Raw genomic sequence first — 144,179 nt, 5'->3', positions numbered from 1 at the left:
CTGCTGCAAGTCTTTCTTTCTGAAGAGCCTCCAGATGTCACATTCATACGGGTTCGCAAGAAATCGAGGTGGATGAGGTTAAAGAGGATTCAGTGAACTACTGCGAATAAACCAGGTGCTTGTTTACTTTCTGACCTCTCTGTCTTCAATTCTTCTGAAATTTGCATTTGGCTTCTTCTCATATTTAACCCCTCAAGAAATGCCTCGTCGAAAAGTTCAAAATTTTCCCATCTAGGTAATAATTAATTTAATGTTAAACCTATTACTGGTCAAACTACTGAAACTTCACTGAGGTATTTTGGAAGTACTTAATTCTGTTAGGCATGATATATAGCTAGGGAAGTAAGTATACCTAAACAATTATGCTGTCTTTGAAAGAGTAGCCTATTTATAAGCAGAGTAACCAATGGGGCTCAAGTAATAGTTGTCAAAATTTTCAGGAAGTAATTAAAGAAATAGAGGTTCTCTTCTTTTACTGGCTGTTTCTGGATTACATAGAGATTATGAACCGAGACAAGAAAAATGACAGAGCAGCCTAAACAGCCCATCAACCTTCCCGCTAAGAAAATTGTTTTTCTCTTTAGGTCAACTTTCTTATTTATGAACGTGTTTTGCCCTATTCTGTTTATATATATATATATATATGAGAGAGAGAGAGAGAGAAAAGAAGGAGAGAGAAGGTGAAAAATAGAAAGATGAAGGGGGAAAAAGAGGGAGGAAGGAGCACAAGGAAAAGAGAGGGAGAAAGATTGGAAAAAGCAATCAGACGGGGAATTTAGAAAAACACTGCAAGAGTGAATCCTCTTCCCTCAAAAAATCCAATTCAGTGACCAGTTTTAATCTTCTCCATCTCCTAATTGCGTGCCATCTAATGCTTTGCCTTTGATTTTATGATTAAGATTCCCAAAGCTTTCTCCAGCTGTTCTCAGTGCTGCCTGCTCTGTTGTAAGTGACCAGGAGTGCTAACAGGAGATAAATATCTCCACACCTTTCTTGGGATATTTCAGGCCTGTAATTCCCTTCACCCAAGGCAAGAATTATGGTTTACCAGGTCACATTTTGCCTCACAGTAAGGGCTGCATTCCCAGCCACTTGGTTCAAAGCAGTCTGGAAAGCGAATGCTCTGTTGGGTGACTTTCAGGACTTGTCAGAGATTTAGGATGAGCAGGGTAGAGCGTACAGATTAAAAAAAAACAGTGGGAGTCTGTTGTATTGTACTCTCCCAAGTGCTTAGTACAGCGCTCAGCACACAGTAAGTGCTCATCGTTCCCACTGCCCACACCGTGTTGGCATCAAGGTATTCCCTGAAGGCTTCTTTGGTCTCCTCATGAATTATGGCCTACCTTCTGTGCTCTTTCCACTAGGCCATGCTTGATTTCTGGTTGACATGGCCAAGACAGCAACTGTCTTTCCACCAGTACCTTCCCTCTACTCTCCTTTGCAATCTCCTTGCAGGACAATACCTGTTCACCCAAACCCTATTAAATCTGACAGTGACCTTCGCTGTTGCCTTTCCTCCGTGCCCCAGGCATCAGCCATTGTCCAACCCCACCGTTCTCATATCTTCTATTCAGTCTGAGCCATCCTCTCCACTCCCGGCCCAATCCCTTTTGCAGAACCAGATCGGTTCCAGACCAGATGACGGTGTTCCAGATGTCGGTATTGCAGATGACGGTAACTCCAGCTGGTAAGAACCCAGTCTCCCTGCCCCAGCCCAAAGCGGCGCTCTCCTCCAAAATCACATCTCCTCCAAGAGGGCTTCCTTGCCCAGACCCATCTTTCTCCTATTTGCTCTCCCTCTGCACATGCACTTAAATCTGTGCCCCTCTAGATAATAATAATAATAATAGTATTTGTTAAGCATTTACTATATGATTATCTTGTATCTACCTCATTGTTTTAGTATAGTGGAGGGTGATGTTGAGGAAACAGAGGCTATCAGAATGACAAAGACTGAAGAGTGTAAGGCAAATTATAATAATAATAATATTTGTACTAAACACTGAGGAAGATATGAGATAACCAGGTCCCACACAGGGCTCCCATGATGCCTTGGTTGGGCTGAAAGAGTGTATGGGGATCACAAGTTCCCCCTTATTCACCTCTGCCCTGAGTATATAAGATAACATAATTATTGTAATGAGAATAATAATTATTAATAATTACTATTTGTGATATTTATTGAGCACTGACTATGAGGCAGGCATTATATTAAACGCTGGAATGGATACAAGCAAATCAGTTTGGACACAGTCCCTGTCCCACCTAGGGCTCACGGTCTTTATTCCCATTTTACAGAAGAGGTAACTGAGGCACAGCAAGGTTAAGTGACTTGCTCAAGGTCACACAACAGATAATTGGAAGAGCAGGGAGCAGAACCCAGGTCCTTCTGACTCCAGGGCCCTTGCTCTATGCATTAGACCATGCTCGTATCTACCCCGGCACTTAGTACAGTGACTCGCAGGTAACAAGTGCTTAACAAATACCATTAAAAATAAGCATCGTCGATTGAGTGATATCAATCAATTAATTGTAGCACGGAACACAATGCCACAGTTATTAGAGAGGAGTTTGGATTGTGTCCCGTGAATTATTTTTTTCAGGATAACTAGAATAGAAAAGCAATGTCCTCATTGATGACTCAAAGCAAATAGAGTTGTCCTAAAGTCAATCCATCGATCATATTTATTGAGCACTTACTGTGTGCAGAGTACTGTATTGTTTGGGAGAGTACAATATAACAGAGTTAGTAGACATGTTCCCTTCCCAAAAGGAGCTTACAGTCAAGAGAGAGAGACCGACATTGAAGTAAATTGTTGATATATACTTAAGTGCTGTGAGGCTGAGGATGGGGTGAAGAAAAGATACAAATCCAAGTGCAAGGAAAATGCAGAAGGGAGATGGAGTAGGGAAAATAAAGGCTTAGTCAGAGAAAGGCTTTTGGGTGTAATGCTATGTACTAAATGCTTGGGAAAGTGCAGCAGAAGCATATGACACAATTCCTGCCCACAAGAAACTAACTTTTTTTTGCATCCCTGCCATCCTACAGACACTAGCTTCCACCTTTCCAATGTGCCTCTCCTTCCCTTCTCCATCCCCTACAGAAGCAAGAGGGGGTGAGTTGGGGAGGGGGGGAGAGGTACTCTGCTATTTTTGTCAAAATCTCGAGGCAACTCTGCCAAAGTTCTCAGATCTTCCAGATGGAAGCCAGCGTCTCGGCACTTTCGAGTCCCAGGGAAACCAGACTCCCTGCTACTGAGTTGATCCAGGTAGGAAAAAATCCCTCTTCCCGCTTAGAAAGGTTGAGCTCCCTCCTCCGCCACCAAGGGGAGGGAACGCCCAGGAGGACCCATCTCTGTGGACCGGAGTAACCGGAGAGCCTCATAAACGATTCGACTTTTCCACCGGTTTCATCAATGTCTGGTTTTGTGAGGTGGCTTATTTTGGGTTGGGAAAAGCAGTTCATTAGTATTTGGTAAGAAAAACACCCCACTGGATGCTTCCAGAGGAGCAGATGATATTTAACACCTAGAGAAAACAACTCTACAGTTTAATGGGAGAAAAAAAAAATTCTCCCTGTCTGGGACAGTGTGCCAAGGTGGAAGTGTAACCCAATGCACAAGGCACATAGGTTGGAGAGGCCGCTTAGTCCTCGGGCCTATCGTAGAGCTTAGAAACTCAGAGACTGAGGTAAAATCTCTGTCTCTCCAATGAATCGCTACGGGGACTTGGACAAGCCATGTGATCAATCAATCAGTAGCGTTTCTTGAGTGCTTCCTGTGTGCAGAGCACTGTGTAAAGCACTTGGAAGAGTGTTGATCAATCAGGGGTATTTATTAAGTGCTTACTATGTGCAGAGCGCTGTATTAAGCAATTGGCAGAGTACAACAGAGTTAGCAGACACGTTGTCTGCCCATAATGAGCTTACAGTCTAGAGTACCATACATTAGAGTTGGGAGACTTGGTCAGTAACTGTCTGGAGCCCCTCAAGAGACTGGTGGAGTCCTTGGCTAAGAGCCCTCCAAAACCAGAGTGCAGATCTGGTGACGAGAAGCAGCGGGGCTCAATGGAAAGAGCACGGGTTTGGGAGTCAGAGGTCATGGGTTCGAACGCCGGCTCTGCCACTTGTCAGCTGTGTGACTGTGGGCAACTCACTTCACTTCTCTGTGCCTCAGTTACCTCATCTGTAAAATGGGGATTAAGACTGTGAGCCTCATGTGGGACAACCTGATTACCTTGTATACCCCAGTGCTTAGAACAGTGCTCTGCACATAGTAAGTGCTTGCCAACATCATTATTATCTAGCACCATCTTGGATTTGAGGAGTCTCCGCCCAAAGGACAAGTCAGCTTGTCTCACCTCTAGTCTCACCACCCACCCATTTTATGGTCATAAATTCCCCGTCGTAGAACCAATAAGAAGGAAAGGGTTAGTTGACCGTCGACTACCTTTCACAGGAAATAGCGCTCCACTAGATTTCACTAGCAGAATTGGTTGTGTCTGGTGGTCTTTGTTTAGGTGCCCACTATGTGCCAAGCAGTGTACTAAGCGCTGGGGTAGATAAAAAAGAGATTAGAGCAGCAACTCCTGACAATTAATTTGAAGGCCACACTCAATCCGCTATTTCTCTCCCACTTACCTTTCGTCCACTCTCCTCTCCCACTACAACCCAGCTCACACTCTCTGTTCCTCTCAAGTTAACTTTTTCATTCTTGTATCATCTGTTGCCAACCTCTTGCTCATGCTCTCCCTATGGCTCATAACTTCCTCCTCCTCCAATCTAACAGACCACTTCTCTCCCCATCTTCAAAACCCTTCTGAAATGGCATCTACTCCAGAAGACTTTATCCTTTTCATTTCTAATCTCTCCACCTTACATCCCCAATTCCCATGTCAGCACTTTCATGCTCTTTTAAGCACTCATATCTCACATCTGTCTCCTCTGACAGTAAACTTCTTGGGGGTACAGTGCTGCGCACACAGTATGATCTCAAGAAATATTATGGACTAATTGATAGATTAGAGAGAAGCCAGGGAAACTCAAAAAGATGCTCAACATCACATTTTAATCCTTAGCAATGTCAGGAAATTCTCAGCACGCCATTCTGTTTTGCCCCCGTTAACCAATTTTACGGGATAATATCACATATGCCCAGATTTGGCGAAACATCCCTGTCATGGATTGCTGGTCCACTTTAGGGGAAAGGTAAAATGGTTCCTCCCTGTAACAATGTCTTAGATACAGTAGAGCTGATTCAGTCACCCTGTCAGAGATCAATGGACTGTCCTAGCAGTGTGCTGAGTTGTTGGGAGGTAAGAAAAGCAGCACTCCTTAGTGGAAGAGCACGAGTTGAGGAGTCAGAGGACATGGGTTCCAATCCCGGCTCTGCCACTTGTCAGCTGTGTTACCTTAGGCAAGCCACTTTTGACTTCTCTGTGGCTCAGTTACCTCACCCGTAAAATGAGGACTAAGACTGTGAGCCCCATATGGGACAACCTGATTACCTTGCATCTACCCCAGCATTTAGAACAGTGCTTGGCACATAGTAAGCACTTAACAAATATTGTTATTATTATTATTTGAGGTTGGAGAAATGAGCCACTGCTGATAGATAGCATTAGCAGGCCAGAGTCTCCCTGATCTGAGCCATTTCTGGGGGCAAACGAAAAATTGAAATAGCCATATGCAAGCTAAACTAAGATGTTGTGGCGACCAAGCTATCACAGTTGTATAATAATAATGTTGGTATTTGTTGAGTGCTTACTATGTGTTGAGCAGTGTTCTAGCACTGGAGTAGGCACAAAGCAATCAGGTAGGACACAGTCCCTGTCCCACGTTGGGCTCAGAGTCTTAATCCCCATTTTACAGATGAGGTAAGTGAGACACAGAGAAGTTTAGTGACTTGTCCAAGGTCAAACAGCAAACAAGTGATGGAACTGGGACTAGAACCCAGGTTCTTCTGCCTCCCAGGCCCATGCTCTATCCACCTGGACATACTGCTTCTCTAGTATCCCCAAGAAAGTTTTCCTCTCTAGACTGTAAACTCGATATGGGCAAGGAGCATAGCCACTAATTCCGTTGTATTGTACTTTTCCAAGTGCTTAGTACAGTGCTCTACTCAATAAACACCACTGATTGAATGATTATTACCAGAATAATTGTAAGATATTTAGGTGGCTTTATTTGCTCTTTCCAAGTATGTTTATTTATGGTTAAGAACCCATAAATAACTGACTTACTTTCTCCAGCCTCAAGTCAGATTATTGTGGTTAAGAAATCCCCTAGACTGTAAACTCAATGTGGGCAAAGAATGTATCTACCAAATGTACTTTCCCACACAGTAAGAACTTAATAGATACCATTGATTGATTGATTAAGAAAAAATGCTAATAGCAATGGATAGCAATGCAAATAGCAACAGTATAATATTTTGTTGTCTGGATAAGACCAAAGAGAACTTTTCCTTTTCCAACAGAAGATTGGATAACTTTCTGATTCATCCTTTTACCTATGACCACCTATGATTATAAGACACATCATTCAATTATATTTTAGTGACAGATATGGCAATAGCTTGTAAGAGTACTGAGTGGATACATGGTTTCTGTTTAAGCACTTTTTAACGTTCAGTGTCTTAAAGGGCATCAGTGTATAATGATTCACATCTTTGCATGGGGTCTGGACTACTATAAATTTTCCACCTGTGATGCCATTTTGCACAGGTTCACTTGGAAAGCTCAAATTAGGTGTATCTCAAAGTCTGGTCAAATGGGTAAGTAGAGAAATGCTTAAATAGAAAGAAACTCTCAACATAGAATCCTACATCCTCCCAGGGAGAGAATAAAACACAAGTTTACAACTCAACCCACCATTGCATGTTATCGTCTCCGGATAAGATCTTTATATCATTCGCACATCTCCACTCCAGTGATAATAACTGTGGTATATGTTCGGCACTTACCTTGTGCCAGGCACTGTTCTAAGCCCTGGGGTAGATATCAGATAACCAGGAAGGACACAATCCCGGTCCTACATAGGGCTCAAAGTCTTAATCCTATTTTACAGATGAGAGAACTGAGACCTAGAGAAATCAAGTGACTTGCCCAAGGTCACACAGCCGACAAGTGGCAGAGGTAGGATGAGAACCCAGGTCCTTCTGACTCCCAGACCTGTGTTTTATCCACTAGGCCAAGCTGCTTCTCCAAGGAAATACGCCTAGCACAAACAACTTCCCTATACTCCCTAGGACATTTGAAGTCAGAAATGTTGATTTTTGACCAACAGGAGTCCTGATGTGGGAATCATTAATCCCCTCATGGAACACCTGAGAAGAAGCATGGCCTAGGAGTCAGAAGGACCTCGGTTCTAATCCCAGCTAACACTTGTCTGCTGTGTGATCGTGGACAATTCACTTAACTTCTCTGTGCCTCAGTTACCTCATCTGTAAAATGGGCATTAAGACTGTGAGACAGGGACTATGTCCAAGCTGATAACCTTGTATCTATCCCATTCATTCAATAGTATTTACTGAGTGCTTACTATGTGCAGAGCACTGTACTAAGCGCTTGGAATGTAAGTCCCTGGTACATAGTAAGCACTTAACCACTACCATTAAAAAAAATAAATCTAATCTCCCGAGGCTAAAGTGTCAGGTTCACAGCTCTCAGTGTCTCTTACTGTACACACATGCTCAGCACACAGTAAGTGCTTAATAAATACGATTGAATGAAAGGGGGCTTAAATCTGAAAAGAATGGAGGACGCATATTGCAGGTTTCACTGTCCCCAAAGGACATACAAAGACAGCATTGATTGCCTTAATTTGTGTGTTTCCTCTGCGTTTCTTCTTTGTGAAATACTATTCTTGCAAACGATTTTCCTCATTTTTTCAATGACTTTTCCAAAATTTATTTTCTTTTCAGATTCCATCGTCCCATCACATATTTAACACCGAAGCCCTTGTCGGGCACGGGTATAAAGTTTATTTATTTTCATTTCAGATGAGCCTTTCCGACCAAACGGTCATGTGCATAGGTGGGGAGAGGAACGGAACGGAATAGTTCTCAACATAAAATAATTCCACAGCTCATGGTGTTTTTCACTTTATTTTTGTTCAGGCATTCTGGAGGTGTTTGTTTAAAGAAGACTTTAGGGATTATCCCTTCAATCTCTGGATTGCAATCGAAGTGTCCTTTTCGCAAGACCGGGGGAGGGATGAGCTGACGAGGCTGATGCTTTTGGGGAGTGATGTTCTATAGAATAGTATCTCAGGAGCTCTGGAGTGGGGCGATTGGGGGGGTCACTCCATGGAGATGCGTTGTTTATCGCCCACCTGCCCGGAGAAAGCAAGAGGAATGGAAATGGGATGCCTGGGGAGACTTCCAGTGCATAGTGATATTAGAGATCAAGTTCTATCGCCTAATGGAAATGCTTCCAGCATTGGAGATAAATTAGACGGGGGTGGGGAGAGAGGGTAAAAGTAAAGGGGAGAGAACGAGGGAAGAAGAGAGAGGGAGAAAGAGGGAGAAAAGCAAGAGAAGAGAGAAAGGTGAAAGAGGAGGGAGGAAGAGGGAGAGGAGAGAGAGGAAGAAGAGGAGGAAGAAGGGGAGGAAGGAGAGAGAGAAAAGGGGGAGAAAGAGAGGGTGAAAGGAAGACGAGGGCAGGAGAGGAAAAGGAAGAGGAAGGAGGGAGGGAGAGAGGGAGAAAGAGAGAAGGCAGAAAGAGAGGGTGAAAGGGAAAGAGGGATGGAAGAAGAGGGAGAGAGAGGAGGGAGAAAAGCAAAAGAAGAAAGAGGGTGAAAGGGAGAGGAGGGAGGAAGAGGGAGAGAGAGGAGGAAGAGGGGGAGTAGGGAGAGAGAGAAGGGAGAAAGAGAAGGTGAAAAGGAGAGGAGGGTGGAAGAGGAAAAAGAGAGAGAAGAGGAAGAGAGAAGGGGAAGAGAGGGAGGAAGGAGGGAGGGAGAGAGGAGAAAGAGAGAAGGAAGAAAGAGAGGGTGAACGGAAAAGGGAGAGGATGGAGGAAGAGGGAGAGAGAGAAGGAGGGAGAAAGAGGGAACAGAGACGAGGAAGAGGGAGAGGAGAGAGAGGAGGAAGAGAGAGGGACAAAGAGAAGGAAAACGAAGGGAAGAGGGAGAGAGAGAAAAGGGAGAAAGAGGGTGAAAGGGACGGGAAAGAGGAAGAGAAAAGGAGACAGAGGAGGAAGAGGGGGGAGGAGGAGAGTGAAAGGGAAAGAAGGAAGGAGGAAAGAGAAGAGGAGAGGAGGAAAAGAGAGGGAGAGAGAGAGAAGGAGGAAGAGGGGGAGGAGGGACAGAGGGAGGGAGAGAGAGAGGGAGGGAGAGAGAAAGAAAGAGAGAGAGAGAGACGTTCGCATCCGTGGCTGCTGCGACACCCGGTAGCCCCGACGCGCTTTGACATCTCGAACCCCTCAATTCTGGGACCGGGTGAGCTCCCTCCAGGCAATCCGGGCGGGCAGCAGGGGGAGGAGGGGGTGGGGAGGGGGCAGGGAGGGCACAGGGACCCCAGGTCTGGAGGTCGAGGGAATCCCTGGAAGGCTTGGGGTCGGGGGCTTGTGAAAAGACTGGGGACGGGGTTCGGGGGAGTCGGGGAGCCCGAGGCTGGAGAGGAGGCTGGGACCCGCCCAGGCTGGGCAAGGGAGTGCGGTTGAAAAGGGGAAGAGCGGGGGCTCGGTTAGAATAAATATATATATATATATATATATATATATATATATATATATATATATATATATATAATGTATCTTCATATAGATCTGATAAATGCAGATCAATCAGTCAGTCCGTCGTATTTATTGAATGCTGGCTGTGTGCAGAGCACTGTGCTAAGCGCTTGGAAGAGGACATTTCGACCATCGAAAGACACATTCCCTGCTCCTCCCCTCCCCGCTGCCCCTACTCCCTCCCTCCGCTCTACCCCCTTCCCCTCCCCACAGCACTTGTGTATATTTGTACATATTATTCATTCCTCTATTTTATCAATGATGTGTATATGTCTAGGATTCTATTTATCTATTTTGATGCTACTGATGCCTGACTACTTGTTCTGTTTTGCTGTCTCCCCCTTTTAGACTGTTGTTGGGCAGGGATTGTCTCTATCTGTTGCCGAATTTTACTTTCCAAGCGCTTAGTACAGTGCTCTGCACACAGTAAACGCTCAATAGATATGATTGAATGAATGAATGAATGCTCACAAAGGTTGGGGGCGGGGGGGGTGGTCTCTGCCCACCTTTCTCTCCAACGTATCTGGGCACCTGCCCTGGGGGAGACTGGGGCGAAGGGGAGGGGAAAGCAAACAAGCAGCCTGGCTTAGTGAAAAGAGCAAGGGTTTGGGAGTCAGAGGTCGTGGATTCTAAACCCGCCTCCGCCACTTACCAGCTGTGTGACTTTGGGTAAGTCACTTAACTTCTCTGGGCCTCAGTGACCTCATCTGTAAAACGGGGATGAAGACTGTGAGCCCCATGTGGGACAACCTGATTACCTTGTATCTACCCCAGAGCTTAGGACGGTGCTTGGCAGATAGTATTTAAGCACTTAACAAACACATTATTATTATTATTACCTTACAATCGTTCACCAGCAAATTCAGAGCTCGGATGCAGAAAGAAGCCGGGGAGTGAGACTGTTTCAGGACTGAAAACTGGAGCTCCCGACTTTTCGCCCTGTCCCTCTCCCCCAAAGAAGACCCTTCCCCCCACCCCCCGAACTGGGAGGGGGATAGGGAAAGCGATGGAGCTTGGGAGCCTTGTGCAGGGTTTGGAGGCTCATCCCGATCTCAAAGCGCATTAGAGCTTGTCTTCACCGTCCTGCCATAGGCCTCGCTCCCGACCCTGGGGAGCGGGGGTGCGAATTCCTGACCTCCAGCTGGCATTTCCAGACTGTGACCCCGTTGTTGGACAGGGATGGTCTCTATCTGTTGCAGAATTGTACTTCCCAAGCGCTTAGTACAGTGCCCTGCACACGGTAAGCGCTCACTAAATACGACTGAATGAATTTTGAGGGGAGGACAGAAGTCCCTGCCCCCGATTCTAAGATCAAGAGGATGGGGGGGGGGGGGGGGGGGATTTGGGAAACGTATGTGTGTGTGTGCGGAGGGGAGGTTATCTTTGTGGGCACGGATTGTCCCTGTTGATTTTTGCACTGGACTTTCCTAAGCAGCGTGGCTTAGTGGTGAGAGCAAGGGCTTGGGAATCAGAGGTCGTGGGTTCTAATCCCGCCTCTGCCACTTGCCAGCTGGGTGACTTCGGGCAAGTCACTTCACTCCTCTGTGCCTGTTACCTCCTCTGTAAAAATGGGAATTAAAACTGTGAGCCCCACGTGGGACAATCTGATTACCTTGTATATCCTCCAGAGCTCAGAACGGTGCTTGACACATAGTAAGCGCTTAACGAGTACCGTTATTATCATCATTATTATTACAGTGCCCTGAACCCAGTAAACTCTCAGTAAATACGATCGAATGAATGAGTGAATGAAAGCGCCTGCTCCGTGCTATCTCCAGGTAGGAACCTGGAGCGAGGATGGGGATTGGATAATGGCCTTTAACCCCCCTCTAGGAGTTAGTGTAGCCAACAGAATGGGAATGGGAAGGAGAAGGGGAATTCTATGGACTGACGGGATGGGGCTGGGGGAGGTGAGTGGCGCAGGGAGAAGAGGCGCGAATTCTGTCCTCTCTCAGATCTCTTTATATTGAATTTTATTTTTGTGAATCTCAGTTCAGCTGCGGAAGGGACCGACCTCTGCTCCGGCCGAAAAGGGTCATCCCAAGGATCGACCGGTTGATACATTCACCTGCCTCAGGGGGAAGGGGGAGGAAGACTCCCAGACCCTGCTGCTGGAGCGGAATATCCCCAAGGGGCAAGGAGCTGGACCCTCTTCTCTTCTATTACGCGGCTTTGATTTTAAACAGCTGTGAACATGGGTGGTAGCCGATGCCGGAGCCGGTAACTGGTGTTAAATTGGTCCAAGGGTGTAGCGATTCATTAGCCCAGAAATGGATTAGTTGTTTATTATCTATAAACATTCCAAGCCGAAGCGACCAATCATAAAAGCGCGGAAGGGCATTAGAAGAAACAGCCTCCATCTCGGCCTGGAGGAGGACGAGGCCTCCTAGCCAGCCGGGGACTCCCTAGTGAAAGTTTAATTAGCAAAGAGCTGGAAGGGAAAGGAGACGGAGAAAGAAAAAGAGAAAGAGAGAAAAGGGGGGGGGGGGGGGGAAGAGGCAGAGAAGAGCAGGCTTGCAAAGAGAGAATCGTCGTTAAGGGAGATAGATGCCCAAGCAAAATTCAGCTGCTGAGAAAATGAGTCGCTAATTATATGAAACGGTTTTTGGCTTGTCGGGTAAAATATTTAGTATCTACCCTCGAAAACAGCTCCATCTAAATAATTATTATTACCACTATCATTATTGTCATCGTAATTAGTATATAAGTAGTACCGAAAACGCTTTAGAACAGTGCTTTGCACATAGTAAGCCCTTAACAAATACCATCATTATTAAAACGAGTGGCTTTCTGGTCGCTGAAAATTGAGTTCTGAATACGGATGAGGCTTTACCCCTTTTAAAAGAAACTCCTCCGTTTAGCTAGAGACCATTCTCCCAAGGAAACAGCTTTGAAAAATAAAAATGGGCACGGCTGGATTTCTTCTCGTGGCAAACAACTTTTAAAAAAAAGGCTTGGAAAAGAGGAGGGGAGGGAAAGAAAGGGAGGGAGAGGTTCGCTAGATCTGAATGATCAAACCGTATTGGACAAAATTTACAATAATGCGGAATATTTTCGGCAACTTTTGCTGCAGAGGAAGGTTTCCTTTAGCCATGGTATTTAATCACGGGGAATATTCTGTCACATCTATCTTCTCTCCAGTACAGAGAAATGGTTTTTCGGTAGATCATTTCTGTCGGGAATGCTGCGTCCCGTGTTCTCGGCCATTATCCAAATTTTCTTGGTAATTGTGTAACTTTTCCCTGACCTTTTGGTGTCTTTAATTGACTCGGGTTCTACTGTTCTACCTCTCTTTGAATGAGGAGGAAATCGCCCTTGGGTTCATTGCTGATTTTGTGTTTTTTGGTGTTCTAAAAATGAACAACGTCTCTGGGACCTTTTAATCTATTGTCTCTTTCGGAGTCTCTAGTGGAGGCGACTGAAGGAGATTCGCCCCGTTGCTAGTTTTCGTATCTGAGTCAGATATTGATCAAAAGTCGAGCTCCTTAAACGCTACTTAAAGGATCCAAGAAGTATTTTTTTCTTGGAAATTCTCTGTTTACAGAAACAACGAATATCTATTTGAATCGACTTTTTTTCGCCTCTCCCCAAAATCTGGACTGTTATTTTTGTTTCCTTTTTAAAGTTCCTCTATGGTCTGGAACAAATAATTTTGTCTTGCTTTTCAGAACCAAAGTGTAAAAAACCCAGAGATGGTAAATAATTGTTTCTCGTTTAATAAATAATCTTCAGACGACACTTGTTCAACTGTTATGTGAGTTATTTAAGGAGGATTGAGTTTTAATTAATCGGTCATCCATTAGAGGGAATTTTTTATTCCTTTGCAATATTTTTTCTCTCTCTCTCCTCGGGATTACCTTGTTGAAAATGAATAATGTGCTTTGGGCTTTTCTGAGTCGCGGGAAAAAAGTCTCGGCTCTTTTTCTCTCTCCTTTGCTTTTCTTATTTTACACTGAAAGACATAACAAACAAACGATTACATGTTGGAAAACACATTCGAAAACAGTAAGGTCACATTACGACCAAGTCCTGGGAAACATTAATCTGGTGTTTGGAAAACAGTTGACAGTTAAGAGTTATTCCCCCACCCCCCACCCCCACCCTCCCTCCAGGACTAAGGTTAAAAAGAACCTTTTATGAGAGACCGTCCGACAGAGTAAGGGAGAAGCGAAGGGGAAAAGTGAAAGAAAAAGGTGAAAAAGAGAGAAACCCTTTTGTAAATGCAAATTACTCTCTTCCAACTCTGATCTGACACCTTCGGCCCTAGAAATAAATCCTTAATTCAGGCCCGATGGGTTCCGAGCATCACCTAACGCAGGGAGAACATGGTGTGGACCTGAGCTGATAAGAAGGTCCCGGGTCAGAGGTGCAATGAGATTAATATTTTTCAAAATGAATTCATCAAGATCTGGGGGTTCAGCTGGCTCTCCTTGGGTGGGGATGGTGCTGGTGGGAATTGAACCTGCTTGTCCCACCCTAGGGTTAACAATAATAACAATAATAATAATAATTCTGCTATTTGTTAAGCGCTTACTATGTGCAAGGCACTGAGCTAAGAGCTAGGGAGGATCCAAGCAAATCGGGTTGGACACAGTCCCTGTCCCCTGTGGGGCTCTCAGTCTCAACCCCCATTTTCCAGATGAGGGAACTGAGGCCCAGAGAAGCGAAATGACTTGCCCAAGGTCACACAGCAGATAAGCGGCTGAGCCGGGACCAGAACCCATGACCTTCTGACTTCCAGGCCCGTGCTCTATCCACTCCGCCATGCTTTTTCATCTAAGGGAAAAGAAAAATAAGAGAATTTAACCCAATAAATCCACTACAATTATACAGTTGCGTATATGAGTTCCCCTAACACCTTATAACTTTACTGTGAATAATTACGTATATTAAACTGACCTCAGGAGATGAAAGTGATGGAACAAATGTGTTAAAGGGTCATCTATCTCTAGTTTGGAGCTGAATTAGCTTTGTTAAACTGAGAAGCAGCCTAGTTTTGTGGAAAGAGCACCGTCGAGCCCGCTAATTAAAGAAATAAGACTCTCTCTCTTTCTCTTTCCAAGAAGCCTAGGTAAGATTCTGCCCGCACCCCGCGTGAACCCCCGGTATCCATTCACTCAATCGACTTTATCGAGCGCTTACTGTATGCAGAGCACTGTACTAAGATCTTGGAAAGTAGAGAGGCAGCGTGGCTTAGTGGAAAAAGCAGGGGCTTGGGAGTCAGAGGTCGTGGGTTCTAATCCCGACTCCGCCACTGGTCTGCTGTGGGACCCGGGGCAAGTCACTTAACTTCTCTGTGCCTCAGTGACCTCATCTGTAAAAATGAGTATTAAAAAATGTGAGCCCTACGTGGGACAATCTGACAATCTAACCTCAGCGCTTAGAACAGTGTTCAGCACATAGTAAAGCGCTTAACAAATACCAGGCTTATTATTATTATTACAATTCAGCAATAGAGACGATGCCTGCCCACAACGGGCTTACAGTCTAGAGGGGGAGGAGACAGACATCAATACAAGTAAGCAGGCATCGCTGTGGTGAAGGGGAATTGGGAGGAGGCAATAATACTCCTGGCCTCCCGCCGCCTTGCTTCTATTTTAAACGCATGAGACGGATTTCGTTTTCCTGGGCATCATCCGGGGAGGGATTGGGGGAGGCCGCGGTTAGGGAGGGCCCGGCTTCAGAGCAGGAACCCTGGGCCTTCCAGCCCTGATGCTCTCTGGCCACCCCGAGGGGGGTCAGTGATTTATAGGCTGCTGATGGGGAGAGAAATGGCCAGAAGCAGAACGTTGGACAGTGGGACGGTCGAACCTCCCCTTCCTTCCTTCCTTCCTTCCTTCCTTCATTCGATCGTACTTATTGAGCTCTCACTGTGTGCAGAACACTCTGCTAAGCGCTTGGAAAGTGCAGTACAGCGAATAAAGAGAGACGTTCCCTGCCCCAAACGGGCTCACGTGGTTTAGTGGCAAGAGCCCGGATTTGGGAGTCAGAGGCGGTGGGTTCTAATCCCGACTCCGCCACTTCTCAGCTGCTTGACGCCGGGCAAGTCACTTCGCTTCTCTGTGCCTCAGTTACTTCATCTGTAAAATGGGGATGAAGACTGTGAGACCCGCGTGAGACAACCTGATTGCCTTATATCTACCCCAGCGCTTAGAATAGTGCCTGGCACATAGTAAGCGCTTAACAAAAAACCTCATTATTATCATCAGCAGAGGGGGGAGATGATGATAATTAATAATGGTGGCATTTGTTAAGCGCTTACTATGTGCCAGGCACTGTACTAAGCTGTGGGGTAACTACAAGCAAGTTGGTTTGCACACAGTCCCTGTCCCACGCGGAGTTCACAGTCTTAATCCCCATTTTACAGATGAGGTAATAATAGTGATCATGATGGCATTTGAAACGCTTACTATGTGCAAGGCACCGTCCTAAGCGCTGGGACACAGAGAAGTAAGATGATTTGCCCAAGGTCACGCAACAGACAAGTGGCGGAGCCGGGATACAGACATCAATACGAGTAAACAGGCATCGAAATCAATGAACGGAATTATAGATATATACGTAAGTGCTGTGGGGAGGGGGGAAGAGCAGAGGGAGAGAGTCAGGGTGATGGGGAAGGGAGGGGGAGATGAGGAGAAGAGGGGCTTAGTCTGGGAAGGCCTCCTGGAGGAGGTGGGCCTTTTCTCGCCTGAGACAGCGAATTCCTCCCCTTCCCTTCTTCTTCCCCACTTTTGGGGGTCCATCGAGGAGTGGGGGAGGGGACATTGGGAAGAGGGTTCAAATCCCGCCCCCCTCAGAGGACTCTGGGGATGGGGGAGCTTCTCCCCCACGGGAGCAGAATGAGACACCCCCCCCCCCCCCCAAGCTCTCGACCCCCCGGTTGTGCTCTCCAGGAGGAGCCTGCAGGGGATCTATCTGTAATTTCATTTATTCATATTGATGCCTGTTTCATTGAATTGATGTATGAGAAGCAGCGTGGCTTAGTGGAAAGAGTCCGGCGTTGGGAGTCGGAGGTCGTGGGTTCTAATCCTCACTCCGCCACTTGTTAGCCGTGTGACTTTGGGCAAGTCACTTAACTTCTCTGTGCCTCAGTTGCCTCATCTGTAAAATGGGGATTAAGACTGGGAGCCCCTCGTGGGACAACCTGATTACCGTGTAACTAACCCAGCGCTTAGAACGGTGCTCGGCACATAGTAAACGCTTAACAAATACCATTATTATTATTCTGACTGTCTCTAGATTGTGAGCCCGTTGTGGGCAGGGATGGTCTCTCTTTATTGCTATATTGTACTTTCCAAGCGCTTAGTACAGTGCTCTGCACTCAGTGAGCGCTCAGTGAATACGATTGAGAGAGAGAGATCAACTTCCTACCTTCCTGCATTGCGCCCCTCGTCTGGAGGAGGGGAGAGGAGACGATTCCCGCAGCACGGTAGGTCAATCAATCAATCAATCAATCAATCAATCAATCGGGGCTATTGATTGAGCGCTTACTGGGTGGAGAGTCCTCGAATTTCCTGGAAACCATCTAAAGCTGGGGGGTTTGGGGCGGGAGGGGGGGAATGGAGGTGACCTGCAGGCCCATTCAGTTCAGGATTGCTTCCTAACGTCATAGGGATCTTCCACCCCCTCCCACCATCCTCATCATTATCAATATTATCATTTATCATTACCACCATCGTTATTATTTCTCCCGCCCCAAATGCAGAGCAAGAATGGCCACCCGCAATAAACTTGAGAAGCAGCGTGACTCAGTGGAAAGAACCCGGGCTTGGGAGTCAGAGATCATGGGTTCGAATCCCGGCTCTGCCACTTGTCTGCTGTGTGACTGTGGGCAAGTCACTTCACTTCTCTGTGCTTCAGTTAGCTCATCTGTAAAATGGGGATGGAGACTGCGAGCCTCACGTGGGGACAACCTGATTACTCTGTGTCTACCCCAGCGCTGAGAACAGGGCTCTGCACATAGTAAGCGCTTAACAAATACCAACGTTATTATTATTAAACTGAGGTAGAGCCCAGCGCAGAAACCTGCCTCCTTAGATCAGGAGATCTGAACTGTGAATCCCGAAGCAGCGTGGCTCAGTGGGAAGAGGCCGGGCTTGGGAGTCAGAGGTCATGGGTTCTAATCCCGGCTCCGCCACTTGTCAGCTCTGTGACTTTGGGCAAGTCAGTTCACTTCTCTGTGCCTCAGTGACCGCATCTGTAAAAATGGGGATGAAGACTGTCGGTTAACTTCTCTGTGCCTCAGTGGCCTCATCTGTAAAAGGGGGATTGAGAATGTGAGCCCCACGTGGGACAACTTGTAACCCCACTCGGCCATTAGAACGGTGCTTGGCACATAGTAAGCGCTTAATCAAAACCATCATTAGGATGGAGCTAAACGGTCCCTAAGAATAGTAGCAATAATGGTAATTGTTAGGGACCGATTAGCTCCCTAAAGTAATAGTCAGAGGTCACGGGTTCGAATCCCGACTCTGCAACTTCTCAGCTATGTGACTGTGGGCAAGTCACTTCACCTCTCCGTGCCTCAGCGACCTCATCTGTTAAATGGGGATGAAGACTATGAGCCTCACGTGGGACTACCCGATCACCCTGTATCTCCCCCAGCGCTTAGAACGGTGCTCTGCACACAGTAAGGGCTTAACAAATACCATCATTATTATTGGTTAAGCGCTTTCTATGTGTCAGGCACTGTACTGAGCGCTGGGGTGGATACAAGCAAATCGAGTTGGACACAGTCCCTGTCCCATGTGGGGCTCAATTCCCATTTCTCTCTTTCTTTCTCTCCGTCACACACACAGGCGACGCTGCGGAGAATTTGGAAAAGAAAGACTTCGGAAAGATCTCCGACCAGACCCCTGTGACGACACGTGATGATTTTGGAGGGGGGAAGGAGGGGAGAAACTGCACCCCGCTTTTCATATACGCTCCTCCAAATGTGCTTATTCTGGCTTCGTTCCGTTTAGAAGTCTCCCAAGTTACACTTAAAAGGACTAAGTAGATTAGGTCGCTACGAATCATGAATCCCAATGCAGCGCCAAGAAACCCAAACTACAGCATTAAAAACAAAAATTAAAAAAAGCTTCATTCACAACGACCACACATGAAAACCCGCATTACTTTCCGAACGGCAACTGCGATGAACAATCTGCTCCCCACCGTAATGAAATTCCACTTTCGTTGTCCACATTTTTTTTTCCCTTCTGGGATTTTTTCTACTTTTGAGTCTCCGATGAAAAAGGTCCGGTTTAGAGTTATTCTAACAAGTAGAAGTACCCCGTCAACAAAAGTTGAACACGTTTAGCAAAAAAAAAAAACTCTCTTCACGAGAGTTAGGTCCTCATATTATTGCAAAAATATTTGGAGCGTGATTTCCAAATCCAGTTATCTTCTTGAAAATAATAAAGAGCAGTAATCTATTTCTGCCTGGGCTGTCGTTTTCCCTCTCCTAATCCTCCATTACAGTCTGGAGAGGATTCTATCAAGAAGACATTTTTGAAAAAAAATCTTCAAATCAAGCAGTGGAAAAAGTTGTATAATATTCCCAGTCAAACATAATTACCTTGATCTGAGTGTTCTTCTAGTTGTCATTTATACATTTTCCATTTCTATAAAACATGTTTTTCATTTATGATCCCATTTTGAGGGAGAAAAACAGAACTTTTATGTGAGACTACGCACATGAAATCTACAAACCAAAGGTCCTGATACCTTTTTAATATTCTTTCCTTTTTGAATGCTAAAATGATGCATACTCATCTAATTCACCTTTTGAAATCAGTTTACTTATGGATCTTAAGAAGGACGATATTATTTTGAAGGGGTTCTTTTGCAAACCTTAGAGATAGTTTTAGATGTTTACAAATACAGGTCTACACACATGTAACTATATATCATATTGAGTCCTAGCATATAGTTGCTTGTGGACCTTTAGCTCTCTGTCTTCATCAATACTCTCACACCACAAAAAATACATTCACAAAGGATATTCATTTTTTACAAAAGTGTGGGTATGACATCACTAAGATGTGTTTCATGACTATGATGTAATGTTGAATCTGAGTTTTTAGTCAATAAAACACGAAAACGAAAAGAAAGACTATTATTTCAGTCAAAAGTTTTCAGCCTCGTGTTCTGTGACGTGTGTAGTCTAGGATCAACGTTCAATACATGGTAATAGAGCAAAGATCATAAAGTCGATTTTATACTGGCTATCTCAGCAAGATCTTGGGAAAAAAGAGAAGAGGAGAAGAAAAAAGCTTGCTACCGCCTAACAGCTCGTCTAATCTCCCTATTCCATTAAACAGGCATTAACTTAATAGGTAATAATGAAAGAATGTTTTGATCTCTTACCTGCAGACGCCTTGTCAATGTAACAGGAGTGGAAATTGGGACTGCTCAGGGTTGTCTATTATGGAGATTGAGTGTTCTGTATTATATTGCTTGTGTGAAGGTTGAAGTAACATTGTATGACTATCGCCCCTCGGGACACTTAGGAAAATGAGATATATAGCTGTTCGAGAAAGCAACATTCAAGTAAATAAATATGGATTTATTTTTGGCCCCGGATACAGAGTCGACAAATACAAATTATTTCATAGGCTTAACAAATCATTCCTATTATTCTAAACTTTGTATGCTCCACTTTGCACATACATAGTGGTGGGTAGACAGTATAATACATCATTTATATGTATGAAAGATAAAGGTACACGCTCACACAAATGTTAGTTAAATAAACCTCTTTATAAATCATGGGAGCCCCATTAGTCTCCCGTCAAGTTGCATCTTCTGCCTTCAAGGTCTCTGACATGAAACATGCTCTCTCAAATTAAAACTCGGTTCAATAAATGATAGCCTATTCAAATCCGAATAAAATTCCATTATTTTTTTTTTTTAGGACAGTAAGGAGAACCACGATGATTCCTGTTTCACATATTCACACCTCCCAAATGATCAAATGAGTCATTACTTGTTTGCTGAATTTCAGTTTCATTTATAAATCGGTCACTGTAGCCCTAATTAGCCCAAAGATTATGAGATCCAGAGGACTGGTGGGTTTGCTATTATTTGATGTTTTCCTTTCTGCCTTTCACAGAGCACCACTGACAGAGCCCGTTGTTGAAAAGGGATTGTCTCTATTTGTTGCCGAATTGTACTTTCCAAGAGCTTAGTACAGTGCTCTGCACACAGTAAGTGCTCAATAAATATGATTGAATGAATGAATTTAAAGATAAGATGCGAATCCTAATAATTCGAATAAAGAGACACGAGAGCTTCATTATATTCTGCATCCGGTTAGATGTTGAGATTACTGAATCTATCATATAATTAGGGTTATTATATTTTATATTTATTTATGTTAATGTCCGTCTCCCCCTGTAGACTGAACACTCGTGGTGGGCAGGACACATATCTACCAACTCTGTTATATTGTAATCTCCCAAACGCTTAATACAATCCTCAGTGCACAATAAGTGCTCAATAAATACCATCGATAGATTTTTTTGGTAAATCCAGATGATAAATGATCATGAAGTACTCAATTCCTTCATTCTTATCATTTCTTGAGCTCTGGCTAGTTTGAAAAGTTAAAAACCTTATCAAATTAGCCCGCCAGAGTAAAGTCATTTGCTGTGCATAGATTTCACCTTTCGTGGCACTTGGGATATTGAACAACCTTGAGTAGGCTGGCAGGATAGGTTTAACAAATACTTGATAGGCCTCCTTCAGCCCTTTTTTTTTTAAAAAAAATTCAGAATAAAATCAGATTTCTTTTTGCACCAACACCCTCTGGGAAGCGGAAGAATCGACTTCTCTTCTGTTTTGCTCTTCAAATGAATCATAAAGGCGGGAGAGATAGCTACGTTGTTCCACACTCACTAAATCTGACAGGACAATTACTTTACTCTTCCTCAAACTCATCAGACCTGTTGGAAGGCATTCCCAGAGAAAAGGAAGAAAGGAAGGACGGAAGGAAGGACGGAAGGAAGGAAGGAAGGAAGGAAGGAAGGAAGGAAGGAAGGAAGGAAGGAAGGAAGGAAAGAAGGAAGGAAGGAAAGAAGGAAGGAAGAGAGAGAGAAAGAAAAAAGAAAGAAAGAAAGAAAGAGAGAGAGAAAGAGAGAAAGGAAAAAGAAAGGAGGGAGGGAAGGAAGGAAGAAAGAAAAAAAGAAAGAAAGAGAGGAAAGAAAGAAAGAAAGAAAGAAAGAAAGAAAGAAAGAAAGAAAGAGAAAGTAAGGAAGGAAGAAAGGAAGAAAGGAAGTCAGAGAGAAAAGAAGGACGGGGGAATGGAAGAAAGAAAAGAAAAGAAGCAAGATAGAAAGAGAGAGAGAGAGAGAGAGATAAACAAAGAAGGGAAGAAAGAAAGATAGGAAGGAAGAAAGAAAGGAAGGAAGGAAGGAAAAAAATCCCCTGCTATTTTCGAAAGAAATGTGGAGGAGGAAGGGAGGGCAGGGAGAGATCTAGAAAAGACCTCTGCCACTATCCGGCGGTACTTTAAGCATAAAACCGCCCCAGCGCACGTCTATCCATCTTGAACCTGGGCACTCTCTCAGATGACTCTGCTGTCGAGTAGCAACGGAGAATCCCTTCATCTCATCCCATCTCGGACATCCTTCTTTTCCCCGGATCCGACCCTCCCCCGAGGGCAGACCGTCTCAGAGAAATGACCCCTTCACTGGTAGGTCTTAAACTGCGGGCAGCCGAGAGCGGCTCGTTTGGCGCGCCGATGATAATCTTAATGATAATGAGAACGATAATGAGGAGGAGGAGGAGGAGGAGGAGGATACTGATCATCCCTTAGCTTCCCGTTCCGCCACCAGATGGCGAGGGCCGCAAAGCCCCTGCAGCTCCGGCCTCAGTAAAAGGCGGTTGGAAAGGAGGCCTCGTTTCTGTAAAACGCCCAACCCGGGCAAGATGGTCCTTGACGAGGGCCACAGGTCAGCGACCTCCATTCGGCCCCGCCCACCTTGGATTTTCGGGGGTCTTGCATCGCGGGCTGGAGAGGGAGGACGAGAGAGCAGCTGAGGAGCAGCGTGGTGCAGTGGAAAGAGCACGGGTTTTGGAGTCAGGGCTCATGAGTTCAAATCCCGGCTCTGCCACTTGTCAGCTGTGTGACTGTGGGCGAGTCACTTCACTTCTCTGTGCCTCAGTTCCCTCATCTGGAAAATGGGGATGAAGACCGGGAGCCCCACGTGGGACGACCTGATTCCCCTGTGTCTACCCCAGCGCTTAGAACAGTGCTCTGCACATAGTGAGCGCTTAACAGATACCAACATTATTATTATTATTATTAGAGCAGCTGCCTTCCCAGGTGGCCAGCCTCCAACCCCCTAAGCCTCGTCCCCTCCGGGACATCTTCCTCTTTTTCCCTCCCCGGACTTCCCCGACCTCCACCTCCAGATGTGTGGATTAGGGAAGGCCGCGGGAGCGGGAGGCCCCCGACCATCTGGCCGAGAGCAGGGCACCTCTCTTCCCATTCATCCGGAGCAGCGGGGGGGGGGGGGGGTTATCTTTCTCTAAATAATAATAATAATGTTGGTATTTGTTAAGCGCTCACTAGGTGCCGAGCACTGTTCTAAGCGCTGGGGTAGACACAGGGGAATCAGGTCGTCCCACGTGGGGCTCCCGGTCTTCATCCCCATTTTACAGATGAGGGAACTGAGGCCCAGAGAAGTTAAAAGTGACGCGCCCACAGTCACACAGCTGACCGGTGGCCGAGCTGGGATCCGAACTCATGAGCCCCGAGTCCAAAGCCCGGGCTCTTTCCACTGAGCCACGCTGCTTCTCCACTAAACGCGAGGATCCGCAAGCAAAATTGATAAAGCTGATCAGTAACTAACCGCACGCACGCACCTCCCCACTCCTACTCACGCACCCCCCACACACGCCATTCGAAACCCGCTAAGTAACTCAACGCACACACACGCACATACCCGCTAATGATAATAACGATAACGTGGGTATTTATCAAGCGCTTACTCTGCGCCGAGCACTGTTCTAAGCGCTGGGGGAGATACAGGGTCATCAGGTTGCCCCACAGTTAATCCCCATTTTCCAGATGAGGTCACTGAGGCCCAGAGAGGCGAAGCGACTCGCCCCCCGTCGCACAGCTGACAAGTGGCAGAGCCGGGATTCGAATCCGTGACCTCTGACTCCCAGTCCCCTGCTCTTTCCACTGAGCCACGCTGCTTCTGATGCTCATGCGCGAATTCATTCGTTCATTCAATAGTATCGAGCGCTTACTATGTGCAGAGCACTGTACTGAGCGCTTGGAATGAACAAGCGGGCAACAGATAGAGACGGTCCCTGCCCTCTGATGGGCTTACGGCCTAATGGGGGAGACGGACAGACAAGGACGATGGCGATAAATAGAGTCGAGGGGAAGAACATCTCGTAAAACACTGGCAACTAAATAGAATCAAGGCGATGTACATTTCATTAACTAATACTCATGCACACACCCCCCCCCCCCCCCACAACACATTTAAACCCGATAACTAAACACACACACGCACCTACACACTCCTACTCATTCACACCCACACACAACATTCAAAACCTGATAACTAACTAACCGCACACACGCACCTTCACACTCCTACTCGTGCGCACCCCGACACAACATTTGAAAGCTGATAAGTGAGTCACCACCCACGCACATACACGCTCACTTATACTCATGCACACCCGTTCATTCATTCGATCGCATTTACCGGGCGCAGAGCACTGTACTAAGCGCTCGGAAAATACAATTCGGCAACAGATAGAGACAATCCCTACTCAACGACGGGCTCCCTAGAAAGGGGAGACAGACGACAGGATGAAACGAGTAGACAGGGGTCAATACCATCGACAAACATAGAATCATAGATATATGGACACACCGTTGATAAAATAGAGAAATAAAGAATATATACAAAAAGGCACAAGTGCCGTGGGGAGGGGAAGGGGGTAGAGAAGAAGGAGGCAATGGGGAGGAGGGGCAGAGGGAAAGGGAGGCCTCGGTCTGGGAAGGCCTCTTGGAGGAGGTGAGCTGATAACCTGATAAGTAACTAACTAAACACACGCACAAACACACTCCCGCACACAATATTTAAAAGCTGATCGGTAACTCACCACACACACGCACGTACACGCTCGCTTATACTCACGCACACCCACTCACGCTTATATCCACATCTACGTCTCTGAAAGTCCGCCTAGGGTGAGAACTCACTACCGGGAAACCAAGACGTTGACCTCAGCCACTCTAGACCGTGAACTTGTTGTGGGCGGGGAATGCATCCGTGTGTCGTTGCACTGGAGTCTTCCAAGCACTTAGTACAGTGCTTTGCACACAGTAAGCCCTCAATAAATATGATTGAATGAACGAATGACCTCTTTTCCGGGAGAGGAGAACAGTGACACCGTTTAGAATTGAAACGAGATCTTTGCTCTCTTCGGTTCTTGCCAAAAGATTAAAAAAAAAAAGGCCTCTCCTCTTTGAAACACCACTTACACATAAACCAGCCTTTGTGTTGAGCTAACCCAAAGCTGGGTTATTCTCCGAGGCGTTTCTCTCGGAACTATTTTGTAGTGGAGTTGGAGATTTGCTGTTCTTGTTCCGAATTGATAAATTAATGATTCTTCTACCCGGGTTATCTCCTCCCAATCCACAACCAATCAGTCATTGGCATATGTAATAATAATAATAATTTGTGAAGCGCTTACTATGTGCCGAGCACTGTTCTAAGCGCTGGGGTAGACACAAGGGAATCAGGTTGTCCCACGTGGGGCTCACAGTCTTAATCCCCATTTTACAGATGAGGTAACTGAGGCACTGAGAAGTTAAGTGACTTGCCCAAAGTCACACAGCTGACAAATGGCCGAGGCGGTATTTGAACCCATGACCTCTGACTCCAAAGCCCATGCTCTTTCCACTGAGCCATCCTGCTTCTCTATGTGGAGCACTTACTATTTGCAGAGCACTCTCTATTAAGCACTAAGGAGAGTTACATTACAACAGAGTTGGTAGACGTGTTCCTTGCCCACGAGAAGCTTACGGTCTACAGGGGCCTTACAGTCCGGATTTATTTCACCCTCGAACTTTCGCACTCATCGCGGCCCACGGTACTTTTGTACATCAATTAATCAATTGTAATTATTGAGTGCTTACTAAGTGCAGAGCACTCCACTAAGCACTTGGGAGAGTACAACATGCCAATATACATTCGATACTATTTAAGCACTCATTTATTCATCTATCTTTCAATGATATTTGTCGAGCACTTTACAGTGTAGCGGGGAAAACCTTATATTAGGCGTTTGGGAAAGTACAGAAAAGGAGAGTTGGTAGACACAATCCCTGCCAACAGGGAATGTCCTCATATTCCTCCTCTCTGTCAATTATTTTGTGTCTGTGTCCCCGGCTAGACTGTAAACTTTTTGAGGGCAGGGATTGTGTCTTTCACATCCAGTGTGCACTCCTTAGAATTTAGTGCAGGGCTTATCACACAGTAGGTGTTCAATAAACGCTACTGATTGATTAATAGGGCACTAGAATCTTCCCGTGAGATCCTTAAAGGGGGAGTTTTGTCCCTATTAACCCAGATAGACATCTTCAGCATCAGTTTTAAATTGAGCCTACAGAGCACGGAATAACCCTCTCGTTGTCTGCCGTGTGACCTTGGGCAAGCCACTTCCCTGTGCCTCAGTTACCTCATCTGTAAAATGGGGATTAAGACTGCAAGCCCCAAGTGGGACACAGACTGTGTCCAACCTAACTTGTATCTATCCCAGAGCTAAGTGCCTGGCACATAGTAAGTGCTTAACAAATACCACAAAAAAGAACAAAAAAAACCCCAAAATGAAACAGTGCTTTGTGAATGAGCGTGGAAGGGAAGAAAAAAATGGGCCTCCTGCCCTCAAAAAGCTTAACAGTTGGAAAGGACAGATATTCACAAATTTAAAGGTATAAAAGAAGAGATAGTGATATTTTTGCAGTTTAATACAGCTCTGCACACAATAAGTGCTTAATAAATACTAAAACACATTTCAAGCAATTAATAAATACTAAAACACATTTTAAGCAATTATCTACTTGAGCAGTTTATACCTGAGGGTGGAACTGGCATAGTGGGAAGGTGTGGGATTAGACAGAAAATGTCTCTTGGAGGAAGTTGGATTTATTGAGCGCTTACTGTGTGCAGGGCACTGTAATAAGCACTTGGAAGAGTACAGTACAACAGAGTTGGTAGACATGTTCCCTGCCCACAAGGATCTTACAGTCTAGAGGGGGAGACAGACATTAATATAAACAAATAAATGCGGATATGTACTTAAGTGCTGTGGGGCTGAGGGTGGGGTGACGAAAGGGTGCAAATCCAAAGGCAAGGATGACGCAGAAAAGAGTGGGAGAAGAGGAAAGGAGACTTTAGCTGAGGAAGGCCTCTTGAGGATGTGATTTGAATACGGCTAATTTTTTTTTTAATTTACAAAGATACTCTTGACTGTGAGATACCGCCTATAACTACACAAACATCAATCAAGCAATTGCCTGCTGCTTGACCGGAGGAAAGTTCCAACCTTTCTAGGCCTCAGTTTCTTCAACTGTAAAATGGGATAAAACACTTCTTCTTCCACCCTCTCCAACTTAAGTTTATAACCCTGAACAAGATAGGGAGTGTGTCCATTCTGATTATCTTCTATTCATTCAGTAGCATTCATTGAGCGCTTACTATGTGCAGAGCACTGGACTAAGAGCTTGGAATGTACAATTTGGCAACAGATAAAGACAATCCCTGCCCAGTAAGGGCTCAGTGTCTATCCCAGTGCTTGGCACACAGTTAAGTTTATCACCATCCTAAATAGTTGCATTTATTGAGCGGCTACTGCGTACAGAGCACTATACTCCATCCAACCTGACAGCTTGGATGGACAACAAAACGAGTAAACAGGCAACAATAGCATCGATATAAATAAATGGAATTATAGATATATATATACTAATAATAAAGTAAATAATGAATATATACATATATAAACAAGTGCTGTGGGGTAGGGGTGGGGTAGAGCAGAGGGAGGGAGTCAGGGCGATGGGGAGGGGAGGAGGAGCAGAGGAGAAGGAGGGCTCAGTCTGGGAAGGCCTCCTGGGGGAGGTGAGCTCTCAGTAGGGCTTCGAGGGGGGAAAAGAGCTAATTTGGCGGATGTGAGGAGGGAGGGCGTTCCAGGCTAGAGTTAGGATGTGGGCCAGGGGTCGACAGCGGGACGGAGAGAACGAGGGACCGCGAGGAGGTGAGCGGCAGAGGAGCGGAGTGTGCGGGCTGGGATGGAGAAGGAGCGAAGGTGGTGAGGTAGGAGGGGGGAAAGGGGATGGAGAACTTTGAAGCCAACAGTGAGGAGTTTTTGCTTGATAAGTACAGTGCTCTGCATGCAGTAAGTGCTCAATAAATACGATTGATTGATTGATTGATTGATTGACTGATTGAAATGTGATTTTATTTGGCACACTTCACTCCTCAGGTGCTAACCTTCTCACTGTGCCTCGATCTCGCCTGTATCGCTACTGACCCCTGGCCCACGTCCTGCCTCTGGCCTGCAACTCCCTCCTTCCTCTAATCTGACAATTTCTATTACTCTCCACTGCTTCAAAGCCTTATTGAAGGCCCATCTCCTCCAAGAGGCCTTCCCAGATTAAGCCCCACTTTTCCTCCTCTCCCACTCCCTTCTGCCTTGGCTTAACTTGCTCTCTTTGCTTTCCCCTCTTCCCCCCCACCAGGCCCAAGGCACGTATGTCAAGCAGCATGGCTTAGTGGAAGTCAGAGGTTGTGGGTTCTAATCCCGGTTCCGCCACTTTTCTGCTGTGTGACCTTGGACGAGTCACTTGACTTCTCTGTGCCTCAGTTACCTCATTTGTAGAAATGGGGATTAAAAAAAAAATGTGAGCCCCACGTGGGACGATCTGATGACCCTGTATCTCCCCCAGCGCTTAGAACAGTGCTCTGCACATAGTAAGCGCTTAACTAATACCATAATTATTATCATTATTATATCTGTCCTTCAATTCAGTTGTATTGATGTCCGTCTCCCCGCCCCCTAGACCGTGTGCTCGTTGTGGGCAGGGATTGCCACTCTTTATTGTTGTATTGTTCTTTCCCAAGCGCTCGGTTCAGTGCTCTGCACACAGTAAGTGCTTAATAAATACGATTGAATGAATGAAAGAATGGCGAGAGCAGTGTTCCGCCGGGTGTGATGGGAAAGGGAGTTGCGGGCAGAAGAGAAGGCGACAGCCACAGTTTGGTGGTGAGAGTGGAGAATGAGAGCCATTCACAAACATCCCTTCTTCTACTGACAGATATGTATTCCGGAAATTTTTCCTTAATATGAATATTAGCCTCTCTCCATCGTGCCCCAAACATATTTCACATGGATGCTTGATGAGGGTTTCCAGATTTCAGTTTTGAGAATACAGGAAACTGGAAGTGAAGAAAAGACGTCACAGTGGATTTCGAGGTGGTAAGGTCGAGAGTGAGGGGGGTTTGCTTGGAAGGAATTCATTCAATACTATTTATCGAGCGCTTACTATGTGCAGAGCACTGTACTAAGCACTTGGAAGGTACAAATGGGCAAAGAGAATGAATTTGGGTGTAATGGGATAAGGCAGCAGACTGGTAAGAACTGGTTTTAGGGTAAATAGTTTTTGTTTAATTTAGAGAAGCAACAGGTAGCAACAATGTATTTGCATATATTAATAATAATAATGATGGGATTTAAGCGCTTACTATGTGCCAAGCACTATTCCAAGTGCTGAAATATCTGTCTCCCCTTCTAGACTGTGAGCTTGTTGTGGGGAATGTGTGTGTTTATTGTTGTATTGTTGTACTGAACTCTCCAAAGAGCTTAGTAGACTACTCTGCACACAGTAAGTGCTCAGTAAATAAGATGGAAGGAAGGAAGGAAGGAATGAATGAAATAATGAATGAATGAAGGTAGCTTTTGAAGCTTGGTAAAGAGGTTTTCCCCGACTAAGCCCTCATTTCCCCTATTCCCTCTTCCGTCCGCATCACTTATGGATGGACATGGGCCTGGGAGTCAGAAGGAGCTGGGTTCCAGCCCGGGCTCCGCCACATGCCTGCTGAGTGACCTTGGGCAAGTCACTTAACTATTCAGTGCCTCGCTTCCCTCATCTATAAAATGGGGGACTAAGACTGAGCCCCAGGTGAATCATGGACTGTGTCCAACCTCGTATTTATCCCAGTGCTTAGTAGAGTGCCTGGCACATAGTAAATGCTTTACAAGAACCATGAAAATAATCCGTAATTTATTTCAATGTCTGTCTCCCCCTCAAGATTGTAAGCTCTTGGTGGGCAGAGAATATGTCTTCCGATTCTTTTGTATCATATTCTCCCAAGCGCTTAATACAGTGCTCTGCTCACAGTAAGTGGTCAAAAAATAACACTGATTGATTGATCGAGGGTGTGATGTGTTTGGATTCCCTTTTTAGAAAGGAGACGGTCCCAAGCTAAATTGCACCTGAGGTAATTGGTCCAGACTAGATTGCATGGCTGGGTTAATGTCTATCACTGGTTTATCTGAAAGATATTCTCCATCAAATCTCCCAGGACAGTATCCTTGTCCCCTCCCCATCCCTCACCTGCTGCAGGTGGGAAGGGAGCTAGAAAAGGATTCTTCTCTGTCTTCCAAGCAGGATCCTCAAGTGGACAATTCATAGACAGGGAATGGGGAATAATACTAATTCTGGTATTTGTTAAGCACTTACTAGGTGCCAGGAACTGTACTAAAGCGCTGGGGTAAATACAAGCAAGTTGGGTTGGACACAGTCCCTGTCCCTGAGGGGCTCACAGTTTCAACTCCCATTTTACAGATGAAGTAACTGAGGCCCAGGGAAATGAAGTGACTTGCCCAAGGTCACGCAAACAGGTTCAAGAGGAGGGTGTTGGCTTTTTGAATGGGATGTTCAGTTCGCTGTGATCAGAAATGGAGGAAAGGAGAAGCTCTTCAAGATAAAAACTCTTCAAGATAAAAACCCTCTAGACTGTAAATTTGTTGTGGGCAGGGAATGTGTCTGTTTATTGTTATACTTTACACTCCCAAGCACCTAGTAACATAACTGTGGATTTTTTAAGCACGTATTATGTGCCAGGCACTGGGAGTAGATGCACGATATTCAAGTTAGACACAGTTCCTGTCCCGCAAAGAGCTCACAGTCTTCTTAATCCCCATTTTACAGATGAGGAAACTGAGGCACAGAGAAGTGAAGGGACATGTCCAAGGTCACCCAGCAGATAAATGAGGGAGTGGGATTAGAACTCAAGTCGTCTGAGTCACGGGCCTATACTCCATCCACTAGACCATACTGTCTCTGCTTTACAGAACCATAGATTATGTACCCCTCAAGGGAAGGGGTCCAGGTCTAATTCCCACCCGTATGTAGACTCTTTCCCAGCAATTAGTTTTCTGCACACAGTAAACACTTAATAATTCCTCTTTCTAGTACTCCTTGTCGTACTCGCCATTATCCCTTTCTCATTCTTTCATCAACATCATCATCATCATCAATGGTATTTACTGAGTGCTTGCTATGGGCAGAGTAATAATAATATTGGCATTTGTTAAGCGCTTACTATGTGCAGAGCACTGTTCTAAGCGCTGGGGTCGATACAGGGTAATCAGGTTGTCCCATGTGAGGCTCACAGTCTTCATCCCCATTTTCCAGATGAGGGAACTGAGGCACAGAGAAGTTAAGTGACTTGCCCACAGTCACACAGCTGCCAAGTGGCAGAGCCCACTTGGGATTCGAACCCACGACCTCCGACTCCCAAGCCCGTGCTCTTTCCACTGAGCCACGCTGCTTCTCTAGTACTGTATTAAGCGCTTGGGAGAGTACAATACCAGAGGGTTAGCAAATCCTGTCAGGTTCTATCTTCACATCATTCATTCATTCATTCGATCGTATTTATTAGGCGCTCACTGTGTGCAGAACACTGTACTAAGAGCTTGGGAAAGTACAATACAACACTAAACAGTGACATTGCCCACTCACAACGTGCTCACAGTCTGGGGGGCGGGAGACAGAAATCAATGCAAATAAATAAAATTACAGCTATATTCCATGTTCTGAGTCCGGATCTTCTTCTTCTTAGTCGCATCCAGTCTCGACTCAAAAGCACCAGCCTCCTCACTGACCTCCCCGTCTCCGGCCCTTCCCCTCACCAGTCCGTACTTCTCCGTTGCTTGGATATTTTTCCTGAGACATCACTCTGTGCGTGTCTCCCCACTCCTCCAAAGATAACAGCAGGACTTAGTGGATGGAGCACGGGCCTGGGAGTCAGAAGGATCTGGGTTCTAATCCCGGCTCTGCCACAGGTCTGCTGGGTGACTTTGGGCAAGTCACTTTACTTCTCTGGGCCTCAGTGACCTCATCTGTAAAATGGGGATGAAGACTGCGAGCCTCACGTGGGACAACTCGATCACCCTGTATCTCCCCCAGCGCTTAGAACGGTGCTCTGCACATAGGAAGCACTTAACATATACCAACATTATTATTATTATCATTCCCCGGGTCTCAGGTAATCGTCTGTAAAATGAGAATGGACACAGTGGGACAGGGACTGTGTCCATCCTGATTAATTTGTATCTACCCCAGCGCTTAGAACAGTGGTTGGCATAGAGTAAGAGCTTAACAAGTAACAAGCACAATCCTCTCCTCATCAAGCAGAAATGGCTGATCATTAGTTTTAAGACAGGCAATCACTTTTTTCCCCTCTCAGGATCACACCTGGACAGTTTCCAGTCCTCTGCCAGTCTCGACTCCGGGAGGGAGAGTCAAGCAGAGGCCCGTCCATTCCATTCCTAGCTTGGCCAGCGGCTAGCCAGTGGAAGGAAAACTCACCTGTGCTGTGCAACAGCGGCATGAGAGAGAGTCGAGGGCGGAGACTCAAGTTTACTATGTGGAAGGAAGCGACGGTAAACCACTTCTGGGTTTTTACCAAGAAAACTCTCCGGATCCACTACCGGAACGATCGCCGGCGGAGGTGGGGCCTTCTGGGAGAGATGTGCCCACTGCGCCGCTATGGGTCGGAAACGACTTGACGGCATGAGACAAAAATCACTTCTCTTCCCCCTACCTACCGTTGCTCCTGTCACTACAACCCAGCCCACGTACTTCACTCCTCTAACACCGACCCACTCACTGGGCCTCGATCTCTTCTCTCTGGCCATCGACCATTTGCTCCTGCCCTCCCTCCTGCCTGGGATGCCCTCCCCCTTCGCATCCGGCAGACCGCTTCCTTTCCCATCTAAATATTTAATAACTGTGGTATTTGTTAAGTGCTTACTATGTGCCAAGGACTGAGGTAGTCACGGTATATATAGTTCAGATACGGGTCCGGTCCCAAACGGGGTTCACAGGTGAAGTAGCAGGCAGAACAGACACTTAATCCCCATTTTATGAACGAGGCAACTGAGGCACCGAGCAGTCAAGCGATTTGCCCAAGATGACACAGCAGGCAAGTGTCAGAGCTGGAATTAGAACCCAGAACTTCAGAATTCCAGGCCCAGGCCCATAATTTCTTCTCTCGCCTATGCACTTACCACCTTACCACCTAAGCACTTAGGTACTTACCCCTCTCTCTTTTCCCACGGCATCTTTACATCTTCCCTACCAGACTTTTAGAGACCGAATTCCCCACTGGATGATAAACTCCTCTTGCGCAAGGATGATTTCTACCCACACTACTGCACTTGCCTATGTGCTAAGTGAGAAGCAGCATGGCCGAGTGGATAGAGCACTGGCCTGGGAGTCGGAAGATCGTGGATTCTAATCCCGGCTCTGCCACTTGTCTGCTGCGTGACCTTGGACGAGTCACTTCATTTCTCTGTGCCTCAGTTCCCTCATCTGTAAAATGGGGATTGAGACTGTGAGCCCCACGTGGAGCAGGACTGTGTCCATCCTGATAAGCTTGTATCTACCCCAGTGCTTAGTAGAGTGCCTGGCACCTAGTAAGCACTCACCAAACACCACAATTATTATTATTCAAGTACAGTCCTCTGCAGAGGGCAAGAGCTCAATAAATACTATGGATTGGTTGCTTGATTGAGAAGAGGGAAAAGTCAGGAAAGTTTGGTAACTGCTATCCTGTGACATTTATTATAGACTTAACGATATGCCAAGCACATTACTTCATTCGATAGTATTTATTGAGCGCTTACTAGGTGCAGAACACTGTACTAAGCACTTGGAATGGACAATTAGGCAACAGATAGAGACAATCCCTGCCCAGTGACGGGCTCACAGTCTAATCGATGGTAATAAGTCAAACATAGTTCCTGTCCTCCACAGGGCTCATATTCTAAGGAGAAGGGAGAACACAAACAGAATCCCCATTTTAGAGATGAGGAAACTGAGGCCCAGAAAAGGCACGTGGTTTGCCCAGGGTAACACAGCGGGCAAATGGAAGAGCTGGGATTAGAATCCAGGTCTCTCGATTCCCAGTCCTTCTGCCGCTTCTTCCCGGTGTCCTGAGGAAGAGTTGGAAGGGAATCAGGTTAGAGCAGGGTTCATGGCTTACACTTCTTATCCTCCCCCAGTGCCTAATATAGACAGAGTAGGGAGGCAAGCGCTCAGTCAAGCCCTGATGGTGATGATGAATTGTGTTTCCTGAGCAAAATTCCCCTTCCTGCTTCTCCATCTCTCTTCTCCCCACTCCGCTTATCCACCTGGAGAGTTTTGCAGAACTCGAACTTCCCAGATGGAGAATTGACTTGTCTCTGGAGAACTGGGAGGAAATAATTTCCTGGCAATGATTAAAAGGGAAGCTCTTCCAAAAGAAAATCCCCTGGAGATTTTGAGGGCAGTGCATCCCAGGGTTGAAGCTGAATTCTCTTCTTCCCCAACTCTGACTTTTCTGTGGACTAAGAAATTCCGTGGAAAATCCGAGTTTCCCCCCAGTCGTTCCAGTTGAAGAAAAATTCTCCTTTGCAGAGGAGTTACTGCTTCTGACTTAACCCTCTGAGAAGCAGTGTGGCTCAGTGGATAGAGCATGGGCCTAGGAGTCAGAAGGACCTGGGTTCTAATCCTGGCTCTGCCACTTGTCTGCTGAGTGACCATGGGAAAATCACTTAACATCTCTGTGCCTCAGCCACCTCATGTGTAAAATGGGGATTAAAACTGTGAGCCCCATTTGGGACATGGTCTGTGTCCAACCTGATTACCTTGGATCTAACCCAGCACTTACAACTGTGCTTGGCCCATAAAGGGCTTAATAAATACCATGATAAAAGAAAAGAAAAAGAGATAGCATGAGTAGTAAAAGTTGCTGGGAAATTTTTGCTCTCAGGGCTGATGGTGTACGCGTAGGTGTAGACACAGGCAGAAATAGTGCCCATTCATGTAGAATATTTAAACCGGTCAAATGTTTTCCTGAGGAATGTGCTCAAAACTTAAAAAAAAAACTAAGTTAAAATCAGATTAAAACTGAGTTAATGGTTAGTGGGAGGTTTGGTGCTTTTGCCTGGATTAGTTGTGGTCTCACGGAAGGATGATAAATTAGCTCTTTAGAATAGCTTCACTAACATGGTTTGGTTTCCTCAAAAGAAACATTTCCTAAAGCCAATTATTAAATTAAATAGCAAATTTACTCTCAGATATTTCCTTGTCACAAGAATGGAGCATCCACCTCAGCTTGTCAAGAATGACATGGAACAGGGTACATTAAATAGAAGAAATTCGGTACAAGTTTTGTTTTTGCACGTAATCATGAAGAAATAGTCATCTAGACGAACAACAATGATCATACCTAATCGAGAAAAAAGGTTTTTATATGCTTGCTTGTAATCCAATTAAAAGTGACAACGGATGAATGATAAAAACTAAGGTTTTTATCAAGGCCTTAACCCCATGATTTCAGACTTGGTAGGGCAGAGTTGGATTGGTTAGCAATCATAGGGTAATTGTGCAGGCTTGCAAGCGACCTCTCCCTCCACACAAAAGACAATACCTCTGGGGATAGGGCAAATGAAGAGGAGAGAAAGGAGGGAAAAGGAAGAGGAGAGAGAAGGAGAGGGAAAAGAGAGAAAAGAAAGGAGTTGAAAGAGGGGAGAGAGAAGCGACAAAAAGAGAGAAGAGGAAGGGAGAGGAGAAGAAAGGAGAGGAGGAGAGCTGAAGAAAAGAGAAGAAAGGACGGGGAGAAAAAAGAGAGAGGAGAGGAATAGGAGAGGGAGGGGAGAGAAGAGAGTGACAGAAAAGAGGAAGCAGAGGAGGAGAAAGAAGAGAAAGGAAAGAGTTAGGAAAAAGAGAGAGGAGATAAAAGAGAAAGAGAATAGAGGAAAGGACTGAGAGGACAGCAAAGAGAGAGAGGTAAAAGAGGAGACTGAGAGAAATAGAGAGGCGGTTGAGGGTAGAGGGGAGAAGGAGAGGTAGGTTTCCGTTGCTTCGGAGCTGTCTGGGCAGAATGTGGCTGCCAAGTTGATGGAGCAGCCATACCCTCGATAAAGGAATCTGGATGGGGAGGAAATCCAGGCTTGACTCTGTGCTGATGCTCTCGGTAAAAATAACAATAATAATAATAAAAATTGTGGTATGTGTTAAGTTCTCACTCTTTGCCAGGCCCTCTACTAAGCGCTGGAGTGGATACAGGCAAGTTGGGTCAGACACAGTCCTGTCCCACGTAGAGCTCACAGTCTCAATCCACATTTTACAGCTGAGGTAATTGAGGCCCAGAGAAGTGAAATGACTTGCCCTAAGTCATACAGGAAAGTGGTGGAACTGGGATTATAACACGTGACTTTCGGATTCCCAGGCCTGTGCTCTATCCATTTCGACAGGACTATGCATGGGCATTTAGGCTGGCCTCGGACCCACAGTGACATTTTCTGGAAGAATGCGAACTATGTCATCCTAGAGCCAGTCAGCCGATCGTATTTATAGAGAGCTTACTGTGTGGAGAGCACTGTACTAAGCGCTTGGGAGAGTACAATACACCACTAAACAGACACTTTCCCTGCCCACAACGAGTTTACAGCCTACAGCTGGAGGAAGGTGTGAAATTCGGCACAGCACTGGGACAGTGGAACTTGGCGGCAGGAGCCATGGGAGAAAGTCGCTTGATACTGAAAATAAAAACCCGGGCAGAAATGCGCTCCGGTTCCGAATTGGAATCGGACAAAAGCGGACCAGCTGAAAACCAGATGACCCATCACCCTGTGTCCATTTCTGTCTCAGGAAGATGCCTCCCAGCTGAATCAGAGCAACTAGGCTGGAATAGAGTCCCTGTTCAGATGGGCGAAATGGGTCAGTCGAATGGGAGGTATTGAACTGATATTTGGGGAGAGGTGAGTTGCCTCATGTGAAAAAAATCACTTTATTCCCAGGACCACAGTGTACAGGCTCTGTCTGTTTGCCAAAGTTCAGACCGGTTTCTAAATGAAAGCAGCAGGGCTTGATGGAAAGAGTACTGTATGGGGAGTCAGGAGAGCTAGATTTGAGTCCAACCTCTGTCACTGGCCCACTCTGTGACTTTGGGAGAGTCACTTAAGCTCTCTGTACCTCATTTTCCTCATCTATAAAATCAAATCAAATAGCCATTTTTCCTCCCTTCTCGATTCTGAGCCCCAGCTGGGACAGGGACTGGGACTGGCCTGATTATCTTGTATCTATCCCTGGGCTTAGACCAATACTCAGCAACCAGGAAACTCGTTGTGGGCAGGGAACATGTCTAACAACTCTGTTGTACTCTCCCAAGCTCCTAGTCCAGTGCTTTGCACATAATTAGTGCTCAAAAAATACCACTGATGATGATCCTAAGTGCTTAGCAAATACTATTATTATTAGTCAGCCAATCGTATTTATTGAGCACTTACTGTGTGCGGAGCACATTCATTCAATTGTATTTATTGAGTTCTTACTGTGTGCAGAGCACTGTACTAAGCACTTGGGAGAGTACAATACAATAATAATGACGATGATGGCATTTGTTAAGGGCTTACTGTGTGTCAAGCACTGTTCTAAGCATTGGGGTAGATACAAGCTAATCAGGTTGGACACCGTCCCTCTCCCACACAGAGCTCACAGGATTAATCCCCAATTTTATTCAATTAATTCAGTAGTATTTATTGAGCGCTTACTGTGCGCAGAGCACTATATTAAGCACTTGGAAAGTACAATTCAGCAGTAAAGAGAGACAATCCCTGCCCACACGGGGCTTACAGTCTAGAAGGGGGGAGAAAGATATCAAAACAAGTAAACAGACATCAATATAAATACGTAGAATTATAGCTATATACATATATTCATATGTGCCATGGGGCAGGGAGAGGGGAGGAAGGGCAAAGGGAGCGAGTCGAGGTGATGCAGAAGGTGAGGAAAAGGGGGGCTTAGCCTGGGAAGGCCTCTTGGAGGAGGTGAGTGCTTGGAGGAGGGCTTTGAAGGGGGTAAGAGTGATGGCCTATGGGATGTGAGGAGGGACAGCGTTCCAGGTCAGAGGTAGGACATGGGCCAGGGGTCGACAGGGGGTCAGGCAGGATCGAAGCACAGTGAGAAGGTGAGCAGCAGAGGAGCGGAGTGTGCGGGCTGGGCTGTAGAGGAGAGAAGGGAGGTGAGTCAATAGGGGCAAGGCGATGGACAGCTTTGAAGCCAAGAGTGAGGAGTATTTGTTGGATTTTACAGATGAGATAACTGAGGCAGAGAGAAGTGAAGTGACTTACCCAAAGTCACAGCAGGCAAGTGGTGGGGGCGGAATCAGAACCGAGGTCCTTCTCACATTCCCTGCCCACAGCGAGCTTACGGTCTAGAGACGAGCTTAGAGTCTATTATTATCTTCTATCCCATACAGCGCTTGGCAGGATAGTGTTTGATACCATCATCATTATTTTTATTATTATGAATAATAATAGTAATAATGCACTCTAACTTGTTTCCCACTTGCTGCTGCTTATCAGCAGAGGGCGTCGTACTCAAACATGAAGGCTGGTTCGTTTTTCCCTGAATTTTGTAAAAAATAATAATAATGATGATGATGATGGTATTTGTTAAGCACTTACTAGGTGCCAAGCACTGTACTAAGCGCTGGGGTGGATGCAAGCAAGATAGTGGTGAGTTACACAGCTCACCCCTGGAGAAGGTTTGAACTGTGGATCCATCTCATTCCTGGAATGAGATCCATTCATGGAATGGAACAACATGTCGAAGATCTTATTAAGGCATTTAGTGCTCACTGATGGAAAGGAGCTCACGAGAGTTGGCTTGGACATCAACCCGATGACCCAGTCATTCTGGTCATTTTGATTCTCTAGCAGGATTTCACCCCCAACAACAACTAAAAAAAAGCAAAATTTTAAAATGTAATGGCGAGTTGGTACCTCAGGTGTATCGATTGCTACTCAATAGAACGGCTCACACTTAGCGGAAACAATAAACCATTTGAAATTAAGTTCTTGAATCAATCAACAATAAAGACAGCATTTATGGATTCTGTGAATGGGGCGATTCTGGTATTTCGGAGAATGATAGAAACGTAATCGTTTTAACATACTAGTTCTTGCATTTCCCATGTCCTGCTGAATAATGGGGGTGGGGGGTGGGGCACGAGGAAATCAAGTTATTTGTTCAGCTCCGACAAAACACGTCTAGTGCATTTGAGAAATTCTTTAAGTATAAATCCCATTTTTCAGGTAAAAATATCATGGGTTGATAAGGATATTGAAAGCTTCAGGCTTCATTAGGGTAGCTTCAGTTTATACTATCCGTTGCCACTCACTGCTTTACTTTAATCAATAATTGCACTTATGCAGGGACTAATCTAATCTCCAGATTTGGCCTGACTGGATATTTGAAAGGTATAGACAAATCTCTGTCATCTATATCGGAAGAACCTGAATGAGCTCTCTTTTAATGGGAGAAAAGGACCACTCCATATTTTTCCATTTTCACGATGCAGATACGCACATTTTGGTAACATTTCTTCTCTAAATTTGGCCTCTGGCTAAAACTCTACAGTGTAAGATTTATGTAAAGTTTAGGATCTCAAAGCACCTCATAAGTCTCAAATCCTTTGGAAGAATAAACATTTGAGGCTGTATCTTCTAAAACCCAAGAAGAAACAATAAACAATAGGCAATGACATTACTCACATTGTTCTTGAACAGACTGAAATGCAAAACAAGCAAAGACATAAGTTTGATTTAAGCTTCCCCACAGTGGGACTACTGTATCCTATAATCAGAATTTTGGTTTAGTATACAAGAGCGTGGAAAAGTGCAAATAGGCAAGTTATCATCCTGAACCAGTCACTGGCCTGAGTGTGTACGGAAAACGTCCGAAGAGAGACTGTTTGCAAACCTATAGGTCTATTTCCACCCTGTGAAAAGCATTCGGAGTCTGCCGGGGTTTTTTCTTTCTTCTTCTTTTTAATTTAAAAACTATTCGGGGGTCGGTGGGGGAAGGAAAAGCAGAAAAGCTCCTTCCTTCCTACATTTTCTTTGGAAAAAGTCAAAGATGTCAACAACCTATTGGAAATACGGTGTAAGTCACCCCAGGCAGAACATAATGCTTCAAGTCCTCAGAGCCGCAGGGTGGAGAGAGTCCCAATGCAGAGTTAAACTGTCAACAGCTGAAAGACAATGGCACCAGGACCTTGAGGTTAGTTTTTCCTGGAGAGTGGTTCAGGCGACAGCCTGGCGTTGCGATTTCTCAGGTTGTTGTGCTGACAAACTGCAGTGGTGGTAATGTCAGGGAGTCTGACAAAATCTCATTAATCATTTTAAATTAAATCCAACTTTCCTGTCCAACTATGCCAAGAAGAAAGCCAACTTTTTCCAAATGAAAATTCCCTCTGAAAAGATTTGGAATCTTTCTCCTGCCGCCGGCTAACTACATTAGACACGAACACATACCCAGCGGGAGGAACAATACACAATATACTTTTCTAACCTTAAAAACACACAAAAAAAAGTGCTTGCCTAGTTGGGATTTTAACTGAACAACAATAGGCCTGAGGGGAAAAACGGTCAGGAAAAGCACAGAGTCCATTTGGGGGAATGGAATCTACCTTGGGAGGTAATGACCACTGTTGCTTTCTTGAAAGATTAAAAGACATTAGACGCTGTGCCAATATTAATAGCAGATATCCAAGAATTCCTACATTTCAAACACAGGAAAAATCTATTTTTCATATCTCCCCCATGGATTTGCTCTGATGTATATCCACTTACACACACTGAACATCAACAAAATTAAGCTTTCACATAACTGTCATCTAATTTCTGCATAATAGCTGAATAATGAAGCCCAAATGCTACCTTTAACTCTTCTAAGTTGGTTTCCTATTTACATAGGATTTTTTTTAAATGATCTCGAAGGTTAGGTATGGGCCTTATCCACAGAAGTCAGAAAAGGAAAAAGTGAGGGGTATTTAAGGCATAAAATCGCCCCCACACGATACAGCTGTCCAAGTCATTGGATAGGGTGAACAAATTCATTGGAAATCCAATATATTAATATTATGCAATTTGGGTGTTTTAAGATGTGAATGCCTTAACTTTGGTGTCACCTGACCTTTAGAATGCTCAAACTCATGGGTTCCAAATTGGATCTTGCAAGTTGTTTTTTGGTAAACAAACAATGGACACAGTGCAGGGATTCACGGTGTGGAAGACGGAAAGTCGATCTCTAACGTTAAATGCTGATATTTATTGCCCCGATAAGAACTCGACTCTAAGATTTGTTTTTCTTTTTTCATTTTTAATTTATGAACATCATTGGTTTAAAAATGAAAAATAAAAAAAAAATCTCAGAGTCAGTTCTCGGGACCCAGACTCTTAATTAAGGGTTGAGAGAAAATGTCCCCAAAGTCCTGAAATTACTGACAGAGCTGTTCCTGCTATTACTGCACTGTCCTCCACTGGTGCTACACCTCTACAAGACTCATAGCAATGGAAAAAATGCATAATTTTCCAAGAAATATTCCGTGGAATTTAAACCAGCTTATATGATAACAAGTGCATTTCCAAGGTACTTTGAAAGGGTAAAGACCGCAAAATACAACAGGCAGATATCAGCATCAAAGACCTAACGCACACGCATACTCCTTCTCTTGATACCTCTCCTTTAGGTATTTTTTATGGTATTTATTAAGCGCTTAATATGTGCCAGGCACTGTACTAAGTGCTGGGGTAGTTACAAGTTAATCAGGTTGGACACAAGCAAGCTAAGCAGCGTGGCTCGGTGGAAAGAGCCCGGGCTTGGGAGTCAGAGGTCATGGGTTCGAATCCCTGCTCTGCCACTTGGCAGCTGGGTGACTGTGGGCAAGTCACTTCACTTCTCTGGGCCTCAGTTACCTCGTCTGTAAAATGGGGACAAAGACTGTGAGCCCCACGTGGGACAACCTGATTACCCTGCATCTACCCCAGCGCTTAGAACAGTGGTCTGCACATGGTAAGGCTTAACAAATACCAACATTATCATGTTGGACGCAGTGCCTGTCCACAGGAGGGCTCACAGTCTTAATCCTATTTTACAGATGAGGGAACTGAGGCACAGAGAAGTTAAGTGACTTGCCCGAGGTCTGACAGCAGACGAATGGCGGAGCCGGGATTAGAACCCGGATCTCTCTGACTCCCAGGCCCGGGCTCTACCCATTAGACCACGCTATTTCTGTGTCTGTCCTGGTCAGTTTGTAAACTCTTTGAGGGCAGGGATGTCTACTGATTTCACATGGATCCTCTCAAGCACTCCGTACTGTGCTCTGCACAGAGAAGGCAAGGCGCTCAGGGAATAAGCTGGATTCACTGACTGACTGATAGAGAAAGCAGTGATTCGAGGTCAGAAAGCACGGCCACGCAAAGCTGCAAAGAAAACCCAGATTTTCCGATTCTGGCTTTTCGGGGTGCAAGTCACCAGAGTGCCTCGAGGTCCTCCACCTTCTGCTACATCGACAACCCACCCGAAAACCAAGTAAAATAACACACGCACACATACACATAAATCATGAGAGGGGCATTGTTTTGATCCATTCGTCGCTTTATTATTTTTCCCTCTCCAGGGGTGAGTAGAGATCTAATCCCAAAGCTGCAAAATTAATGTTTTTGAGTTCAGCCAATGTAGGCATTTCTGATATCGGAAACGGCGCGAAACGGAAAAGAAAATAACTAAATAATTTCTGGTTTCTTTTTAAATTTCAGACCAGAAATCTGGACGTAACTCCCCCAGTGATATCTCGGGGGTTATGACCCGTGATTTAAACTCTCAAGGCGATTTCTGATAAAAGAGATGAATGAGTAAGGCACATGCTCTCTCGACTTGCGGCCTTGACTCTGTGAACACGATCCTGTCCCACGTTTCACTACGCGAAATATTCATAATCTACACATGGGCAATCAGTAGTGCATCTCGATTCTGGAGCTCTGAACGTGATTTCTCTTTCAATCAGAATGAAAAAGAAGGTGTCTATGAGGGAAACAGGAAATCCACCAAGCCTGTCCTTTGTCTGTATAATTGCGCTTTGGAGATCGGAGAGGAAGATTTTAGAAAGGCAAAAAACAAGCAATCAACCTTCTGGCTTATTAGTCATGATACTTTGAAGTATTTATTTAAAATGCAAACAACTCTAACAATTTGTTTTTAGATTCTGAACTGTGAGTCAGTAAAAGACAAGTAAATCTGACTCTTATAAACGTTCCCTCTGAACGCCTGTTTGCCGAGCCTGTTCCGAATTACAAAAATGCCAGACACATGGTGGCGGAGTGCTGTATTATAAACTGTTTCTATGAAAAAGGACTTTCAAAAAAGGACGGGGATTCCACAGAGATGACATAAGTAATTAAGCATTACCAACCTGATACTCCCTCACTTGAACGCTATTAGTAGGAAGAGAATGTCGCTCATTAATTCGCATTAAGAGGAGCTCCTTTCGAAGTGGTGAGGAGAAGCAACCAGGCTCATTAGCGGATGGAGGACGGGCCTGGGAGTCGGAAGGACCTAGGTTCATTCATTCATTCATTCAATAGTATTTATTGAGCGCTTACTAGGTGCAGAGCACCGTACGGAGCGCTTGGAATGAACAAGTCGGCAACAGATAGAGACGGTCCCTGCCGTCCGACGGGCTCACGGTCTGATCGGGGGAGACGGACGGACGAGAACGATGGCGATGAATAGAGTCGAGGGGAAGGACGTCTCGTAAAAACGATGGCGACTGAATAGAATCGAGGCGATGTACATCTCATTAACAGAATAAATAGGGTGATGAAAATATATACGGTCGAGCGGACGAGCACGGTGCCGAGGGGATGGGAAGGGAGAGGGGGAGGAGCGGAGGGAGATGGGGGGAAAGGAGGGTTAAGCTGCGGAGAGGTGAAGGGGGGGCGGTGGAGGGACTAGAGGGAGAAGGGGAGCTCGGTCTGGGAAGGCCTCTTGGAGGAGGTGAGTTTTAAGTAGGTTCTAATCCTGGCTCCGCCACATGTCTCCAGTGTGACCTTGGGCAAGTCACCTCATTGCTCTAAGCCTCAGTTACCCCAACTGTAAAAAGAGAAGCAGCGTGGCTCAGTGGAAAGAGCGCGGGCTTGGGAGTCAGAGGTCATGGGTTCTAATCCCGGCTCTGCCCCTTGCCGGCTGTGTGACTTTGGGCAAGTATCTTAACTTCTCTGTGCCTCAGTTACCTCATCTGTCAAATGGGGATTAAAAAAAACCAAAAACTGTGAGCCCCACGTGGGACAACCTGATCACCTTGTATCTCCCAGCGCTTAGAACAGTGCTTTGCACATAGTAAGTGCTTAATAAATACCACAATTATTAATTATTATTATGGGTGTTCATTAAGCGCTTCCTAGGTGCCGGGTACCGTACTAAGCGCCGAGGGGGTAGATTCAAGATAATCGTATTGGATTCGGCCCCTGTTCCACATGGGGGGGGGGGTCACAGTTGTTATCAGAGAGAAGCCTGGCCCCGAGAGGATCAGCTATGGACACGAAGACGGGGAAAGGACGGGTTCCAGGGAAACTTTTCGTAACCCTTCATCTGCTATCAATCTCACCTAAATGCTCCGTGGGCTCTGTACACAGTAAGCGCTCAGTAAATGCGACCAAATGAATGAATCTATCTGTACCCCTGAAACACTTGAATGAATAAATGGAAATCCTCGGGTGAGAGATGGATTTATATCGGCAAAACGCAAAACGGCGGGGTTTTTTTTTTTCCCTCCTTTTTGAAAGGAAGTAATGCATCTTGGCAAAATCCAGATGCTGCAGGTTGGCATTTTCCGGAAAGTTCACCTCCCATCGTTCTACGCTCGCTCGACTTGCGGCCTCGACTCTGTGAACGTAATCCTGTCTCATGTTTTATTATGCTAAATATTCATAATATACACAGGGGCAGTCAATCGATTCGGTGTTTTTATAGCACTTATTGAGTGCTCACTGTGTGCAGAGCACTGTACTAAGCGGTTGGGAGAGCACGATACGATGATAAGCAGACACGTTCCCTGCCCACAGCGAGCTTACAGTATAGTGGGGGAGATGGACTTCAATATAAATAAATACATTACGGGTGTGTACGTAAATGTGGGGCTGGAAGGAAGAGCGTGTTTTGCAGCCAAGATTCACAAAAACCAATCCAAGGATGGCACTGCATAATCGGTAAGATTGTAAAGTAGATTGAAGATTGTGACGTAGATTGTAGGCTCTATTGTGCCGTTGCAAGCGCTTAGTCTAGTGCTCTGCACACAGAAAGCACTCGTGACTCAATGGAAAGAGCCCGGGCTTGGGGGTCAGAGGTCATGGGTTCTAATCCCGGCTCTGCCCCTTGTCAGCCGTGTGACTGTGGGCAAGTCACTTCACTTCTCTGTGCCTCAGTTACCTCATCTGGAAAACGGGGATTAGAACTGTGAGCCCCAGGTGGGGCAACCTGATTACCTCGTATCTACCCAGCACTCGGAACGATGTTCGGCACATAGTAAGCGCTTAACGAATACCAACATTATTATTATTATTATTATTATTAACTATCACTGACATCAGGCAATGTGGTTTAGGCGAAAGAGCATGAAACTGGGAATCGGGAACCTGGATTCTAATCTCAGGTCTGGCACTTGCCTATGGTGTGATCTTGGGCAAGACACTTTAACTTCCCTGTGTTTTAGTTTCCTCTTCTCTAAAATGGGGATTTAAAGTCTGCACTCAGTCTCCCTTAGACTGTGAGTCACAACTGGGGCAGGCCAGTGTCTGATCTGATTGTTCCCCAGAGCTACCCCAGATCTTAGCATAGTCCCTGGCACATAGTGTGTAACAAATACAACAATTGTTATTATTCCTACCCCTTCCCCCACACTTAACAAAAGCGGACGCCGCAGCTTGCTCAGCTGACTTTTGACACAAAGCGGGCATCTCATCTCCTTCCTTTACGGGGGCTGATGAAGCTGGTGAACTCACGTAAGAGCAAGAACCCATGAGCGGTGTGGCTCAGTGGAAAGAGCCCGGGTTTGGAAGTTAGAGGTCATGGGTTCGAATCCCGGCTCTGCCACGTGTCACCTGTGGGACCGTGGGCAAGTCACTTCACTTCTCGGTGCCTCCAGTTACCTCTTCTGTGAAATGGGGATTAACTGCGAGCCTCACATGGGACAACCTGATTCCCCTGTATCTACCCCAGCGTTTAGAACAGTGCTCTGCACATAGTAAGCGCTTAACAAATACCAATATTATTATTATTATTACTTGAAACTGAGAAAACACCTGAAAAACATCACAGGATATCAATAACGTGTTGTGTGTTTGTGTGTGTGTGTGTGTATGGGGAAGCAGCGTGGCTCAGTGGAAAGAGCCCGGGCTTGGGAGTCAGAGGTCACGGGTTCGACTCCCGGCTCTGCCCCTTGTCAGCTGGGTGACTGTGGGCAAGTCACTTCACTTCTCTGTGCCTCAGTTCCCTCATCTGTAAAATGGGGATTAACTGTGAGCCTCACGTGGGTCAACCTGATGACCCCGTATCTACCCTGGCGCTCAGAACAGTGCTCTGCGCTGTACAAATACCAACCTTATTATTATTATGTGGGTATTTTTGTGGAAATTCATAGTGTCTGAAAGGGAGTGCAGGGCCAGAGACAGAGAGCTGGGCATGTCTGGAATCTCTGCTGCGAGGGGGGCCGGGGATCCAGCTTTCTCTCTGGGTCCCCCCCTCAACCCTCCCATCTCTCCAATTCCCTCCTGCCTCCCTCCGAGACCCCCAGCACTCATGTCCGCATCTGTAATTTCTTTATTTCTACTAATGTCTGTCTCCCCCCAGACTGTGAGCTCCTTGTGGGCTGGAAATGGGCCTGTCTACTCTTCTGTCGTACTCTCCCAAACGCTCGGTCAAGTGCTCTGCACACAGTAAGCGCTCAATAAATGCAATTGACTGGTAGCTCGGCCTCTAGTCTTAGACCAGCTTCAGAGATTTGGCCGAGTGACCTAATGAGGTGGCAGGGGCTTTGCGAGAGGTTCCGGGACGGCTCCAAAGAGGGTACGGTCCCCTTGACTCTATTTGTCGCCATCGTTCTCGTCTGTCCGTCTCCCCCGATCAGACCGTAAGTCCGTCAAACGGCAGGGACCGTCTCTATCGGTTGCCGACTTGTCCATTCCAAGCGCTTAGTACAGTGCTCTGCACACAGTAAGCGCTCAATAAATACTGTGGAATGAATGAATGAGGGCAGGGATCGTGTCGGCTCACTGGATCATACCCTGCCGAATGCTGTGTGCGTCAAACCCCAGTGGACTCCCGGTGGATTGGGGGGGGTTCGGTTTCACCGAGACTCCCGGCCTCAATTCCAGCAGGAAATTCATTCCATAGTATTTACTGAGCGCTTACTATGTGCAGAGCATTCAAGGGAGATGAGCAGCTGTCCATTCATTCATTCATTCAGTCGGATTTATTGAGCGCTTCCTGTTGCAGAGCACTGTACTAAGCGCTTGGAAAGTACCACTTGGCAACGAATAGAGACAGTCCCTGCCCACACCGGTTTTACAGTCTAGAAGATGGATCGATGGTTTTAACTGAGCACCGCAAATCACTGCATTAAGCACCTGGGATAGCAGTTACGATATTTGTTAACAAAAACAGCGATGGCGTTTGTATTTGCTAAGCACTTACTACGTGCCAGGCACCGTACTAAGCGCTGGGGGCAATACAAGGAAATGGGACTGGACACTGTCCGTGTCCCACTGGGTTCACAGCCTTAATCCCCATTTTAACAATGAGGTAACTGAGCACAGAGAAGTGACTTGCCCACGGTCACACAACACGCAAGTGGTGAAACCAGGATTAAAACCCATGACCTTCTGTCTTCCAGACCTTTGCTCTATCCACTACACCATAAAGCGCTTACTATGTGCCAGACACTGTACTAAGTGCTGGGGGGGATCGAAGCAAATAAAGTTGGACACAGTCCCCGTCCCATACGGAGCTCGGAGTCTCAATCCCCATTTTACAGGTGAGGCAACTGAGGCCCAGAGAAGTGAAGTGACTCGTCCAAGGCCATAGAGCAGACAAGCGGTGGAGTCAGGATTAGAACCCATAACCTTCTCCGACTCTCAGGCCCGTGCTCTATCCGCTACACCACGTTGCTTCTCCAAGCGCCTTCTATTTGTCGACCACCGTTCTAAGCCCTGGGATAGATCAGTCGATCTTATTTATTGAGTGCTTAGGGTAGGCAGGTCACTGTACTGAACGCTTGGGAGAGTACAGTCTAAGAGCTGGAGAGACGTACCCTGCCCACGATGAGCTTACCATCTAGAGGATGCCCCCGGTAGTGAACTCTCCCAAGTGCTTAGTACAGTGCTTTGCACACAGTAAGCACTCAATAAACATAATTAGACCGTAAGCCCGTCAAAGGGCAGGGACTGTCTCTATCTGCTACCCATTTGTCCATTCCAAGCGCTTGGTACAGTGCTCTGCACATAGTAAGCGCTCATAAATACTATTGAATGAATGAATGACCGACCGACTGAATGATAAAGGGTTGGGGGAAAAGAAAGGGGACCTGAGGATAAACTTCCAAAACACACGCTTTGGTATTTGTACTGTCGACACCTTCCCCTTATACCCATGCAATACACGGTCATTTCGGCTAGTTCTTTGATACCTTCATTAGACATTTCTACTCCAAGGAAAATCCGTGGATAGTGAGAACTCACAAGTGTATGAGCTTAGGCACAGTCTCTGTCCCTCACCGGGTTTCCAATCTAAGTGGAATAATAACGTTGGTATTTGTTAAGCGCTCACTACGTGCCGAGCACTGTTCTAAGCGCCGGAGTAGAAACGGGGTAATCGGGTTGTCCCACGTGAGGCTCAGTCTTCATCCCCATTTTACAGATGAGGTACCTGAGGCACAGAGAAGTGAAGTGACTTGCCCACAGTCACACAGCTGACAATCGGCGGAGCCGGGATTCGAACCCATGACCTCTGACTCCCAAGCCCGGGCTCTTGCCACTGAGCCACGCTGCTTTTCTGTGGAAGAGTACAACGGAGTAAACCAGAGTCCCGCAGGAGGCCCACAAAGGCTGAGACATTTTCCCCTTAATCTACTAATTAATTTTATAGATAATCTCTTGTTCGCATCTCTTGAGCAGTATGGTTAACCACCAGGTGGTTTCTTTTTCCAAATCTCAGGGCCTCCACATGCCATTTATTGCCCTGAAGACACGCAGGAAGACGTCACAACTACGCATCCGCACCGTGCGTTTCCCTGTCACCTCCTTTAACCCTGGGAAGGGGAACATTTTTTTCCAGCTGCAAGAAACTGAGCCCCTGTTCCAAGTTAGTTGTAGGAGATCGTAAGATACTGTTCCTTGGGCTGGCATAGGAAATTTCCTCATCAAGCCCAGTTTCTCCTGGCCTAGATTCTTCTAAGATGACTTACTATTTTAATTTTAAGCCTCTTAGGAAGGAAATTACATCGCTTGGGGACAGGGGGGAAGAAACACTAGCTAAAGGGGAAAAGTTATCTGAATGGTCCAGAGAAAACTAAGATGACCAACCTGTGTTCCTGAATGGAGACTGCTGGGGGAAAAAAAAAAATCCCCTTTCGATCATGGTATTTTTTGAGTGCTTACTGTGTGCAGAGCACTGTAATAAGTGCTTGAGATAGTACAAAACAAGCTCACTCTTAGCTTCTTGCCCCCTCCTACCTCTCCTCCCTTCTCTCTTTCCACGGCCCAGCCCGCACGCTCCGCTCCTCCGCCGCCCACCTCCTCGCCGTCCCTCGGTCTCGCCCGTCCCGCCGTCGACCCCCGGGCCGCGTCCTCCCGCGGTCCCGGAAGGCCCTCCCTCCTCACCTCCGCCAAACTCATTCTCTTCCCCTCTTCAAAACCCTACTTAAAACTCACCTCCTCCAAGAGGCCTTCCCACACTGAGCTTCCCCTTTTCCCACCTCTCCTCAGTCCTCTTTTCCCCCCTTTCCCTCTGCTCCTCCCCCTCTCCCTTCCCCTCCCCTCAGCACTGTGCTCGTTCGCTCAATTGTATATATTTTCATTACCCTATTTTGTTAATGAGATGTACATCACCTTGGTTCTATTCATTGCTATTGTTTTAATGAGAGGTTCATCCCCTTGATTCTATTTATTGCTATTGCTTTTGTCTGTCTCCCCCGATTAGACCGTAAGCCCGTCGACGGGCAGGGATCGTCTCTATCTGTTGCCGATCTGTCCATTCCAAACACTTAGTACAGTGCTCTGCACATAGTAAGCGCTCAATAAATACTATTGAATGAATACAAGAGTTGGTAGAACCTTACACCCAAAGGAAAGCTCTGCGGCATACATCCGGTTCCGGTAATTGTTCCAGTGCGAGGAGAGCAGACGAGGCGGACTTCACCCAACGTTTTTAGGGAACTGAGAAACCCTCGGATATGATTAAGCTGCTTCTGGTTTCTACAGAGTCATTTATTCTGAGGTGGCTGAAGATTTGGCCTCAGACTTTTCTCCAACACTTCCCATCACTGTCCTTTGACACTCATGCAAAGATAAGAGAAAGGGGAGACTAGAAAGGGAGATAAATTACTCCATTCACTCTGTTCCAAAGACTCCCTCGGGATTGGTGGTGATCTACTAATGAAACGTTTCTGAGTGAAATGATGGATCTCTGTTTACGAGGGTGGAAGCATATGGCAATGGAGTCAGGCAATCTCACGTCTGCTCCCTATTCAAGTCATTATCAAAGCTCTCTTAACCGATATCTCTATTAAGATGGCACTTTATTTTACCAACTGAACTTTCTAGGGTAACAGATGTAAAAGCAGCAAACAGGAGAGCCCGAAAGAACTTCGATCAAACCTAATCTAAAAAATGTACAAACTCCAATGGAAAATTGGTCTCTGCGGATACAAACATATCGACATGAAGAGCATATTTCATTAAATCCAACCGAACCCAAGAATTCCATTAAGGAGGAACAGCTTTCAGGAGATCTTTCTGTACACATATTTGAATTTTCATTGTTATTTTTAGTCTTATGAAAAGCATATGGCAAACCAACCGGTCTAATGTATTAAGCCGTCTCTAGCTCGAGGCGAGTTCGAGCTCACAAATGAAGCGCGTACGCTCTAACCTCTAGTTAAACGCTACACTGGGGGTTAATTATTAAAGTGTCCAAATCTTATGTGGAGAAGGAGCTTAATGCCGGACTTCATGGTGGAAGGCGAATTATGAGTAGAGTTAATTTTTGAGGTAGTTACTGTTGTTCACTGAGAACAGCAACCATTTCTTGGTGGAGGTAAAGATACAGTGAAGCATTTTGTCTGTGCAAAGATTTGGGCAAAATCTAAGGGGTGAGCGGTGGTCATAATAATAATAATCATGTTGGTATTTGTTAAGCGCTTACTACGTGCAGAGCACTGTTCTAAGCGCTGGGGTAGATACAGGGTCATCAGGTCGTCCCACGTGAGGCTCACGGTTAATCGCCATTTTACAGATGAGGTAACTGAGGCCCAGAGAAGTGAAGTGACTCGCCCACAGTCACACAGCTGACGAGTGGCAGAGCCGGCAGTCGAACTCATGACCTCTGACTCCGAAGCCCAGGCTCTTTTCCACGGAGCCACGCTGCTTCCCAGAGGTAGCTATCCGCCATTCACACTGGCATAAACTACCATGGTTCTTAGAGAAAGTGGTTCCAGGAAATATCTTGTTCATTCATCCATTCAGTCGTATTTATTGAGTGCCTACTGTGTGCACAGAACTGTACTAAATGGTAGTATTTGTTAAGCCCTTACTATGTGCAAAGCACTGTTCTAAGTGCTGGGTGATACAAGGTGATCAGGTTGTCCCACGTGGGGCTCACAGTTTTAATCTCCATTTGACAGATGAGGCCACTGAGGAGCAGAGAAGTTAAGTGACTTGCCCAAGGTCACACAGCTGACTAGTGGCGGAGCCGGGATTAGAACCCGTGACCTCTGACTCCCAAGCCCACGCTCTTTCCGCTGAGCCACGCCGCTTCTCTATGCTTGGGAGAGTACAATAGAACAATAAAGCAGACACATTCCCTGCCCACAACAAGCTTACAGTCTAGAGGAGGGTTCAACTACTAGCGGCACTAATAACGATGGTATCTGTTAAGCGCTTACTATGTGCCAAGCACCGGTCTAAGCGCTGGGGTAGATAGAAGTTCATCAGGTTGTCCCATGTGGGGCTCCCAGTCTTTATCCCCATTTTACAGACGAGGTCACTGAGGCACAGAGAAGTGAAGTGACTTGCCCAAAGTCACACAGCTCATAAGTGGCAGAGCTGGGATTAGAACCCATGACCTCTGACTCCCAAGCCCGGGCTCTTTCCACTGAGCCACGCTGCTTCTAATCCCTACTCCACCACGCATCTGCTGTGTGGCCTTGGGCAAGTAACTTCACTTCTCTTTGCCTCCGTTACCTCATTTATAAAGTGGGGATTAAGATTGTTGAGTCCCACATGGGGCAATCTGATTACCTTCTAAGTGCTTAGAACAGTGCTTGGCACATAGTAAGCACTTCATACCGTAATGATTTTTATTATTATTATTATTATTATTAAAGAGACATCTGGCCTGGCTAGAAAATGCTCCAGTGCTGTCACTCCCAGCTCCGTCAGAGTCACCATGCCCAACTGATTCCTATTTTTTGGATTCACCCAAAGGCCGCTGTAGAAATTGCTAAAGACAAAGGAATCCGTGCTAATCAAGAAGTTCAACTTTTTCAAATCCTCCACTCAGAGAGAATTACCGGTGCTCAGACAAAACTGACATCCGCTTCGCCAGCTATTTGGCACACAAAATACGAACACCCTGTCGAGATGTAAATAGAATATATTAATTCCTGGCACGAGGTTCAAAAAAGAGTTTGTTGTAGACGATTAACCACTCAGACAAGTTCGATTCCGACTTTTATGAAAATAAAGGCATTCTTAGAATCGGAATGGAAAAGATACAGAACTCATTTTTAGAGAGAAGAAAGAAAAACTTTAGTTAAAATATTTTACAATAAAATAATTATGATTATAAATCTCTTTAGTTAAATATGTACACATTACATGTATTTTTTTTTTTTTAAAAAAAGACTGGTACTGGTTAAGGTCTTCAAGCAATCTAATGCACAAATCCACCACCCTGTCAGCTTTAGAGTGTAATGTCAGTTTAACATTCTTAAACGCTTGGGTCAGGCTAATGGCTCTGCTTTGTGCAAAACATGATCAGCAAAATTAGGGAAAAAATTCTGCAAAAATCCTTAGGGTCCCATGGGATAATCACTGGAAGAGGGCCGGATACTTCTACCCGATTGTAGACGGGGGTTAGAAGGACCGGCGCTAATGGAACCCCAGTACCGATGAAGTCATTCCTTGGAAAATTCGGTTGTTTTCACCTGGAAAGTCAGAGTCCTAGGAATTGTGCTTTTATGCAGCCACGTGGCCAATAAGGTAGATGTTGTCATAAAGGTGCCCTACAAAATCTTCACTAATATTCTGAGCGGCCCGTCGCGTGTTTCGGATAAATTCTCTTTTGGACATTTTATTCTTCACATGAGGACTAGTGAGGTCGATGGAAAGCAGAATCAAAGAGTAGCACAGTACATAGACGGCATCTGGGGGGGGGGAAGAAAAAAGAACCTGAAATTAATCACGTGGTTGCAGATGTCATTCTGGTGGTGGATTAAATACATGCGGCCAAATCAGGATTTGGTCAAACTGAACACTAGCCTACACTTGGTAGTGTTTTTCTTTCAAGTGAGAAATTAAAGACTATTGAAATAAGACCTTAAAAAAAGTTAATCGAATTTTTTCTTCCAGGGAGGCGCCCGATCAATGGGTTATGAGGTAAAGGTAGCAGAAAGTGTAACGTTCTACCCATTTTCAAAATGAAAATCTGGCGCAGGCTTCTGCCCAGGCAGATGAAGCTTTCGACAAGCATTTTAATTTACAAGAGCCTGTACCGACAAAAAAGGAGCATAATCTTAAGGAAGACGATATCCGACGCTCAAAATTAACATTCCTATAGAAAGGAAAGCAATACATGACTCTTCCCGTCACAGAAAATCCCGAAAGATCTCCGGATTTTATGACGGTAAAAATGGCTTGATATTACTCCTAAGAGATTCACTGAAAAACAAGCTTAGGTAAGAGAGAATTGATAAAGTGTTTAAACCAGACCACTGAGGGCAGCTATGCAACACAAATGCACATATGTAATTTTATTTCCCCACTTTATAATGATTACAGGCATATAACGTTTTATTGGTTACCTGTGAAACCATTTAAAAGGTCATCACACCTAATTTTATGCTACTCATGCTGTAGAACCTCTAGTACTTCTGCACGTCCTTAAAAATACATAAAGTCTACTTGTCCTCGTTCAGACGTACTAAGCGATCCGAATCTCTCCAGACAGGCAGTGACACAGGGAGAGTTTTCCCCATGACTCAAACACCGCTGAGAATGACATTTCTATGCCCTCACGGAGAGGTGCGACGCTGTAGTTTAAGAGACTGAATAGCAGAGGGATGTTACACATGAAAGCAGCTGGAAGGGCAGAAGAACGCATCCTAGAATAGACGTAAACCTTCCGAGGCATCAGAGGACTTTAATGACCTCCCCTGCTTAAAGTCTTCAGGCCTCCTTGGCGAGGTCTTCTCCAGCGGTAGGCCAGGACGCTCTCTATGGGCAGTGACTACGATGCGTGACACGCTTTATTCAGGAAAGGCTTTAAAGTAGCGGGGCTGAAACCGGGGCCTTCCTACCCTAATGCTGGGAGAAGCGGGCTTGAAGCCACGCGTGGCAAAAAGCCACCGCTGACACTTATTACAATAAGGGGGAGGAAGTGAAGGAGCTTGGTGATTTTTACGAGCTGGTCGCCGCAGCCGCGTCATCCGGCTCATGGATAACGCGCACACCCCTGGCAAAGCAGACACGATGAGCAGCTACGGAAATGCACCTCGGGGGAAATTCTGCAGCAGTGTGGTGGTCTCTGCAGTCACCTTCATCCAACTACTAACAACATCCGACTTCATCCAACTTCATCACTGTACTAAGCGCTTGGGGGAGTACAATAGAAACACAACAAACTGTCTAGAGGGAGCCATTCCCCCCGATTAGACTGTGAGCCCGTCGATGGGCAGGGATCGTCTCTATCTGTTACCGAATTGTACATTCCAAGCGCTTAGTATAGTGCTCTGCACATAGTAAGCACTCAATAAATACTATTGAATGAATGAACTACGTTATAACTTTACACGAGACACTGCCTATCCCCCCCTTTCCCTCTGCTCTTCCCCCCTCCCTTCCCCTCCCCTCAGCACTGTGCTCGTCCGCTCATTTGTATATATTTTTATTACCCTATTTATTTTGTTAATGAGATGTACGTCACCTTGATTCTATTCATTGCTATTGTTTTAATGAGATGTACAACCCCTTGACTCTACTTATTGCTATTGTTTTTGTCTGTCTCCCCCGATTGGATTGTAAGCCCATCGATGGGCAGGGACCGTCTCTATCTGTTGCCGATTTGCACATTCCAAGAGCTTAGTACGGTGCTCTGCACATAGTAAGTGCTCAATAAATACTATCGAATGAATATCCCGTGAAAAAATGCCTGATAGTCTTTTTTTTTTTTAATGGTATTTGTTAAACACTCTATTAGGTACCAAGCACCGTTCTAAGCGCTGGGGGTGATACAAGCTAATCAGGTTGGACACAGTCCCTGTCCCAGAGGGGGCTCACAGTCTCAATCGCCATTTTATAGATGAGGTAGCTCCGGCAGAGGAGTGAAGTGACTGGCCCAAGGGCACCCAGAAGGCCCTGGGTTCTAATCCCGGCTCTGCCACTCGTCCGCTGACGCCCAGGCCCTTGCTCTTGTTCAGACAGCTAGGTGAACTGAGGTACCCGCGACCAACAGCCCCAGCTAAAATCAACTGCAACGTCCGCTGACGTGAACCCTGAAGCTCTGATGAAGTTACTGGCAGCTCTCGGGAGAAGCCGGCCTGATCTGGCTTTCAGTTTTGATACCAAAACCTGGCTCCAGGGAGCTTTGTGTTGATTTGGGGCTTAGAAATTCTTACCAGGACTAAGGCCAAGTTCTCTCATCAAATCAGGGTTACAAGCACAGAATCTGTGTGAGAACTTTGTTATTAGAGTCTCAAGATACTCGCCGCGCTCTTCGGGGGCATGGATGTGTCGGAAAAACTCTCTCAGTGCATTTGGCAAAAACTGATTCCTAAAGTTGTGCAAGGTCACAAGGTCATCCAAAACATCTCTCCTAGAAGAAAAAGAGAGACAGTTTTAAGGAGTTGCTTTTCTTTTCTCTAGAATTTTTAAAACTGAAATTCTACAATTTCACAGAACACACACACACACACCAAAAAAACCCCAAACAAACCCCAAACTCACACAGATATCGATTTTCAATAAGTGCATGGTGTAAAATGCCAACAGTTCTAAGGATAAAAATGGTAAGTGCTCTGAGGGCAACTAAACATCTTTTGTACTTTCCAAACGCTTAGTACAGTGCTCTGCATTTATTGAGAAGTTGCTCACTAAATACCATTCATTGATTCCATAATCATAAAATCCAGAAATAATCTGAAATGAAATAGAAATTTTTTTTTCACCGGTCACCCTGGATAACACATCAACGGGAGTTTTGGAATCAGTTTAACATTAAGCCCCCTGTATTGCCGTATGCACTTCTGAGAAACACATCATTTTCATCAGTTAACGTACCGAGTGGTCCAAGGTTCCCAAATGAACTTACTAGAATCACAGATGGAGATCATCGGGCACTTGGAGAACAGTGCTCTGCAGACAGTAAACTCAATAAATAATGGGGATTAAAACTGAGAGCCCCATGTGGGACAACCTGATCCCCCTGTATCTACCCCAGCGCTTAGAACAGTGCTCTGCACATAGTAAGTGCTTAACAAATACCAACATCATTATTATTAAATAGAGAAGCAGCATGCCCTAGTGGAGAGCGCATGGGCCTAAGAGTCAGAAGAACCTGGGTTCTAATCCCGGCTCTGCCACTCTATTGCTCTGTGACCACGGCCAGGTCACTCCACTTCTCTGTGCCTCGGTTACCTCTTCTGTAAAACAGGAATTAAGACTTCGAGCCCCATGTGGATCATGGACTGCGTCCAACCCGATTAGCTTGTATCTACCCCAGGGCTTTGCACAGAGCCTGGCACACAGTAAGCGCTTAAAAAAAAAAACCATTAAAAAAGCCAAACAAAAGTATATGCCATTGGTGATGATCCCTGCACACCCAAACTTTCCCTTCTATGACAGACATATCATGGACGGAGACACAAAGGTTTGGAATTGCATAGTTATTCAGGCAGTTTTAATCACTGCATCTTACAACTGGAGCCTAATTCCTGGAGTGAGAAAACTATTATCAAAATTTGCTCTGATCTGGTGATGAATTTGGATATAGTGATATACGGATATAGCGGAATGGCTCCCCCAGACCTATTCTCTCTTTTCCATCTTGTAGATATGCAGACCCCGCATTTAACACGTGTGTGCAGGCAATTACTTAGCTGAAGAAAATGAAGACCACTGGGCGAATGACCTATGACTTATTTCATGGCTCAAAAATCATTCAAGGGTATCTGCTGCGTGTTCACTTTGCACAGAGCAAAGTACGATACCAAAAAAAAAAAAAGAGGGTCGACATCCCACAACAAGTTTACAAAAATCTGAGATGTTAATTTGAGACTCTAATGGAGGAAAAAACAATCACCTTTCATCGAGATAGATCCTCAGCTTCTTCCAATTTAGTGTTCTTGTGCAGAAGATGAATTTGGCTATTTCTTTGGGTGAATCATCTATGATGCCCTTAGACATAAAGTAGTTCACTCCCTAAGGTGGAAAGATACAAAGCTACATTAAATAAAACCCAACAACAAAACACTGGTCCTTAAGCCTAATTTTTATAGGCTGCTATCACAGAGCAGTAGTAGAATACCACCTACCAACTGTTTCTTTGGCATGTTGCTCTACCTGGATTCAAACATGCAAAATACAAGCTCAACTTTACTCATTACTGTAACATTACGGTTGGTATTTTACATGCAATATAAGGTAGGAAATTCAAAGTTATGGCTCCCACGGCAACCAGAATGCCACTTTTTCAACTCATGAATCCAAAATATCCTCAAGGACATCCACAGCTGGGCTTCCACTGTGATAGCTAGCTTAACTGCAAATGACAGAGGGGAAAATCAGGCTCATTACAGAGAGAAAAAATCTCACCCTCTCCAGTGACGTTCGATACCAATCCTTTTCCTTTATACAGAGAGGCCTTGCACCAGAACCTAAGGACCCAGCACCTACTGGAGCTCTGCAAAGGGTAGGTGCTCAATGCTGCCGTGGATATTGGTCACCAAACAAGCATGGGTCCCAGGAGATATACGTGGGGAGAAGGGGAGGGAATCTAGAAAATAATACTTCAATTCGAACCGATCCCAGTCCAGAAATAGGGATATTCTGGTTCGTTTTGCCTATGAGTATGAGAGGAGGCAAAATACCACACTAAGCTGGGCGTTAAAAGTCACGGTAAGGTGTGAGAACTCGGATACCAGGAGAGCATCACTGCCGCCAAAGCATTCACCTTTGAATTTCCTGTCTTGTGCATGCAAACCATTTCTAGAGGAGCATTAAGGCTATTTCTTGCGCCTCGTTTCTTTAGAGACAAAAAAAAAAAAGGACGAACATTGAATTGATGCTTTCACATGTATATGGAGTCACATTCAAATCAATGCTCCTATTAGATTTGAATGTGTAATCCTTGAAATAAGAGGCAGGTGTGTTCACTTCAACATGCAGATATCCAGACACACGCATGCGCATGGATCCTTACGTCTGGGTTACAGCACTTAGGGAGGGAAAGGAAAATGGTGTCTTTTGCGTAAGCAATGTACTGATGCCACCTGAAAATTCATTACTTCATTATACGTAACACAGGGACTTTACATCTTTGCCCTATTTTTAAAACTCAGGATCAACCTCAATGCAAACCTCCTCCGACTCTCCCTTCTCCCCTTTCATCAATTTACTCGATTTTATATGTATAACATACCGCTTCTGTACCTAGCTGTAATTTTCTTATTTATGTTAATGTCTATCTCCCCCTCTAGACTGTAAGCTCGTTGTGGGCAGGCAATGTGGCTGTTCCTTGTTGCACTGCACTCTCCCAAGCATTTAGTACACTGCTCCGCATGCAGTAAGCGCTCAATAAATATGAATGGATAGGGAAGTTTAATGCCGAGAGGCAAGTCTTCTGAAAAACGAAATGTCCTCCAAATAAGGGTCACATATACGTTTTTTCCCCTTCAGGTAATAGAGCATTTTCCCTTAAGTATCTAAATCTTGTGCTCTTCCTTGCACACATTTCATATATTCTACGAACTATTTTTTATATGTATGCACATTTTTATGTTGTTCTAGGCTTTAACCTCCTAGTCAGAGGAAAGGGGGGAAGACGGAACTTGGGGCAACAGCTGCCTAATTGATGTGGGAAGAGTCGGGAAGATAACGGTCTGGATAGCTCTATAATACAGAGAGGTTTAAAGGGAGTACTCTTGAACTTTGAATCAGTGGGTTCAACACAACCCAAAACACCCAAACCCAAATCCGTCCCCACACTCGGCTCCCGGAACTGCCCTGCCTCACCCCGACTGCGGGGAGACACAGCGGGTGGCCTTCCAACGCGTCGTCGGACGTCAGGTCTCCAAGACGTGCCGACACGGGGTCTCGTATCCCACCTTTGGGCTCTGTCCCCAAATGGATTCAGGCACGGGGTCGCTAGGTCCAAATGGGGTAACGGGATGCCTCCAGGAGCGAGTTACCCAACCCATCAATGGTATTTGAGTGCTTCCCGTGTGTAGTGCACTGTATAAACCCCTCTGAGAGTACAATATAGTACAGTTGGTAGCCACCATCCCCGACCGGAAGGAGTTTACAAGCTAGACGGGATCCAACGTGGACTGAACGTGACTCCTCTGTAGCCCCTGGACTCTGAGCGGTAGATGGGACGGCTGGTAGGGAAGGTCGGAATGAAAGTGGTTCTCCTTCCCGATGCTTATTCAATTGCTTTTTCTGAATTGCTGCATCACTGGTAAAGAGGAGACTAGATTCTTGAGCCATCTCCTGTCCAGGTGATGGGAATAATAAGGATGATGGTACTTGTTAAGCATTTACTATGTGCTAAGCACTGTTCTAAGCGCTGGAGTAGATACTAGGTAATCAGGCTGTCCCATGTGGGGCTCAGTCTTAACCCATTTTCCAGATAAGGTAACTGAGGGGCAGAGAAGTTAAGTGACTTTCCCAAAGTCACACCTCTGATAAGTGGCAGAGCCGGGATCAGAGTCCATGACCTTGACTCCCAAGCCCGTGCTCTTTCCACTAAACCACGCTGTTTCGCCTCTGACTCATTCATTCATTTGTATTTACTGAGCGCTTACTGTGTGTAAAGCACTGAACTAAGTGCTTGGGAGAGTATATTACAAACATGGGCCCTAAGATATTTTTGCGAAATTTTACTGCGCTCTGTAAGCTTTTTCTGATTTCTTAGACCTTGTTTACCCCTCTTGGCCTTTCTTCCTCTTCCTCCTCCTCTTTCTCTCCCCGCTCTGACAAGTTCACCATTGCTTCTATGCTTTTAATAATAATGTTGGTATTTGTTAAGCGCTTACTATGTGCAGAGCACTGTTCTAAGCGCTGGGGGAGATACAGGGTGATCAGGTTGTCCCACGTGGGGCTCACAGTTTTAATCCCCATTTTACAGATGAGGGAACTGAGGCCCAGAGAAGTTAAGTGACTTGCCCACAGTCACGCAGCTGACAAGTGGCAGAGCCGGAATTTGAACCCATGACCTCTGACTCCCAAGCCCGGGCTCTTTCCACTGAGCCACGCTGCTTCTTTTAGTCAGTGTTCACTGTTAAAAAAAGATCCTTGTACAGCACTCTGAGTTTTTCTGGAGCAAGGACATGATACCAACTCAGAACTAAAATAATACGCACTAGGAATTAACATAGCGAAATATACCGTATTTTCATATTTAATGGGGCATTTTATACTGAGACACGGTTACTGAAAGGATAGTAATGCTTAGGTGTAGCTCATGAAGACTGAGAGACAAAGAAAGAGGAGCCACATGTGCAAGGGAGATTCGAAAGAAATACAGTAGCTGGTCAATTATTCAGGGACCAATCACTTATTCTAAAGATAGTACTCATATTCAGACACAACGGAGATAAGTTTGGCTTTCAGATAAATTTGTCTAACCAAACTTTCCTCAGTTTCAACTTGTTTGAACCACTGGCTTTCTGTTGAAATCTTTACAGCACTCCTGTACATAACCGTAATTTATATTAATGTCTCTCTCCTCCTCCGGACTGTAAACTCGCTGCGGGCAAGAAACGTTTCTACCCACTCTTTCTCCCCCAAACGCTTAGTACAACGTTCTGCACACAGGAAGTGCTCGATGGAGACGACTGATTGAACCATTATGAAAGTACTCTTCCATCCTGATTCTGATCCACTAGACAGAAAGGATTTTAATGGGAGAGTACAGGGATAATAGGATTACTCTCACAGGGCCAATTATAAAACTCTGTTACAACTGTAAATCGACATACTACCGTTTTTCTTAACCAAAGCACTAGTGACTAATTTAAAGAATTCCTGATCACAAAGTTAGCTGATCTGATTCGCATTCTTGAAACGTCACTGTCACCCTTTGAAATTAATTCACTGATGCCTTTCGTTCTAAAGTTTCCCCACAAACTGTCTGGGACTCCCCTCGAGAGGCAAAGGAGAAGGACAGAGTAGCATTTTGAGATGGGAATGGACACGGTTGATATGGCCCACAAGAAAATGATGATGTTCTTAGCAGTATACAGGCCAGTCTGGAAGGGAGGGAGACTGAACACGAATCAGAATTTCTTTTAGAATCGTGGAAGTAAAAGCAAGACACAAGCATTACCAAGTCTTTCGGGGCACGCATACGGATTCACACGTGAAAATGACTACGAAGCCCCTCCCCCGGCCCCACGACAAAAACACCACAAAAAACAAGAAATGTTCCACAACTCCTAATCCAGCCTTTTGCATGGTCATTCCCAACCATCTTCATTCCCTTCTGAGACTAAGGCAAGAGGCTGTCACAGTAAGGAACTATCCATCAATTTTTCAGGAGGTCATTATTCCAGACAGTGAGAGATGAGTGACAGTTTAACCCCCTAATGAGGTGCTCACACCATCTCCCGCCCCCCAATTCTCTATTCTGGCAAAAACCCAAAGTGAAGGGTTTGTAACATGCGCCCATTTGGGGGCTCTCCCAAATGGTGGAGACCTTTTCCGTCCCCCCCAGTCCATATTGCCAGATTTCCCCTGGGTCACAAGCCCTCCCGGAGCCCGCTGGCTCGGAGGGGCATGTCGGGACAGAAACTGAGTCGAGGTTAATGGGGAAGGGACAGCTAAGGCTCAAAGGCACCCGGTGCACGTTCACATACTATGAACGAGGAACTGGCATCGTGAACAAGGTTAGCTGGACCACCCACACCCTTCTAGGCACAGAAGGTTCAAACCAGAAGTGCAACGTAGGAAGAAGCCTGGGTGCCCTGCCAGTCTCCGGGCTCTTCGTGCTTATTTCCAATGATTCTGAAATGCTGAATAAAACAGGGCAACCAAAAGCGGATGCTAATTCTCGCCACAAACTCTGAATCGCAGAGCTTTGAGTATCTCCCGTTTGCCTCAAAACTCAAACAAGAGTACTTCCTCCAATGTACATCCTAAATAAGTATTCTATACTACAAAAAAAACTACGGGCAGACACCACTGACCAGCCATTCTAGGGTGGAAACTCTGAAATCCTTCTCTTCCGAATGTGACATGAGATTCCACATCCCCTTGCTGCTTTAGGAAAAGCTCGACGTTCTAGGAGTTAATCCTTCTAGACTGTGAGCCCGTTGTTGGGCAGGGATTGTCTCTATCTGTTGCCGAATTGTACTTTCCAAGCGCTCAGTACAGTGCTCTGCACACAGTCGGTGCTCAATAAACGCGGCTGAATGAATGAAGTTAATACCTGAAGTACGGACCGATCAGATTGGGTCCGTAAATCATCAAATGCAGCACAGCCTGCTGGAAAGAGCATTAGGCTGGGAGTCAGGACACGTGGGTTCTAATCTCAGCTCTGCCTTACGCCTCGGTTTCCTCATCTGGAAAATGGGGACCTGTTGTCCCCAACTCATAGATTATGAGCCTCGGCCGGGACGGGGATGTTTGCTGATCTGCTTAACTGTACCTGCCGCAGCACTCAGCACAGTGCTCTGTACAGAGTCGGTGCTTAATCCCAATTATCATCTTCTATTTCCATGGTGCTGCCCCTTAAAATTTTCCCCAACTAGTTAGCAGATCCAAACCTGCCTCGCAAATGATAACAGCCCAAACTTCCTTTATTATTGTACATTCTTCCCCTCAGATGATGTGACAGCACCGACTCAAAAAGTGTTCGGAGCGCACCCTTGCAGGCAAAGATCGAAATCACGTTGCGAGCAATTCCGTTCGTTTCCTGTTTTGGGCTAAAATTATTTCTAAAGAGGCCACCTCTGGTCTTCCCTATCCATAGGGGGTAGTTAATTTAACACAGCAAAAACAAAACAAACAAAAAATAAATACTGCACAAGACAATAATGCGGAACCACATTCATGACACGTTTCAAAGACTGCAGTAACACTTTAGGCTAGGAAGTGAACATGCCAAGCAAATGCTGTAGGGACACGACGGAACAAATCAAAAAAAGAAACGATCGTGGCCAAGGAATAACAGCTTTTGTCTAGAAGAGTGCTGCCTATGATAGAAACATGGCGCAAAAGATCTCTGCATGCTGGGGGCAGGAGGTGGGGTGGGGCGTAGGGGTTGAAGGGAACACGTGGTTTCCTGCACATTCTTCCGCTAGAATGTGTTCACCTGCCACAAGCGTACAAGCCATGCACGAGATCCGGACGGCACACACGCCTGGATTCACGATGCCATGCACACGACAACAGCGAGCTAGATCGTCCTACCACAAATTGTGCAGGTGTTCTCCCCCACCCCGTGAGCCACCGCCAACTCTGGAGTTTGGTTACCCATTTCCGGGACATGTCCTTTGGAGAATCTTGTTCCCTGTGGCCGCAAGTATTCTCATTTTTATGATATTTTAATCAGGTGTGCGTCCAAAATGTAAAGTACAGAATTGGAAAAGGTGGGAGAAGTAAACCTTTAAGCTACCGGAGAGGTGTCGGACATCTTATTACGCGGGATAGTTGGCGTTACCGCAGGTACAGTACAGGCAGTACGGGTAGTGAAAACCGCATCTAAACACCGGAAGTCGGAGCCCACTTTTCCCATAGGAAGAATGGTCTAAATGGAAGATCAGAACGAGGGTTGATTGTCCTATTTTTTTTTTTTTTAAACGAGACTCCTCGGAATTATGCATTCAATTATATGAGCATTTTAGCTAAATTAATGTATTTTTATTGAGCCAGGGAGGTTCCACGATAGAATAACCGACTTTTACTTCGATCGAAGTCAAAAGGGTGTGTCCAACTGCCCCGGTACTTGGGTTCACCCCTGCCCATCTGGCTCCCTCCCCACCCCCCTTTTCAAAATTCCCTCTACACTGAAAGCTTGCTTTGGGCACGGAAGGTGTCTGTTGTTGTACCGCACACTCCCAAGCGTTTACCACAGTGCTCTGCACAGGGTCAGTGCTCGGTAAATACGATTGAATGAATGAATATTCCCTACCATCTCCCTCCCGGTGGTTAGAATTATCTCTCCGTTTCCCCAGTGGCATCAATCCCCTCCCCATACGCCACTCCCAGGACCACGGACCTCAATCTTAGGGTTGTAAAGTCGAGACCGGTGTCTTGGGAAAGCTGAAACCAGGGGTAAAAATCAAAATTTGCACATGCTATTCAATTTAAGGTGAGGACTTCCTATATTTTATCAAAAGGAATTTTCCTCTCCCAAATCATCTGAGAATAACGGACGTCTGAGAAGTCCCGCATGCAACGGGGTATTGGAGGAGCCACTGTTTTCACAGTGCTCAGAAGATAAGGCAAAATTCAAAGAAATGCCTGGGCTGATGAAGAAATCAGAAATCCTGGCTCTACCAGCATTTACATCTTCAGCGTTTCCGAAGATATAGATGATTAACTAAAACGCTTCGGGACTCTTCTAGATGGAAAAAGTGTGGGATAAGCTTTCCATCCAGTGTCTGAACCAACTCCCCAAACATATTTCTTCCCAGTTAAAAGGGAAAATAGGGTTACTTCACTATCTCCTTATTGTCACCTACACCTCTCATACATATACTCTCATTAGTCAAAGTGAAGTCCAGTGGGCGAGGGTTAAGTTTAAATTTGGGGTTTCCTAAGAGGATGTATAGAAGGGATTCAAAGTATTCAGGACTTTTAAGTCTCCTTCTTGACTCTGGGGCAGGGGTGGATCGTAGTGGTATCATTCCAGGTAGCTGATAATCTGGGCTTCCTCATTACTTAGTTTTAGCCACCTTTTACCCCCGAGCTAGAAATAAGAAACAAAACCAGTTCCATCAGTCTTATTTTCACTCTTTATCCCTGAACATTATCTCCTGCTAAGCCCTGATACGGTAGCACGAGAAAGGAAAAATTAGAGGTTGGGATGTTTCGGTCCTGTACGATCAAGAGCTGGCTCCACATGGTCACTGTCAAAGCTTCACCTGATTTCAATAATGATGATCGCGGTATCTGTTAAACGCTTACTGTGTGCCAGGCACCGTACTAAGCGCCGGGGTGGATACGAGCAAATTGGGTTGGACACAGTCTCAATCCCCATTTCCCAGATGAGGTAACTGAAACACAGAGAAGCCAAGTGCCTCGCCCAGGGTCACACAGCAGAGCCGAGTGGCAGAGCCGGGATTAGAACCGTAGACCTTCTGACTCCCAGGTCCCCACTGCGGCAACCATTATCACGGCCCACCAAAGATTGATATGGAATCGATATTTTTTTTTTTTTTGGTATTTGTTAAGCGCTTACTATGTGCCGAGCACTGTTCTAAGCGCTGGGGTAGACACAGGGGAATCAGGTTGTCCCACGAGGGGCTCACAGTCTTAATCCCCATTTTACAGATGAGGGAACTGAGGCACCGAGAAGTTAAGTGACTTGCCCAAAGTCACACAGCTGACAAGTGGCCGAGCCAGGATTCGAACCCATGACCTCTGACTCCAAAGCCCGGGCTCTTTCCACTGAGCCACGCTGCTTCACGATATGAATTGACTCACCTTCCTCATCTGTAACAACCGAGATAAGATACTTGTTCTCTCTTCCCCCTTAGACTGTGAGCCCTGAGTGGAACAGGAACGGGGTCCAATCTGCCTATATTGCCTCAATCCCAGAGCTTAGTACAGTGCTTGAAATATAGAAGCGCTTAAAGACCACAGTTTCCACTGTTATTATTCAAAGACCGGTACTTCTGAAGCAAAACATCTCCATATGCCACAGTAGGGCTCTAGATGAATTCTGAGAGAAAAAGCCACTAACTGTTATCAACGGTCTCTCCCTGGACATGCCCGCGTCTTTCCTCCACTGGGAGACGATGGCTACTCTCCACGTGCCCCTATGTTAGATTTTGATTAGCCTGTGAAATTTACAAGCTGTGCTCTGTGGGGATGAGTTTTCGTAGCCTGAATAGAAGCCACATTTCGAAGAGCACACCGAGGACCAGCCTCTGGAAAACCTGGCCTTTTTTATGATATTAATGTCGGTCTCTTCTCCCCCTCTCCCCCCCCCCCCCCCCCCCCCCCCCCCCCCCCCCCCCGGGCCCTTTTAGACTGGAAGCTCATTGTGAGTAGGGAAGGTGTCTGTTTACCATTGTATTGTACTCTCCCAAGTGCTCAGTACAATGCTCTGCACACAGAAAGTGCTCAATAAATATGACCGAATAAGGAACACGACTTATTTGTTTTTGACCACCGTCACCGTGTTTTCTTTCCAGCAGAGCGGAGATAATTTGAACTGTCCAGTCGGGTCGATGCGATGTGCTTTGTAAAGTCCCACGTTGTAGTTAGTTACCACTTGCACTATTCCCAACTCAAATCAAGGACTGGTAAAAATGAAATCTAAAACCTCCTGGAGCCCTTGGCCATTTCAGATACAGGATAGAAGGAGAAACAAACCCTTAAGGGCTCTTGCCACAGCGGCTACGCCACAAGGCAAGCGCAAACCTTACCATCACGGGCTTGTCATAAGTTAATAAATGAATCTAAAGGACCCTGGCTCATTCCCGGGTTACGGCAGTATGTTCCTTAGAGAAGCAGCGTGGCCTAGAGGATAGAGCACGAGCCTGGGAGTCAGAAGGACCTGGGTTCTAATCCTGGCTCTGCCACTTGTCTGCTGTGTGACCTTGGGGAGGTCACTTCTCTGTGCCTCAGTTACCTCTTCTTCTGTAAAATGGGGCTTAAGATTGAGAGCCCCATTGCGGGACATGGACTGAGTCCAACCTGATTATCTTGGATCTACCCCAGGGCTTAAAACAGTTTCTGGCAAATAGTAAATTCTCAAATACAAAAGAAAGAAAGAAAGAAAGAAAGAAAGAAAGAAAGAAAGAAAGAAAGAAAGAAAGAAAGAAAGAAAGAAAGAAAGAAAGAAAGGAAGAAAACGCCCAGTCCTGTAGTAGAAACATAGGTGTCTACGAGGGAACAAAGGTACAGACTAGATTTGAAAGAGCCCATAAAGAATTAATAAGGCCTATGGAAGGGCATTTGTATACTATGATAACAGCAGCATTTAAACTCCCAGATTAAATCTGTGAGACAGACGAGTGATACAGTCCAAACAGAGAGGTTAGGTCTATCCCACGATGCAAGCGACCATATATTCAGAAAGAAAGAACTGTATTATTTTTAAATAGGCACAGCTGCAAATCTGAAGTATTCATTAAATAGCCACAATTTTCATAATGATTATCAGGTACTTTAACAAATATGTTTAACAAACTGTGTGTGAAAGAAAATAGCTTATATCAACGAAAATTGTTTTGTGTCAAATTAGAATCAAATGACTGCTTAGACTAGAATTCTCTTTGTTATACTTTTGCATTTATCCATATAACTCCTTCAAGCAATCCCAACTGCTTTTTTTTTTTTTTTTTTACATTGTGATAGTAGTGATCTACTTGCAACTATACCATTTTGAAAATTTAGCAAGTTTGAGGCTTCAGAAGATGTATTTATTAACATGCCAATTTTACCATAAAGTGTTGTGTGTATTAAAAATATCTAATCATCTAAAATAATTTATTGGTTTATTTTTCCCATGGAAAGGAGATAAATTTGGAATAAGAAATCAAATAGATGGTATAAGGCTGGTCTATTCTCTAAAAATGGCAATTTTTACAGACACTAAGAAAATGAGAATTAATTTTGTGATTTGGATAATTTTTTAGACCCTCTAAAAAAAATCCAACCAAAAACAGCAAGGGAGCACTGAAAGACCATGGGAATGAGACTCAGGAGACATCGGTCTGATCCCAGATCCTTCCACTGGCCTGAGGAGTGACCTTGGGCAAGTCATTTAACCTCTCTGGGCCTCAGTTTCCTCATCCGTAAAATGGGACGGGGACTTTATGTGACCTAATGACTTCATACTTACCCCAATTAAAAAAAAATATCATTTATGAATAAATGAATTATCTAGGAATGCCAGCCAACAGCTAATCCATTAAAATAATACTTTCATTTGGAGTTACACGGCTATTGGTATTACTTAAGTTACTTATAGTTTTGGCACGTAGATGGTATATTTTAAGCACCTTAAGTACCTTTTGGGGATTCTCCTAAATAAAAACAGCTCAATCATTCACTACCAGCTATTTAATCAACATAATTCGACCCGAATCAAGGAAAATCCTATTACTGTATATGAAATAGAGTTGACAAAAGTATCTTTTCCTTCTATATGGGTCATGAACTCTTTTTAAGAGGGCTGCCCTTTGGGGCCGGGAAAAGACTTTACAGTCAGGTCTCCCATAACGTTTTCCCAAAATGTCTTGGGTGGAACACCGTTGGGAAACTCGGGAACATTCTTCCGCCAACATGTGCGGTCTGGATAGCACCGGAGGAACTGTTGTGAACACGTGTGCGGCACTGGTGAGGGTGAGAGTGCTGTCAAATGGGTCTTCCTTCACGGGGAGATGAGCGAAGGTAAGATCGTCATACGGGCGTGACTGTCTCAAACTGCGAACGTGACGGGGCGAGGTAAGGTAAGCTGGCCAAATAATAAGAGTAATAACCTAGCATTTAGGTGTCATGAGATATTTTTTTTTAAGCTCTTTCAATGAATTGTAATTTTACCTCTAAGTTGATTATACAGGAATGCTTACACATACAGGAGCAAAACAGTAATAAAATGACTACAACTCTTACTAATATTAAAGCCCTCCACTTACCTCATCTGGGTTGGCATTAAAGGTGAGACTGCCTTCATCCAGCTGCATATACAATCTTCTGAAAGAAAATCCTAGAGGTGGGTTCTTATTGTATATGGAACAGTGACCCCAAGTGGATTTGCACAACCTATAAAAATATGAGCAAATCAAGCAAGAAAACATGTCACCCTATTTCATTTCCTCACTTGAACATGTACGTAAATGCCAAAACAGGTCGCTACAGTGGACGCTATAAAATCAATCTCTGGAATTTTGTCAGTTTGGAAGCTTAAGAATTTGAAATTCTGGCTGGAATCATTTTTGGGGGGGAAGACTACATAAAAATACTAACCATTTTTTATTGCCAAGATCAAGGCTTCAGATCTATATCGACCAAGATCCCTGTGTACGAGAGCACTCTGGGTTTTCAAGAACGTGTTAATAAACAGAGCAGCAGCGAAAATATTCAACACGTACATTTATGTTTAGTTGCTTTTAATAGCTCTAAAACTGGGCTATTTTATGTTACAGAATAGTGAAAAGTAGTTTTCCACAGAACTATAAATGATATGAAAGATTTGTTCCCAGGTCTTTCTACCTAGTACACAGCATTTCAAACTTCACATCTGTAACAAGCCCCACTGTGAAAAAGGTTTCCAGTTGTGTATGAAGGAGCGCAATATTGGGTCTAACTGATCTGGAAACTAACGAACATTTTCTCGTTAGACATGAAGGCGTAGCCGATGTACGGTATTAACCAGAAAAATAGAGTTATACACAGAGCAGGCAAAAACAGACATTTGATAAAACTACATGTAGTTTCTGGAAATTCATTCATTCAATTCATTCATTTAGGCTTAATGATTAACACGCCAATCTTAAACCTTGTAGTTTTTGATAAAGTTTTCACTTTTAATGGTCTTAAACCCAAGTGAAGAAGCCATACGATGCCAAGAGAGCAGAAATCGTCCTTTCTTACTCTTGCCCCATGCCCTTTTTTCTGTTTGGAATCTTACCCCACGGTGAAACAAAGACAAGGCAAAATGCACCAGCAATAGTCTCTGCAAACTAAAAGATATTATATTACCATCCTCTACACTAACCAATCTCTGGTTGTAATCTCTCCGTGTCATAATATGTCCTAACAAGTCATTCTGAACCAATTTTTATTTTAAACTAGTGTTCCATTCTTCTCCTTCCCCAATCCCAATTAAAGTGGATGTCTCTAAAATATAAGTATCACTTGATATATCAATATGCTCAATCACCACGATTGTGATTACTGTATATATTACAGGTATTAAAGAAAGATCACCACTCATTATCCTTACATACTACGTAGTTTTAAAAAAAAGAAAACTAAAAAAAGTGAGGAGGCGACCCCAGCATTTATCAAATTGCGTTCAAAAAGAATACAACCTTTTCAACGTTCAAACACGCCATTCATTTTTCTAGGCAAGGATAGAAAATTAAGCAAACTGTTTCTAAGAAAATAGAAATGGCATTTTTCAAAAGTAAACATGCCAGGTTTAACCTCAAAAGTCAGACAAGTCCCAAATGAATCCGGGTAGCCTTCAAAATGAAATTCATAAAAAAAAAAAAAAAATCTCCAATCTGCCAGAAGCACTAGATATAGACCAGAAAGCCCAGAATAGCTAATTGTCTGAAGTGAAAATGTAATATATTTTAAAACGTCCAACTCTTCAGCCACCCACATTTACTGATCCTGAATTTACCTTCTAATTTTTAAATCAGATAAAATCTTTTTAAGTTTGTGGAGTATTAGGACAAGAATTTTCATTAACTTCACTACTGAAGTTTTCATTTGTTGTTCCGCTTCCTAGGGGATTCATTTCCTAGCACCTCTAACCTTCCTCCCTCATTCCCACCCTATCCAACGGAGGAAACTCTTAAGTACAGTACCTTAACACGGAATTTCAGGAACAGGGAGAGACACCCACCTGGTTACATCCATTTACTGAGCTGGGAAGCACTTTTACACCACCAACCTATTCTGGCAGTGCTAATACAAAAAGAAAAGGACTGGGGGTGGTAAGAAGTCAGAACTACTTGGATTTATTACAGGGGTCATCATATAGCTCGAGGAAACCCTGACCGTGGACTGTGCTGACGTTAATTTGATATTCTAATGAATTCTCCCAGAATGACTACCTAAAATATGTTCCTCAAAGTTATCCAGAAAAATTCTACAAGGCTCCAAGGAAGTGCGGTCGATTTGACAGTTAAATTTGAAAAGTAATCTTAATCACATCTTGGTGGTAAAGGAATGTATACAAACCCAATTTCAATGATCCTTTAGTGTGTGCCAGCAAATTTATGTCCTGAGGAGAAAAAAAACATGAACTTTGCATACAAATGATTAGAAGACATTAAGGAAAGTCTCCGGGCAGAATATAAAATTCGACACCGAAGAACTGGCCAGAATAATTCCATAATTCAGACAGTTTATGTGCTTTGACAAACTTTTCAGGTTTAGAGTTTAAATTTTAACTTCTCTGTGGGATGCTTAGTTAGATCTCTGTGACAGAAGGACTTCCAAGTTTAACTCAACCTCCATCTACGTCTATTTATTCACGATGACAATCCCCCTCTAATAATAATAACAGTAACAATAATAATGCTAAAAACAGTAAATAATGGTATTTCCCCTATCCCTAATCTATTAGGTGAAGTGGACAAAGCACAGGCCTGGGAGTCCGAAGGTCATGGGTTCCAATCCCGGCTCCACCACTTGTCTGCTGCGTGACCTGGGGCATGTCATTTCACTTTTCTGCGCCTCAGTCACCTCATCTGTAAAATGGGAATTGAGACTGAGAGCTCCACGTGGGACAGGGGCTGTGTCCAAACCAACTTGCTTGGATCCACCCCAGTGCTTAGTACAGTGTCTGGCACATAGTACATGCTTAACAAATACCATAATAATGATAATCGTATTTCTTATTATTTATTACTATTTTAATGGCTGTCTTCCACTGTAGACTGTAAGCTCCTTTGGGCAGGGATCTGGTCTACCACTCTGTAGTGTTGTTCTTCCCCAAGTGCTGAGTACAGGACTCTGTACACAGTAAGCAGCTTCTTAATAATGATGAAGATGATGGTATTTGTTAAGCGCTTACTATGTGCCAAGCACTGTCCTAAGCACTGGGTGAGGACACAAGGAAATCAGCTTGCCCCATGTGGGGCTCACGGTCTTCATCTCCATTTTACAGATGAGGGAACTGAGGCCCAGAGAAGTTAAGTGACTTGCCCAGTCACACGGCCCATAAGTGGTGGAGCCGGGATTAGAACCCATGACCTCAGACTTCCAAGCCTGTGCTCTTTCCACTGAGCCACGCTGCTTCTCTAAATATCACCAATTGATTGATTGATTTCTTGAGCACTTACCATATGCCAGGCACTTCATTAGACTGTGAGCCTGTTGTTTAGACCGTGAGCCCGTCACTGGGCAGGGCTTATCTCTACCTGTTGCCGAACTGTACATTCCAAGCGCTTAGTACAGTGCTCTGCACATAGTAAGCGCTCACTAAATACTATTGAATGAATGAATGCTGGGGTAGGATACATGATAATCAGGTCAGACACAGTTCCTGTTCCACATGGGACTCACAATCTAAACTGGAAGGATTAAGTGACTCGACCAAGGTCACCCAGAAGGCAAGTGGCTGAGCCTGGATTAGAACCGAGGTCTTCTGACTCCCAAGCTGGTGCTGTCTCCGATAGGCCGTGTTGCTTCTTGTCAACGATTCGGCCGGAGGACAGGCAGGGGACATGAGAAGAAGAGTTTTGCAATGGTAAGAACTCGATAAAGAGGTTTTATGCAGGATGGTGCAATTACGGGCTAAACCTTAGTCTTCTGAATTATTTGTGGATTTCGATTTTCCTTGGTAATGGTCTGTTATAGAGCATCAGTGAGGAAGGTAAAACGATTTTACCATGAAAACAAACTCACTTAAGGAAAGTGGGCATTTCAAGTTAGGTAACCTGCATTTACTGGTACCTTTGAGCCATTTTTTCTTTATTGGCATTCCATAATCCACTTTGGTGAAGTAACTGGATTTTAGTTTTAATGACAAAAGTTCATTCCTATTTTTATTATTACTATTTATTAAGAGAGCTACAGGAGGGATAGTTAAAACACAACATGAAAATAACAGAACAACAGAACAAATGACTTTTGTACTGGAATTCAGCTATTAACTTTGAGGAGACTATGAAACTGTAACAGCTACCCATTTCAAAGAATCTCCCTATTCTAAATAGATGTTTTATCAGACTTAAGTAGCGAATTAAGCCTGGTGTGACTCTGATCATTATTATACGGACCACGAGAGGAATTTAATATTAATAACGGAGAGAAGCGGGAGATGATGAGAGCCAGGCAAAACCAATCGAGATTTCGAAGGGCCTCCAAACTGAAACCCTTGACTTGCTGTGCCTATTTTTTGCAAAGACTCAGTTCCTGAAAACAAAGCAAAACAAAACCAAAAAAAAAAACCCCAGGGAATTTTGGCACTGAGACCAGTTATCATTTGAGAGGGCTAGAATCCGCTGTGAAAGATCCCATCCCACTCTTGATCGGCAACTCCTCCTTTAAATGAAAAAGGATTATTCTTTTTGCCTTTATATTACCGCGCTTTCCTTAAGGGCAAAAGGATGAGATGTCGGCTTCCGACAGACAGGACCCGATAAAAGGGGCAGGTCCATTCGACGGCACGCACGCGCGCACACGCTTCCTCTCCCCGGACACTCTCCTTCCTCCGAGATCACCGTGATCACGCCACGCCACCGATCTTTTCCAAATCAAATCCAGGCGGGTTGAGCCCTTTTAACTCACCCTTGCCAGAGAAGCTCGTCGTTAGCCAGGTCCTGCCAAACGCACGAAGCCAGGCAGAGGTCAGTGGCGTTCAGGTAGGACAGGATGGTGAAGCTCAGCTCGGGAGGCAGCATTTCCAGGTTGATGAAGCCCTCCTGTTCTTTCGCCTTCCTCGTCTTCAGGAGGTGGTAGAGGTCGATGCCCGCAGGGGCCTGTTTACGATGGTGGGCGTGGGCCAGGCCGCTGGCCGCGGCCATCCTCCGGCCGGGCTCTCTGGGGAGGTAGCCTTGTTCGCTGAAACCTTCCTGCTGCAGCTGCTGGTTTCTGGCCACCCTCCACAGCCCCTGACCCATCTGCAAGCCTGCCGAATGAAAAACAACAAAAAAAACCCCACACCGGTAATAAAGATTCGGCTCAAAGTTACTTGCCCGGGTTCTCCGATCGACGGACAAATTGAAGGCGGGGTGGGGCGCCTTCTCCACGGCGTGAGGAGTTTAAGAGCCTCCCTCTCGAAGCTAGAAGACTTGAGGGAGGACATCACAAAGTTTTGGGAGTGAAAAAAGATAGGGTTTTAGAGACGTCCACTGATTTTATCATCATCCTCTCCGCCGGGATGCTAACGCGCTCTTTTTAAGCGCCCGGCAGACATCGTTTTTCATCTGGAGAGGTTTAAAAATTAGTGATGGCCTAAGGACTCTTACAAATTATTATTAGATGGGCTTATGGGCTAGTATTAAATTCAGCTCTGATCGTAGCACCAGACTTCAGTTAAAAGGCCTCTGGACCCTGCTTTTTATCACAACCGAGGCTGAACTAAGTTACCCGCTTTATACCAACAGTCCAGATGTGTAACAGCTGTGTAACTGGCTTTTATTTTAATTCTTGCCAGTTACATTTATGGTGTAGACTGTAATAAAATGTAACATAGGCCCTGAAGTCTAATTCAGTAACCCTGTAAATTAGACACCTAGATTTCAATGATGACTATATCAGTGATGCCTTGTTCTTGCTAAATGGGTAATACGCCAGTTCAGTCAAAACATGGGACCAAGTTAAAAACTGTAACAGTAACAGCCTAAGGAGATCTGGTTTTGAGAAACTGAAAAAAAAAATTCTTGCTACCAGATTTCTCACAATAGTTACACAAATAAGAATGATGATCTTTTCAGATATTCTACTAAAAGGTTCTGATATGCAGGCAATGAGAGGATTCAAGCTTGCATCTTCACGTGACTCGGCAATGATTTGAATTGTTTGCAAGATTATACTAGAAACAATTAAAATATCCCTTTAAGTACCATTTTAATTTGAGTTACTTTTAAGGCCACATTTAAGGAACACAGAGACAGTGACGGTGGAGAATACAGGCTGGATTTAAAAGGCTTGTCATTAGGCCCTCCAGGGGAAAGAAGACACTTGGTCCAGATAGCTAATAGCCCCCATGTATGTATAAGCACTGCTTTGGTAATATTTACTTATTCTGTGAAAAGGCATTGAATTTTATTAACCACAAGCACCACAGAGGTAGCAGCAATGCACTACGAAGACATGGGAGAAGTTATTTTTCCATTAAAAGCCCAAAACCCTCCTATCCCAATCTGCCCCTATATAATGGAAAATAAAATTAGTTTTTTTCTTTTAAAAGATAAATGATACTGATGCATGATTCTCAAATCATTAAAGGTATCTTCAATATTTTCCTCTGCAAAACCATTATCGGGGACATATTTTTTCCTCCCTAACATACAATGAACAGTACAATCACCAGTTTATATAAATAAAAAGGAACCAAAATGATCTTTTGCCCTTTATTCTAAAGAAACCTCTTTTTCTGAATACTGAATTAAAAAACAATAAAAGCCCAACATGTTTTTAAAAAGTAGAACTGCTGTGAATTAAACGTGAACTTACGTAACAAAAGCAAGTCGATTCATTCATTCCTTAAAAGCCTAGTGAAAGTATTAAACTACAAAATAAAAACTACATCAGAAAAATCACCTAAAGTTTGCCAAGTGTTAAATCTGGTTAATATTTAGAGAGCACATCATTTGGGATTAATTACTGCACAAAAATTCTAATGCATTTATTTGGTGTTCACATGGATATCACATTTCTTTCTTTCAGAGAGGCAGGAGTGTTTTTCGAATACTCGCATAAAAAAAATCACCAGAAACACTTAAAAAGAAGTAAATCATTTTATATTTTTCAGTTACTCTAAGATAATAATCCATTAATTTGATTTTAATGAATGTCATATCTAATTTACATTATATTACTGGTATTTTATGGCATACTATATCTGAGGCAGGTGCTGAAGGTGTGAAACCATGAATGCTGCAAAATAAAAATGATTTTTATAATGAATGGAAGCACTGATTGTAAAGTTTCCCATTATATTTCTATTACATCATATCAAATCAAATACATTTGATAAATGCATCAGGCAGCGGTGGGGACCTAATTACAAAAAAAAAAATAAATGGTGGTATTTGTTAAGTGCTTACTATGTGCAAAGCACTGTTCTAAGCGCTGGGAGATACAAGGTGATCAGATTGTACCACGTGGGGCTCACAGTTTTAATCCCCATTTTACAGATGAGGTAACTGAGGCAGAGAGAAGTTAAGTGACTTGCCCAAAGTCACACAGCTGGCAAGCGGTGGAGCCGGGATTCGAACCCATGAACTCTGATTCCCAAGCCCGGGCTCTTTCCACTGTGCCACGGTGCTTCTCCTATTTGCTCATCCTTTGCATTTGAAGACAATACCAACAATGGTGAAATTTACCCTTGAGAGCCATTTAAACCTAGAAACATTTCGGTACGGTTTTTATGTTTCAGCCACCTTTAGTTTTCAAAAATTAATAAGAAAAATTATTTTACCAAAGTTTATATTGTAACATCCTTTAGGACAACCTAGCCTTCTACTTTGATTGGATGCTCCAAGCATCTTATAACAGTACTCTGCCTAAAATAGGCATTTATTCAATAGTTTTGATGATGGTGCCTGGAATCAGCCTTTAACTTTATATTTTACTCTCCCACGTGCTTAGTCCAGTAGAAATTAAGTGCTCGATGAGTCCCAATACGACTCTACGGTTCTTAATTACTGGATTTCTTGCAAACTGAATTTCTTAGCAGACACCTGAGGATCACCAAAGGCATGATGAACACGCCCAATCAAAAGGACTTATTGAGTGTCTGTGTGCATAGCACGGTAAAACCACTTGGGAAAGTACAACCTTTGAAAGTTTCGCTATCCAGTCAGTTCAAACCTCACACCACTGCTAAAATCCACCCTTTCTTCTCCATCCAAATTGTAACCTTGATAATCCGAGCACTTATCCCGTCCTGCCTTGATTACCTCATCGGCCTCCTTGCTGCCCTCCCCGCCTCCTGTCTCTCCCCACTTCCATCCATACTTCACTCTGCTGCACGGATCATTTTTCTACAAAGCTGCTTAGTCTATATTTCCCTGTTCCTCAAGAACACCCAGTAGTTGCCCATCCACCTCCACATCACACAGAAACTCCTTACCCCTCACTTGAAAGCCCCCTTCTACCTTATCTCCTCGATTTCCCGTTACAACCCTGACCTCACACATCACTCCTCCAGTGCCAACCTACTTACCCCCTGAACTTCAATCTTATCCATCTCTCCACCAACCCCCACCCACATTCTGCCCCTCGCCTGGACCTCCCTCTCCATATCGGACGATCACTCTCCACACCTTAAAGCCTTATTATAAGCACATCTCCTCCAAGAGGCCTTCCCTGACTAAGGCCTCATTTCCGCCTCTCCCATGCCCTTCGGTGTCACCTTTGCACTACAAACTGCACCTTTAATTCACCCCTCCTTCTGCACGTATCTGTAATTTATTTACATTAATATCTGTCTCCTCCTCTAGACTGTGAACTTGCTGTGGGAAGGGACTGTGTTTATTCATTCATTCATTAGTATTTATTGAGCGCTTACTATGTGCAGAGCACTGTACTAAGCGCTTGGAATGTTTACCAACTGTTATACGGGTGCTTAGTATAGTGGTCTGCACACAGTGGGCGACCAATAAATACAATCCATCTACTCTAAAGACCTGACAATCTAATAGGGAAAGGCAGGCAGAGAGATGAAGGGAGCAGCATAAAAAGCAAAGATAGAACTGATAATTGCAAGAATATGGAAAGGTGAATAATGCAAGTAGACTGATACATCTAGTTTATCAATCAATCCTATCTATTGAGCGCTTACTGTGTGTAGAGGACCGTACTGAGCACCGGTAACAGAGTTGGTAGACACGTTCCCTGCCGACGACGAGCTTCATCTAGAGAGACACCGATATTCATACACACGCACACACACACACACAGTTGTCCTACAGTGCAGGGGTTGTGTTCCTACGGCAATTTTGTGCCCTACCTCACAAGCCTCAACCGATGTCCTGCACTGATACTGCCTGACATTTTCACCAGACACTGCAGGTTGTCAGAAGAACAACATACCCTAAAGGCAGTGAAAACACGTTACGGGAGAATGGGCTGAACTTCAACACTAAAAGGGGCTGTTGGTTTCCCAGTTTGGGGGTGGTAGCTCCCTCCGAGGTGTTCGATATCAAAGTCCTTCTTGGAGGAGGGGGAATCTCAGGAGAGCTCTGAGGTCAAGGCCAGCGGCGGACTGGCAGACGTGAAGGAGAAAGCATAAGGGGGCGGTGAGAGTCAAGAGCAAGGCATAGCAGGAAGAAGTAGCAAGAAGCAGCCTGGCGGAGTGGAAAGGGCACGGGCTTGGGAGGCAGAGGTCACCCCAGCTCTGCCACTTGTCAGCTGTGTGACTCTGGGCAAGTCACTTAACTCCTCTGTGCCTCAGTTACCTCATCTGAAAAATGGGGATTAAGACTGTGAGCCCCACATGGGGCAACCTGATAACCCTGTATCTATCCTGGTGCATAGAACAGTGCTCTCATCCCCTTGATTCTATTTATTGCTACTGTTCTTGTCTGTCTCCCCTGATTAGACCGTAAGCCCGTCGAAGGGCAGGGACCGTCTCTGTTACCGATTTGTACATTCCAAGCGCTTAGTACAGTGCTCTGTACATAGTAAGCGCTCAATAAATACTATTGAATGAATGAAAATGCCATTACTGTTTTTTTGAGGAAGGATGGCTTGGTAGGAGTAAAGAGCACAAGGCACGGGCTGGAAAGCAGTGAAGAGCCCTGCTAGGAGGCACTTAGTACAGTGCTCTACACAATAAACGCTCCACAAATGCCACTGATTGATTGACTATGTAAGGAGAGAACTGGTGGAGAGCCCTGAAACCCACCCCCATTACGGTCACTTGGTAATCTCATTGTTTCCAGCTATGCAACAGAGGAAACTGAAAGGATTATTGCAGCTGTTCAAGGCACTGAGCGCCGAACGGTCTGATCTGCTCCAAACTCTTGCTACTGATACCACCAATGTATCAAAAAGTGGCACCCGAGCCCTCTACCCAGTTCCACGTCAAACTCCTGGAGTAATAATGTTGGTATTTGTTAAGCGCTTACTATGTGCAGAGCACTATTCTAAGCGCTGGGGTAGATGGAGGGTAATCACGTTGTCCCACGTGAGGCTCACAGTTTTAATCCCCATTTTACCGATGAGGGAGGTGAGGCACAGAGAGGTTAAGTGATTTGCCCACAGTCACACAGCTGACAAGTGGCAGAGCCGGGATACGAACCCGTGACCTCTGACTCTCAAGCCCGTGCTCATTCCACTGAGCCACGCTGCTTCTCTAGTACAAAGACCCTGGCGAGGGGGTCACAGTGTCCTTAATAATAAAAATCCCACAGAATCACATTTTTCCTCTTCCCAGCTTTCTTATCAATCTTGGCAGTACCTTCTCTCTTCCCCGTCCTCATGCATCCAAGCAGCGTGGCCTAGTGGAAAGAATATGGGCTTGGGAGTCAGAAGGACCTGGATTCTAATCCCAGCTCTGCCACCTGTCTGCTGGGTGACCTTGGGCAAGTCATTTCTTTCCTCTGGGCCACAGTTACCTCATCTGTAAAATGGGAATTAAGACTGTGAGTCCCACGTGGGACATGGACTGTGTCCAACCTGATGACTCTGTATCTACCCCAGTGTTTGGTAACTAGTAAGCATTAATGCTATTAAAAAAAAACCCAAAACAGAAACAAACAAACAAAAAACAACCCCTTCAAGTCTGTCACCAATCCAATCCGTCACCAAGTCTAGTTGATTATCTCTTTGGTATTTCTTAAATCCCTTTCCAATCTTTCCCACTCTCCTAGCCACAGGCTTAGTAGAAGCCTTTACCACCTGATGCCCGGATTACTGCAAACTCACAGCAACGAAAATAAATTTTTAAGCACTGACCTGAGTAAAAGTGTACAGTGGCTTCCTACATCAAATTAAAATGATTAAATATGGGCTACAAGGCTCTTCAACAATTGGCCCACTTCCCTAGCTGCCCTCTTTTCTCACTACAGCTCAGCTCGAGAAATTCCCTGCTCATGACCCTTGCCACCAAGCCATTTCACAGAACTGCTTTCAGAACCTAGACTGCACTCCTGCTTCACTCCGCCAGATTTACACTCCTTTTCTTCTTCAAAATCCATACTGAAGTTCAGCTTCCTCTGGGAAGACCTCCCGGAATGCCATTTTTTCCCCTTCAACTCTGTTGATTCCCATTACCGGAGCAATCAAAGTCTAGCTCCATGAATCTTTTGGATGTATTTTCATTACCGCAGTCTTAACTTTTATGCCTCGGCGCTTGCCCTTTGGTAAAATCTAATTTTCCGTAAGCTCCGACTGTCTTTAGATTGTAAATTTATGGCCGGGGAGAAATGGCGGGGGCCTAGTGGATAGAGCACTGGCCTGGAAATCAGAAGGACTGGGTTCTAATCCCAGCGACGCCACTGCCTGTTATGCGATCTTGGGTAAGTCCCTTAACTGTGCCTCAATCACCCCATCTATAAAATGGGGACTAATACCGTGAGCCCCATGGGGGACATGGACTGCGTCCAACCTGAATAGCTTGAATCTACCCCAGTGCTTAGAATAGCGACTGGATCATAGTAAGTGCTTAACTACCATTAAAAAAAAGGGTCTTAAATTTTCTTTGCAAATATTCCTCCCCCAGAACCCATTTTGCATACAGTAGGTAATTAAATTAATACTGTTGATGGCGTTCATTTGGATGAGGACTTCCCAACAGCCCAACTGTGGAAGATGGCCCATTCTAGTCAGAGCCATAAAAAAAGACTAGGGATCCCAGAGCTGGTCCAACAAAACAAGAGAAGCAGCGTGGTCTGCTGGATACGGCAAGGACCTGGGAGACAGAGGAATTGGGTTCTAATTCCAGCTCCGCCACTCGTCTGCTGTACGACCCTGGGCAAGTCATCTCACTTTTCTATGCCTCGGTTACCTCATCTGTAAACGGGGATTAAGACAGCGAGTCCCACATGGGACCCGGACTGTGTCCAACCTGATTAGCTTGTATCGACCCCAGTGCTTAGTACAGTGCCTGGTACTTAGTCAGCGCTTACACATACCATTAAAAAAAAGATTAAAAGTCAGGAAGAAATGTACCGCTCAGCTAACTGCAAGGGATCTTCTTCACCAAATGGACGACTGAAGACCTGCTTCGGGTTTTCTAAGTGGCGATCCTCGACACCGCTCCGAGGAAAGGTTAAGCCTTGTGTTCCGTGTTTCTCCTAAAGTCCTTGTGGCCCGGCTAATGGGGAGCTTGGATGATCAAATGTTCTGGGGAATTGGAGTGTGGCGTCAGCTTGTTTTGCAGCCCAGCGGATTTTGATCGCACAAGAGGGAGAAGAAATGCAGGGAACCCCACCAACACCTCTATTCCAGGTCATTACAAAAATAGTCTACATCAGCTGTAAGCTTCAGCTTTAGCAATAAGTAATTGAAAAATCCTGAATAGTTTTGGGGGAGAAAGATAGCTTTGGTTATTTTTCCCCCTACGTTTTTGAACTCGCATCTCTAAGTCCCCTCTTCACCTTCAGCTCCACGATCTACTTGTTGAACATTGCCTCTGACCCACACAGCTTGCACAGAAAAGGTTCTCGTGATCATGACCTCCTTCTAGGAAATAAGTGGGAAGAAGATGATTCGTATGGGGATAAAAACGTTCCGCTCCCCTCGGCTCACGTTTACATCTGCATCAAATGAAGCTACGAGGGTTCATTCATTCAATAGTATTTATTGAGCGCTTACTATGTGCACAGCACTGTACTAAGCACTTGGAATGTGCAATTCGGCAACAGATAGAGACAATCCCCGCCCAATGACGGGCTCACAGTCGAATCGGGGGAGACAGACAGCAGAGCAAAACAGAACGAAACAAAAACAAGACAACATTATCACGATAAATAGTATCAAGGGGATGTACACCTCATTAACAAAATAAATAGGGTAATTAAAAATATATACAATTAAGTAGGAATCTCTAGTTCAGCAATGGCGATGAGTTGGACAAGATGTTCTTTTCACAGCCAGATTATTAGCACTCAAATTCACCACAGTTTTTCCTTGAAGAAACAGTCATAATCTAATTTCAAATATCTTGGCAGAGACAGAGGTGTCCTTCGGACTTAAAGATGATGCCACGGATGGTGAAATTCACTGTGAGGGAATCTGCGGCTTTGCTCATTAAATACAAATAAAAAGCTAATTTTAAAAAGCCGGGAGGGAAAAAAAGGTAAAGACAGACATACCTTACCAATCAAAGGGCTGGTTAAAGCAGGTCTTGTTAAATGCAGTATGCTGCACTACGTTCTAAAATTACAAACACTTGTACAGTCAAGCTAATTAGCTTATAAAGTTCTACCAAAGAGAATACTCTGCTACTTATATTCAACAGATGGAATTCTAAGATGAACTGACCTTTTGAAAAAGAAAAACAAATCGACCTTCTTTTGTAGAATTGCTACGGCATTGCCCGATGTAAATTTCTACATAGGTTTGCTATCAGACTCAATATACAAAATAATTATGCAGTGACTCAACTAGACAGAAACATTCCTACCTTATTTTATGTTAGCACTCTCCTGATCACCAAGTTTTGATTCTACACTGCGCATCCTTGAACACACTGACATTCGGTAAATGCTTTATCAGACTGGTTGGGCCACGGATTAAGTCACACCCGTCACCTAATCCTATTGTAAAATATTAGCCACCTATTTTAAAACAACTGTTTAATCTGTCAGAGCACGTCTTAAATAACAAACTAGACATGGGATCAATTACGACAGCATTCACATAAGCGACAGGACAGAAGTAACTGTCCAAAATCGGTTGGCAAAAACTGTAAACTGCTTTTGGTTCCCTCATGAAATGCTCAAGTGGCATCCAGTCTTGGGGAGAGGTTTTTGGGGTTTTTTTTTCAAATGGTATTTGTTAAGCACTTACTTTGTGCGAGGCACTGTACTGTCATAATAATAATAATAATAATAATCGTGGTATTTGTTAAGCGCTTTCTATGTACCAAGCACTGTTCTAAGCGCTGGGGTAGATTCAAGGTAATTAGGTTGTCCCACTTGGGCTCGCAGTCTTCATCCCCATTTTACACATGAGGCAACTGAGGCACAGAGAAGTGGCTTGCCCAAGGTCACACAGCAGACAAGTGGCGGAGTCGGGATTAGAACCCGTGTCCCAAGCTCACGCACTTTCCTCTAAGCCACGCCGCTTCTTCTCAGTAAGCGCTGGAGTAGACACGAGCTAATCAGATGGGACACAGTCCTGGTCCCACATGGCGGTCACGGTCTTAATCTGGACCGTGAACTCGTTACGGCCAGGAACGTGCCTGCTTATTATGTTGTATTGTAGTCGCGCAAGCGCTAAGTAGCTTCTCCACCAAATGGAAGACTGAAGACAGGCCTTGGGTTTTCTAAAATGGCCTTTCTCAACACCTCTGCACGTAAGCGTTGAATAGATACCACTGATTGATTAAACTCCATTTTACAGATAAGGTAGCCTAGGTACAGAAAAGTGAAGCGACTTGTCCCGAGGTCACAGAGCAGACCAATGGCAGCTGCATTTACTACAGTGTTTCCCCTTTCCGGGAAATGCATGTGGAGGGCGAAAATAAGTCTTAAATTCTTGATTACGGATAGAAGCAAGGGGACTCTATTAAAAAAAAAATACATCCCTGCAAACATTACAATCCCACTCCACTGTCACCTTGCTAATAGACCAGTATTAAAGCTTTGACTTGTGATCTCCAGCTTGATTAAAGACCTCCTTAAATATGATACAGCTGGAGATGAACCTTTTTCTTACATGCCTTTGATCCAAGATAGCATCACAACCATTTCTGCTACCGTACATTTCTGAAGTTAGTGAGCCTTTAGATGGTATTAGACTAGCTTTTGATTTAAATGTATTAACTCTCCAACGCCATATCAACACAAATTCTACAAAGACTAAAAACCCGGGTCTCTCTTCTCCCCCCCGGCCCCATGAAAGTGTTTTGTTTTTATTCTTAACATTTGTGGTGTTTGGTAATCTTGGGAACTTGGCAAAGTGACTCGCAGTTGCAATGTTTCGTTCGCCTTTAGATAACAACCCGAAGGCTTGCACAAGAGAATAGCAAGCAAGAGGAGAAAGCTACAAGGGACATTTGGAGGCAAGGAGGAGGTCTACCATTTCACTTTGCCCTCCCCCAGTCAGCAGACCACCAAAGTAGTCCAAAACAGACAGGCAAAGGGGGGGTAAAAAAAAAAAAAAAGTGGTAGCCAGTCACTCCCTAAACTTTAAAAGCAACAGCTCTGGACAAATGAAAGAAGCTTAAGTCCACAAGGGGGTCTCTATAAGGGGAAAAGGGAAATGGCTAAGTACAAAGAGGTCATGAGGTGCACTCAACATAGGGGAAAAAACCTCATTAAATTTAGAGGTCTGGTTCTGCAAAGGCAGTTTTGTTTCTAAAAGATACGCTCCTTGCATCTATCTTTTTGTTTCACAGATTTTGCTCAAGGTACTAACTTTCGGATTAAAATGTTACTCTTCGACAATCAGTGTTAGGAAAACGGACTATATGAAATTTAACTTACTCTATCAGAAATTTAAAAAACTATTAAGAGTAATTATTTAGTTATCCCCAAGAATCGAAGAGATTCAGCTAGGGGGCTGGGGGAAAGGTCTTCCAACTCCTTCACTATGTTTTATTACCCAACGTATTATTTGGGAATCAAGAACACTAGTTGATCTATATACTTGAACTCTTGGGAAAAGGGGGCCAGAATGAAGGAAAACAGAGGGAGGGGTAAACATTTTTGAAACCCATGTTCATCTAACACACCCGTAAGGTGCTGGGGAAGAAGAAGAGCAGGTTATTTTCCTAAATACTACAGGTTATTTTCCAAAATCCTAGGAAACTTCCTAGGCATACATATTGACCGAAAATGTCAAAAACAAAAACATTCATTAATCACTGATGTCCATACTATCATGGTTCTTCAACTGATCTTCTAAGGCCCCCTCAGTCATATTTATTGAGCGCTGTGTGCAGAGCACTGCACTAAGCACTTGGGAGAGGGTAACAAAACAATAAGACAAACACAGTACCTGCAAACGAGCTTATAATCACTCCTCCCCTCTTCAAAGCCCTACTGAAGGCTCGCCTCCTCCAGGAGGCCTTCCCAGACTAAGCCCCCCTTTCCTCGGCTCCCCCTCCCCATCGCCCCGACTCACCCCCTTTGCTCTACCCCCACCCCACAGCACTTGTGCATATATGCACATATCTATAATTCTATTTATTTATATTAATCCCTGTTTATCTGTTCTGATGTCTATCTATATATCTATAATTCTATTTATTTACATTGATGCCTGTTTACTTGTTTTGCTGTCCGTCTCCCCCGCCTTCTAGACTCCCCGCGTTGAGCGCAGGGATTGTCCCTCTGTTGCTGAACTGTGTTTTCCAAGCGCTTGGTAAAGCGCTCTGCACACAGTAAGCGCTCGATAAATACGACTGAATGCACACAGTCCCGACAAGCCCAAAGGAAGGGATACAGAAAGAATCTGGGGCAGAGAATAGATGCCCCAGCTTAAACTTTACAGCATAAGGTCGCTTTTACCATAACGCATGCTTTCATCTGTGGTTTGAACAGAGAACACTGCTGAGGAAGCAGTGAACGCTCTTGCAAAAATGCACTTTTGTCTGGACAGAAGTAATGGCTTTCCCCTTAACTGTAAGCTCCTTGTGAGCAGGGATCTCGTCCATCGAGTTTATTGTACTGTATTTCCCCAGGTGCTCAGCACAGTGCTCGGCCCACAGTAAGCTCTCAATAAATACCACCGACTGACCGATGGAAAGGACACACAGATGCATGTCGTGTTGGTTAAGCCTTAAATACTGCAAACATATTCTTCCTTAATTCAGGAGCCTTCGGAATGAAAGTCCCATTTTATGGGAAAACCCGTTGTCCTTTTTTTAGGAAAAGGTAAAAAAAAAAAAGGATTAAGAAACAAAAGGAAAAAGTCAAGAGTCCAGCCATTACATCACTCTGCTCAAGCACCCGGTACAGTGCTCTAAAGCGCTCAATACTACGGATTAATAAAGTAGAGAACCCGACTATGTATGTGTCTCAGAATAATGATTCCAATTCCTAATTATAATAACGGTAGTGGCACTTGCTAAATGCCTACTATGTGCCAAACGCTGACTGTGCTAAGGGCTGAGGTAAATACAATAAAATCACGTTAGAGAGTCGCTTTCTTCGATGATATCTGTTAAGCACTTACTATGGGCCAGGCACCGTTCTACGCGCTGGGGTAGATACAAGATATTCATTCAATAGTATTTATTGAGCGCTTACCCCGTGCAGACCACTGTACTAAGCGCTTGGAATGTACAATTCGGCAACAGATAGAGACAATCCCTGCCCACCGACGGGCTCACAGCCTAAACAGCGTGGGTCAGTGGAAAGAGCCCGGGCTTGGGAGTCGGAGGTCATGAGTTCGAATCCCAGCTCTGTCACTTTTCAGCTGTGTGACTGTGGGCGAGTCACTTCACTTCTCTGTGCCTCAGTTACCTCACCTGTAAAATGGGGATTAACTGTGAGCCTCATATGGGACAACCTGACTACCCTGTATCTACCCCAGCGCTTAGAACAGTGCTCTGCACACAGTAAGTGCTTAATAAATACCAACATTTTTAAACGGGGGGAGACACACAGCAGAGCAAAACAAGACAAAATCATCAAGATTTATAGAATCAAGGGGATGTACACTATTCGGGTTGGACACAGTCCCTGTCTCACATGGGGTGCACAACCTTAATCCCCATTTTGCAGATGAGGTAACTGAGGCACAGAGCAGTGGCTTGGCTTGCCCAAAGTCCCACAGCAGACAACTGGAGGAGACAAAATTAGAACCCGGGGCCTTCTGACTCCAGGCCTGTGTTTTATCCACTAGGTTACTCTGCTTCTTCCTGCCCATATGTGCCTCACAATCTAAGGAGGGGAAGACACACACACACACACACACACACACACACAAAACCTTCAATCCCAATTTTACAGATGAGGAAACTGGAGCACAGAAAAGTTAAGGAATTACAATGTTGGTATTTGTTAAGCGCTTACTATGTGCAGACCACCGTTCTAAGCGCTGGGGTAGACACGGGGTCATCAGATTGTCCCCTCACAGTCTTAATTCCCATTTTACAGATGAGGGAGCTGAGGCCCAGGAAGTCAATAATAATGTTTTGTATCTGTTAAGCGCTTACTAGGTGCAGAGCCCTGTTCTAAGCGCTGGGGTAGACACAGGGGAATCAGGTGGTCCCACGTGGGGCTCACAGTCTTCATCCCCATTTTACAGATGAGGGAACCGAGGCACAGGGAAGTTAAGCGACTCGCCCACGGTCACACAGCTGCCGAGTGGCAGAGTGGGATTCGAACCCATGACCTCTGACTCCAAAGCCCATGCTCTTTTCACTGAGCCACGCTGCTTCCCATCATCTCAATTATCCCAAGTTCACACAGCAGGCAAGCGGTGGGGCTGGCATTAGAACCCAGGTCTCCCGACTCTCAATGCTGTGCTCTTTCTACTAAGTCACGCTGCTTCTCTACACCTACGGTACCAACGAAATACAGATGCAAGTCCCAACTATTTCTACAGGCTTTATATAAAAGTTGATAGAACAAATCTGGTTTCTACTGAGATTAATTTCAGGGTAAACATTTTTGGGAAGGGCAGGGCCATTGGAAACGTAGGGGATATTTTAAAAACTAAAAAGTTTGAGGAAGCTGTGGGGTCTAGCGGTAGCGCCTGGAAGTCAAAGGACCTGGGTTCTAATCCCAGCTCCACCCCATCTTGGGCAAGTCACGTAACTTCTTTGGGCCTCGGTTTCCTTATCTGTAAAATGGGGATTCGATCCCTGTTCTCCCTCCTATTTGGACCGTGAGCCCCACTTGGGACAGTGTCTGTGTCCATCCGGAGTAGCTTCCATCTCTCCCAGTGCTTAGAATAAAGCTTGACACACAGTAACCACTTAGAGAAGCAGCGTGGCTCAGTGGAAAGAGCCCGGGCTTTGGAGTCGGAGGTCATGGGTTCGAATCCCACGCTGCCACTCGGCATTAAAAAATGTTATAGCAAGCACACTGGGGATTCCAGCAGTGAAGGAATCCCTCACTCAACAAGGGTAATAACTGTGACATCTGTTAAGTGCTTACTACGGGCCAAACACTGAGGTAGACACAACACAGTGAGGTCCCACATGGGGTTCACATTCCATGTAGGAGGGGAGCGCAGACATTGCGCCCCATTTTGCAGATCAAGGAACCGAGGCACAGAGAAGTTAAGCGACTTGCCCAGGGTCACACGGCGGGTGAGGGGCAGAGCGGGGATCAGAACCCAGGTCCTCTGTCTCCCAGGCCCGTGCTGCTCTTTCCACGTAGGGGAGTAGTACGGAGCTAGAGACAACAAGCGGTCTGTCACCTGTAAGACGGAAACGGCCCGCGTGTGAACAAATTCACTTTTAAGGCGGGCTGAAACGACTGGTTGGCGCCCTGGAGAGGAGACCAGAACAGAGGCTAAGAAGCTTGAACGCGTGCGGATGAAGAGATGCTCTCCGGAGAACGGTGGCGGAGATTCAACTCACTGAAAAATCAGCTGGGAACAATCGGTACTATTTCCCCCAGCCCCTGCCCCTGGGAAAAGCCCTGTACTAAGCGCTTGGAAACGTACGATACGGTAGGTGTACATGATCCTTGCCCTCAAGGTGTTTACAGTGAAGGTGAGGAGCCAGAAATTAAAGTCAATTACAGGTAGCCACGACAGCGTTTAAGGATATGTCAATATAAGGTGGGTGAGGGTGAGCTGAATCCTCCCCGCTATTTCCCTTCCTCCTAATTATTTTCATGACTCCCTCCCTCTGTGACCACCTTGGGCCTTCCCCGACTAAGCCTTCATTTCCTCTTCTTCCCCTCCCTTCTGACTCCCGCTTGGCCTTCTACCTTCATCCCCTCCTCTCTCGGCCCCGCCGCACTCACGCCCGCATCCGTGAACTCTCTCTTTCTTCGTTTATTTGTTTTTATGGCATTTGCTAAGCACTCGCTACGTGCCAGGCACCGGACTGAAGTGCCGGGGCGGAGACAGGTTAATCAGGCGAACGCAGTCCACGTCCCGCCTGGGGCTCGCGGTCTTAATCTGACGGATGAATCTGACAGGCTTTCGGTCTTCGTTTTAAGGATGAGGCAACTGAGGCACGGAGAAGTTGGGCGACTTGCCCAAGATCACACAGCAGACGAGTGGGGGAGCGAGGATTAGAACCCAGGTTCTTCTTTTAGGCCCGTGTTCTATCCGCTCGGCCAAGCTGCTTCCCATTATATATAGGGTGGCTCAGTGGAAAGAGCCTGGGCTTCGGAGTAAGCGGTCATGGGTTCGACTCCCGGCTCTGCCGCTTGTCAGCTGTGTGACGGTGGGCGAGTCACTTAACTTCTCGGGGCCTCAGTGACCTCATCTGTAAAATGGGGATTAACTGTAAGCCTCACGTGGGACGACCTGATTACCCTGTATCTCCCCCAGCGCTTAGAACAGTGCTCTGCACAGAGTAAGCGCTTAACAAATACCAACATTATTATTATATATTATACTGTACACACACACACACACAAATATGTATATTTATTCAACGGTATTTATTGAGCGCTTACCATGTGCAGAGCACTGTACTGAGCGCTTGGAATGGGCAAATCGGCAACAGATAGAGACAGTCCCTGCCCTCTGACGGGCTTACGGTCTGTATCAGTGGAGAGAGCCGGGGCTTGGGAGTCAGAGGTCACGGGTTCATATCCCAGCTCTGCCGCTTGTCAGCTGTGTGACTGTGGGCAAGTCAATTCACTTCTCTGTGCCTCAGTTACCTCCTCTGTAAAATGGGGATGAAGACTGTGAGCCTCACATGGGACCACCTGATTTCCCTGTGTCTACCTCAGCGCTTAGAACAGTGCTCTGCACATAGTAAGCGCTTAACAGATACCAACATTTTATATATATATATATAATATTATATATATATATATATATATATATAATGTCTGCATCTCATCTAGATTGTAAGCTCGCTGTGGGCCGGGAACTTGTCTACCAACTCTGCTACCCTGTACTCTTCCAGGCGCTTAGTACAGTGCTCTGCACGCCGTAAGTGCTCAATAAATACGATTGATTGTGTCTACCAACTAACTCTACAGTATCTAACTCATCCAAGCGCTGACTACAGCGTTCTGCACTGCGTAGAGTAAGCACTCGTGACTGAGCAGCCACGTGTTTAGCTTCACGTGCTATACTAGTAAAGCGATTTATCTTGGAATTTAGAGAAAACTAAATGGTATTTAGTAGCATCTAAATCACGAGCGCAAATGCAAGGTGGTATTTCCGTGGTAATGGATATTGCCTGGTTGTCTCCACTTGAACCATAAAGCCTGAAAATCCCCGGGAGATAAGAGACTAGACCAAAGGATACGCATGGGTCGTACTCTTGAGATCACGAAACTTGATGAATCCGGTTGAAAACGAAACCAAGTCGACAGGGATTAATATTCTATTTTTCAAACTCGACCCGCTGACCCAAAGGTTAAGTTTAGGGGTGGAACAAAATTGTATTTACTGTGGTGTGGCTACTGCTTTTTATACCCAAATGGCAGATGATCTTTCAGTGAATTATTTACTAACTATGCCGTGGAGAAATAAGGAGCTACTCAGAAAAAGGACGTGTATCTAAAAGCTTCCAGGTTAATAACTGCCCCCTCCACCAAATCCCGCCAAGTATTTCACTTGTTACAAATCCCAACTGCTTGTTCCGTGGGGAACCGTGGCCTAAAAATCGTAGTCGAATAACCCGCTGCCTTATTATGGGCAAGTCGGCCGCGGCGCCTCAGTTTACTCCCCTGAAAACAGGTGTCACATCACTACTCGGGATGTCGTGTGACCGGTTAAACCAAGACCGATGAATCGACGACTTGGACTGCCGCTACTCCTCCGGACGGAATCAGCCCGTAACAGCCGAAAACGACAAACCCGCGAATGGAGAAGACCTACCGCCCACGCTGGTGAAAAACCGCCCCCCAAAATGATCTGGGGACTTTTCTACTACGAACCCTCTACCGGCCTAAAACGCTACATGAAATCGACCACGGCGCCCAGCGCACGGAATCGGAGAAACATGCGATTCCAAGGGACAACGCCGTGAATGGCCCAAGAGGGTGGAGATAAGCTTTTACTTCCCTCCAAGGCAATCGAGTTCATTGATTGCAGCGGTCAACGGACAAGTGTCCAACCTCAGCTTGAAAGGCAATACCACGTGCGTAGGTCACGGGTTCGAACCCCAGCTCTGCCACTTGTCAGCTGGGTGACTGTGGGCAAGTCACTTCACTTCTCTGGGCCTCAGTTACCTTATCTGTAAAGTGGGGATGAAGACTGTGAGCCTCACGTGGGACAACTTGATTACCCTCTATCTACCCCAGCGCTTAGAACAGTGCTGTGCACATAGTAACAGATACCAACATTATTATTATATTATATATTATATAATGATAATGATAATAATAATGTTGGTATTGGTTAAGCGCTTACTATCCTGCCCGAGTTGGACTTGGGAGGCGCGGCTAACCCGAGCCGGCCGGGCAGGCTAAAAGCTGGGGTTCCGCCACGCGGGCCGGGCCCGGGTTTTATTTTTTCAGGGCCGCAAAATCCCAGGCTCGACAGGAAGGGACACGGCGCCTTTAAATGGCTCGGCAGCTTGGCTCCGAGCGGGGCAGGGAACCGTTCCAACTGTGGAGGAGATAAGATCAGGAGATCCCAGCCGGGACGGAGTGAAGTCAGACCAGAAAAAGAATTCCGGTGCGCATCTGGCCGTCCCCCGTCCCATCTTTTCGGCTCCGGGCGAGGCAACGGCCCGCAGGAGGAGAGGAGCCCTCCCCGAGCACCCTGGATTTGACTCTGTCACAGCCCCACGAGACCCGGGGGTGAGGGACCTGGGTTCGGCGTGGCCCCGTGTCGGGCTCTATTATTTATTATTATTCTTTATTATTTATTTCAATGTCCGTCTCCTGGGTTCGGCGTGGCCCCGGGCCGGGCTCTATTTCCTATTATTTTTCTTATCTATTTTAATGTCCGTCTCCTGGGTTCGGCGTGGCCCCGGGCCGGGCTCTATTTCCTATTATTTTTCTTATCTATTTTAATGTCCGTCTCCTGGGTTCGGCGTGGCCCCGTGCCGGGCTCTATTATTTACTATTATTTTTCTTTATGATTTAATGTCCGTCTTCTGCGTTCAGCGTGGCCCAGTGCTGGGCTCTATTATTTATTATTATTTTTCTCTATTATTTATTTTAATGTCCCTCTTCTGGGTTCGGCGTGGCCCTGTGCCGGGCTCTACTATTTACTGTTATTTTTCTTGATTATTTATTTTAATGTCCGTCTTCTGGGTTCGGCGTGGACCTGAGCCGGGCTCTATTATTTACTATTATTTTTCTTGATTATTCATGTTAATGTCCATCTAGACTGCAACCCCTATATGGGCAAGAAGCAGCGTGGCTCAGTGGCAAGAGCCCGGGCTGGGGAGTCAGAGGTCATGGGTTCGCATCCCGGCTCTGCCCCTTGTCAGCTGTGCGACTGTGGGCGAGTCACTTCACTTCTCTGGGCCTCAGTTCCCTCATCTGAAAAATGGGGATTAACTGTGAGCCTCACGTGGGACAACCCGATGACCCTGTATCTACCCCAGCGCTTAGAACAGTGCTCCGCCCAGAGTAAGCGCTTAAATGCCAGCATTATCATTAAAAATCATGTCTGCCCCCCCTTCGCGTGTTCTACTCTCCCAAGCGCTTAGTACAGTGCTCTACACACAGAAAGGACTGAATAAATACCACTGATTGATTGATTCTCTGACCAGCGAATGAGTTAATGAGCGGAAGCGTTCGTGTTTAATAATAATAATGTTGGTATTTGCTAAGCGCTTACTATGTGCCGAGCACCGTTCTAAGCGCTGGGGTAGATTCAAGGCAATCAGGTTGTCCCACGTAGGGCTCACAGACTTCACCTCCATTTTACAGATGAGGGAACTGAGGCACGGAGAAGTGACTCGCCCAAGGTCACAGAGCTGACAAGCGGCAGAGCCGGGATTCGAACCCAAGAAAGGAGGCTGTGGGGGCTTACCGAGGGTAGAGCCTGGGCCTCGTACTTGTATTGGGCGCTTCTGAGCATGCGGGACAGGGACCTGCTCACCAAATAGAGATTACTATCCTAGCTCTACGCACGGGTACCAGCACTGGCTCAACTGTGAGCCCGTTGTTGGGCAGGGAGGGTCTCTGTTGCTGAACCGTCCATTCCAAGCGCTTAGTACAGTGCTCTGCACATTGTGAGCGCTCAATAAACGCGACTGAATGAACGAATGAACTGCAATCCCAGGTTTGGAGGTCTAGTTACCTGTCATTTGGTGTTTTTCGGAACAGAATTATTTGTTCTTAGGGCTAAAAGCCTCATTTCAGTGCTTTTATCCATTTTCGTCACGTCAACGTCACCAGTCGTTCGGAGTGAACTGAGAAGCAGCGTGGCCTAGTGGATAGAGCACACGCCTGGGAGTCAGAAGGACTTGGGTTCTAATCCGGCCTCCGTGTGTCGGGTGTGTGAGCTGGGACACGTCACTTCACTTCTCTGGGCTTCAGTTACCTCATCTGGAAAATGGGGATTGAGACTGTGAGCCCCACGTGGGACCGCAACCCTGTCCGACCCGATTCATTTGTTTCTACCCAGCGCTCAGTCCGGTGTCTGGCACAAAATAAGTACTTAAATATCATAAAAAAAACCCCAACAACTTTGCTGTTGACATGCAGAGGCTCATCTTGGAGGCTGTTTCTGGCCTTTGCATGGCCAGAGGGGAAATGCTGAGTTATTTCAGAAGTAGACGGAAGAAGGGCAAGACTTACTGAGGAGGTCAATGGGAGAAATGAATAGAGATAAGAGAAATACATGGGTCCTGAGTTAAATCACATCTGGAATATAATAATAATAACAATAATTACGGTATTTGATAAACACTTCCTATTTACCAAGCTCCGTTCTAAACGCTGGCATAGATACAAGGTAATCAGGTTGTCCCACGTGGGGCTCATTCATTCATTCAACTGTATTTATTGAGCGCTTACTGTGTGCAAAGCACTGCACTTGGAAAGTGCAGTTCAGCAACAGATAGAGAGAATCCCTACCCAACATTGGGCTCGCAGTCTAGAAGTGGGGAGACCGACAACAAGGCAAAACAAAACCAGTAAACAGGAAGCGACAGCATCGATATAAATAAGCAGAATTATAGATGTACATATACACATCATTGATAAAATGATTTTTAATTTTTGCATAATTTTACTCCCCATTTTCCAGATGAGGTCACTGAGGCCCAGCAGTGAATCCACTTGCTCAAGGGCACCCAGCAGACAAGTGGCAGGGGAATTAGAACCCAGTACCTTTAGATGCCCAGGCCCGGCCTCTTGCCACCAGCCGGAGAAGCGGCGTGGCTTAGTGGCAAGAGCCCGGGCTTGGGACTCGGAGGCCGTGGGTTCTAATCCCGCCTCCGCCACTTATCAGCTGCGTGACTGTGGGCAAGTCCCTTCACTCCTCTGGGCCTCGGTGACCTCATCTGTCAAATGGGGATGAAGACTCTGTGCCCCACGTGGGACAATCTGATCGCCTTGTATCTCCCCCAGGGCTTAGAACAGTGCTTGGCACACAGTAAGCGCTTAACAAATACCATCATTAGTATTAGGCCATGTTGCTCGTTGTGGGCGGGGAATGTCCCTGCTTGTTGTTGTTCACTCTCCCAAAAGCTCAGCACGGTGCTCTGCCCCTAGTAAGCGCTTAATAAATACACTGGAATGATTTTATTTACTTAGATTATTAGATTATTATTATTTTTCATTTAGGTTGATGTGGGACCACCTGATCACCTTGTATCCACCCCAGCGCTTAGAACAGTGCTTGGCACACAGTAAGCGCTTAACAAACACTATCATTATTATTAGGCCAAGTTGCTGGTTGTGGGCAGGGGATGTCCCTGCTTGTTATGGTTGCTGTGTACTCTCCCAAGCGCTCAGTATGGTGCTCTGCACCTAGTAAGCGCTTAATACACCCAAATGATGATTTATTTAGATTATTTTTAGATTATTATGCCATATTAGATTATTTTATTCATCTAGGTTGACCGTGGGACAACATGATCACCTTGGATCCCCCCCAGGTGCTTAGAACAGTGCTTGGCACATTGTAAGCATTTAAATACCATGATCATGATGCCTCATCTGTAGAGAAGCAGCGTGGCTCAGTGGAAAGAGCATGGGCTTTGGAGTCAGGGCTCATGAGTTCGAATCCCAGCTCTGCCACTTGTCGGCTGTGTGACTGTGGGCAAGTCACTTAACTTCTCTGTGCCTCAGTTCCCTCATCTGTAAAATGGGGATGAAGACTGTGAGCCCCACGTGGGACAACCTGATTCCCCTATGTCTACCCCAACGCTTAGAACAGTGCTCGGCACATAGTAAGCGCTTAACAAATACCAACATTATTATTATTATTAAAATGGGGATGAAGACTGTGTGCCTCACGTGGGACCACCTGATCACCTTGTAGCCCCCAGCACTTTAGAACAGTGCTTTGCACATAGTAAGCACTTAAATATCAATTATGCCTCATCTGTAAAATGGGGATGAAGACTGTGAGCCCCACGTGGGACCATCTGATCACCTTGTATCCCCCAGCGCTTAGAACAGTGCTTGGCACATAGTAAGCACTTAAATTCCATTATCATGATGCCTCATCTGTAAAATGGGGGATGAAGACTGGGAGCCTCACATGGGACCACCTGATCACCTTGTAGCCCCCAGCGCTTAGAACAGTGCTTTGCACATAGTAAGCACTTAAATATCAATTATGCCTCATCTGTAAAATGGGGATGAAGACTGTGAGCCCCACGTGGGACCATCTGATCACCTTGTATCCCCCAGCGCTTAGAACAGTGCTTGGCACATAGTAAGCACTTAAATTCCATTATCATGATGCCTCATCTGTAAAATGGGGGATGAAGACTGGGAGCCTCACATGGGACCACCTGATCACCTTGTAGCCCCCAGCGCTTAGAACAGTGCTTTGCACATAGTAAGCACTTAACAAATATCAATTATGCCTCATCTGTAAAATGGGGATGAAGACTGGGAGCCCCACGTGGGACCATCTGATCACCTTATATCCCCCAGCGCTTAGAACAGTGCTTGGCACATAGTAAGCACTTAACAAATATCAATTATGCCTCATCTTTAAAATGGGGATGAAGACTGTGAGCCCCACGTGGGACCATCTGATCACCTTATATCCCCCAGCGCTTAGAACAGTGCTTGGCACATAGTAAACACTTAACAAATATCATTATCATTATGCCTCATCTGTAAAATGGGGATGAAGACTGGGAGCCCCACGTGGGACCACCTGATGACCCTGCATCTCCCCCAGCGCTTAGAACAGTGCTCTGCACATAGTAAGCGCTTAACAAACACCATCATTAGCACCATGCCTCTTTACTTGTTTGGATATCTGCCTCCCCCCTTCTAGACTGGAAGCCCTGTGTGGGCAGGGACTGTCTCTATCGCTGAGCTGTACTTTCCAGGCGCTTAGTACAGTGCTCAGGGCCCAGGAAGCGCTCAACAAACAGGACTGGACGAATGAATGAATGAGCAAGTGGAGCGCATGCGCCCTGGGGGGGGCGGAGGGACACGCAGCGCCCCCGGTGCCTGGTTACCTGAAAACCCCGCCCCGCCCTCCCATTGGTCGGCTCGGCCGTCACTCAGGACGCCGCGCATTCCCATTGGCCGCTTCCCCGGCGGCGCTCCCGGGCGAGAAACCGGATCTTTTTTTTCGCCCTCCCCCCCCCCCACGTCGGCCGGCAAGGCGGAAGGAAAAGGGAGTGAGGCGTCACGGGGGAGAAAAGAGTCCGTACCTCAGCCACCTGCGATGACCCACCGCCGCCGCGACGACTCGGCCTCGGGGCGGGGGCCTCAGCCAGCGGGAGGGAGGCCCGCCCGGGCCATGGACGCCGCCGCTCGACCCCGCGGAGGACGACCTCCCTCAACCGTGGCGGCCCTCAGCGCCGCCGGGCCCCTTTTGACGTTTCCTACTGTTGCCGGAAATGACGTAACCCCCGCGGAGTAAAGCCCAGCTCTCGTTGGCATCGGCCGATTCGTGCCTCCCCGACGCGGAATTGCGCTTCTCCCTTTTGATAAAGAAAATCAAACGCCCCGACCAGCGGAGGACGTTTCGGCCGGGGAGGCTTTCCGCCTTTTTCTTTCTCGGAGGGGCGGGTTGGGAGGGTGTGTCGAATCGGGCGTTGGGGAGCGCGGGCTGCCTCGTGGGGCGCAGCGGTTTCCAACGGCTCCGAAGCGGCAGCGCCGAGGGAGGCCGGCGGCGCATGCGCAGAGCGGCGGGAGCCCAGCTGGCCCAGACACCAGGGAGCCCAACCCTCAGCACAAGGTCAACACCCTCAGGTGGCCTCTTCTTCCTCCCCTGGGTAGATTCAGGACCTGGCATTTATGCTCTCTTATCTACTGAGCTCTTACTGGGTGCAAAGCACCCTCCTGAGCCCCTGGGAGGGGACAGTTCTGCAACCATCCCTGCCCACACTGAGCTCCCAGTCTAGAAGGGGGGGGGGGCAGCAATAGAAATAAATAGAATTAGAGCTAGAGGCAGACATGCAATTGCATTGATTGAGCGCTTACTATGTGCAGAGCACTGTACTAAGCGCTTGGAATGGACAGTTGGGCACCAGGGAGAGGCAATCCCTGCCCACATTGGGCTCCCAGTCTAGAAGGGGGGGGGGGGGCAGCAATAGAAATAAATAGAATTAGAGCTAGAGGCGGTCATGCAATTGTATTGATTGAGCGCTTACTATGTGCAGGGCACTGTATTAAGCGCTTGGAATGGACAATTCAGCAATAAAGAGAGAGAATCCCTGCCCACAGTGGGTTCCCAGTCTAGAAGGAGGGGAGGCGGACATGGGAACAAGTAGGCACCAATAGAAATAACTAGAATTAGAGCTATAGGCAGTCATGCAATTGTATTGATTGAGCGCTTACGATGTGCAGAGCACTGTACTAAGCGCTTGGAATGGACATTTGGGCACCAGGGAGAGGCAATCCCTGCCCACAGTGGGCTCCCAGTCTAGAAGGGGGGGAGGCGGACATGGGAACAAGTAGGCATCAATAGAAATAAATAGAATTAGAGCTATAGGCAGTCATGCAATTGTATTGATTGAGCGCTTACTATGTGCAGAGCACTGTATTAAGCGCTTGGAATGGACAGTCGGGCACCAAGGAGAGGCAATCCCTGCCCACATTGGGCTCCCAGTCTAGAAGGGGGAGCAGCAATAGAAATAAATAGAATTAGAGCTATAGACACTCATGCAATTGTATTGATGTATTGTATTAAGTGCTTGGAATGGACAATTCAGCAATAAAGAGAGACAATCCCTGCCCACACTGGGCTCCCAGTCAAGAAGGGGGGGAGACAGACGTGGAAATAAGTAGGCATCAACAGAAATAAATAGAATTAGAGCTATAGTCATTTATTCAGTCGTATTTATTGAGCGCTTACTATGTGCAGAACGCTGTCCTGAGCGCTTGGAATGGACACGTGGGCCCCAGATAGAGACCATTCCTGTCCACAGTGGGCTCACAGTCTAGAAGAGGGGGAGGCAGACATGCAAATAAGTAGGCATCAATAGAAATCAATAGAATTAGAGTTGTAGTCATTCATTCGGTTGTATTTATTGAGCGCTTGCTATGTGCAGAGCACTGTACTAAGCTCTTAGAATGAACAGTTGGGCACCAAAGAGAAGCAATCCCTGCCCACATTGGGCTTACAGTCTAGAAGGGGGGGAGGCAGACATGCAAATAAGTAGGCATCAATAGAAATAAATAGAATTAGAGCTATAGACACTCATTCAATCGTATTTATTGAGCACTGACTATGTGCAGAGCACTGTACTAAGCACTTGGAATGGACAGTTGGGCTCCAGATAGAGGGAATCCTTGCCCACATTGGGCTCCCGGTCTAGAAGGGGGGGAGACAGACATCAAAACAAGTAGGCATCCATAGGGATAAATAGAATTAGAGCTATAGGCACATCATTAATGTAAATAAATAGAATTATGGATATGTACATAGATACACAAGGACTGTGGGTGGGGAGAAGGGGTAGAGCGTTCATTCAAACATATTGAGCGCTCACTATGTTCAGAGCACTGTACTAAGTGCTTGGAATGGACAATGTGGCAACAGAGAGAGCCCATCCCTGCCCAACAGCGGGCTCACAGTCTAAATGGGGGCGACAGACAGTAAAGCAAAACAAGTAGTTTGGCGTCAACATCATCAGGATACATAGAATCACAGATAGATACAAATGATCCATAAAATGAATAGCGAACTAATATATACAGATATGCACAAGTGCTGTGGGGAGGGGAGGAGGAGCAGAGGGAAGGGGAGGGCTCGGTCTGGGAAGGCCTCCTGGAGGAGGTGAGATCTCAGTAGGGCTTTGAAGGAGGCAAGAGAGTTTGGTGGATGTGAAGAGGCCTCCCCTTTCCCTCTGCTCCTCCTCCCCTCCCCATCGCCCCGATTCCCTCCCTCCGCCCTACCCCCCTTCCCCGCCCCGCAGCACTTGTGCATATTTGTACATATTTATTAGTCTGTTTTATTAACGACGTGTAGAGAGCTAGAATTCTCTTTATTTTGATGCCGTTGATGCCCGTCTACTTGTTTCGTGTCGTTGTCTATCTCTCCCTTCTAGACCGTGAGCCCGTTGTCGGGTAGGGATCGTCTCTATCAGTTGCCGAATCGGACTTTCCGAGCGCCTGGTCCAGTGCCGCGCGCACGGTAAGCGCCCAATAAATACGACTGAACGGATGCTTTGCACACAGCGCCCGGTAAATGCGGTTGAATGGATGAAGGGCACGGGCCTGGGAGTCAGGAGGTCACGGGTTCCGATCCCGGCTCTGCCGCTTGTTTGCTCCGAGACTTTGGGCAAGTCACTTCTCTGAGCCTCACTTACCTCGTCTGTTAAATGGGGATCGGGACCGTGAGGCCCAGATGGGGCAGGGACCGTGTCCAATCCAATTTGCCTGTGTCCACCCCAATGCTTAGTACGGTGCCTTGCACACAGTAAGCACTTAGCAAACGGCATAATCGTTATTATTAGAATACGGTGAACAGATACACTGGCTGCCCACAACGAGCAGTCTGGGAGTCGGGCGGCGGGAAGACGGACATTAATAGAAACAAATTCCAGGTATCCTGCGTTGCTCTTGCACCTAATAGTAATTGTACTCAAGTGCTTACTGTGTGCCAAGCATTGTTCTGAGCGCTGAGGTAGATACAAGTTAATCAGGTTGGACCCAATCCCTGCCCCACGCTCACACTCTTAATCCCCATTTTACAGACGGGCTAACCTAAGCCCGGAGAAGTGATTTGCCCAGGGTCACAGACCAGACGTGCGGTGGAGCCGGGATTCGAACCCTGGCCCCCCGCTCTACCCACTGAGCCACACTGCTTTGGAAATTGCCCCCGAGCCCCACAGCACTTATGCGCATTTGTGTTATATTCACATCTCTCTCCCCCTCTAGACTAAGCACGTGGTGGGCACTGAACGTGACTACCAACCGTGTAGTCTCCCGGGCGCTTAGTACAGTGCTCTGCACCTAGTAAGCGTTCAGTAATTGGTCGACTGATGCTCGGCCCCCGGATCCCCTCACTCCTCTTCCCCCGCCCTCCCCCGCGGCTGAGTCCGCGGGTCGGGAAAGAGGAGAAGGAGTCGATCGTGCCGTCAGTGATATCGAACACCTGCCGAGGGCAGAACACCGTACTGAGCGCTGGAGAGTACGATACGTCAGAGTCGGTGGACGTGTTGGAGGAGCCGACCGTCTGCGGGGTGGAGCGGAAGGGGTGGATTTTAGGATGTCGCCGAGGTCGAACTGTCAGCGTTTGGTGACGGGCCGAATATGCGCGTCGAGAAAGGGACGAGTCGAGGGCAATTGCGTCGTCTACGGGGCTGGGAAAGGTGGGGGAGGACGGGGTTTGGGCGGGAAGGCGAGTTCTGTTGTGGACATGTTTAGTCTGAGGTGTCGATGGGGGGGAAATGCCGGAGGGCAGAGAAGGAGAGAGGTCGGGGCTGGAGGGGTAGATCGGGGAATCGGCCGGGAGGAGTTACGAAACCACGGGAGCGAAGGGGTTCTCTGAGGGAGTGGACGTAGATGGAGAATAGAAGGGCCACCGGGTCTGAAGACTGAAGATCTCCAACGATTAAGGGAGTGGGAAGCAGAGGAGGAGCTCGCGAAAAAGACCGAGGAGTGGCCGGAGACGTAATAACGTTGGTATCTGTTCAGCGCTTACTCTGCGCAGAGCCCACTGTTGTAAGCGCTGGGCTAGGTACAGGATAATCGGGTTGTCCCACGGGAGGCTCACAGTCTTCATCCCCATTTTACAGATGAGGGAACTGAGGCCCAGTGAAGTGACTCGCCCACAGTCACACAGCTGACAGGTGGCAGAGCCGGGATTCGAACCCGTGACCTCTGACTCCCAAGCCCGGGCTCTTTCCACTGAGCCAGGCTGCTTCTCTAGTAGTAGTAACCATTCCTAGTAACCATTAGTTTAGGCTTCCGACGTTGAATCATTCAGGAGGAGAATTAAGGTTGATCGCCTAAAACCTGCCAACAGACGGTAGTGAAAAGTGAAGTTGCTTCTGCCAAGATCTAGCGCAACTGAAACAGAGCATGAGGGAATTTCAGTAGCGGAAATCCTCGCGGTAAAATAACACTTCACCTAATCATAACGTTGGTATCTGTTAGTATTTGTTAAGCGCTTCCTATGTGCGGAGCACTGTTCTAAGCGCTGGGGGAGATCCAGGGTCATCAGGTTGTCCCACGTGAGCCTCGCAGTTAATCCCCATTTTCCAGATGAGGGAACTGAGGCCCAGAGAAGGGAAGTGACTCGCCCACAGTCACACAGCTGACAAGTGGCCGAGCCGGGAGTCGAACCCACGACCTCTGACCCCGAAGCCCGAGCTCTTCCCCCTGAGCCACGCTGCTTCCCGATCATCTGTTCAGACACCCGGCTACGGATTTTTTCGGGGTAAAGAGACGGGTTCGTACCTGCCGTCCGAGCCCTTGTGCCCGGATTGGCCTGCCGGCCGCTTTTGAGCTCTTTTCCCCTGCAATTCCTCTTTTCCTTCAGCATATTCTTCATTCAGACTTTCTCCAGTAGAATTTCATAACAGTTACATTTGAAAGGAACAGCAGCGATTTTTTATATTTTTTTCAGCCTTCATTACATTGGAGGTGATAGGCATTGCGTGGTTTTCTGAGGTTTAAAATATTACACACTGACATAAACAAGAATTATATGAACGATTCAGAATAGTGAATATCAGTCAATGTCAATCCGTACGTATTTTTCTGTGATCCAAAGACGCACATACTTTATTTTCCAAAAAGACATTATTGCTGGTGAGACTCTAACCATTCATGCCAAGTGTGGCTGAAAAGGCAAGTGAAACCCACCGAGTTAATATATTGTGTGCCCAGAAAGAGGGAGAATAATTGGACCCTATTTCAGGGGAGATGTCGAGTGAATATTTTTGCCGTGTGTGTGCAAGCTCATGGAATACGTAATTGATTGTTTTACTATTTGGGAAATTATGACACAGAAGAACTAGGCAAACCTGAATCTTTAGTGTAAATTTAAGGTCACCCAGGCTACGTTATTTGTGCGTTTGGATTATAAACTCAGTCGGTCATTCAGGGAGTCAGATAATGGATGGCTTGTGACTCTTTATATAATGGTATTTACTGCATTGTCCACGTAATCTTCCTTTTTTAATACGTTAAATTCCAGAGAATCTTTTTCTGGGGCAATTATCGATGTTTAGTGTAATTCTTGAACAAAGCAGCGAAATGCGGAGCTCAGTGGAATTGAAACTCCCAGTTGCGTATCCAGAATTATGTAAGAAATAACCCGGTTTTAAAAAAAGACCCCCAAACCATCTCTGAGTTATACGAACAGAAGATGAGAGAATTCACTAGCAATTCATGGGTTTTAAATCGGCTTCATAGGCTCTTCATTTTTCAGGTGAGGCCAATCAAAGGCAAATAAATAGTCACAAGACTCACAAGAGAACGGAATTTTAAGGAATGGCAACGGGAGACTTGAAAGGGAGCTTACGCAAAGTGGAACATGGACTTCGTTTGCTGAATTATCCCAGAGAGGTGGATTACGCGGGGTGAGTTGCTCTGGGGAATTCCACTTCAGGATGACAGCAACCGAAGAATTAGCTGCAGAAAGCGTTAACTTCATTAAAAGTAGGAAAAGAAAACCCAAGCGGATCCTATATGAAGGAGCTAGGATACTTTGAGTTGGTTTGAAAAAGGGCTAGAGCTTTGTGGAGTCTGTGCGAACTGTTGGTAGATATGGTAGAGTTCTCAGAAATGTAGTACCGTGATTTCTTTCAGACCGAGTTTTGATCATACGCCCCTTTTGGAATCACAAAATTCAAAGTCGACGTTTCCCAGTTGGGAAGGAGTTTCCGATCATCTTTTTAAACCCCGCCTCAGGTATGCGTCGGAACTGTCCGAGACAATCTCGGAAACCCCTTCATGGACTAGGCAAGTGACGGAGAGGGTTGGCCGGAAGCACTCGTTCCTTTTGAGATTCCCCCGAGCGAGGGCCACCGACTACGCGGCAGATACTCGGAGAACGTTTCCAGGCAGGGCATCCCTTTGGTAGTTTAAATTCTATTTTGAAAAATGGAATTCATCCGTTTATTTTGTGTGCGTGTGTGTGTACTTCTGAATGTTTTCTCCCCTCTCCAACAGAATGGTCAAGGGAGATCCTGCAGCCTTTCTACCCATCATCAGCTACGCTTTCACGTCCTACTCAACTTGCATCGCAGAACTGCTGGTGGCTTCAGGCGTGGAACTCATAGGGAAGAACGACGTGCGCTTTCTAGACGCTGTCTACAAGGTATCGGTTACTCAGAGTTCTTCACTCTAAAAAGTGGCCGATCAAGAGAAAAAAAACTCCCCGTTAGCAAACTCGCAGCGGTAACGATAGCATCTGTGAAGTCCTTACTATGTGCCAAGCACTGTAGTAAAAGCTAGGGAAGAGTCAAGTCCCAGCGTACTCACCCAAGCGCTTAGTACAGTGCTCTACACGCGGTAAATGTTCGGTAAGTACCGATCGATCGATCGACCAGTAAAATTAGTTTAATGAAATGCACCATTAGTATAATAATAATGTTGGTATCTGTTAAGCGCTTACTATGTGCCGAGCACCGTTCTGAGCGCTGGGGGAGACACAGGGGAATCAGGTTGTCCCCCGTGGGGCTCCCGGTCTTCATCCCCATTTTACAGATGAGGTAACCGAGGCCCCGAGAAGTGAAGTGACTTGCCCACAGTCACCCAGCTGACAAGTGGCCGAGCCGGGATTCGAACCCATGACCTCTGACTCCAAAGCCCGTGCTCTTTCCACCGAGCCACGCTGCTTCTCCACTTAGTATATTTAACTCGGTCGTGTCAATCGATTATCATTTAGGAACAATTTTAAGACAGGTCGAAGAGGCGAAGGGGAGAGCTTTTCTTTCCTCTGTTAGCAGCAGAATCAACCGGGGGGCATAATTCTGGGTCGGGGTCCATTGCCGGCGGCTTTGAGGGGAGAGGGAAGAAGAGGATGTAAAGCCCGGAAGACTCCTGGGAGTTGCAGTAATCTGGAGCATTTTCCCTAACGACTCCAGTCCACGAAACGACTCCAGTCCAGTCTTTTTATGGTATTGATTAAGCACTTACTGTGTGCCAAGCACTGTTCTAAGAGCTGGGGTAGATACAGGGTGATCAGGTTGTCCCACGTAGGGTTCACACTCTTAATTCCCATTTAACAGACGAGGTGACTAGGGCACAGAGAAGTGAGGCGGCTTGCCCGAGGTCCCACAGCAGACGAATGGCGGAGCCGGGATTAGAACCCAGCTCCTCTGGCTCCCAGGCGCGGGCTTGATCAGCGTGGCGCAGAGGAAAGTGCCCGGGCTTGGGAGTCAGAGGGCGTGGGTTCTAATCCCCGCTCCGCCACTTGTCAGCTGTGTGACCTTGGGCAGGTCACTTGATTTCTCGGGAAGCAGCGCGGCTCAGTGGAAAGAGCCCGGGCTTCGGAGTCAGAGGTCACGGGTTCGAGGCCCGGCTCTGCCGCGTGTCAGCTGTGTGACCGTGGGCAAGTCACTTCACTTCTCTGTGCCTCCGTTACCCCATCTGTAAAATGGGGATGAAGACTGCGAGCCTCACGTGGGACAACCTGATCACCCTGTATCTCCCCCAGTGCTTAGAACAGTGCTCTGCACATAGTAAGCGCTTAACAAATACCAACATTATTATTATTATTCTCTGTGCCTCAGTGACCTCATCTGTAAAATGGGGATGAAGGCTATGAGCCCCACGTGGGACCACCCGATCACCTTGTACCCCCCCCCCCCAGCGCTTAGAACAGTGCTTCGCACCTAGTAAGTGCTTAACAAACGCCACCGTTATTATTATTATTATCATTGTTTATAATAATAATGTTGGTATTCGTTAAGCGCTTACTGTGTGCCGAGCACTGTTCTAAGCGCCGGGGTAGACATAGGGGAATCGGGTTGTCCCACGTGGGGCTCACAGTCTTAATCCCCATTTTACAGATGAGGGAACTGAGGCACAGAGAAGTTAAGTGACTCCACTAGGCTACACTGCTGCTCACCTTTTGGACAGGGAGCTTGTCAACTAGCTTTGTTATAATGTAATAATAATGTTGGTATTTGTTAAGCGCTTACTATGTGCAGAGCACCGTTCTAAGCGCTGGGGTAGACACAAGGGAATCAGGTTGTCCCACGTGGGGCTCACAGTCTTCATCCCCATTTTACAGAGGAGGGAACTGAGGCTCAGAGACGTTAAGTGACTTGCCCAAGGTCACACAGCTGACAAGCGGCAGAGCCGGGATTCGAACCCATGACCTCCGACTCCAAAGCCCGTGCTCTTTCCACTGAGCCACGAATGTACTCTCCTAAGCACTTAGTACAGTGCCCTGCACGTAGTAAATATTCAATAAATACCAGCGACCGCTTAATGCCAGTGGGCAACTCCAAACCAGGCAGTGGGAAGCAGAAGTTGCCTGAGCCAGAAACCGAAGCGAACGATCAAATGGGGTCCTCCCCCCCTCCCCTAAAATCCCCATCCGCTCCGGTCGCCCCCGTGGCAGCCCCACCTCCGTCTCCGGATGACGTAAAGGAGAGACGACTGTTTCGCTCTAGATCCGGCACGGGAGATGTGAAGAAGGGCCCACTCACCGGTCAGCGTAAATGCGTCAACTGGGCGAGTTTTCACACGTTCACCGGAGTCGTCAGAGAATCCCCCAGACGGACTCACTCGTCCGGAGGGAGGGAGAAGTTTTTTCGCTGTTTCTATTAAAACAGTCTCGTAAAGAAACCCACTCACCCCAGGAGCTTAAAAATGGAGCTGTGCTGGCAAACGTTTAGGCGAGAAATCTGGTAAAGATCATGTCCATTTTAATTAGCTCCCGTATAATTTGATGGGAAGTTTTGGGGGTTTTTTGATGGTATTTGTTAAGCGCTTACTGTGTGTCAAGCGCTGTTCTAAGGGCCGGGATAGGTACAGTAAATCAGGTTGGACGCAGTCAACATCCCCCATCGCTGCCTAATCACGGGGAGAACGGTTTTAAATCCTTATTTTACAGCTGAGGAAACTGAAACCCAGAGAAGTGAAGTGACTGGCCCGAGGCCATGCAGCAAGCAGTCGGCAGAACTGGGATTAGAACACGGGTCCTGTGACTCCCAGACCTGAGCTCTTTCCCGTAGGCCATTTTTCTCGATATAATTTATAGCTGGCAGTGTCTTGAGTCAGAATAGCAGAGTGCAGTAGGTGCATTCATTCAGTCGTATTTATTTGGCGCTTAATGTGTGCGGAGCACTATGCTAAGCCCTTGGAAAGTACAAATCGGGAACAAATAGAGACGGTCCCTGCCCGTGATGGGCTCACCGTCGCGGAGCGGGGAGACAGACATCAAAAAAAGTAAACGGGCGTCAGTAGCATCATTATAAATAAATGGAATTATAGATATATAGCCATTATCGATAAATATAATTATAAATGCACAAGGGCTGCGGCGTGGGCGGGTAGAGCAGAGGGAGTGAGTCGGGGCGATGGGGAGGGGGAGGGAAAGCAGAGGAAAAGGGGGGATCGGTCTGGGAAGGCCTCCTGGAGGAGGTGGGCTTTCAGTAGGGCTTTGAAGAGGGGAACTGTGCTAGTTTGGTGGAGGTGAGGAGGGAGGGGATTCGAGGCCGGAGGTGGGACGTGGGCCAGGGGTCGACGGCGGGACGGGCGGGAACGAGGTACAGCGAGGAGGTGGGCGGCGGCAGAGGAGCGGAGCGTGCGGGCCGGGATGGAGAAGGAGAGGAGGGAGGTGAGGTAAGAGGGGGCAAGGCGACGGACGGCTTTGAGGCCGAGAGTGAGGAGTTTTTGCTCGATACGGAGGTTGTTAGGCAACCACTGGAGATTTTTGAGGAGCGGGGTGACGTGCCCACGGTGTTTCTGTCGAAAGATCATCCGGGCAGCAGAGTGAAGTAATAATAATAATAATGTTGGTATTTGTTAAGCGCTTACTATGTGCAGAGCACTCTTCTAAGCGCTGGGGGAGATACAGGGTCATCAGGTTGTCCCCCGTGAGGCTCCCAATTAATCCCCCTTTTACAGGTGAGGTCACTGAGGCCCAGAGAAGTGAAGTGACTCGCCCACAGTCCCGCAGCTCGAACCCACGACCTCTGACTCCCAAGCCCGGGCTCTTTCCGCTGAGCTAGGCCGAAGTGGGGAGAGACAGGAGGTTGGGAGATCAGAAAGGAGGCTGATGCTGTAATCCAGTCGGGACAGGATGAGTGATTGTACTAAGGTGATAGAGGTGATGAGAAGCAGCGTGGCGCAGTGGAAAGAGCCCGGGCTTTGGAGTCAGGGCTCATGAGTTCGAATCCCGGCTCTGCCGCTGGTCAGCTGGGTGACTGTGGGCGAGTCACTTCACTTCTCTGGGCCTCAGTTCCCTCCTCTGTAAAATGGGGATGAAGACTGTGAGCCCCACGTGGGACGACCTGATTCCCCTGTGTCTACCCCAGCGCTTAGAACGGTGCTCGGCACATAGTGAGCGCTTAACAAATACCAACATTATTATTCGGTTCGGATGGAGAGGAGAGGGCGGATCTCGGCGACGGCGTGAAGGTGAGACCGACAAGTGATGGTGACGGATCGGATGTGTGGGGCGAACGAGAGAGCGGAGTCAAGGATGACACCGAGGTTGCGGGCTTGTGAGACGGGAAGGTTGGAAGTGCCTTTTAAATTTAAAATTTTCATTAAATTTAAATTTTTACTAATTTCACTCAATTGCCTATTTTTTTGTCGCTCTTTTATCGGTCGTTGCCATTTAGTCACTGCACGCTTGGTCACGGAGCCTTTTGGAAGGTCTCCAAGCCAGTTAAAATAACAAGATGCCCTGGAACAGTCAGTGTTGGGTGATAAAGACTTTAGCCCTGTAATTAAAGTTTTAGGAAGGTGATGGTAATGGAGACACATATTCGGTTTCAGGATTCTGCCCCCGTACTCTAAATTACCATCCTTTTTCCGAACAGGGAGGGAATCCCTCTGTTTACTCGCAGTTGATCGAATGTTGATTTTTCTTTCTCTTTACAGCTTCTTCGGGATCGATTTCAGTATAAACCAATTCTAACGAAGCATCAGTTTCTCCAGTGTGGATTCGCAGAACGGAAAATTCAGATCGTTTGCGATATTATGAACTCTGTGATGAAGAGACATAAGGAATTGTGCAATCTTAATAAGGTGGGCATCTGGATGTTGATTCATGGTAAAGTGTTGCCTTGGTTTCTCGAGAAGTAATCGAGACGTCGCCGTTACCGTTTATGCCCCTCTAAGAAAATGCTTCGTAGCACAGTAGAACAAAAAATCGCTTCTCCGACGAGTCTTTTTCCTTTCCAAAAGAATGAAACGTAGGATTGCGTTGTCAGCCGCCAGCGTTTGGGACTTGCTGAGTTTAGCTGCTAGTTTAATGTAAACCGCCTCTCATTTTTTGGCACTGTAAATGTGGTGAGCTGAATCGATCTGTCAGGGTACTATTAAGCGCTTGGGAAGTCCAACCTAATATAACAGACACGTGATCTGTTATATGAGTTCAGTTAATCGATGGTATCTGTTGACCGCGTCAAACAGAAACTCCTCACTGTTGGCTCTCAGGCCCTCGGTCCTCTCGCCCCCCCCCCGCTACCTCACCTTGTTACTCTCCTACTACAACCCAACCCGCACGCTGTGCTTCTCTAAGGGCAACCGTCTCACCGTGTCTCGGGCTCGTCTATCTGCCGCCGACCCTTCGCCCACGGCCTCCCTCTGGCCTGGAAAACCCTCCTTCCTCAGATCTGCCAGACATTGACTCGCCCCCCCCCCCCCCGCCTCAAAGCCTTATTGAAGTCCCATCTCTTCCAAGAGGCCTTCCCTGACCAAGCCCCCCGTTTCCTCTTCTCCCACTCCCTTCTTCATCTCCCTGACTTGCTCCCTTCATTCATCCGCCCTCCCAGCGCTGCGGCACTTACGTACATTCACCTACGTATCTATATGTACATATAATTTATTTATATTCATGTCTGTCTCCCCCTCTAGACTGTAAACTCACTGTGGGCAGGGAGTGTGTCTGTTTCTTGTCGTATCGTACTCTCCCCAGTGCTTAGTACAGTGCATACAGTAAATGATTGATTGATCGGGATTTGCTATACGCCCTGTGCGCAGAGAAGCAGCGCGGCTCAGTGGAAAGAGCCCGGGCTTGGGAGTCAGAGGTCAGGGGTTCGCATGCCGACGCCGCCATTTGTCAGCTGGGTGACTGTGGGCAAGTCACTTCACTTCTCTGGGCCTCAGTGACCTCATCTGTAAAATGGGGATTAACCGTGAGGCTCACGTGGGACAACTTGATTACCCTGTATCTCCCCCAGCGCTTAGAACAGTGCTCTGCACATAGTAAGCGCTGAACAAATACCAACATTATTATCATTATTAAATTTTATTTTCCGGGTTGTAGTACACTGAGATATGCCTGTTATCATTATGGCTATAATAATAATAACGGTGGCATTTGTTACTGTGTGCCAGGCACTGTACTAAGCGCTGAGGTGGATTCAGACAAAGCGGATTGGACACATCCCTGTCTCCCATGAGGGTCACACTTTCAATCCCCATTTTATAGATGAGGTAACTGAGGCACTGAGAAGTTAAGTGACTTGCCCTAGGTCACACAGCAGAGTCAGGATTAGAACCCATGACCTTCTGACCCCCAGGCCCATGCCCTATCCACTAGGCCATGCGCTTAGTACAGTGCTCTGCCCACAGTGAGCGCTCAATAAATACGATTGAATGAATGAAGGAAAAGAAAGTGGAAGGTGAGTCAGGGAAAACAGGTGGGAAAATGACAGGGGAGAGGAACAGAGTGGGTGAAAGAATAAGGCAGACACTGGAGTGAGGGAGAAGGTTGAAAGAAATAATGCTTTGTAGGGAAAAAAGCCAACTCCTATTTTTTTCTTGCCTTTGCACCATCCTGTTATTTTTGTTTTCACCTCAAGTTTCACTAGGGCAATTCAGGTGATAATGCAGTGAAAACGAAATGCAAAGAAATCAGAATGTAAAAGTAAAAACAACCCCGCCCCCCCCCCCCCCGCCCAAAACCTAGTCTCCCTATAAAAAAGGAAAAAAAATATCATGGAGACGATTTCAAGGATGGCGGCTTGAAAAGATTGACCTTTTTACTGTGATTTCTTTTGCGTCTGTAGGTTAAATCACAGCCCAAAAGGAAGGGGACTTCCAAGTCAGATTCTCAGGGAAATTTTGAAGACCATTTTGCTGATCCTGTTATCGTCGACATCACCGGCGAGGTTATGACTTCTGAACAGGTGTGGAACTAGGAGATTTTGCTGAAGAACAAGAGGCCCAGAAATTCTGTCGCCTGAGTGATTTATGTTTTCTGCCTGGCACTAAATAGAAGTGCTTTGGGATCCAGGACATAAAGCAAGTGTATCTGTTTTTACCCCTTGTCCTTGCCTTTTATGTTGGATTTTGTGTTTTTATGGTTTCGTGTTTCCTTACGTGTCTGTTGCCAATTCCTTATAAAATAAATGGTGGTATTTGTTAAGCGCTTACTATGTGCAAAGCACCGTTCTAAGCGCTGGGGGGTACAAGGTGATCAGGTTGTCCCAGGTGGGGCTCCCAGTTTCAATCCCCATTTGACAGAGGAGGTAACTGAGGCCCAGAGAAGTGAAGTGACTTGCCCAAAGTCACACAGCTGGCAAGCGGTGGAGCCGGCATTCGAACCCACGAACTCTGACCCCAAGCCCGGGCTCTTTCCACTGTGCCACGCTGCTTCTCCTATGAGAAGGGAAACACATCTACCAACTCTGTTATATTGTACACTCAGTCTGTCGTATTTATTGAGCACTTACCGTGTGTAAGGCAATGTACTGAGCGCTCGGGAGCGTGCAGTATAACAATATGGTAGGCACTCCCTGCCCACGGAGAGCTCACAGTCTACCACTGTCTCCCAATTGCTTAGCGCAATGCTCTGCACACAGTATTCATGCATTCATATCTCTTGAGCGCTTACCGTGTGCAGGGCAGCACTGAGAAGCAGCGTGGCTCAGTGGAAAGAGCCCGGGCTTTGGAGTCAGAGGTCGTGGGTTCCAATCCCGGCTCCGCCACCTGGCAGCTGTGTGACTGTGGGCAAGTCACTTCACTTCTCTGGGCCTCAGTTCCCTCATCTGTAAAATGGGGATGAAGACTGGGAGCCCCACGTGGGACGACCTGATTCCCCTGTGTCTACCCCAGCGCTAAGAATAGTGCTCTGCATCTAGTAAGCGCTTAACAAATACCAACATTATTATTATTACTAAGCGCTTGGAGGAACAATTTGGCAACAGATAGAGACGATTCCTACCCAACAACGGGCTCACAACCTAAGCGCTCAGTAAATATGATTGACTGACTGGCAACGCCCACGCTCCCCCTTACTTTATTCTTAGACCGTGAGCCTCTTCAGGGGCCAAGGACCACGCTTAATGTTTACCCTTGCACTTTTCCTAGCAGTTAGCGCAGTGCTTTGTACACAGTAGGAGTTTAAAAAATACCATTACTGCTTCTGTTGGTTTTGAAAAATCTCAGATGGTGATATAATAATGTTGGTATTTGTTAAGCGCTTACGAGGTGCAGAGCACTGTTCTGAGCGCTGGGGGAGATACAGGGTCATCAGGTTGTCCCACGTGAGGCTCCCAGTCTTCATCCCCATTTTACAGATGAGGGAACTGAGGCCCAGAGAAGTGAAGTGACTTGCCCACAGTCACACAGCTGCCAGGTGGCGGAGCCGGGGTTCGAACCCATGACCTCTGACTTCCAAGCCCGTGCTCTTTCCACTGAGCCAGGCTTGCACGGTTCTTTTGCATGATGTGGCCTCCCTGGTTAAGTAGAGAATGGACAACAAGATGCTGAGACTTGCGGGCGTTGCATCTCCCGACTCTTTGGTATTGTGCTTTCCTAAGCGCTTAGTACAGTGCTCTGCACACAGCAAGCACTCAATAAATACCGTAAATCGATCGATTGAGTGGGAGGAGGTAAGCTACGGTTGGCGCTGGTTTTCTGGTTTCGGAAGGACCTGGGTTCTAATCCCGGCTCCGCCGCTTGTCCGCTGGGCGACCTCGGGCAAGCCGCTTCACTTCTCTGGGCCTCAGTCATCTCATCTGTAAAACAGGGATTAAGACCGTGAGCTCCGTGTTGGACAGGGACCGTGTCCAACGTGATTAGCTTACCTCTTCCCCGGCGCTTAGAACGATGCTTAACGCGTGGTAAGCGCTCTACAAATACCGTCATTATTTATCCCTTTGGACTGTAACCTTACTGTGGGCAGGGAATGGGTCTGTCTATTGTTATATTGTACTCTCCCAAGCACTTAGGGCAGTGCTTTGCACAGTAAGCGCTCAATAAACAGCCTGATTACCCCGTATCTACCCCAGCGCTTAGAACGGAGCTCTGCACATAGCGCTTAACAAATACCCACATTATTATTATTATTACCATTAATAAATACGACCGAATGAGTTCGTAGCAGGAGTTCTCCAGTTCCCTAAAAAGCACTACATTCCGGATTGGGGAAGGTGGGGAAGAGAGTCATTCTTAACACGCGTTGCTTTCTTACTTGACAAGAAGTATTCCTAATTAGAGATCTGTGACCGCAAAGGTGACGTTTTTCCTTCATTTCTCTAGTTGACCCCTCTCCTGCCCCTCACTTCCACCTCTCGCCTCCGTTTTCTTCTTCGGCCGCCCTTCCCGCGTCCCCGCCTCCTGCTTTCCTTAGTTGCGGAGAGGCAGGAGATGGTATGACGTCCAGGGGGTTGGGTGCAATCCCTGGAATGCCTTCCCCCCTCGTATCCGGCAGAAGATTGCTCTCCGTGCCCCCAAAGCCTTATCGAGGGTCCATCTCCTCCGAGAGGCCTTCCCTGATTAAACCCTCCTCCTCCCACTCCCTTCTGCGTCGCCCTGACTTGCTCCCTTTATTCATCGCCCGCCTCCCACCCCACAGCACTTATGTACATGTCGGTAATTTGTTGATGTATATCAACGTCTGTCTCCTCTTCTGGGCCTTAAGCTCGTCGTAGGCCGGGAATGACACCGTTCTATCGTCTACTGTACTCTCCCAAGCGCTTCAGTACAGTGCCCTGCACACAGTAAGCGCTCAGTAAATAGGATCGACCGAAATCCCTAAATGGCTTCGGCGTCGGAGGGCAGCCCTGACTGGTTAGTCGGGTTGCCGCATAGCACCGGAGAGGGAAGAGCCCGGCCGCTCTCACGGTCCCACGAGAAGCAGCGTGGCCTAACGGATAGAGCCCGGGCCTGGGAGTCAGAAGGATCTGGGTTCTAATCCCCACTCTGCCACTTGCCTGCTGTGGGACCTCGGGCAAGTCCCTTCGCTTCTCTGGGCCTCAGTTCCCTCATCTGTAAAATGGGGATTAAGACCGCGAGCCCCACGTGGGACGGGGACTGCGTCCAACCCGATTAGCTTCCGTCTCGTCTCCCCAGCGCTTAGTACAGCGCCCGGCACGTGGTAAGCGCTTAACGGAGCCCATTAAAAAAAAAAAATTCCCTCCGCTCCTTTTTTTCTGGGGGACGAAAGATCCCGCTTCACTAGGCCTTTCCTGTATTCTAAGATTTCAGCTGGTTAACGTCTCTTTGGTGAGGGGAGGGAGGGGTGTGTTTTCTCTGTGCCGAAGCAGCCATCCATTTTGAGGGAATCCCGAAAAACCAGAGCCCTGGCCAAGGTGGGATTCTCTACTAAAGATTTTCAAACTTTTGGGTGTGGTTCCCCCCTGCCCATTTGTTGCTCTGTCGTAAACTAAACTAGATTTGGGTCATATTATGTTTTTTCTTTGAAGTTTCTTATAATCTTTACATTCCTCTGAAAAGATTAGAGCCATCTGTTCTTAAATTCAGAAAAGCCCTCCAAAGCTTTAGAGATCAAATTGCTTGGGCTCACGGGCATAGAGTTAAGGGAGTCCTGAAGTGCTGAATTCGGATGCCCTCCTTAGAGAAGACATTCTCTCAAAAACCTGGGCGCTGACTCACACCAGGTGAAACTTTTAGAGCGCGCGCTTGTACGCACTTGACTTTTTAATTTTATTTCAACAGAAAAAAGCTACAGTGGAGCGTCACCCTGATAAGGAAGACAATGTGGAATTTCCTAGTGCCCGTTCAATAACGGAAGATAACAGAGAAACGGATATGCCGGGGAAAGAGGTTATTGAAGGCACGTGTGAGCAACAAGTAAGGATTTTTAGAACCACCGTCGATTTTTGATCAGCTGGGGATGCGGTGGGCTTTTCCCCACCCCCGTGTACCTGTGTTTCAACCCTAACCGCATAAAACTTTCATTATTCATTTTTTTCTTGTCGGGGTTTGTCATCTGTCCTGTTAGCGTTAGATGGAAGCCCCCAAGGGCGGGTACTTTCCAACGATCCAATGTTCTGCTCTCCTAATAAGTACGTTCTTTTGGTACTGCACTGGGGATAGAGCTCACCTCCTCCAGGAGGCCTCCCAGACTTAGCCCCCCTTTAAAAGAAAATGTTGGTATTTGTTAAGCGCTTACTATGTGCAGAGCACCGTTCTAAGCGCTGGGGGAGATACGGGGTCATCAGATTGTCCCATGTGGGGCTTACATTTTTTTAATCCCCAGTTTTACAGATGAGGTAACTGAGGCGCAGAGAAGTTAAGTGACTCGGCCAAGGTCACACAGCGGACAAGTGGCGGAACCAGGATTAGAACCCACGACCTCTGACTCCCGAGCCCGGGCTCTTTCCACTAAGCCACGCTGCTTCTCTAAACCTTTACCTCTAAATCTTTACCTCTGCTCCTCCTCCCCTCCCCATCTCCCCGACTCCCTCCCTCTGCTCTACCCCGCCCCCCCCACCACAGCACTTTTGTATATATGTACATAGTTATAATTCTATTAATTTATCCTGATGATATGTATATATCTATAATTCTATTTATTTATATTGATGCTATTGATGCCTGTTTACTTGTTTTGATGCCTGTCTAGACCGTGAGCCTGTTGTGGGCAGGGACTGTCTCTACTTCTTGCTGAATTCTACTTTCCAAGCGCTTATTACAGTGCTCTGCACGCAGTAGGCGCTCAATAAATAGAATGGAAGGAATGAATGAACTGTACTAAGCGCTTGGAATGTACAAATCGGTACAGATAGAGACAGTCCCTGCCCTTCGACGGGCTTACGGTCTAATCGGGGGAGAGGGACAGACGAGAACGATAGCGATAAATAGAATCAAGGGGATGAACAGCTCATTAAACCGACAGCAAATAAATAGAATCAAGGTGATGTACATCTCATTAACAAAATAATAGAATCAAGGTGATGTACATCTCATTATGATAAGAGAGTTCTCAAACAGGGATGTAGGAAGCTAGATTAACCGATTTTGGGGGATAGTTCTTATTTTGGGGTTGCTGTAGGCAGGGAAGATATCTACCAACTTTGGTATATTGTACTCTCCCAAGCGCTTAGTATTGTGCTCTGCACACAGTAAACACTAAATAGAGATCATCGATTGATTGATTGGTTTATTCATTTAGCGAAACAATGATTTTATTTTCTTTGACAGGGAAAGTATTCACGAGTGCCAGAAAAGGGAAAGTATGACTTTTAGGTAGAAAAGATCATCGATCAGCTGAATTTCATCTTGTGTGGCGCATTGTGAAATCTGTTTTCTCCTGAACCAATTTAGGATCCAGAATTTAGCACTCAGATCGCAGCCCTGCAGAGAGGACTTGTCGAATGCCAAGACAAGCTTGACAGACTGAGTAGGATAGAGGATAAATTACACAGTTTGGAAGAACAGTTGAAAGGAAAAGTGATTATAGATGAAAAAGCCTGGAATAATCTCCTAAGCCGTGTTCTCCTTCTTGAAACGGAACTGCTTTTGCAGCCTAAAAAGGTATTTGCTCTTCAGATTTACACCGTTGTTCAGAAGATGATTAAAATTCATTCATTCATTCATGCTCCGTCAAACCTGAAGGGTTTTAGAATTTAGTGAGGTCTGTAGAAGCACTTGATGAATGCTAAATTCAGAAATTCTCATTTCCTGGTATGCCTTGAAAGATGAATTTAGAGCCCTTTCCCCCACAAGTAGACCAAAGAATGAATTCACATAGTTTTATCCTACTTCTGCTTATGGAATGATCCACGGTTTTATCCTGCTTCTACATCCGAAAGACCATCACCTTTCCTGTACGGGACAAATGGATTTAGTTCCCATACAGTTTAGACCTTTCAGAAATGGGTCTAAAAAAGCAACGTGGCAGTCTTATGCTTTTTTTACAACGCCATTAAGAATTCAGATGTTTCATTTCAGAACGATCCGTCTGAGTTTAACGAAGGGAGAAAAGAACGTACATCAGTCAAGAACACGGATCTCACGTCCACTGGTGAGTCCTTGCATTCTGCGGGTTTTCAAGCTGCAGGGAGATATTTCTCATCTTGTCATTCTTTTTTTCCAGGAGGGTCTGGGAAGTCCTGAATTTGACCGGAAACTGTCGTCAAGGCCAGTAGATTTGGTAGCACTATCTGTAACCGAGAGGCCACGTGAGACTGCTACCCTTTCTCATAGCAAGACGTCTCAGAAATGGAGTTTAGTTGGTTTTCAGTGGGCGCGGGCAAGGCTGTGCCAGTTAGTTGTTGGGGAACGGCGGTAGGTGGTAATGAATTTGCGAGTTTTTGTTTGGTTTTGTTGTAGAGGTAAAGTTGCTGCCTGGGGATTTTCTTCAGGGCGGTGGGTTGTACGGGGAAAATCTCCGAGGACCAACTTTAATTTTGCCTCCTCAGATTCTGGAGAGCCGCATCCCCTACCCGCCCCCTCTATTTTGCTGCTGCCTGAAGGAAAGAGAATAGGCCTCCGGGCCTCAGATGTCCCATTGTCGGGCCATATGAAGATATCCCCGATGTAGCGGTAGTTTATTCATTCATTCATTCAATAGTATTTATTGAGCGCTTACTAGGTGCAGAGCACCGTACTGAGCGCTTGGAATGAACAAGTCGGCAACAGATAGAGAAGCAGCGTGGCGCAGTGGAAAGGGCACGGGCTTTGGAGTCAGGGCTCATGAGTTCGAATCCCAGCTCTGCCACTTGTCGGCTGTGTGACTGTGGGCAAGTCACTTAACTTCTCTGTGCCTCAGTTCCCTCATTTGTAAAATGGGGATTAAGACTGTGAGCCCCACGTGGGACAACCTGATTCCCCTATGTCTACCCCAGCGCTTAGAACAGTGCTCGGCACATAGTAAGCGCTTAACAAATACCAGCATTATTATTATTATTAGATAGAGACGGTCCCTGCCGTCCGACGGGCTCACGGTCTAATCGGGGGAGACGGACGGACGAGAACGATGGCGATGAATAGAGTCGAGGGGAAGAACGTCTCGTAAAAACGATGGCGACTGAATAGAATCGAGGCGATGTACATCTCATTAACAGAATAAATAGGGTGATGGAAATATATACAGTTGAGCGGACGAGTACGGTGCCGAGGGGATGGGAAGGGAGAGGGGGAGGAGCAGAGGGAAAAGGGGAAAAAGAGGGTTTAGCTGCGGAGAGGTGAAGGGGGGGTGGCGGAGGGAGTAGAGGGAGAAGAGGAGCTCAGTCTGGGAAGGCCTCTTGGAGGAGGTGAGTTTTAATATTGTGGACCTGTAGAGCCCCACGCGTAGAAGTTACAGAATGTGGAGGAATGAAATCCCGGCCCCGGATATGATAAATTTAGAAAAAAACAACATATAGAATGTGGCCGTGCCTAAAGAGGAAGACAGATCTCGTTTGTCTTCATGGATAGAATCCATCTTCGTCGTGTCGAAGTCACCAGTGTGCTCCCTGATCTCCCAGCTGATGCTTCTGACGGCATCAAAATTCCCCTGCCTCATGTATACATTTGAGAGATTGACCACGGCTGATCAGTCTGGGTCTTGGTGCTTGTTAATAATAACAAAAACAAGAATAATAATTAGTAATTATGGCATTTGTACAGCGCTCACTCTGTGCCAGGCACTGTACTAAGCGCTGGGATGGATGCAAGATCATCAGGTTGGACACAGTCTCTATCCCATGTGGGGTTCTCAATCTCAATCCTCATTGTACAGATGAGGTAACTGAGGCACAGAGAAGTGAAGTGACTTGCCCGTGGTCACACAGCAGACAAGTGGCGGAGCTGGGATTAAAACCCATGACCTCCAGGACCGTGTCTATCCACTCCACCTTGCTGCTTCTGTTGACCGCCCAGCACTCAGTACAGTGCTCTGCGCACAGGTGCTTAAGCAGCATGGCTCAGTGGAAAGAGCACGGGCTTTGGAGTCAGGGCTCATGAGTTCGAATCCCAGCTCTGCCACTTGGCTGTGTGACTGTGGGCAAGTCACTTAACTTCTCTGTGCCTCAGTTCCCTCATCTGTAAAATGGGGATTAAGACTGTGAGCCCCACGTGGGACAACCTGATTCCCCTATGTCTACCCCAGCGCTTAGAACAGTGCTCGGCACATAGTAAGCGCTTAACAAATACCAACATTATTATTATTATTAAATAATAACTATGGTATTTGTTAAGCGCTTACTATGTGCTAGGCACTGTACTAAGCGCGGGGGTGGAGAGGAGCAAATCAAATTGAACACAGTCCCTGTCCCGTGGGGGGCTCGCAGTCTTGATCCCCATTTTACAGATGAGGGAACTGAGGCACAGGGAAGTTAAGTGACTTACCCAAAGTCACCCAGCAGACGAGGCGAAGCTGGGATTGAAACCCATGACCTTCTGACTCCAAGCCTGTGTCTATCCACTCCACCATGCTGCTTCGGTTGACCGCCCAGCGCTTAGTGCAGTGCTCCGCGCACAAGCGCTTAAGAAATACTGTGACCTCTGCTGTTACTAACCCAGAGAAGCCAAGGTGAAGAAGTTTGACTTCTGGCTCGGGTGTCAGACGTGCCTCCCGTTGCTCGGACAATCGCGACTAGAACAGCGCTCCCTTCGAGGAAGAAACCGTTACCCTCTGCCGAATCCAAGATAATAACGATAATGACGTTGGTATTTGTTAAGCGCTTACTCTGTGCCGAGCACTGTTCGAAGCGCTGGGGTAGACAGAGGGGAATCAGGTTGTCCCACGCCTTAATCCCCATTTTACAGATGAGGTCACTGAGGGACCGAGAAGTGAAGTGACTTGCCCAAAGTCACCCAGCTGACGAGTGGCCGAGCCGGGATTCGAACCCACGACCTCCGACTCCAAAGCCCGGGCTCTTTCCACCGAGCCACGCTGCTTCTCACTTACCGTGATACTCACCGTGCCGCTGACGAAATGCATGCCGACCTTTCCTATCCATCTCAATTCTAGAGTTTTCTACGGTTAAAACTTTCTCGTAAGTTGATCCCAGTACCTTTGGACGTTAATGTGGGCTTTCTGCCTGACCCCGGACGCTGTGTACCGTGAGCTTGTGTTGGTGCGGGCAAAGGGACTGTAACTTCTAATCAGCTGAAGCCGTTTCACCTTCTATCAGGTTTCCCCGGGATGCTATTTTATAGTTTCCGTAATAAGGGAGGATCCTAATTCAGCCCGCCGATCCTTTTCGTGTGGATCGGGCGGCTTTTGGAGCGGAGCTTAACGTCACAAGTAGACTGGGTTCTGCCGAGCAAAAAATGCAACTCCGGAATGCGCCTTCCAGCTTTTTCGGTGACAGTTTCACGGACCAAATAGTAACTAAAAATATCATTTCTTGCATGGAAGGAGACTGAATATCTTGTTTCTTTTGGGGCTGCCGGAGCTTATTAAATCGAGGCCGTGCCTGCAACCGTCTCCTTTCCAAAACCCCTGCAGGGCAGCTGGAGCCGTCACTGAATGTTCCGGTTCCGATCGTACTCTGTGGCAGAAATTCGGCCCTGGGAGAGTCCTGTTAAAAGACCTTTCTCCGTGTGAATATTCCAACTGTTGCGAGCCCTAAGTCCGATTCTTCATGTTGTCATAACGGTGACTGGCGGGCGGATCGTCTCTGTAATGTTTTCCACAGAGTTATTCCGTAATAATATATAATGTGTATGCTCTGCGCGCTCTAGTTTCCAAGAGTTAGCACATAATTTAAAAATGGCCTGTTTTGTTGGAGAAAATCGAATCACTTAATGGGAATGTTTATTCCCCCGGGGTATTGCCGAGCAATTTTGCTCGGGAGCTGGGGGTGGGGGGCAGGGGGGAGAGTGGGTTGTGTGTGTGTGTATGTGGTTTTTCATTTGGGTGTTTACTGCTTAGGGTTTCTTTCAAGAGCCGAGGGTAATGGAGATGTTGGCCAGTGCTCTCCAGAGTAGTCTCAGAGCTCCTCCTGCCCCTTGGGGCGGCCTACTACTACTACTAATAATGTTGGTATTTGTTAAGCGCTTACTATGTGCAGAGCACCGTTCTAAGCGCTGGGGTAGATACGGGGTCATCAGGTCGTCCCACGTGAGGCTCACGGTTAATCCCCATTTTCCAGATGAGGGAACTGAGGCCCAGAGAAGTGAAGTGACTCGCCCCACAGTCACACGGCTGACAAGTGGCAGTGCCGGGAGTCGAACTCATGACCTCTGACTCCGAAGCCCAGGCTCTTTTCCACTGAGCCGCGCGAAAGGACCCTTCTCAGGCTGTGTCTTTAGGGCGTCCCCAGTGAGCGTTACAAGCCGGCCAGGCAGTGGGAATGTAGAAGAAGAACCAGCGCAAGGCGACAGTCCCGAATCAGTCGTCTCGGTTATCCTCTCGTCCGAATTCCGTTGGTTCCCATTCCGACGAAAATCCGGAGAAGGTATCGAAGGAGGCTCGGCGAAGGGCGGAGGGCTTAGTAGAGTGCTCTGCACACAGCGCTCGGTGAATGCGACCGGTCGATTCACGATCCAGTGCCTCCCCGGGAACGATACTACTCTAGATGAGTAGTATTAAAATGAGATTAAAAGACCCTATCCTGCTCTCCAGGACTGTATAACGGTAGAAGAGGCGGCCGTGCTAACATCACATACCGAGAGCTCGTGCAGGTAGCCGGACGGGCGCTCGCGAAGCGGATGTACCCAATCCAAGAATGACTAGCCTATTAGCGTGCAAGGGAATGTGTCTTTTTATCGTTACATCGTACTTTCCCAAGGGCTCAGTACGGTGCTTTGCGTGCCGTAAGCGCTCGATACATACAGTCGAATGAATGAATATAAGATAAAAGGTTAAGGGGTAATGGTGGTGGGTGAAAGGAAGAATCCTATGCGTTTCAAGTGTGACACCACCAACTCCGTGCGTTACCTTCCTGCCGTGTGTGGAGCGTTGCGGTGGGAGTTGCAAGGGATAAAAAGAAGTCAGAGATGCGATGCTGCTTCCAAGACCCTTGCAGTCAAATGGCGGGGGGGCATGGGCTGAAATAAATCCAGTTATTAGAATGAAAATAGATGTATCCTGGCGTGGGCGGGGAAACTCGGGGAGTTTACCGTATCTTTTCCGATTAGTCGAAGAAGGGTCCGTAAAGGAGCTGAGTTTTCAGGAGTCGGTGGACGGCAGGGAGGGATCTGGCAAGCTTGGGAGCAGAGAGGCTCCCGGGTGTGAGGTAAAATGAGGAGAAGGCACAGATCAGAAGGTGGCAAGGGAGGGATTTAAGCAAATCCCCCACCTGCCGGGGTACTCGCGAATATGAAGAGTGCCAGCAAGGCAAGTGGGAGTTTAGGGCTGGAAGGGAAGATGGAAGTCAGGGCTCTCGTTGCCAAAGGGATGAGAGGCGGAGCGTGAGAACGTACAATAATAACTGTGCTATTTGTTAAGTGCTTATTATGTGCTTATTATGTGCTGTACTAAGCGCCGGGGTAGATACAAACAAATCGGGTTGGACACGGTCCCTGTCCCACTGGGGGCTCACAGTCTCGATGCCCATTTTACAGATAAGGTAACCGAAGCGCAGAGAGGGCAAATGACTTGGCCCGAGGTCACACGGCAGGCAGATGGCAGAGCTGGGATTAGAACCCGTGACCTTCTGACTCCCAGGCCCGGCCTCTGTCCGCTACACCATGCTGCTGCTTTATACTTGTCCACGGCTCCTCTTCATAATTCATTCAGTCGTATTTATTAAGCGCTTACTGCGTGCAGAGCGCTGTATCGAGCACTTGGGAAAGTACAGTATAGCAATGACATTCCCTGCCCACAGTGAGCTTACTCCGAATAGTTGACCTCGTATTGCCTCTCAGGCGGGTCTCCTCAACAGGGAAGAAGGGAGAAGGGCCAAGAGATTCCATCCTGTGGCCCCCAAATCACCGCCTCCCTTGTAGAACTCTGGTTTCGAGTGATTTCACTTGCTAGAGCTAATGCCGTTTGCCAAATCCAGTTCATGCCCGGCCACCTCGGTAGAACAAGGGGAGCCTTTTTTTTTTTCCCTTAGGTCAATAAACTCCGTGCCCGTTCTCCGAAACCGACTGCTCCAGCTTGCCAGGACGTTTAGCGATCTCTACCGCGGGAAGGCCGGCACTCTTGCGGGGGGATGGCGTGAGTCCGATGGGTCCCAGTTCAGATTTCCAAGCTCCGGACTCGTCGCCGTATCAGTTTCATTTTAACTGCAGGTGGGGTTCACCGATTCCCAAGATGAAGCATATGATTTTTATAGTTTTCACTACCGCGGCTTCAAGATATTAAGAATCAAGCTGGAACGGAAGCATAAACTGAAAAAAGAAATTGTCGTTCTATTGGGGTGGGATCTCAAATTGGCACCCCTTCCTGCTGGCGTAGGGAGAAAGGACTTGGAAATGCGGTCCGCAGGCAGCTTGAAGAGAAGCACCTGGATGTTCTTTCCTATATTTCTTTTTTAATTCATAAAAACCTTGGGTAGTCAGTGAGCTCGCTGTAGGCAGGGAGTGTGCCTGTCTACTGTTATACTGTGCTCTCCTAAACGTGCTCTGCACACAGTAAACGTTCAATAAATACGATCGACTGACGGGCAGTGATCATCTTTTTCAGGATCCAGGCAGGGAGTACTGGTTGTCCACGAGACTCCCAGTCCAGCAGCAGGCGTGGAGCCCAGGTCTGGGAGTCAGAAGGACCTGGGTTCTAATCCCCGCTCTCCCACTCATCCGGTGTGTGACCTTGGGCAGGTCATTTCCCTTCTCTGCACCTTAGTTTTCTCATCTGTAAAATGGGGATTGAGACTGAGGTCCTTATATGGGAAAGGAACTGTTTCCAACCCAATGATCTTGTATCTAACCCGGTGCTCAGTACAGTACCTGGTACCTCGTAAGCCCTCAACAAATACAATATTATCATTATTAATAACCCAGAAGCTACCTCCCAAAATAAATGGTAGGGGTCAAGGAGTAGTAAAGGCTGCTATAGGTCTGTTTCTTAAGGAATACTTAAGAATGCTTAATGAATACTTAATACGTATGAATACTTAAGAATACTAAGTGAATGAAGCCCCCAGAATCATGTTATGTGGTCTTGTTTTTGTCTGTCTCCCCCCGATTAGACTGTAAGCCCGTCATTGGGCGGGGATTGTCTCTATCTGTGGCCGATTTGTCCATTCCAGGTGCTTAGTACAGTGCTCTGCGCACAGTAAGCGCTCAATAAATACTATTGAATGAACGAATGAATGTGAAAAATAGAGCTGTAGCTCTCTCTTCACCCGACAGGTCGTGCTTGAGCCACCATGAACGATCAATCAGTTAATCGATCAATGGTATTTATTGAGCCTCTACCGTATGCGCAGCGTTACACTGAGCCATCGGAAGAATGCAACAGAATAGGTAGACATCTCTACCTAGCGGGGCTGACTAAGTAAACTGAACTAGGGGGCTTTAAAGAAACTGTCTAGACCGTAAGCTCGCTGTGAGCAGGGAATGTGTCCGTTGTTCTGTTGTACTCTCCCAAGCGTTCAGTACAGTGGTCTGAACATAGTAAGCGCTCAATAAATACAATTGATGAATCGATGAATGAATGAAACTGTCTCAAAGAGTACTGCCCTTGGCAACCTCTCTGGACTTTGAAGGGAAACGCAGAGACAGAAAACATGTGGGAAAAACCGAGGTTCGACTAAGCCTCTCCCCATGTTCCCTCTTCGTCCGTGTCCTGAGCTTTAACTCCACCCTTTCCTCCGTTGCAGTTGGGGGGGACTGAACTCGCCCCTGGAAAGAGCGTGGGACTCTAAAGAAGATATTTTAAACATTTCCCAGGTCAGCTCCCTACGGATCAATCCTAAGTTTGGTGCTAAAGACCCGAAATGGCTCAGTTTCGCCGAATCCTTGCTCTCTTCAAACTCGCTCCTTCTGAAACAGCTCTAATCCCAGGAAGCTTTGCTGAGACAAGTGGCTGCCGTACTCCTACTACTAATAAATGGTATTTGTTAAGCACTCTCCTTGGCATCCTCTTGCAGCCCGATCGTTTCCATTCCTTCTCCCTCTTACCCCTGCCAGTCGAACGTGACTCGTGCCAGGCATGCCAAGATGAGCTCTTTAGCTAGCCAAGTCTCCTGAGGTCTTACCTCACTTCTTTTGTGGGCAACCTAAAGTCATCGCTATGCCCACATCCCCCGCTCCTTTGCGAGTGAGAAGCAGCGTGGGCTAGAGGATAGAGTACGGCCTTGAGAGTCAGAAGGACCTGGATTCTAATCCTGGCTCCACCACTTGTCAGCCGTGTGAACTTGGGCAAGTTACTCCTCTTCTCTGTGCCTCGGTTACCTCATCTGGAAACCGGGCATTAAGACTGAGGAGCCCCAGTGTTCCTTCTAATTATCCTCTGTCTGCCCCAGAGCTTAGTACGGTGCCTGGCAAATAGTAAACGCTTAACAAATACCATTAAAAACAAATCAAAGTGACATTTCTAGTGAGGTACCAAAGTTCGTTTAAATGTCAGTTATCCGTGCATGCCCCTTTCTGAATTTGAAAGGTTGGTAAGCTAATTTAGGAGGAGAAAGCATGCATTTTAAACTGTTTTCTGAGTAACTTTTAATAGGTGATGGGTTTTTCAGCGAGGCTGCATGTTTTATTTTTTTTTAGCGGTGCTTTCTGTATGAAGTTTCCTTCACAGCAAGCGGCGACTGTGAGTTTTGACGTTCATTAGTAATGGCTTTTCCATTTGACGACTGGGTCTTTCATGTGGTTTCTCAAGCTATTGGTCCATCGAGAGATAAACTTGCATTTCGTCAACTTCGCGATATTCTCTAACTGCCACCTGGTGGTCCGAGGTCTTAGCGGTAGCGGAGCAGGGACTGGCCGGTATTTTCCGAGGGTGGTGTCTTCCACCCTGTCTTTGGGAACCTAAGATAAAGCAAGATTTCTGCCCTGTCGCTTACCTAAACCGGGCTGCTCCGTCAGGACCCACAGGTCTCCCCATAACTCAGGTTTCTGGAAGGCAGAGAGCATGCAGATACAGCCCGACGCTACCATTTATAACGTTACGTTGTTCTCCCCCAAATACTCCATAAGTACGGTCGACTGACCGACCAGCTGGAGGAGAGGGACCACCTCTCATATCCTCACGTCCCCAGAACAGGCTCTGATCGGCTCCCGAGGAAGAATCCGCGGTCTGCCCACTGACCGCCCCGACAAGGCTTTCCCCTGGGTTGGCCCGCTGCCATTTGGAGGGCAGATGAGGGCGTCCCGATGTGATGGCGGCAGTTTTGCCGGCGGGGCTGCAGAGGCGATCTCTTATCATTCGTATCGTTCATTACGTGCCTTAAGCGCCCAAGCCCTTGGCAGATTGGGGTGCCTCTGATGTGCCACCCCTCCATGGGAAGTGGGCAGCTGTGGGGAGAGGTCTCTATCAATTCCAGGCAGATCCACCTCACACACCCCCCAACCCCGACGCGGCGGGGACGACGACTCCTTCCCTCGTTCAGGTCAGCCGGCCCAGGATGGAGGGGACCCCCGGGTTCTCCATCTGCCGTAGACCTCATTTTCCTGGGATATTAGGACCGGTCCCGGAACGTGGAAACGTTCCCGGGCACCCCCGACGAGCATCTTCTGCGGACGTCTCGTCACTAGGCAGGTGTCAACGGGCCCCCTGAGTTGGGTCAGGCGGCGGCAGGCCCGGTGTGCCCTAGATCACTAAGATGCTGGGGAAAAGTGCAGAAGTGGGGCTGGATCACAGAGGGGATGCAACCTGCTTTCCTAAGCTCCTCCCGACTGGGCCACTTATTCTGGGAAAAGCTTCCATTAATCACTCATATTTTTGGAGCACCTGCTATGTGCAGAGCAGTGTCTTGTCTTCCGCTGTCGAGTCGTCTCCGACCATAGCGACTTCGCGGACGCATCTCTCTTAGAATGCCCCACTTCCATCTCCCGTAATTCTGGTGGCGAAGCCGTAGAGTTTTCTTGGTAAAAATCCAGAAGTGCCTCCTTCCGCGCGATAATATAATTCTGCCACAGTGTAACGGAGTCTGCCGTCGAGGACGCTTTCTGCTTTATAGAGCGGAATCTTTAATTCTAAACAATTTACTGCCCTGACTCTTAGGACTTCAAGCAGGCCACTTCATTTCAGTTCTTCCAGTCCTGGCCCCCTGCCTCGGGAAGGATTCCGTGGAATTGAGTGGGATGCTGAGATCACTGAGAAAGAGACCTCATGTAGAAAATATTTTTCGCTATTAATAGCGGCTTCTCTGTCTCATCGGCTGCTTTTAAGGGCTGGCTCAAGTGATCGTACACTTGTGCATTTAAACAGGTGGTTGGTTTGGAAAATAGCTACTTTCTGAAAGTATTACTTTGACACAACCGTCCCTGCCTAAGTGTTAGAGTTGAGTGTAATCATGATAAATATAACATTCCTGTGCTAATCTGAGCGGGAATATTTTTCTTTCTTTTTTGGGGGGGGCGGGGGGGGCTCTCTAGATTGTAGTTACTGCACGTTGTGTGCATGTTATGTTAAAAGATTATAAGAAACTCATCTTGGACCCGTCCCAGTAGCCTTTTTATTTTTAAACAATACTACATTCTCTGCTGCGATCCACTGTAAATCAAGCTGTTCCAACACCGACCCCGCTGGGAGAACAGAAAGGCAAAGGTGACCTAAAAATGAATTTCTCTACAGATCGAGAGAGGAAAGAGGAGATGCCAGAGAACCTTCATCTTCAGTCGTCTGGCTACAGCTCGCTATTATCCCCAGACCCATCTCCCCGAACTACGGCCATTAATTACAGCGGTTTGACAGAGGTTTCAGAGGTAAGTAAAACTGGCAACTCCTTAGTCGATTTCCTCTCTCGGGTCAAGAGAAGAAGTAAGCATTAGTTATAGTAGCGTACACGACCGACAAAAGCCGCAAAACCGTGCGAACCCCGGCCTCGGTTTGTCTGCTGAAGATCTCTGGGGATGTGTAAACAGAGCGGAATGAAGTATTTCAGCGTGCATTCCAAGTGCATCTTTGAAGGATGTATGCTCAGTGGAAGTGCCTTAATTTCTTGCTTTTTTAAATCGCAGGAGACGACGATGCAGAAAGTGGAAAGGATAGGAAAAATGTAAGTCCTCGAAAAGGGCAGCGGGAATTCATTTCTCCCCAGGGAATTGCACTGGACTAAGGCACATGTAGACCGCGCATATGTGTTCCAAACCTCAAAGGGCTCCCGTCAGGTGTGGAATTTCCTTATGACTCCAGTGGATAATAAATCCACCTACGGTTATGTGTTTGTGGGATGAGTCACTGTTTTGGTTTCTAACAAGTGATGTAAAGGGTTGTTAATGGAATTAACTGGGGATTAAAGAGTGTGTGGAATCTGGGTTGGTGATTCATAAGAACATTATCTATCATTTGATAATAACCGCGTCCTGGAACGTTAAATAATTTTCTCGGGTAGGCGGTTCACGACATTTAAATCCAAGCAGAGCTAGATTTGTCTTCTTTCTCCGTCGTCCTTATGTGATTCCCTATTAACACTGATTGTGCATCTTGAAATGACGGATGATTTTCTCCACACCATTTCCAGTTAAATGCTTCAGCGAGCTCGTCGTGGGCAGGGAATGTGTCCGTTTATTGTTATACCGTGCTCTCTCTAGCGTCTAGTGCAGCGCTCTGCACACAGTAAGTGCCCGACGGAGCCGGTTGACTGACAGCGCAGAGCCGTGACCGTCGTCGTGGTGCTGCAAACCGGCAAACAGCCGTTCTGGTTTAGGAAGGATTACGAAACAGTTGGTTTTCTACAGATGAGATTTCTGAAACGGAAATCTGGCCTTCACGCCTTCTCATCGGGGCATCTTTTTAATAGTAGCGCCCAGTCGATCCGTGGTATTTATTGAGCACTCGCTGTGTGCAGAGCGCTCTGCAGAGCGCTTGGGAGAGGACAGTACGGGAGAGGTAGTAGACAGCGATCTCTGCCCTCACGGACCCTTCAGTATAGTGGAGTTAGCGGCCTAGTGGGTAGAGCACAGGCCTGGGAGTCGGAAGGACCTGGGTTCCGATCCCGGCTCCGCCACTTGCCTGCTGTGTCAGACCCGGGCAAGTCACGTCACTTCTCTGTGCCTCGGTCACCACGTCTGTAAAACGGGGATTAAGACCGTGGGCCCGTCTAGGACACCCCGACTTGCCTTGTATCCACCCCAGCGTTTAGTTCAGCTCCTGGCATGTAGTATGTGCTTAAAAAGTACCACTTACAATTTAGCAAGTCAGATCGCCTTTTTGACGTTAAGGATCGGTGCAGAGGAAGATGAGAAGACGTTAGGTTAATCCATTTTTATTAAACACGTTTAGGATTCAAGAAACCGCCGAGCTGTTGAAACATTCAAGTAACCCGTCGTAAAGTTTTCCGCTGGGACTTCCCGGAAGGGACGCGGAGCACTTCCACAGAACCAAAGTTGTCCGGTTTTAAGGAGGCGGGGTTAATTCTGCCGTCGGCATTGGGAGCTCACGTTTGGTTTGTAAGCAGTTTTTCTTTCATTATTAAATATATACCCTTTCAATTCTGTCGAGATGTCCTCGGACCGCCCTGCCGTGCTGAACTTGTCTGTGGAAAAAAGAAAAAAATAATCTCGTTTCTTCAGATGGATTTCTTCTCCGGGGTGAAGTCATTCCACCCGGGTATTTTTTGTGTTGACGTTTGTTGGCAGTGGGCTCGGTAATATGTTTTTTAAAGCGCAGGATCGAGGGCCACAGTTAACATCCTGTTGGCACCGCTCCAACTGGGACTTGCATATTGTCCCCGAGAGGCCTCCTTGCATACCATCTCGCCGTCTGGACCGTCGGAGGAGTCGTAACGAGAGCTTAAATGTCCACACCGTCAACGCAAACGGGTGGGGTTTCCGAAAACGTACCGTTCTCGTGCCCGGTCAGAAGGCAAGAGACGACACATTACGTTTCTCAGCGCACGCGAAGACAGTGGAGGTGGCTCTGATCACCCAGTTCTTCCTTGGTGAGGCAGTCGAAAGGCCGGATGAGAAATGCAGTGAGTATTTCGGTGCTTAATCCCCAACCCTCTTGAAGACCAGCAGCGAAGATGGAAGCCGTCCAGTAGTCTGGAGATAGGGGTGGGTTTGTGCGTGTGTGCTCTATTTTTATTTTTCGGTCAATGATTTGGAACTGGCAGATTCATCTGGAGAGGTAAGGAGATGCTGATGGAAATCTTACATCCGTCAGTCGATCGGTCGTGTTTACCGAGCGCTTACTGTGTGCGCAGCACTGTACTAAGCGGTCGGGAGAGCGTTCATCTAATCGGATTTATGGAGCGCTTACCGTGCGCAGAGCACAATATGAGGATCAACAGATACATTCCCTGCCTACATCGAGCTCACAGGGTAGAGACAAGATAATAGAACGGGTAGACATCGTCCCTGCCCACAACAAGCCCGTGAAACCAAACCAAGAGAAAACAAGTAAGGGGGGCTGGGTGTTTTTTCCTCCACAGTCCAACGGTTAACTCTATCGTCATAGAGTTTGTAAGCAGACAGTCACTACAAAAAAGTGACTGGAAGTCTGCCATGACCCAAGTGCTTAGTACAGCGCTTTGCACACAGTAAGCGCTCAGTAAATATGATGGATTGAATGAACACACAGTCTTCTTAGAAGATGGCCACTGCGGTGAGCAAATAAAGACAGCAGCTTTTTAATAATGTTGGTATTTGTGAAGCGCTTACTATGTGCAGAGCACCGTTCTAAGCGCTGGGGTAGACAACGGGGAATCAGGTTGTCCCACATGGGGCTCACAGTCTTAATCCCCATTTTGCAGATGAGGTAACTGAGGCCCAGAGAAGTTAAGTGACTTGCCCACAGTCCCCCAGCTGACAAGCGGCAGAGCTGGGATTCAAACTCACGACCTCTGACTCCAAAGCCCGGGCTCTTTCCACTGAGCCACGCTGCTCCTCTGTGCTTCTACCCCCGCCTCCCCCCCCTTTCAGAGTTGCTCGTGTATTTGAATACATTTTTCCCCCTTTAAGTCTGAAACATAAAGCCAGTTTTTTGGCACACATCCACCTGTACGTCACAGCCTTAATTTTCACCCCCAAAATCAATCTTAAAACTCAGGCGAATAGGTTCACGGATTCTAAATTTTTACCAAACATAAAGTGACCGGTCTTTTCAGCCATATCTGTCGTTAATAACGCCGTCTCCGAGTCTTAGGAATATTTACGGTGGGGAAGACTAGAGGAATCTGTAGGGAGGGGAATTAAGGCGGGAGCTGCCTGGCAGCACGGTGGATTTATATCACCATCTTGTGGCTCAGGCTAAGAAAAGCAAGGTGGGTTTGGCTCCCAAACCGTAACTTTTCCATAAAATAAAGAAAAGCAACAGCCAGGCCTCTCCGCCCCTTTAGTGGGAGGGTTTCGGGGGGCAGATTTCGTCGCAATGGGGGGAGGACGATAGATCTTTTTTTCCCGTCCTCACTGCTTGCACCTTTTAGCTCTAGAATCCTCGTGCTTCCACCGTCAGCTCTGTTATAACCGCAGTTACGATATTGCCAAATGCGAGTTCCGGGACTCCCGACGTCCCCAAGCCACAGTACTTTAGAGGGGAGGAGCGGTTTTCCGGATCTGAGCTAAATCTGTTATTGCCTCCTGAAGAGTTTCCCCGCTGACTCACCTCGCCGGGGGAAGGTACCCAAGAGGCAGTTAAGAAACACCAAAACATAGAACTCCCTTCTCCACTTCATCGCTCTTCTCACTCCAAGTCCTTCCTTCCTTCTCCCAAGGTCACAGTGGAATTCACAGCGGAGTGAAGCCTGCATCCTTGCCCTTTCAGGCCGCGCGCTGATTTTGACTGCGAGCTCGTTGTGGGCAGGGAGTGTGCCTGTTTACTGTTGTACTCTCCCAAGCGCTTAGGACTGTGCTCTGCACACAGTATATGCTCAATAAATACAGTGGAATGAATGAATGATTTGGCCAAGGAAAAAGCAAAACCGCAAACGCGTCGAGGGTTGTCTGAAAGCTACTGGGGGGCAGATTTTACCTTTAGCTTCTCCCCTTCACGAGCGTCGCGCGGGGAGAACGAACAAAGCTTCAGTTCCACCGTGGAGGGCATATCCGGGGTGGATCCGTGCTGGATCTGTGTTGGTTTTTTTGAGAAGAATAAGCTACCCATCACGGGAGTCCAGAGCACCCAGGTTTTGTTGTTTTGTTCACACCTCTTTCAGCTGGGAACAAGAGAAGGTGGGTGGAGGGAGCACCTTCTCCCCTTCAAAGGCAGAAATGTTTCCTCGAACCTTCAACGTAAATCGTCTCCGACCACGAGGGCTTTCAAAGAAGATTTCGTCAGGGCTTCGGCCGTCGTCGGCCGGGGAGGGAAACGATACCGTTCTTCGATCGTTAAACGCTTAATGGTTCATCCTTTCCTCTCTGGTTTTCAACATCACACTCTAAAGAACAAATGGTAATTCCTGCTTTTTAAACCTGACCCGAAGATCGCTTAAAAGGAGGCTTTTAGGACCACGTTTGTTAATGCCAACTCTCTGGCTCTCCGTGACCCTCTCGCACGGTTGACAAGCACTCAGGGAAGCATTAAAAAGCGAAAGAACCCTGTCAGTTTTACAAACCACGACACTTTTTGAGCTCCAATAACAGTGCGGGTTGCATTTTTGCTTCTTAACGCTCCCCAGACGTGTCCGATGCCGTTCTCTGAAAGCAAAAAGATTTGAGAAGACGTGAAGGCGGGGGTGTCGGGCTTTAAAGTTCCAACGAAACGAAAACTTTTAATTGCAGTGCCATTTGAGCTTTAGTCATGTTTCCGGTGAAAAGGGCCACTGAGTACTTCTCTGGAGCATGGAGATAGCTGGGTAATAAATGTTAGAAAGAGTAGAGACACAGAGGCAAAATAATAATAACAATAATTGTGGCATTTGTGAAATGCTTACTATGTGCCAAGCGCTGTATTAAGTGCTGGGGTAGATACAAGATAATCAGGTGTCACATGGGGTTCACAGTTTTAAGTAGGAGGGAGAACAGGGATTGAATCCCCATTTAGCAGATGAGGGAATTGAGGCAAAGAGAAGTGAAGTGAGGAGAAGCGGCCTAGTGGAAAGAGCATGGGCCCGGGAATCAGAGAACCTGGATTCTGCTCCTGGCTTTGGGGAAGTCACTTGACTTCTCTGTGCCTCGGTTGCCTCTTCTGTAAAATGGGGATTAAATCCTACTCCCTCCTACTTAGTCTATGAGCCCCAGCTGGGACGGGGACCGTGTCCAACCTGATTAACTTGTATCTAGCCCAGGGCTTAGAACCGTGCTTAGAACATAGAAATCTCTTACCAAGTACCAAAATAAAAATAATCGCTATTGTTGGAAGTGTAGTGACTTGCCCAAAGTTACGCAGGTCTGCCTCCCAGGCCTGTGCTCTTTCCGCTAGGCCACAAGAAAACCGTGTTTTTGCTGGTCTAAATAAGCGGGGAAAGCATCTAATCGACTTGTCTGCTCCCATCTCTGATCAATTTTGGCAGGGGTGGAATCAGGCGTGGCTCGGTGGAAAGAGCCCGGGCTTGGGAGTCCGAGGTCGTGGGTTCGAATGCGGGCTCTGCCGTTTACCAGCTGTGTGACTTTGGGCAAGTCACTTCACTTCTCGGTGCCTCAGTTACCTCATCTGGAAAATGGGGATTAAAAACCGTGAGCCCCAGGCGGGACAACCTGATCATACCTTGTATTCCCCCCCAGCGTTTAGAACAGTGCTTAGCACATAGTAAGCGCTTAAGAAATACCACATTATCATCGGGCAGGGACCAAGACGAGTCCCCTTTATGGAACAAAGGCGACAATCTGTAAGTTTCAGTCGGTTGAGGTTAAGCTAACTGAGGCCTGGGCAAGTCAGAAGTGCTCAATTCCCCTCATAGTTTCTTTTAATCCTTTCCCTTAATAAATCAGTGTGATACTTACTAAGTGCCAAACTCTGTACTAAGTGCTAGAGTGGATGCGAGATAATTAGGTTGGACAGAGCCCCTGTCCCACATGGGACTCACAGTAAGTTGGAAGGAGAAGAGGTATTAAATCCTCATTTTACAGGTGAGGAAACTGAGGCACGGAGTGAGGAAACTGAGGCACAGAGAACTTAAGTTTACACGAAGCCACGTTACTTCTCATTCCTTTAACATGATTATATATATAAATATATATAAAGGGAGAAGCAGCGTGGCTCAGTGGAAAGAGCCCGGGCTTGGGAGTCAGAGGTCATGGGTTTGAATCCCGGCTCCGCCACTTGTCAGCTGTGTGCCTGTGGGCGAGTCACTTCACTTCTCTGTGCCTCAGTTACCTCATCTGTAAAATGGGGATTAAGACTGAGAGCCCCAACCTGATGACCCCGTATCTACCCCAGCGCTTAGAACACTGCTCTGCACATAGTAAGCGCTTAACAAATACCAACATTATATTCTATCTGTGGTATTCCGTCTCCCTTTAATCTTCTTTATCTCTGTTTTTGAGACACCCCTATCTTGTCCCTTTCCCTTCATCTTCTGAGCTTGGTCTAGCTGATAGAGCACGGGCCTTGGAGTCAGAAGGACCTGGGTTCTAATCCCGGCTCCACCACTTGTCTGCCGCGTGACCTCGGGCAAGTCACTTCACGGGGGAAATACAGATACCGCCATGACTCTAGCTCCTTCCCTCTCCTCACGTCTCTCTGTGTTTCTTGAGTCGGCCGTTCCCGTCACCCCAGGTGGTCCTGCCGTCACGATTTTGCCGCCAACTTTCCCAGTCGACGCCTCCTTCCCCGACCCCGCCGCCAGGCCACCTGCGGCCACACGGCCACGTGCCGACTCACTCCCCACCACGGCCTCGGGTAGGATGGCTCTTGTGGAGTAGCTCCCCTCAGGCTAGCGGCCCCTCAGGCTAACCGGCAAAACCAAAACGGGGGCCGGGATCCGTACGCAGCTCCCGACAGGCCGGAACTGACGGGGACAGTGGGCGCATCTGAAGCCTGTTGCTCACTGTGAGGGTGAGGGCTTGGGCATGTCCATTGAGCCTCCCTAGGGTCAGAAGTAGGACTGAAACCCACCTTGCCCCCGTCCTGTCCTTTTAGATGTTTTCAGCTGGAAAGCCCCCCACCTTGGGAAGGCCGGGGTTGGGTGGGCCAGGATATGGGGGACCAGCTTTGACTCCCATCCCATACAGCCCCCCTAACTTGGGTCCCGTTACCTTCACCGCTCTAGTCTCCCCGCTCTCCCCTATCCAAACCTGCCCCGTGAGCATGGAGCAGGGGGGAGGCCATGGGATCCCGGAGTCCCGCCATTTTGGATATGGAGGATGAGAAGGCTGAAGGGATCCAGAAATCTCCTACCGCGGTGGGAGAGGCTTCAACTTAAAACAGGACTTGGAGGAGCAGAGAAGGGAGGTGAGTCAGGTGAGGAAAAACAAAAAGAGGCTTATTTACGATTGTCAACCGTGACCGGACCGTTCTCCGTGACTCTGTTCTTGCCCAGAAGTGGAAGAGATGAGTGTTCTTTGCCGGCGTGACATGTCTTCAGTGGATGTCGCCGAGGTCCGAAACACTGATCCTCTAACCGCTCTTTCTTTACCACTGTCAGAGGGAAAACATTGGATTGGATGGACCGATGGTCTGACCCGACATGGCAGTGCTTATGCTCTTAAAGATAGAAGACCACAGAGCCACGGGGTGATCCAGGTTGCCTCTCCAGAATCTCCTCGTGAGCCCCATGCCTGAGAGAGGTCTACAGAAGGAACCCCTTGAGCCAAAGCAGGACAGGAGTTGCTGCTGTCGGGATATGACGCAGCTCTCAAAATCCAGGGGAGGTGATGCAGTTTTAGGTGTGAAACACAGGATGCCCTAGTGCAAAAGAGCATGGGCCCGGGAGTCAGAGGACCCGGATTCTAATCCCAGCTTGGCTACCGGCCTCCTGTATGACCTTGGGAAAGTCACTTAACTCCTTGGTGCCTCAGTCTCCTCCCCTATTAAATGGGGATTTGATGCCTGTTCTTCTTCCTTCTTAGTCTGTGAGCCCTATCTGGGAGAGGGACCGGGTCTGACCTGATTAACTTGCTTGTTTCCACCACAGTGCTTGGCACATAATAAGCCCTTAACACGTACCATTATTATTAAATAATGAAATAATACCATTATTAAGGGGAACAAATATTTTATCCCTATTTTACAGATGAGGAAACAGAGGCCCAGAGAGGTTGATAATTACTTGTCCAAGCTCACACAGCAAGGCCAGTGGCAGAGCTGAGATTAGACCCAGGATCACCTGTCTTTCAGATCAGTGCTCTTCCCCCAGCACATGCTGTCTCCCATTTCCCATTTTTTGAAAAAGAGTTCCTGGAAACTGTCCAATTTTGATTATGGATTCTCAGCATTTGAAGCTTATGGACGTCCCTCTTTATTCCTCATCTCGTAAACATCAAGTAGAAATGTTAAATGGTTGGTGGTTTTTCTCAGTAGCATAGGAGGATAATTAGAGAATCCATTTATCTCCTATTTTGTTTTAAATCCTAAAAAACCCTCAGAAGAATCTTTTTAAAAATTGATTGGTACCTAAACGAGCAGCTGGTGAGATTCTCGAGGGCTCGTGGCTAAATAGGGTATTGGATTTAAAATCCTTTTGATTAGTTAAAAGCTCTTCATGGCACTGGTCCAGGTTACCTTGGGGCTTTTCTGGTAAAACCCAGATCAAGTTCCAGTCTGTTCTGGAAAATCCATCTTTCTACCCTTCGGTATGGGCTTCTCTGTTATCTTTTCTATCCTGTATTCCAGGTCTCTCTCATTCATTTATTCATTTAATCGAATTTATAGTCTCCTCCCTTCACTCCCTAAGGAATAGTAATAGTAGTAAGGGTAGACATAGTCAGTGGTATTGATCGAGTGTTTACTCCCCGCAGAGCACTTTACTAAGCGCTTGGGAGACTACAATAGAAGCAGCGTGGCTCAGGGGAAAGAGCTCGGGCTTTGGAGTCAGAGGTCATGAGTTCGAATCTTAGCTCTGCCACTTGTCAGCTGTGTGACTGTGGGCGAGTCACTTCACTTCTCTGGGCCTCAGTTACCTCATCTGTAAAATGGGGATTAAGACCGTGAGCCCCACGTGGGACAACCCGATTCCCCTGTGTCTACCCCAGCGCTTAGAACAGTGCTCGGCACATAGTGAGCGCTTAACAGATACCAACATTATTATTACAATATGACACATTCCCTTCCCACAATGAGCCGACCGTCTACAATCATGAGATGCATTTCAGGCCAAGCCCAGGTTACCTATTTTTGTGTTCCCATTGCTTTCAGAGTGGCCAGAAGTCCGGCGTCGTACCAGACAAGCTGGTTTTCAGCAGGCCCGCCCTCCCTCCGGTTCTGAGGCAGCGTCAGCCACTTTCACGTCCCGTTTTCTGATATTCGGCACCGAACCTTCCTCTGCCCGAGGCTTCCGTCGCATGGTCCGTGACTCGCATGCTGCACCAGACTTCACCCAGACCTGAGGGGGAGGAATGCAGAAGTTGTGGAACAGTTGGGAGGGTCGGGGAGGCCTGGGGAAACGCGCTAGGTTTGGGTCGAATGGCGTGGTCTTCCTCAAAATGGCAGCCACGTGACATCATCACGACACCATGGCTTAATGGGAAGAGCAAGGGGCCGGGAGTCGGAGGACTCGCCAAATGCTCGCTATGTGACCGTGAGTCACTTAACTTCTCCTGTGCCTCGGTCTCCTCGGCTGTCAAATGGGAGATGAAATAATATCCGTTCCTCCTAATTAGGCCGGGAGCCCCATGTGGGACAGGGACTGAGTCCAACCTGATTAACTTGTATCTACCCCAGTGCTTAGAAGAGTGCTTGACACATGGTAAGTGCTTAGTAAATACCGTAATAACAAGTAGCGATCATCGCCATCATCAGAGTCCGGGCCGCTGTCGTGCGTGTGAAGTCACAAGCATTTGGAGTTTGGTTTAGGGGGCTGCTGTCAGTGACCACCCTGGGCATTTTGCTCTGGGTTTCAATAATAATAATAATAATGATGATCATTATAATAAATTTGTATCTGTTAAGCACTTACTATGTGCCAGGCACTGTCTTCTCAGCACTGGGGATAGATAGGTGGTGATTGGGTTGGACACAGTCCCTGTCCTACTTAGGGCTCACAGTCTTAATCTCCATTTTACAGATGAGGGAACGGAGGCACAGAGAAGTTAAATGACTTGCCCACGGTCACACAGCAGACAAGTGGCAGAGCCGGGATTAGCCGGCCCCCAGACCTAAGAGGACTAAAAGCTGGATGGCTTTCCTCCATTTGTTCAAAAAACAATTGAAATGAAAAATTGAAAGCTCTCCCGCGGGTGATTCCGACAACTAACCGCTAGCGGGAAGGCAGAAGATCCAATACTAGGGTGAGAAAGTTGGAAAAGCCCAAATAAAGAGATGTAAATCACTCAAACGAGGGCCCCATGCATTTTCAGAGTGGAACCTCAGAGCCGGCGAAGAAGATCCACAAATGATGAGGCAGCAGTTGCTGAGACACTGTGGTCAGATAGTCCATCGTATTTACTGAGCGCTGATTGTGTGCAGAGCACTGGACTAAGCGCTTGGGAGAGTACAACAGAACAATAAAGAGACACATTCCCTGCTCACAGTGAGCACCGGGGAGAGGGGCTACTGGAGTAGCCGGAATAAACTGGCCCAGGGGAGTGAGGGAAGAGGCCAGGAGATCAGCCTTCCTCCCCCTTCCCTCTAAAGCATCCTCTGGCTGGCTCTCCCCCTGACTCTCCTGCTGCTAGAAAATAATAATGATCACAGTATTTAAGTGCGCTAGAAAATAATAATAATCACAGTATTTAAGTGCTTACTATGTGCCAAGCACTATTCCAAGCGCTGATGGAGACAGAGCGTGCAGCCGCAAGAGCGTCATTTGCACAACCATCATGTGGTTGATCTCCAGAGCTCCTCTTGGGCAGGGAACGTGTCTGTAATATCGTTCTAAGTGCTCAGTACAGCGCTCTGGGCACAGTAAGCACTCAATAAATACGATTATCTTAGGTCGCCTGGTCGCCCTATCAAGCTTATCAACCTCAAGGTGAAGCAGTTGATTTGCTCTCCTACATTGGAGATGATGGTGATGATTATTACGGTATTTGTCGAGCGCTTCCTATCTGCCGAGCCCTATTCTAAGCGCTGGGGTAGATACCAGGTAATCAGGTTGTCCCACGTGGGGCTCACGGTCTTCACCCCCATTTTACAGATGAGGTGACTGAGGCAAAGAAGTGAAGTGACTTGCCCAAGGTCACACAGCAGACCGATGGCAGAGCCGGGAGGAGAACCCACGTCCTCTGACTCCCGAGCCCGAGCACTTTCCTCTAAACCGTGCTGCTTCTCTGCTTCCCTGTTCTCTGCTGCTCTCCCCATCATTACTCTCACAGTGTCATTTCGGGGTGAGAAGAATATTATGGCATGTTTTATCTTCACTGCAGGATAACCCTGACACAAGGCATAAAACGGGTTGAAAAAGAAATGATTAATCCCTGCCTTGAACCGGAGATTAGAACCTTTTTTCACTTGCTTATCACGGAGGACCTGGGAAACAGGGCATTTATTGGCAGTGCATCAGCAGAGCCACGCGGAGTGGTTTTCAGAAACACAGCCCGGAGGCCTCAGAACTTGAGGGAAGATCACCTGGAGAATGGCAGAGGAGATGCGCCTCCAGTAAGGCTTTGAATGGAGGGAGAATAATCGTCCGGCGGATTTGAGGAGGGAGGGCGTTCCAGGCCAGAGGTAGGACGTGGGCTAGGGGTCGGTGGGTTCCACACTTCCACATTTCATCAGTGGAGCGGATTCATCCGGGGAGTCCTAGGGCCCTCCGGAAAGATTTCTCTGGGAGAAAGCTCAGCGAACTGGAGACCGAAGCAAAAGAGGTGAGGGAGGAATCAGAAACTGAACAGAGAAAGAGTCAGGAGTGGAGAAGGGAAGGGCGACGGATGAGCAGTAGGGATCGGCCACCTTTTATTACGAACGAGAACCGCTCATTCGCTCGGTCGTATTTATTAAGCGCTTACTGTGTGCAGAGCACTGTACTAAGCGCTTGGGAAAACACAACAATAAGCAGTCACATTTCCTGCCCACAGTGGGCTCACAGGTATTGTGAAAGTGGAAAATGTCACGGGGCGGGGGGGAGGGAAATAGGGATGTGAAAAATCAAAAGGGTGGAAAATTTTAGTCAGATGTAACGGAGGGGTCTTAGGCGGGAAAAGTTTGGGAAACTCAGAACTTTAAAGATCGTGTAAATCTCCCTTTGTCTCATGCCAGAGGATCCACTTTGAAGTACTGCTAGCGAGTTATGCCAAATGACCTTAAGGTTGCCTTTCTATTATTTTGAAAGAACTGTTACATTTTCTGGCAACAAAACCACAGAGCTGGAAAGCCTCTCACAGCACGCCTTCGAAGACTCTACTTCACCAACAAACAGCATACACAGAGTTAGTTCCCAAACTCCGGGCCGTTCCAACTTCCGTCCTCCTAAGGCATGATTTGACAAACCAAGTTTATACCTGATGTTTCAAAACCCGGAACGGCCAAAAAAGTAACTAGTCAAATTAGGAAAAATCTGAGACCGTGAAAAGAGAGTTCTGTATCCCCTACTAGTTTTGTTAGCCAATTTTTTCTTTAGAATAGGCCACTGCATTTTCCAGAAGAGTGGTTAAAATGTTAAAAGGAAGCTTGATTTTATTTGAAGTGGGTCGCGTCTCCAGATTAGGGCCCGGTTAAATGTCCTATGGGTCTGGAGTGAATTGATTTTGCAGTTAGATCAGGCTGCGAAGGTCAACTTTGAAGCTGCCTCTGGATTTAAATGATTATCGCTTAACTGATTAGCCCTGGCAAGGAAGCTTCCTTCTCCTCCCCAACCCGGTCCCCCCTCCTGGCTCAATCCACTAGGGATTGATAATAATAATAATGTTGGTATTTGTTAAGCGCTTACTACGTGCAGAGCACTGTTCTAAGAGCTGGGGGAGATACAGGGGAATGAGGTTGTCCCACGTGAGGCTCAGAGTCTTCATCCCCATTTTACAGATGAGGGAACTGAGACACAGAGAAGTGAAGTGACTTGCCCACAGTCACACAGCTGACAAGGGGCAGAGTAGGAATTCGAACCCATGACCTCTGACTCCCAAGCCCGGGCTCCTTCCACGGAGCCGTGCTGCTTCTCTAATCACTCCAGTCTATTGTTTTCATCGACAATCACCAGTTCCCTAATTATCAGGACAGGTGCTTTCTGAGGAAGGGAGAGGAAAGAGAGAGAAAAGAGAGAGAGAGATGTGTTCCTTTTGTAACTTCCCACAGTGCCTAATAATAATTATGGTACTTGTTAATCGCTTACCGCGTGCCATGCACTGTTCTAAGCGTTGGGGTAGATACAAGCTAATCAGTTTGTCCTACGTGGGGCTCCCGGTCTTAATCCTCATTTTGCAGATGAGGTAACTGAGGTCCAGAGAAGTGAAGTGACTTATCCAAGGTGACACAGCAGACAAGTGGCGGAGCCAGGATTAGAACGCATGACCGCCGGACTCCCAGGGCCGTGCTCTATCCACTCCGCCGTGCTGCTTCTCAGTAGCGGTCGCTCACACCCACTGGAGACTTCCCCAGAGACTGTATGGCCCCTTAATGGCAGGAGCCGAATCTCTCTCAGTTTTACTCTCCCACGAGCATGTTACAGTGCTCTGCCCCAGGGGAAGCTCAATAAATAGCGAGTGATCATTGTGGCCATTACAAGAATCTTCTCGCTTCACTCAGCAAGGATTGTTAGGTGATGAAGAACTCCTGCTTCTCCACCAGGAGTCTCTTAGAGAAGCGGCATGGCCTAGTGGCGAGACCACGGGGTGGGGAGTCAGAGGACGTGGGTTCTAATCCCGGCTCCTCCACTTGTCTGCGGTGTGACCTCGGGCAAGTCACTTCGCTTCTCTGTGCCTCAGTGACCTCCTCTGTAAAATGGGGATGAAGACTGTGTGCCTCACGCGGGACAACCTGATTACCTCGTAGCCACCCCAGCGCTTAGAACGGTGCTCGGCACATAGTAAGCGCTTAACAAATACCAACGTTATTATTATATTACCCCAGCACTCAGAACAGTATTTGGCAACTAGTAAGCGCTTAACAGACCATCATTATTATTGCTGCCTTCATTCATTCTCCCCTCCCAGCCCACATCACTTATTTACTTATCTGTAATTTATTTATATTAATGTCTGTCTCCCCTTCTAGACTGTAAGCTCATTGTGAGCAGGGATTGTGTCGAGTATCCTGTCAGTTTAAAAATCAGGCTCTTCTCCTTTGACCTAGTTTACTCTCCCCCAAAGACTAGAATTTGCCAGAGTAAACACGATAATGAGCACATTGAACAACAGGATGAGACATGAAGAAAGATGAGACCTAGAAAGTATCGACAATCTAATATTGTGTCTCACTGTGGGCAGGGATTGTGTCTCAGTTCAGTGCTCTGCACACAGCAAGCACTCAATAAATACGATCGAACGAACGAACCAAAGAATGAGTCAGAGGACCTGGGTTCTAATCCCAACTCTGCCTCATGCCTGCTGGGTGACCTTGGATAAGTCTCTATGCCTCAGTTCTCCATTAACTTCCCTGTGCCTCGTTTTCCTCATCAGTAAAATGGGTAGTCAATATCCGTTCTCCCTCTCAGTCAGGCTGTGAGCCTCATGTGGGTCAGGGCCCTGATTATCATTTATCCACCCCAGCGCTTAGGACGCTACTTGGCGTATAATAAGCACTTAACAAATACCACAGATATCACTATTTTGCTTCCCAACTTAATGAGAGAAATCTTTCTTTCGCTTTTCTTGCGACTCTCGTTTTCCCATGGGAACAAAAGAATGAAGTTTACGCGGCCAAAGGAAGAGAGTTCAAAAGGTAGTCGAGTGCAGTGCTAGGGTTGAAAAGAAAGGATTAGATTAAGTAGGAAATAAGTTCCTGCCCAATTTAGTCATCAACAAATGCATTCTTTAACCCTCAGGTTATCATAGCCCCCACTCCAGATAGGACAGTTCAGAAGTCTATTTTTACAAGGGGTCTGTTGAAATCCGAGTTCGATTTGGAGGAATGAAAAATAACATCCTGAACAGCGTCAACTATATCTACCGACCATTCGAACACTATTTAAACCTTAGCTTTCA

At 46.7% G+C, this 144,179-nt stretch overlaps 2 protein-coding genes across 9 annotated transcripts; one reads left to right on the top strand and one right to left on the bottom strand.

Moving 5' to 3' along the window:
• Positions 1–53,055: 53,055 nt before the first annotated feature.
• FBXO8 (F-box protein 8) lies at positions 53,056–98,142 on the bottom strand. 2 transcript variants are annotated; one of them, XM_029076325.2, is made up of 6 exons: positions 97,952–98,142; positions 74,497–74,836; positions 69,663–69,789; positions 57,932–58,050; positions 56,340–56,446; positions 53,056–53,780 (listed from the first exon to the last, which is right to left on the bottom strand). In XM_029076325.2, the coding sequence occupies exons 2-6, from the start codon at positions 74,826–74,828 to the stop codon at positions 53,593–53,595; spliced, it is 873 nt and encodes a 290-aa protein (XP_028932158.1). In that variant the 5' UTR covers positions 74,829–74,836; positions 97,952–98,142; the 3' UTR covers positions 53,056–53,592. The 2 variants fall into 2 exon arrangements, with proteins under 2 accessions (XP_028932158.1, XP_001505866.1); XM_001505816.6 differs by having other exon boundaries at positions 56,250–56,446; positions 97,952–98,135.
• Positions 98,143–98,394: 252 nt separating this feature from the next.
• CEP44 (centrosomal protein 44) lies at positions 98,395–130,562 on the top strand. Of its 7 annotated transcripts, none has more exons than XM_029076319.2 (13): positions 98,399–98,481; positions 100,796–100,881; positions 104,128–104,278; positions 104,508–104,609; positions 104,871–105,018; positions 109,764–109,910; positions 111,899–112,018; positions 115,794–115,928; positions 117,405–117,614; positions 118,032–118,104; positions 128,701–128,831; positions 129,087–129,124; positions 130,351–130,562. In XM_029076319.2, the coding sequence occupies exons 3-13, from the start codon at positions 104,190–104,192 to the stop codon at positions 130,397–130,399; spliced, it is 1,242 nt and encodes a 413-aa protein (XP_028932152.1). In that variant the 5' UTR covers positions 98,399–98,481; positions 100,796–100,881; positions 104,128–104,189; the 3' UTR covers positions 130,400–130,562. The 7 variants fall into 7 exon arrangements, with proteins under 7 accessions (XP_028932153.1, XP_028932152.1, XP_028932151.1 ...); XM_029076318.2 differs by having other exon boundaries at positions 98,403–98,495; XM_029076320.2 differs by lacking the exon at positions 100,796–100,881 and having other exon boundaries at positions 98,395–98,495.
• Positions 130,563–144,179: the final 13,617 nt, after the last annotated feature.

This window comes from Ornithorhynchus anatinus, chromosome 12, assembly GCF_004115215.2.
Source record: "Ornithorhynchus anatinus isolate Pmale09 chromosome 12, mOrnAna1.pri.v4, whole genome shotgun sequence".
NCBI classification, from domain to species: Eukaryota; Metazoa; Chordata; class Mammalia; order Monotremata; family Ornithorhynchidae; genus Ornithorhynchus; species Ornithorhynchus anatinus.
Note: the sequence above shows the minus strand (reverse complement) of the source record. Positions and strands in the feature narration are given on the sequence as shown.

Bases quoted from the DNA above. Each gene is read 5' to 3' on its own strand.
- CEP44 (XM_029076320.2), top strand. From the start codon at position 104,190: ATGGCAACGGGAGACTTGAAAGGGAGCTTACGCAAAGTGGAACATGGA. The intron at 104,279-104,507 runs GTGAGTTGCTCT...GATTTCTTTCAG, and splicing joins AGAGAGGTGGATTACGCGGG to ACCGAGTTTTGATCATACGC. The intron at 105,019-109,763 runs GTATCGGTTACT...TTCTCTTTACAG, and splicing joins TTCTAGACGCTGTCTACAAG to CTTCTTCGGGATCGATTTCA.
- FBXO8 (XM_001505816.6), bottom strand. From the start codon at position 74,828: ATGGGTCAGGGGCTGTGGAGGGTGGCCAGAAACCAGCAGCTGCAGCAG. The intron at 58,051-69,662 runs GTAAGTGGAGGG...TTTCCACCTTAG, and splicing joins TTAATGCCAACCCAGATGAG to GGAGTGAACTACTTTATGTC. The intron at 53,781-56,249 runs GTAAGAATTTCT...CCCCCCCCCCAG, and splicing joins AGAACTTGGCCTTAGTCCTG to ATGCCGTCTATGTACTGTGC.